Raw genomic sequence first — 144,179 nt, forward strand, 5'->3', positions numbered from 1 at the left:
GAGATCCGACTGGAACTCTGTGAGTTCAAGACCACACTGGAAATAGCCAGGCGTGGTAACAAGAGCCTTTAATCCCAGGAAGTGATGGCAGGAGGCAGAAAAGTATATGAGGCATGAGGACCAGGAACTAGAGTTGGTTAAGCTTTTAGGCTTTCGAAAAGCAGTTCAGCTGAGATCCATTTGAATAAGGACACAGAGGCTTCCAGTCTGAGGAAACAGGATCAGCTGAGGCATTGTGAGGTGAGGAAGCTGTGGCTTGTTCTGCTTCTCTGATCTTCCAGCGTTGACCCCAGTACCTAGCTGCAGGTTTGATTTTATTAATAAGACCATTTAAGATTCCTGCTACAGACCTGTTGTGACACTATGGCTGTGTGAACACACACTGAGGACTGCCATGTCATGTTTTTATTCTATAACATCCCCATGTTTCCTCATGGTATCTGTTTACCTGTTGTTCACATAGCCATCACACATTCTTTTAGTATCTGTTTGGTGTACCTGTCTCCTGCCTATGACCTATCTCTGTCTTTTCCAGTGTTTCTCCATGAGAGTAAATACTAACCACACCTTCCCTCCCCCAGAGAAAACTGTACAGTCTTCTAACACTTGGAGTAGAGGTCTTGGCCTCAGTGTGGGGGACAGGATAGAGCTTTTAATCAGGAAGGAAAGGCCACTCACTGGCTTAGGACTTTTATGTGGTTGGGGTGGGGCCAGGGTGAGCTTATGAGGCTTGGATCTTACTCTGGCACCAAAGGAGGAAGTGCCCAGGTTTTCTAATCAGCTTCTCCAGATAAGGGGCAAGAGGGAAAGGCGAGGGTGAGACTTACAAGCTACCAGCAGTCAAGGGTTAGGAAATGGAGCCAGACTCCATATCACTCAGCACATAATTGGGTTTTGTCTTTTAAATCCCAGTCTCAAGGTCTTTGTTAACTCATAGGTTTAAGGCTTTTTTACTTAGCAGAATTATTCATAAGTTGAACTCTACTCATTATTTTTCTGAATGTTCATTTAGTCCTTGTTCCATTTTCCATGTCAGCTTGCTTTGAGAATGACAATTTTATCTCCATTTTATCTCCAACACTGATTTACTATATAGACCTTTCTTTTAAAAAAATTTTTAATGCCCAGCACTGTAAAAAAGAAATTAGTGATTGCCATATGTATACAATACCACACCTTTCGATAGTATATGTTTATCTTCAAGCAGCTTAGTATCAATAACATGAGTTGGAAAACTGCACGTTACTATAAAGTATTCTCTTCCATCTGTTATGGCCAGATCACGGGGCCCTCCAAAAGACCACCATGGACACCAAATCCCATACGTAAAAGAAAAGAGCCTGTACATTCGAGCTCAGAGCTTAGACTCTCTGTCTGACACAGTGGTGAGAGCAGAGAGCCTAGAGCCCAGGCAGAGTGGAGATTTTTATCATAGCAGAGGTTGGGGTGAGGTGATTTCTAGGGTTCAGGGCCTTGATTGACTGACATTTGTCTAGGGGTGTAGGGAACATTTGGAATATCAGGTATTTCCTCTCAGATGCAGGCCCCACTAGGTGGGGTCAGCTTGTGGCTTTTCCTGGCTCCAGGTATTACCCACCAGAAGCTGTGTCTGGGCCTCTAAGCCTGTCATGGCAGCTTTGTGGTCAAGCTGTTCTGCCCTCACCCACACACATCCTTGTCCTCTTTTCTTCATTATCTTCTTCAGCCTGTTCCCCTGTCCCTCACAGAGAGTCTCTCTCCACACATTAACTTTCCACTACAAGTAGACTTCTGGTAGGTGGTCCCTGGTGGTTGCTGACTTAGTGACAGTATCTGTGGGTAATCTTTTTAGCTCTGATCGAATACCAACCTTAGGGAGACCTTGTGTCCCAGTCTTGGAGGTGGGGTCTTCTCAGCAATCCTGACTCTCCAGTACTGAAAGATCTCTAATATCTTCACCCAGGACCGTGTCCTGTACTCCTCTAAGGCACTAGAGCATCACAGCTCTGCTTCCTTGGCCTCAGTGGGTCTTCACCAGAGCTCTGGGAGGAGAGGATTCCATCATTTTTCTGTAGAGGTTGTAGGATTTTTTTTCTTTATGTAAAAGGGTTTGTGCAGTGTTGTGTTCCTGGACCCTTAGAGACAGGCTTTGTTTGACTTTGCTATCTCCTATCATTCTTACTCGGGAATACCTGGTGGGTGTCCATGGAGGAGAGTCTGTGATGGATGCTAACTCCCCCTTGGGTTTGTTAACAGGGGTTTATACTCCCACGCTTGCCAACAAACGGCCATTAGCCCTGCAGTGTGACAAGTTGTGGACTTCGAGGTAAATCACAAGGGAATAAGCACGTCCCACCTCCTTCCCGCCAACCAGCTGCCTTCCTTCAGATTCCAGCAACCATTCCCCAAACCTTTCCCTAAAAGGGTGTCTTTCTATGTTGGGATCTCTCTTCATCCTTCTGCCCCTCAATAAGGATGGAGTCATCTGCCACTCAAGACACAACTCCTGATTTGACTTCCAAAAGAAAATTTATTTTCTAAATTGAGGTACAAATATTCCCCTTCCTTGGCCCCTGTCCATCCCCACCATCCAATCCTGCAGTTTCCTCTGTAAGATCCATCTTTCGTGAGCAACATCTTTTGTGGAATAGCCCCATCTTGGCTCCTCTGGTCCTGAGGCTGCCAGAGACTCCCATTCACAGCTCAGTGTGTTCTGTCTGAGGTGGCTTCTTAGCCAGGAGCTCAGTCCAGAAAGCCACTTCCTCCCCTTTCAGTCTCTGGGCCTGCTGGGTGGTGGCTCCGATCTGTAGGTACCCTTCCTTCTGGTCATACTCTGGCCAGTGTGGCAGCCCCTTCCCATTGGGGTTCCTGGGAATATGATCAAATAGAATTCCTCAAGACTGTTCTGTGCCCATCCCTTCCTCTGAAGTTTGAATGGATCCCTGGCTTATCTCGGTGGAGAGGTTGACAACCTCCACAGACAGAGAGCTTAGATATTTTGGGATAGCCCATCAGTTCTATAAAACTCTAACTATAGAGCACTATAGTCACACAAAATGGTCAGGACTTTGGTCACTCTGACTTCAGAACTCACCCTTTCTGAAAGGTATGCCCGGCCACACCTCATCCACCCTTTCCACATTTGCCCCCAGCCTCACCCACTGCGAGCAAAGTTGGCCCAGTATTTCATCACCATCTTGCTGAGGTTGGTCTCCTCCTCTGAGGCGCCCTCTGTGGGGAAGGTGAAAAAATGTTTTTGTTACTATAAGTGTAGACCAGATGTAGCATCATTTGGGTGCTGTGGGATGTTCTGTATGTTCTGTGGGAGCCTGTTCTTGGGTTCTTCGTAGCTTTACCCAGCAGATCCAGATAGAGGATGATTAGGACTACGGGCCTGAGTGCAGGTGTCTGAGATGGTCTGCACTTGGCTGTGCTGGGGGATGGTCTGTATGTCAAGCTGCTCTGATTGGTCAATGAATAAAACCTGATTGGCCGTGGCTAGGCAGGAAGTATAGGCGGGACTAACAGAGAGGAGAAAAGAAAGAACAGGAAGGCAGGAGTCACTGCCTGCAGCAACCGCCAGGACAAGGAAGATGTAAAGTACTGGTAAGCCACGAGCCACGTGGCAAGGTATAGATTTATAGAAATGGACTAATTTAAGATATAAGAATAGTTAGCAAGAAGCCTGCCACGGCCATACAGTTTGTAAGCAATATAAGTCTCTGTGTTTACTTGGTTGGGTCTGAGCAGCTGTGGGACTGGCAGGTGACAAAGGGTTGTCCTGACTGTGGGCCAGGCAGGAAAACTCTAGCTACATTTGGGAGTTAGAAGGGCAAAACTGAGTGCTCGTTCTTCAACCATTCAGTCAATCACTTCATTGTGAGAAGGTCCTGGCTAATTACTGTGCACATTCAGGGAGAGGTTGATGTCCTATTCAGCAGTGGGAATGTGTGTGCCATGAGCCAGCTGCCTTCCTTGTCTGTGTTCATCTGCCCTTCCCTCCTTCCTCAGGACCAAAATGTCACATTCCAGAGCATCTCTGTTTAGGAGAATTGCTTCTGGGTCTTTTCTCAGTCACTCAGACACAATATTCTCCAGAGACTCTAAAAGATAACAGAATTACAAAGGACTGAGGAGCATTCCAGCTAGGAAATGCCCATGAGGAGCCATGCGGTGGGGTCACGAGCCTGTGCAAATGCTGAGAGGTAAGGCACTGGAGACATGTACCAAAGGCTTTCTTTAAATACCATGTTACTGGCCTGGAGATGGCTCAGTGGGTCAAGGCACTTGCCATCAAACTTGAGGATCTGAGTCGTGTTACTGGGACTCACAGTAGAAGGTAGGCAACTATTTCTACAAGTTGTTCTCTGATCTCCACATGCATGCATGTACACACACACACACACACATTTAAATATGTTAATTCATATATCATAGATTCCCTGGGAAGATGCCATCTAATCTCCCGAGGCAAGGGAAATAGAATAGATAGTTATGGAAGGATGGGGGAGGGGCTGGAACAGGAGGGTCAAGTGAAGAAAGAGAGGAGAGAGGGGGATGGGGACAAGGAAGGAAATATGGGGAGAGACAGCTAAATTAAGGGCTATTTATTTGAGGGGTAGTATGAAAACCTAATATAGTAGGAGCTTCCTAAAATACATATAAAAGTCAATCCAAATGAAATTGCTGATAAGTAAGTGGGGGGGACAGAGCCCCAACTGGCCACCTCTTGTCACTAAATGAAGCTTATAGTACTGGGATTGGGTCACATCTAATTGAGATGTTGGTCTGAGAGGTCCCATGGGAAAACCTGAACAACCCAGGCTGTCAACAAGACTATAGGTTGCTCTCCACAGACTGATGGGAGGCTTCATTGCTGAAGACATCACTATATAACTCATTGAACCTGGATAAGTTGAGCTGGTGCCTCCATAGAGACTTCACCCCTCCATTCTACTGTCTTTGGTACAGGAAGGTGCTCTGCACATTACCAAAGGAGCAATGGAAACACCAAGCCAGCCACAAACCCTTTGATCTACACTGGTGTCTTTCCTGCAAGAAGCCATAAAGCTTGTGGGAGTAACCGACCAATATCTGACTTGACTTAAGACCCACTCCAGGACATGGAACCTACACCTGACACTGCTTGAGTGACTGAGAACCTGAGACTAGAGAGCCCAGGGACCCAGGGCAAAGACAAATACTACTGTTGTAAAAAGTAAAATAAAAAATTAATAACAATTAAAATGTAGCAATAAAATGACTCCAAATGACATTCTGCTGTACTCATAGAGCAGTACCTTGCTCAGCTATCATCAAAGAAGCTTTATCTTGCAGAAGACGGGAACAAATATAGAGACCCACAGCAAGACATTAAGCAGAGGTTGTTTTGTGGGAAATAAAATTGTGATATTCTAGTCTTAAATCAGAGAGAGTCTTGTGGGTGATCTACCACCTCTCTTACTAATGCCACAAGTCATGATTCAGAGAATGACCATGACTGGGACACATAAGCCATCTTCATGTGTGTTAGAATAGGAGAAAGGTTGGGGAATGCCTCATGCAGCTCAGTTCTGCTATAGAGTGACAGGAAACTAGCTCAGGAGAGAAGGAGAAACTTGTTGAAGGCCCTCAAACCAAGAATAGAATCCAGTCCTCCTGACTCCCAGATCACACATGATACAGAGCCAATACCTTTTAAAAATGGAGCCCCAAATACAGAGAAGATTTCATCACCATGATCTCCTATCACAGTCTTGGGTCTTTTGTCAGATACGAAGCTTGGGCGATATTGAAACTCATACATGTAAGTAGGAACTCCGGCATCTGTGGAGACATGGATTCATGCACAGTTCATGTTGCCAGACAGACACCTGGGTGGCAGTGAGGTCTCCAGCCCTGAAGGAAACTGCTGGTTATTAGTACAGGAGAAAGACAGCTTCTGGAAAGCCCAATGACTTGCTTTGGGTTGCACAGGTGGTTGAGGTAGACCTGGGATCTGAGCCAGTAGTTTATGGAATGTAAAATGAGCAGATGTAATGCAGGCAGTGAATGCTTAGAAGTGTTGAGTGATAACACACAGTGAGTGCCTGCTCATTCTGAGAAAATGAGCACCTAGTCAGTCTGGTTTTGAGCATCCCCAATGTCTTCCTCAATCATTCAGTAGGAAGATGCCATTCCAGGTTGCTTGTTGGAATATGAGGGTATTTAAATATAATCACATACAAATCTATAAGAAGACAGAAATCTGCCTTTGAGTTCAAGGAGAGCACAGAACTTGAAGTTCATATTTCAGTCACCCTCATTACCTTGTTTCCTGCTGGACCTGGGAGCATTACATTCTTAAGATGTTAAAGTAGAGGCAAAACAGGAACACTCTGAAGGAAGGCAAACTTGCCCATCTTCTCTCAGCAGCAAAGATGCCTGTTTAATCCCCAAGACGAGACCCTTTTTCCTGCTGTGTGCACCATTGGAGTTACCTGTTTTTCATGGACACCACTCTCTTGCACAAGCCCCCAGACTGGGAGTCTGTCACTATCCATTGGTCATAGTGGGGTATAGAAATCCACAGAAGAGTGACTGAGAGGGAAATTGTAAGATCACAAATTAATCTAGTAGAGAAATTATGCAACAATTCTCCATGAAGGAAAAGGGTTAAGCCCAGCACTTATCCTTCCACAACTCAGAGAAAGCCTCTCCACATTTTGACTCATATGATTTTGATTTATATAAAACTGGGATAATATTGTGCATGTTATTTTAATACACTGGTATCAGTATTTTGTAGCATTATATACCTGTCCACAGAATAATTTTTTAACACGTTATTCTAACATGAATATGAAGAATGATTTGTTTCATCATCTCTCGCAGGCTCCATCCCTGCACCCTGAGAAGCAATCTTTCTGTTCCTCTGAGGTCCACTTACTCAACAGGCTCATGGGTCAAGCAGTGTCCAAGTTAGCTTTAATGATCAACTTGACACAGCCCAAAGTCACCTGAGAAGAGAATCTCACTATGGGGAATTTTTCTTGATTATTAATTGCTCTAGAAAGGTCCAGGTCCTTAGGCAGGTGGTCCTGATATATGTAAGAAAGGTAATTAGCATGAACAAGGAAGCCAGCAAACTCATCCTCCATGGTCTCTGCTTCAAGTCAATGTTCAAGTTCTTGCCTTGACTTCCCTTAAGAATGAGGACATGGAAGTATAAGGCATGGAAGTCCTTTTTGCCCCTACATTGCTTTTGGTTGGTTTTATCACAGATACAGAAGAACGCCAGAGCACAGAGTGTACTGAAAGAGTGTTTGCACTTGCTCTGACACTCATTTTAGAAAAGAGGCCAGACTGCAATTCTACAACAAAGAACTTTTGTGAATGAAAGAGTGTATTTTAGTCAGTATGCTGTCAAGATATTTTTAGAACTGTGTGCCTGAACCATGGGCATTTATAAAATTCCTGTAATTATATGTCTTAAAAGCAAGTAGGACATACATTTAGGTAATTGTAAGAACAACAAAGGAAACAGAGACAATGGGCGCCATTAACAGACCAGACATTTATGGGATGGGAGTAGCTGGGGAGAAGAAGAATGGGGACAAAGTACATTTCAAAAAGTTCTGGCAAACAAGCTCCTTCTTTGGGGAAGATGTTCAGGGGCTGCAGAGGTCTCCAGTCAATTTCAACCAGATGAAAATAAACCATCCAAAGTCAACGACAAAGTAAATACCCAGGAGCATCAAGAGATAACTCATATAAAGATGTGTGATGCCATTGAAGAAATTCTGCAGGCCAGGGGAGGGCAGATGGATTCATTCAACAGTCAGCAGTGCAGAACAGTGTACTAGGATATCTTTCAGAAGAGGGAGAAATAGCAAGTCCCCCAAAGATGCTCATGGAATTCATTGTCTCTTCGGCTGCCTTGTGAGTATTTGCTAGAGTCCTTTAAACTGAAAGCTAAACATACTAATTAATAACATGGAAGTCAGTGATATAAACTTGTGAAGTCATATTCAAGATATTGTTGAACTGTAATCATAATAGGGTATTTTATCCTTCATAGTACAAGGGTTCTGTATAAAAACACTGCTAACAACTAATGGTAAAATAGTCATTCAAAATAATATAAATTCTGGCACAAAAAATGTAAAATGTAGGGCTGGATAGATGGCTTAGTGGTGAAGAGAACTGAATGCTTTTACAGAGGACCTGGGTTCAATTGCCAGCATCCACATAGCAACTCTTAACTTAAGGTCAAGGAACCGATGCCCTCTTCTGGCCATTGTGGGCACTAGGTGCACAGACATACACAGGCAAATATATCCATACACATAAAATAAAAATGTCAAATTTTTATAACAATGTAAAATGTAGATAAAATTGTACAGTTATATGAAATCAAAGTTATATTGTTGTCAACTTAAAGTAGGCATCGCTATAAGTGATTCTCCTGGTAGCCACAATGTGAAATTTTTTAGCAAAGCACACAATAAAAAATAAAGGATTCAAAGCATGTAAGTACAGAAAACCACCCAGTCATCTGGAAGGGGCCAAGAGAGTGAGGCAGAAAGGGAGTATTTACAAAACCATCAGAAAATAACTAAAGTGATTGGCATTAGTAAGTCCTTGTCTGTTAGTAATTCCCTTCAATATAAATTCTCCAATAAAGGGTATGGAGTGACTGAATGGGTTTTTAAAAGATCTGAATTTATGCGGTCTTAAAACAAACTCTCCAACTTTTTAAGACCTTCACAGACTGCACATGAAGTGAAATTAGATATTATGCACAAAGAGGAACCAAAGGAGAAAAGAAAGGATAATAGTGATCTCACAAATAGAGTTTAGGTAAAATATATATATATATATATATATAAAAGGAAAAAATAAAGACATAATATATTGACAAAAAATTAATTCACCAATGGAATATAAACACAACTCTAATGCACAGTACATAAACGTAAAAAAATATCGAAGTATCTGGATGGAGAGGAAGAGAGAAAGAGAGGAAAAGGGAAAGGGAAAGGGGAAGGAAAGAGAGAGAGAGAGAGGATAACACCAAAGCATTAGTAGATTGCAGTATCTAACTTCCAACGATGATCATGTCACATAGACAGAAAATTCATAATAAAACACTGAACTTGAACAAAGGTTTTAGACCAAGAGGCCATGATGGAACTAAAGAATACTTAGAATAGTGCACAGCTTAACTCCAACAGAATGTGCATTCTTTCCAAGCACCCACAGAACAATTGCTGGAATAGAGCACCCATAGGCACAAGAGAATCTTGCTTAATTTAGGAAGATTCATGTGTAACCTCACGCTATCTGTCCAGGCCTAAGTGAGTGACAGACAGCCCTGTGTTAGATACCAGCCCAATTCTCACCTTCTCCAACCAGTGCGTACCAAGAGGGATGATGGAGTACTAAAGAAATTGAAGGTCTTTATACTTCCTTTCCTCATGCATCTTTATACTCTCTCTTTTTGGACTTTCTCATCTAGAAGAAGCTCTTTCCCATCCAATCCTATTCCTGACATTTGATTTTTATTCTTTTTGTTGATTTGTGTTTGTAAGAAAGTGTTTTGTGTAACCCAGGCTGGCATGAAACTCCCTATGTAGCCAAAGAAGATCTAACCTTCCTTCCCCACCTCCCAAGTGCTGGAATTACAAATATGTACCACTAGGTCTGACTTATATGGTACTCAGGATTGAACTCAGGGCATCCTGCATTCTAGCCAGGCACTCTACTAACTAAGCAACATCATAGTCTCATGTACTATGTGTGTGAATATGTGTGTGTATGTATATACACACTCATAAATATGTATATATACACATGTATACACACATATATGCATGTGCATATGGGTATGTACATATATGTGCCTGACTCAGAAATGGGCAAGTCAGAGACTTGTTATCGAGTCCATGTCTTCTCATTCAACTCATGTAAGACTCACCTCTGAGGCCACGGGACATGAGAACAGATGGGATACCAATAAATACATCTCCAAACAAGTCCAGGAGAAGGCCTTTCTTTTTGACAGGGTCGTCTGTTCGTCCTAAATACGTCTCAGTGGCTGCTGCAATCGTATTCTCAGAGATGTTCTGAAATAGATCAGAAAGTAACCACTCCCACCTGGTAATCAGTGAGGCTCCTGCAGACAGTTAAGAAGACTTCATGGCTCATGAACCACCTGGGCTCTGTGCCGAACCAGGGAGGATTCTCTAGATCCACTTGCAGGATGTCATTAAGCTTGGAAGTCAGGTGTCTGCAAATTATGTTTTCCCATTGGCTGTGGTGGAAAAGATCCTCTTGCCTGGTACCACCTGACAGCTTGGAAACTGTTGCCTAGCAAATGCTATCTCTCCAGCTGTTTCTAGTGGAAAAATGCTTTTGTCTGCCTCCTGTGGAGAGAATTACACTTCCAGTATCTCCCCCTGATCTCTAAGGGAAAGACACCTTTTGTATCCTAGCAAATAACTTAGAACAAGCTATTCCTAGAAAATGAAATGAAAAAGACATGGCTCAGGAGATTTTCTAGTCAGAAAATATTTTGTTTTGGATTTACGGAATCCAGGATATCTATCCAGTGATCTACAGACAACAGAAGTCTATGCATCAGAAAAGCAGGAAACCTACAGTTTGTAATTGCCACAGACCCACCTCTCTGATGTGCCTCCTAACTACTCAGTCTGAGGCCTTCAATGTATAAATCTGATGGTCTTTCTTGGTCATGGAATCAAGCTTTTATTAATATAAAGCTCTCCAAATAAATATTTCTCCTGGCAACTTGTCCTGGACCCATGGAGGACTTTGATTGGTGAACAATGAGTGTGAATTTATTACACTGGGGTGCAGGGTGGGAAGAGTAGAAGAGTAGGAGGTGAACCCCAGTCACCACAATTGCTTACAGCCGCTGCATGTGTCTGTGATGAATGCAAGCCACTGACTTTTGTTTCCCAACCAACTCCCATGATTCCCTGGAATCTTACAAGGGCAGAGTGGAACTTCCACAAGAGGGAACTGGCCATTTCCTCATCCATTTTGTCTTCAGAGAACAGATCTCCCATCATCTGTGAAACAAATGGTAAAACATTTGTGAATCCCAGTAAATTAAGAAGAATCCAACAGGCCATTCAAGGGAACCAAATGGAATGAAGGTGCTTGGTGATGGGGGTGGGGTGTTAACAGATATGGGAGTTTAGGATTCTGAAAAAAAAAAATCAACAAACGAAGCAAAGGGAACTGCATGAATAAATCTAAGCAATACAGAGGACAGCCAAGTGAGTGTATTTATTACATTGGGAGGCACAACCTTCCTCCAGGCAGGGAATGTTCAGGCCAGGGTCATGTAGAAGCCAAGGGCTCAGGGACAGAGGACACAGGCCTTGCCTCTTCAGACTCAGGGAACAGGGGAAGCAAAACCAAGCATTATGTCTGTATGTTTGTATGTTTGTCTCCCTGTGATGCCCCCTGAAGTCCTGTGTGAGAGCTGAAGAACTCTGGAATATGCTCACCCTGTCCAAGTTTGCACTCAGAGCTCTGGTCTGGTTTCAGCATGTTTCTAGCATTGAAAGTCATATCCCAGGCTGATACCAGGGCCCTAAAATGTCTGCTTAGAGAGCTCAGCATTACCAATGGAAAACTTCATGGTGAGCAGGCAAGGCCCTGAGGCCTTCTTGAGTAGTTTCTTTAGAAAGCTTCCAATTATTAATCCCTCCTCTGCCCCATGTGGTGTAAATTGTCACTGCAAAGAGCATCATCAGGGACTCTCAATGCAAATTTACTTGGAAAGTTTGAAGCTTCTTTGGAATGTAGTCATCTGGGTGCACAATCCTTGATCAGAGCAGGGAGGATGGTGGTTGAGCCTCTGTGGAGTGCATCTAAGAGGTCTGTACATTCTCACCATTGGAACAAGCCAGCCAAACTCCTGCTTGTTGATGCCCACCATGTAGGGCACAGTGTTGAAGCTCTTCTCAGCCAGGATCTCTTCTGGTGCCTTTGGCAGCAACACTCCATCAATCACAGTGCACAGGGAGGTATTGTCCTGGGGAAAATGGAAATACAGCACTTATGAAAACCCTACCCTACATTTCATCCCCTCAATGCTGGTTTGACAGTTTGCTAAGCATAAAGACCCTGTGGCTATGGCCACAGAAACCCCATATCCTAAGAACAATGGTTGAATCTAAGAGTCTTCAAGGTTAGAACTGTGAGTTGGGGGTCATCAGTGGCAATGTGATGGTGGTAGCGAATTGAGGAGAGGAAAATTCTCACTTATTAATGAGGGCTACTTAATAATTCTCACTTATTAATGCATCTACCCATACACATTTAAACCTGGGCACTTTGGGATATGCTTGGCTTTGAGGTATTGAACTTCTCCTTTGAGTTGCCTAAACTGAGACCTCGTTCCTATTTAGAGAAATAAAGATCACAACAAGCACCAAATCCAACAATAGAGGATACCACCTGGGTGTGATTGCTGTCACCTCGGAAAAGCTGAGTAGTGAAGAGAGCGTGATCTAGCAGCTGGCAAGAAGAGCCACCTATCTGAAGAAAGGTGACATGCTGGCCACACAAAGTTGGTCTTTTTGATATCTGGAGTGGCTTCTTTGCAAGAACACTATAGTCAACTAAAGAAAAGAGTGACATTTCTAAGCAGTGGGGATGAAATGCATCAAGTGACAGAGGAGTCTGTGTACAGGGAGAATCCCAGGAAAGTCACTGAGGCCTGGACTTCCGGGACTTCTCTGTGAGAGTATTAACAAAAGAGTCACAGAGTGGGACTCAACATGTGACATATGTTTCTTTACATTTGACTAAAATTCCATTGTGTAACATGCTACATTTTCATTAGCCATCTTTCTGTTGATAGCCAGACATGTGATTCTGTTTCTTTGAGATTATGAATAGCGAGGTAATAAATGTAGGCATGGGCAGGCAGAAAACAACAAAAACAAATTATTTGAAAACTTTCATAATAAAACCTAATTCATTGTAATATATATTAGTAATATGTAATAATGTATATATAGCTTTAACAGCCCAGGGTCACCTGAGAAGGGAGTCACAATTGGAGAATTGTCTAGATCACATTGGCTTGTGGGCATGTCTGTGGAGGAATGTTTTGCTTACCTAATGTGGGCAGCACTATTTCCTGGGAACATGTCCTAAGTTATATAATAAACATAGCTGAGCATGAGCCTTCCTGTGAGCCAGCAAGCAGCCTTCCTCCATGGATTCTGCTGTACTGATTCCCTTGGCTGATCAGGCCTGCTTGAGTTCCTGCCATGACTTCCATCAGTGGTAGACTGTGGTCTAGACATGTAACACAAATAAACCCTTTCCTCTACCAGATCGCTTTGGGTCTGAGTATTTTAGTCACAGCAACAGAAAGGAAAGTAAAAGAGAAATACATATGGCACATTCCTGGCATTCAGGGCTGTTTTGTGGGTACTATCTCAGTGGAGGCAAAGGAATTAAAAGCAAAGTCAGGCTTTTAAGAAGGGAAATGGCATGGTCTAACCTGTATGTATTTTCAAGGAGGACTAGAGTGAGAAGGAAAGGCAGAGGTAGAAAAGTTCCAGAAGACAGATAGTAAGGTGTAGGCAGAAGTTTCTCTCCTACACGCCTGATATGATAGGATAAAAGGGTAAATTATGAATCTACATTTTTTTTATCCTATCATAGTTATAAGGACCAGCGTGGATTGGCACCTGGGATTCTAAGGAAGACTCTGATAGTAGCCACTGAGGCCCACAATAAGTACTGCTGCTGCTCAGGAATATTGGCAGCTGCACTTAGAGGCTACATGCTTTGCATTTTTGAGTCAGAGAAGCCAGAGGCATCTTTCCGATTCTATTTATCTCACTCTCCACAACTGGCTTGTCAGTGAATCCAGTCAGAAAGTCCTTCAGGAGTATCTGCACTCCAGTCATGTCTCATCACTCCACAGCTCGGTCCCTGACCTGACTGACCTACAGGATGCCCACACTATAGTCTTCCTACCCACCCTCCTGTACCTTCCCTGCCCCGAGTCTGCACAGTGCATTTCTACATTTTACTCAGTGTTATGACTTATACCCGGAATACTGACATCTGGGGGGCTGAGATAAAAGGATCACAAATTTCTAGGCTATGTGGTAGGGCCTTGCCTGGAACCAAAACATAAAAACAAGACATTTAAAAAACAGTCCACTGTTCAGAGCTCGTCTGCTCATCTATCTCATGTTAGATCACAATCCAACCTTTTTAGGTGAAACTGCACCTCCCACCTCAGTGACCTCCTCAGGCCTGCTCCTTTCTCACTGCCTCCACCCTAAATCTCTCCTGCTGCAGGAAGACGGCACAGAACACGGTCTTTTTCAACATTTTATCTATCGTAGCTGTGAATCCACTCGTATCACACAGTAAAACCTGACTCAAAGAGTTTCACTTCATCCTCACAGGTTCTTCAGGGAGTGTCTGTGATCTCCAGGGAGGGAGCCCAGGACAAGACTGGAGATGCTCATGGCTAATGACACCAGACACAGGCCAGTGCTGGGAGGTGGCAGGGCAGGAAAGAGGAGGCTGTGGGCACTATGAGTTTCCTGGGTCATGAGCAGAGGGTGCTGTCCTCAGAATGGAATGTCTTAGGCTCCTCTTTGTATAACTCCGGCCCTGTACTCCAAAGACTACTGAAACTGTGAGCCAGTTCTCTTAGTTTCCTGATAGCAGAGGTTCAGATTCCTTCTCCCATAAGGCCATCTTGATATTGAGAACTGTGAATGAGGAGAGCTGGGACAGGAGGGTAAAGTTGCTGACTGAGAGCACTGTACAGGGAGTCAGTTAGCCCTATCTCTGGTCCATCTGCCTATTTTAACTGGCAAGTGACTTCTCTTGGAGCCTCGGGGAAACCCTTCATTTATAGTTAACTAGAATTTATTGCTGTTAAGATGCAACACCAGTAATCCAGAAAAAGTTCCTTACCTCTTTGGGGTCTCCATTCTCATCCAGGTCAAAAGGATTCTATGAACACAAAGGTAAAGGATGCGTTGAGAACCTTCCCCCCATAAATGATTACCCCTGGAGCTGTGCCCTGGAGTATCAATTTCTCCCACCTGAGTCTTTCATGGGGTCCTTGAGTATGAACACACGGTAGCGCAGGATGGGGATAGGAAGCAACCTGAAGGGGGCAGGCCCTGCGATCCAGAGTCAGGGCCCCCGAAACTCTGGAGAACATGTTTGCTGCCTATGCCTGTGTTCCTCTCCATCGCCACCCCAACTTCAGCTCTCTGGCCACAATGCTCAGTTTCCCTCAGGAACAACAGCTCAATGAGGGGAAGTGGTAGCCAAGACTGTGTGGGTTCAAGAGGGCTGGAGGTGAAATGGATATCAGGACAGGACCTGTCCCTCTTATTTAGTCTCACTTCCTGAGTTCAGCCATTAACACGTGATGAAAATATTCAGAAAGAAGGTAAGAAAGAAAATTGGAAAACGAAGTAAGAGGTCGATACTGAATAATGCCATCACAGCACCTGGATCCAGCCATGTCATGAACCCTCTGCTCCTGAACTTTAGAGTTACTTGAAGATTCTGTTAAGGGGTTACATTTAGGGATATATATGTATATACAACAAATATATGCATGTAATTACAATTAGTGAACAAAGAGGCCATGCATTAGAGGAGAGCATGGAAGGGTTTAAGAGGAGGAGAAGGAAGGAAGAAAAGTTGTAATTGAATTATAATCTCAAAAATAAACAAAAAACACCAGATTTCTTAGAGATGCATACTAGAGTATGTCAAGAGAATTATCATGATGCTTATTTAAAATGCTTCCTAACAAAAAATAACAAAAAGAGAAAAAAATAATGTGTTCAGGAATTCTTGAAGATTATTCTTATCTTGCATAACAAAATCCTGATACCCACAAGCTCAGTGACCCTTATTTCTGCATATCCATTTCTTTGTTGTATCCTACAATTTCAGTGATTATAACACTGCTTGTTAGCCGTTGGTTCTCTCATATATGGGGGAAGCCATTGCTAGGAACCCTTCATTGTGAGTTGAATCTTTACCACTCAGGGATGCAATATCTATGTGTATATGTGAACACATGCTTGTGTGTGTGTGTGTGTGTGTGTGTGTGTGTGTGTGTGTGTGTGTGTGTGAGAGAGAGAGAGAGAGAGAGAGAGAGAGAGAGAGAGAGAGAGAGAGAGAGAGAGAGAGAGAGAGAGAGAGAGAGAGCAGTGGATAATCATAAAAGCACTTCTCCAAGATCTCAAATAATCTCAGACTGTGCTGGGATCTTAGTCTCTGAGTTTTCTAGAATCATCAGATATTCCCGTGTCATCTGGTTGTCCTATGTCATATAGAGAACACCAGGAATATTCAATGGCTTTTGGTATTAGAAATAATTCTTTTAAATCTTTGAACATCTTGGATTCTTTTCTGAATTTTATGACCAAAGCCCTAAGGCCATATCAGCATAACCCATGGATATTCAAAAAGAACACAATGCTAGAAGCTTGCCCAAGAGACCCAGGAGTGTTTTGGAGTGTCCGTGATTCATATAGAGAAGGCAAGGACTCAGATGACTCCTGGGCTTGCATCAACTCCTCTTTCACAAAAGTGGTATTCCTTGTGACCCTGATGTTCTTTCCTCTGGATAGTTGTCCTGGCTGGATTCCATGATGTAGACTCTCACAGCTGTCCATTAATCAAATCACTTCCCTGAGAAATGATGAGTGTGTTTAATGGATCCCTTCTTCGACAGTTCTATCAGGCTTAACCTAATAAGTGCAATCTCTCTTTGGATTGTGAGAAGAGATGGGGTTTAGTTTATACGTTAACTGATTCTCCTTTCACATCTCCTGCATATACTTTGAATGATGGATGGGTGGATGGATGGGTGGAATGAGGGATAGATGGATAGAATTGGTCAAAAAAGTATAATTGGGTAAAGAAACAACCAACTGGATGAAGAAGAAGCCCACATAATGGGAGAGGATTTTTGCCAGCTATACATCTGGGAAAATATCCAAAATATTCAAAGAACTCAATAGACAATGAGGCCACAGAACAAATAACCTGTTCAAAAAATGGGCTTGGGACCTGAATAGGGAGTTCTCAAAAAAAGAGAAAATTTCTAAGAAATATCTCAAAAAATGTTCATCATCCCTAATAATTAGGGGAACACAAATCAAAACAGCTTTTACATTTCATTTTACCCCAGTCAAAATAGCAAAGACCAACAGAACAACCAACAGCAACTGTTGGAGAGAATGTGGGGAGAAAAGAACCCATTTGCTATTGATGGGACTGCAAACTGGGGCAACCACTGTGGAAATCAGTGTGAAGAATTCTCAAAAAGCTGAATGTAAATCTACCGTTTGATTTAGTTATACCACTACTTCACATGTGCCCAAGGATTTGATTTCCTACTCCTATAGGGACTTTGTCAGCCATGTTCATTGATGCTCTATTCACAATAGCCAGGAAAGGACACAACCTAAATGTCCTTCAACTGACAAAGGGATACTGAAAATGTGGTACGTATACATTACAGAATACTATTCAGCTGCAAAGAAAAATGAACAACTTTGAAGGTAAATGGGTGGAACTAGAAAGATCATATTAAGTGAGGTAACAGAGATGCAGCAAGACAAATGTCACATGTTCTTTCTCACTGGAGCATCTTAGCTCTGAATCTCCAGATGTGAATATATAACCTGGAGTAACCACAGAAACCAGGAAAGTAAAACAGAGCTGTTGACAGGATAGGGGATTTGGGAGAGGAATAGAGAAGGGAACAGCAGGGTACAAGTGACCTGGTCAGGGAAATGGGGGAGAAGGACCCTTTAGGAAGAGGGAGAGAAGTACATTTGGAAGAAAGAGAGGGGAGGGTAAAGGGTAATAGCAAGATACAACAGAACTGACAGAAAAAAAAAATGGGAAAGGAGGACTCTAAGGAGAGGAGGAAGTTTAATGCAGAAGAAGATGGGAATGTGACAAGAATGTTCAAAAAGCAAGCTTGGAAGATTTACATGCAATTCCTCACCATGGAATATATAGCTGGACTACTTTTTGACATTTAAGGTGTTTCATAATAAATGAAATTCTCAGTTGGGGTTAGGAGGCCAACACTCTTCCTGAGAGCTGAGAAACTGTCCCTTAGAGTTTATACAGGACAAGAACAGCAGAATAGAGTTTGGGCAAGGACTCAGAATAGAGGGCAAGTAGAATGGACCCAAGTACCAATTTCAGTGCGACCTCCGAGAGCTCATTCTCCATCTTCTGGCGCAGGCAGTGAACCATGACAGCTGATGTGGTGGTTTTACACCCCAAAATAGTAGCAATTAGCTGAAAAAGATCACAGGCAACAGCAGAGGTCAAGAGTAATGACTACATCCTCCATCAATGTAGACAGTGGATTCTAGTCTGTACCCAATTTTCTTCTTCTTCCTGCTTCTGCTTCTCTCTCCCTCTCCTTCTCCCCCTGACTCCCTTCTCGTCTTTTCTTTCTTTCATTCACTTTTATTTATTTGTTTGTTTTTGTAATAGAGTTTCACTAAGTATCCCTGCCTGGCCCAGGACTCAGAATGTAGACCAGGGTGGCCTCAGTCTTACATCGGTTTTTCCCCCTATCTTTTCTTCCCCAGGTATTTGGATTATAGTCATGTATCGCCATATTTGGCTTGCACACCCAGTTTCTTATGGTTACAGAGGGTTTGTAAAGTCTCTAAATCAGCAGTTCTTAATTTGTGGGTTGCAACCCTTTGGGTAAATTTGTAACAATAAAAATACATCCTGCATATGAGATATTTACATTACGATTCACAACAGTAGTAAAGTTACAGTTATGAAGTGGCAATGAAAGTAATTTTATGGCTGTGGGTCACTACCACATGAAGAACTATATTAAAGGGTTTCAGCATTAGGAGGTTTGAGGTGGTATTGTGTTCCCCAAAATATTGTGCACCCTAATAAATTTATCTGGGGTCAGAGAACAGACAGCCACTAAATACAGAGGCTAGAAAATGGTGGCACTCACGCCTTTAATCCTAGCATTCCAGAAAGAGAAATTCATCTGGCATCTCTGTGAGAGCTAGGCATGGTGATACATGCTCTTAATGCCAGAAAGTGAGCCTTTAATCCCAGGGAGTGGTGGTAGAAAGCAGAAAGATATATAAGGCGTGGAGACCAGAAACTAGAAGCATTTGGCTGGTTAAGCATTTGGCTGGTTAAGCTTTTAGGCTTTTAGCAGCACAGTTCAGCTGAGAGCCATTCTGATATGAGGACACAGAGGCTTCCAGTCTGAGGAAACAAGACCAGCTGAGAAGTTGGCCAGAACTTTGAAGATTCATGCTACAGAGGGTTGAGAACCATTGCTCTAAAATACCAGTTGTAGACAGTGGATCCTGCAGAATATTGCCTCTATTACTAATTGAAATAACGGCATGTCCTGATTACATAATCAATATCTGCACCCCTGTTAGCTTTTCCCTGTTTAAATGGGTACAGAGTCCACTCCAAGTACCATGTACACACACACAAACATGCACACACACACACACACACACACACACACACACACACACACACACTGGGCACAATATTCTCTAACTTAAATGCCTCTAAAGAGTCAATTGGAAATGAAGGATAAAATTTGTTTGGTTTTAAATGCTACCTCTTCCACTCTAAATACTTGTCCTCGGGTGAGCTACAGAATTTCTTCATATTTCAGATTCTGGGCAGAATCACAGGGTGTCTGAGTAACATGATTCACATGGAGGCACTTCAGAAATTGCAGGATGTGTCTTAGCTGTGAGCCAAAAAGCAGACCTTCTGTCCAGCTATTCTTGCTTCTAGAATTGTTTGAGTACCTAAACTGCATCCCACAGCCAGAAAGACCAGTGAAGACCCCAGGGAAGCTCAGAAAAGGATGCAGAAGTTGTCCAGATTGGGACCTACTTCAGTCACAGACTTAGTGTTCTTCTTGACCATGCCTGCAATGAGGACCACACCACTCTCAGAAATAGCTCTGTGGAAGAGGTTCTTGGCCAGAGGAGACAACACCTGGCAGGGGAGAGGAGAGATTTTATGTTCACAAGATGGGTGTCATGGTTAACATTAATTGAAAACAGATCTAGACTCACGTAGAGATAAACCTCTAAGCACAGCTGTGAGGGATTTCTATATCAGATTAGCTGAAGCTGGAAGCTGCATCACAATGGCTGCATCATTCTTGGGACCTGTAACTAGCAGCCTGCCCAATCTCTGGGCCTTTGTTGACAGGAATGCTGACTCCCTGGGTCATCAGCTCATGCCAAAGGCCACTAGGGAGAAAAACAAACCATAGTTAAGTCCCAGATGTTTGACCAAAGCCAAAGGGGCTTGACCCAGGCTGCATCTCACATACTTTCGTCAAGATACTGTGCAAGTTTCTGACAATGAATTCTGTCATACTTGGAAAGACACTACACAGAAAGGTAGTAATGTGGACGAGGGCTTACTATTAAGGAAAATATTTGTTATGTTATAAATATATAGAAAAAAAGAGATCATAGATGGATGATAGATGGATGCATGCATAATGAATAGATAAAAATAATGACATACATACATATATATGCATTTTTACTTATAATTTTAGGAAAAGACCGGAAAAATAAATGTAACAATAGCCAAGAGACAATCCCTGGGTATGTTGTTATGGATGATTTTATTCTTCATTGGTTGTTTTATAGTTTCTTTTTCCTTACTTAAAAATTCTTCCTCTGGGAATTCAAGTATGAAGCTCATGTGTTAGTTCCATTGCTGAATTTCTGCTCATCTTTGTGGAAGCTAAGGTTTCTTATGGCTCCCAGAACATCCTCTAGTCCACTCACTGTTCCCATGGCTCAGTTCCATGCACCAGCAATGGACTTCACATGTCCAGTCTGTCTGTAACCCACATCTTCTGCCCTAGTCTTCCCCATTGAGTTTTCCAGCTCTCCTTCTTCACCTCTTCACTTCCTCACAGATGTCCTGCTGCTGCCTTTTTAACCTCAGAGGAAGCCCCAGTCTGACTTCGGGTCTTGAATTTCCTTAATGTGTAGATGTGGCTTCAACCCAAACAAGGATGCTTGGTCCAACTCATTGCTTCCCTCCACATCACTGCATCCCAGGACTTGTCCAGTGAGTCGGAATGCTAAAATTATTAGGAAAGAGAAAGCTATCCACTAAGAGAGAAGAGAAGCTGGAGATTTTCATGGACAGGACAAAAAATTGAATGGTAAGCTTAGCAAAACAGAGTTAATTGTTTCTGAAGCTGTTCACCATCTGATGCTGTGCAACAAATGGAGTCAACCTGAACACAGGTATTGGATACAAAGGTATTGTGCTAGATTTGCTGCTTTGCAGCAGGTCCCCTCAGCAACCATATCAAACCCCAGCAAGAGGTCTGGTGCCAAGAATACTTACAAGAACAGAGACACTTGCACCTCCTGCTGACTCTCCAAAGATGGTCACAGAGCCTGGATCTCCTCCAAAGTTGGCGATGTTGTCCTGGACCCAGCGTAGTGCAGCCACCTGGTCCAAATGACCCAGTTCCCAGAGCTGTGTTCATCTCCTGTGCTGCAAGATGACAGGGTGTAATAGGGGTAGAGATGCCATGGCAGGACTCTTGAGAGCTCAGAAGGCTTGGGGAAATTCAGTGAGCTTTTCAGAATCAGGTTGGATGCTACATCTTTGACATGGGGGATTTCACCTGCCTGTTACCTCTACAGCATTGCTTTATGTGGGGCTGCACATTCATCTAGCAATTATGTGCTGCGATGAGGATCCATGATACATCCTACATTGCCCTAATAGTTAGCTAAAGAATATCCCATTACAAGACAGACAAAATCTCCAACTATGCCCAGCTCACACTGGGAGCTGAATCAAGTAGACTAGAAGAGAGATGTCAGCTGTTAGAAAAAGACAATGTGGTCAATGTGGGGTGTAGGGTGGTGTTTCAACTGGGAAAATCCTATTTGAAGCACTAACACTATGAAAGAGGAATAAAGGATCACATGGGTCTCGTCAGTAATTACAAAAGGGATTTTAGTTAAGAGAAGCAGCAGATACAAAGGCCCAGGCCATGTGAATAGATGTTTGAATGTAAGAAGTATGAGATGAAAGTAGACCAGAGACTCTATAGGTTCTTTCATATCATTAGAAGTGGGGACCACTGTGCAGAGACATGGTAGGACCCAGTCATTGTCTCACAGAACACTCAGGCCACTGGCTGGAGCAGCTATTGTATTAAAACTACACATTTAGAACAACAAGTGATTATGGAAACTATAAATGTCAGAGAGATAGGGCTTTGGTTATGGAAATAGCAAAAGGTAATAATGGCTGCACAGTCTGGTGCTGGGTTCTGGTCTCTACTGTGGCAGTCAATATGAACAGTGAATGAATCTGAAAAAAATGAGGCCAAGTGCAAGGTGATTTTGTCATTGAGTGTGCCAGCCTAAAGAGGGATCTCTGTAGTGCTCATAGGACCTTGTTTGGTTCCCCAGGGATGTTTTGTTGTAAAAAGTAGCAAGACTGTCTCCCATCACTCACTTCCTCCCTTGTCATGTGATCTCTTCTGCACGAAAAAATCCTATGTCTGCTCTTCTACTATGTCGCTTCCTAGCCAAGGCATCTCACAAGTGGTCTTCTACTCAATATTGGACTTTGAGTCTTCCACACTGTTTTATATAAAACTGTGTTCTTATAGCTACCCAGTCTCAGACATTTGTTTTATTAATAGAAAGACAACCAAAGTAAACACTAACATGCAGAGGGGAAAATCTAGTGTCTTACCTGAGTAATCCCCAAATACCCAGGCGATATTGAATCGTTACCACCACCACACCTTCATGGGCAGAGAGAGCTAGTCCATCATAGGTCGATGCTCCTCCCATCATCAGCCCACCTCCATGGATCCACACCATCACCTGGACAATAATACAGCCACACAGGCAGGACATTGAAGACTTGGGAAGACTGCCAAGTTCATCTGGATTGGTTGCCTGTATCTAGGCTGTGACTCCAGGTCATCACCCAAACCACACTAGTTCCTGGGAAGGCTGCAAAAGGCTGACTCTCTTGTTTCCAGCTCTCCAAGAGGAGGTCCAGGATGCAACGCCACTCAATACCCCTTACCTTACTTCTCATTTTTCACATCCTTCGAAGACACAGAATTGAGATCATCATGGTACCCAAAAGGCCCAAGGGTGTTGTCATCAGCCCACAATCACACCATTTCACAACAGGACTTTTCAGGCAACTGAACATGAGCAAGGGACAACTTTGTATGGTAAGGAATAATACTGTCTTGTGTGGCAGATAAGAAAAGGAGGAGAAACTTGTTTTCTGCTGAGAAACTGAAGCCAATATGATCAGGCTTGATCCTGATGCTATTTTCCAGCATCCAGATGCTGAGCTGCCTAATCCCTGCAGCTCTGGACAACAGTGCAGTGAGCCAGCTGTTGGGTCAGGAGACAGACCCTCCTGCAGGTCTGACTAGCATGTCAGCATGGCTGTGTGTAACCAGGCAGAACTGTGATGCAGCTTGTGAGTCTTTGAGCTTTCATATGACAATTCCCATGTGAGGAAACAGGCTGAGGTTAAGAAAAGGTACTGCTCTCTCAGCTTGTCAAAGGGAGATCCATGATTTATACTCAGATCTCATGGCTCTAAAATCTGTGCCCACAGCTAAAGGATCTCCCGTAACCACCATCTCAAGTCCCCATTTCCTCCCACTGGACCCCTGCAACCTCCAAGAGATATGGAATCATGGATATCTAAGAGTGAAGGCTGAGTCCAAGGGTGGTGGGCAATGATGTCTTGAAGAGATTATGATGTAGCTATGTAGAACAGTTAGAATGGTCCTTGAAAACATAGCTGTGTGGGCATGGCTTAAATGTTTCCTTTCTCTGACCCCAAGTTTGACCCTTTAGGAACCTGAACCTCTTGGTCCAGGTGGAGTTGATTAAAACTTCCAAAGGTTTCACTGCCTGGCCTACTAAGGTTCTACCACTCCCTATTTCAACAATCGCTGTTGGCTTCCTGATAAAGGGTTTCGATGGTCCAAGGTTTAGTGGAATTGATAGCAATTACTGACTCCCTGCAGAGTGTCAGGAATAGAGATGCAAGTTCTCCTTGTACACAAAGCTTTTTCAGACTCAGATCAGCCTCAGGCATCTATAGCTATTCACACTTTACAGAGAAGGAACTGGAGGCAGAGAGAGGGTTGTCAGGTGGCCCAAGGGCACAAATCCAGGAAGATCATGTTAGGTAGTGCTTAACCTTCCAAGTAGATAGCAACATCCTGGGTCCCTTTGCAATGAGAAGACCAGTTATGCTGCCTCCTAGAATGCTCGCTCTTTAGATGCTGTAAAGAATGGGTGTCACTGAGACTTTTTCCCTATCTCTCTCTGTGACTGATAGGCACAGTTAACACCATATCTTAGCATATGTATCTACAACTCCCCCAGTCCTGGATTTAATGTAGAGGGCTTCTGATAATTTGTTGGGTGCTGACCTGTTACAACCCAGGGATTATTATTTTTTTTTTTTTCAGAAAACTCTCCTCCAACCTTGTGACTTGTACCTGGCAGCTTGCCTGACTCTTGCACCATGTTTCCATGTGAAATGCTGACTCATTTGGTCCTTAGACTGTGCCAAAGGCAGCTAGACATGGAAACTACAGTCAAATCCCAGGTTGCTGTCTACAGGCAGGGAACATGCTTAGGAGATCGGCCCAGCATCCTCCCTCCCTACTTCATGGGACAGTGCAAATTTTCATCTGGCAATGACAGTTGTCACAGGTGACCTGAGAATAAAGCACCAGTGAGGCTACCTGGAAAACGGGACCCCAAAAAAGACACGGAGAAATGGATGAGAGAACACAGAGATCACGCCCACTTTTTAGGCTGGGACTCCGTTGTAGGCTGGTGATGTAATTAAGGACATAATCCTTACACTTTATGTCCTTAATTACATCACCAGCCTACCACACTCTCTCCTTCTGTATTTTTCCCCCTCCGTGCGGTCTCTGTCTCTCTCTGTCTCTCTCTGTCTCTGTCTCTCTTTGTCTCTCTCTCTCAATAAAGCTTTAGAAAGGTAACCATGGCTTGTGACTCTTCAGTCACCGATACATCCAGCACTCTCCTCCATCCGCATGGCCGCCATGGGCCAATTTAACCAACAATAAGACTCTCCTAAGTAAGATTAGCCATTCTTTTCCTTCTATCCTGTGAAGACTTGGGAAATCACATGTCAGCTGTGTAGTGATCTCTACCAAAGTCTGACATCACTGGAAAAACACGCAAGTGAAAACTTGAAGGAAGCTCTGGTTCCCGAATCACTTCCTGCCTGTGTGCCCTTGACCCCTGCTGTCTTCATCCTCTTCTAGTCCCAGGGAAGATCTACATGCTCAGACTGAAACTCTGGACCAATGATCCCAGCCAGCACTTACAGGCAATCGGTTGCTCTTTGTCAAGTCGGCAGGAGTGTAAATATTCAGGTAGAGACAGTCTTCAGAAAACTTGAGAGGAATGCTCTCCTTTCTGTTGGTGAAGAGCTCTGAGAGCACCTGACCTCCAACTGCATCCTGGGAGCACCTGGGAGGGGAGAGAACATCGGAGAGTCTCAGAGAGATTGAGCATGTCATCTGGGCCTGACCATGCACTGAGAGGTTTGAGCCTAGAACAGAAGTTCCTGTTGCTTTACTGGAGTCGTTGCTGTGAGAGAGAGGTGGCAGCCACAGTAATCTCTAGGGTCTCTCAGTCCTATGAAGGGAGAAGCACTTGGTACCTGTCTTCTTCCTGTAGGTTTGGGATGCTCTGGACCCATGAGAAAGGTGATTATGTGGTGACCTGCCCTAGGAGATGTCACTTCCTGTGGTGACTGAACAGAGCTTTACCCTTCTGGGCTTCATATGCTGGTCTGTAGCTGACCCTCCTCCTCTACCAGGTTAACATGCTGTAGTTCTCAGAAAATGTCCATCAACCAAGGCAGTTAGCTACAATGACAGGCAGCTTGTTGAAAGTTGAGATGGGGCAGGCATCTTGTGTGAGAACTGAATTCTAGTCCTATCTCAGACATGATGTGCTGTGTGGCCCATGGGGAATTCCTTTCCTGCTCTTGTCCTAAGCCTCCAGGTCCAGGAAGGGTAAGTAAAGTCTCCAAAGCTCTTGCTGCTTCACCTGCCAAGTTTCAACATCCTCTTATTCCAACAACCACCATTGGCTTCTTGATAAAGGGTCTTAAAAGCACAATGTAGCATGGGATTGATAGCAGTTACTGAGTCCTCGAAGAGTATGAGGAAGAGATTCAAGTTCTCCTTGTGTTCAAAGCCATTTCAAGTCAGTTCAGCCTCAGGTATCTATTACTATTCCTTTATTGTACTTTTATTATTATTCCTTTATTAATATTCCTAAATATTATTATTCACAGGTGAGGAATTGGAGGCACAGAGAGGATTGTCAGGTGGCCCAAGGACACAAAGCCAGGAAGATCATGTTAGGTAGTACTTATACTTCCAAGTAGATTAGTTAGCCACATTCTGGGTCCTTTTGCAATGAGAAGGCTGGACATCCCTGCTCCTGGTGTGCAGAGTGAGGCTGTGCATGTCACACAAACTGCAGAAGTAGAACAGCAGAGACTTCTAAATCTCCATCCTGGGTAATTTTTCTCTACATCATTGAGTGTAAGTGCACAATATTCATAAAAAACATAAATTCAAATGTCAAATGGGGATACAAGAATTTGAGTTCACTAATGTTTAGAAAAAATTCAGTATAGAGAGCAAATTTCCATTTATTATTGTTATCTCAGTTTGTTTACCCAATGCCACACAGGAAAAATTCACCAACTAAGCCATGGCATGGGTAAAGGCCCCAGAGATGGAGGTTTCATGCATCCATGGGAGAATCACACAGAATTTGGTTGTTTCTGGAGACAAATGTACCCAAAGTTCATGTTGTTGACTCAGGATTATTACCTTTGAAAACTTATCCCCAAATATTTATGATTGTGTATAATGATGTAGCTAACAAGAATCCATTAAACTTTTATTTATAGTCAAGAAAACCAAAGTACTTTAATGAACCAGAATAGAAGATAGAGTAAGTAATAACTTAGTACCCAATTAAGCACAGCTAATAAATGCTCAGCTGCTATATATATGGTCTGACATGGTTGTGATGCTTATGAATGCGTCAGGCTGTCACCCAAACTCTCTGTATTTATGATCTCTGTTTAAAGCGAGGTATACACACAAAGGACTGGAAAGCATGGTCTCAATTGCTAGCAGCAATTCTGAGTTGTTGAACTATACATGATTTAAACTTTCCTTCACTTTTGTGTATCTCCCAACTTTTTATAATATTTGTGTCTTATTTTTGCAAACATAATATAAACATAGCAAATATTATTTGTAGAAGAAAAGCATGGAATGTTAAGAAGACAAGCAGGATGGGGATCCTGGAAATCCTCAGAGGAACCTTGCTGAGGACACAAATGCTGTCTGAACTGATTTATAGATTTTTGAGGTTCTCTGTGGTGGTGGCTGTGAGGCCATCTGGAATTCTTGGGCTTCTTCACTCAGTTACAAGGGTGATGTGGTACACCTTTGGTAATTGCTTAGCTTGTGAGTAGGTAGGTAGACAGACCTGGGTGTGAGAACATGCAGTCACCTTCCCTGTTCTCTTCACCCACAAGTCCTACACCCATCCCACTCCCAAGCAATGCCAAGGTTCAAATTAGGAAAACGTGGCATCTTACTTCTAGTCTCCCTCACCTAATCAATTACTGTTTTCCAAGAAATTTAGCGTAGTTTAGTATATTATGCACTTGATGTACTAATCCACGGGTTTCTCATTTTCTCTTTCCACCAATAGGATAAAAGGCTTATCAAGGTATGGATTTTTTTTCCCTCCTAATGGTTTCTGAAAATCCAGAACATTCCTGGTTCACCACAGGTTCTCAAAAGTATGTGCCAAATAAAGGGCTTGGAAAAAATATGAAAATTACTTAGTAACTAGACCATTTTTGAGGACCCATGGTGTTCTTAGGGGTACCAGTAATTGCTGTTAATGCAGCTAGTCAGAGGATTGCCTTGAATCCATCCTGGATCACCTGAGATAGACATTCCCACTGAAATGGGCCCACCCCAGTGGCTTACATAGGAGGGTAGGAGGTGGCATTCTTCACGAAGCTCCAGGGCTCTGCAGGCTGTGGAGGAGCAAACCTCAGGGATCCAAGAGGAGGCTTGGCAAAGGGGACTCCCAGGAAGACGGCCACAGGCTGTGTGAATCCTTCTAAGCTGACATACTTCCCCAGGACTTTGCCATGAACAGTGTCCACCACAGGTGGTGAGGACGGGTGCCCTGCTGGACAAGAGAACATGAGGGCACATCAGAAGGGAAAGATCAGACCTGGATTCATGGTTGGTTTTGTCACTTTTAGGCTTGTGTCTTGAATTGAATCTTCCAAGGTCTCATTTCCTTCTGACATGATACTATGATAAAGAGAAATATCTTTGCCCAAGAGGGCAAACTGAAAGTCAACTGATTGGAGGTATCAAGGTATCCAGTCTAAGCCCCTGCAGAGAAAGGGTTATTGCACTGTTCTGTGCTTGTCCTGTAAACATCTTCACCCACTTTGTCCAGAACAGATCTCCAGAAGAACTTACCCCAAACTGTGCCGAGAGAAGCCCAGACCAGGGCACAGAGCCACATTGTGAAAGGACAAGAGCTCTGGAGACAGGGAGGAAGAGCCTGTTGCTCAAAGAGAAAGCATTGTTCCCGCCTCTTTGCTGTAGACCCGCCTCTAACCAACTAGCATAATTATATAAATCTCTCCCTCCTCCAAAGAGCTTCCTGGGTGTGTGTGTTGGGACCTCCAAGCCACACCCACTAAGAGTTTACCCTTCTTTATCTGAAAAACACCAGGGAAGCTCAGATTACAGATAGCCAGAAACTCATCCAACAAGTTCTTATGCAAGCATTTCTAGCTGTAACTCCTGCTCAGTGCACCTTGAACTTCCCACAGCAGTCACCAGCAAGCAGGTGTCTGTAGGCGGCGAGAAGCTTTGGCTTGGGGTTCTCACTACAAACCTGAAAATTTAGAGCACATCAGGTCCCCAGAGTTCCTCAGCTGGGGAATTAGCACAATCCCTCCTTCTTTGGACTGCTATTTCCTAGAAGACATGCTCTCAAGTTTGGAAGGTATCTAAGCTCACTCTTAAGGAAGAGCCGTTTCCAGAGAGATAGGAGTCCATGATGGCAGAGCAGGAACATGGTAACAAGGGTAAGCAGGATGGTTGGAAGGGCTGAGAGCTCATATACTGGAGTGCAAAGCTTGAAGCAGAGAAATGATGAGAGCCTATAAGCTCTGAAAGCCTCTCTCTAGTGACACATTTCCTCTAACAAGGCTACATCTTCTAACTATCTCCAAACAGCATCACCAACTGGGGTTCAATGTTCGAATACCTGAGACTATGGGGGACATTTCTCCTGCAAACCACTACAATGTTCTTACAGTAAATGAACCTCATCAACCACGGTCTTTTGCTCTAATCATCCATCCATGCATTTATTTATGAATTCCTTCTTTCTTTGAGATTTTATTTTTATTTTTTGTGTAAGAGTCTTCTCTTGCATGTGTGTCTAAGCACCATGTACATGTAATGCCCACAAAGGCCAGAAGAGGGCATCAGGACACCAGGGAATAGAGTTAGAGCTTGTGAATTAACATGTGAACCCTGAACCCTGAACAAGGGTCCTCTGGAAAAGTACCCATTACTCCTAAAGGCTGAGCCAACTCTCTAGCCATTATCTATGAATTCTTTAAAAGTTCCAAAATGCTTGTCATTTGCGCCCACAGGAATGTACCCAAGTGGCAGAGGAGGGCGGGGAGAGAGAGGGGGAGAGGGAGAGAGAATGTATACAGTTTGAGTTCTGATTTAATAACATGGCCTCGTTTCTGTTTCTCATCCGCAGGGGCCCAGGAGCCTTGGAGAGAAGCATGTGTCTTTACTATAGTGCTGCTCTCTGATGGACGCTTGCAAAGTTTGTGGTGAAGAGTAGTGTGATTATAAAGCTTTGCTTTGACTCTGTTTGACAAATCGTCAAATATTTCTTTGGAGGAATGGAAAGGGTAGTCTTGGTTGGAGGGTAATGGTATCTGGAGTGGAGACAGGAGTGGTAAAGAAAATAAGACTTAAAAAGAAGGATTAAGCTGCATGGGGGTGGAGAGATTGGTTCAGTGGTTAAGAGCCAGAGTCCTGCTGCTATTGCATAGGACCTATGTTCTACTCCCAGCATCCATGTTAGGCAACCCACAACTACATGTTCCACAGCTCCAGGGAATCTGACACCCTCTTTTAGCCTCCAAGGGTACTTGCATACACACATACACACACACACACACACACACACACACACCAAAATCTTTAAAAAGTCAAGTTGTTTATTTTACAAGAAGAACATCACAGCACATGACAGCAAAGCCAAGGTGACCACAAGAGAGGACATTTGCATACTGGCATGTCTGAATGATGTGACTCTCCAGGAGAGTGGATGAAACAAATGGTGACCCAGATCCTCCGTCCATCTCTCACCATGACACATCAGTAGTTCAGATGGTTATACACAAAACTATCCTCACACGAGTTAGGGAAACCCAGGGAGGCAGGCAGAGTGCTTGCTTTTAGTATATGAAAAAACACACAGAAGAAGGCAGATAGGGGATATGCAACAAAACCCAAGCACCCCACCATCCAGAGGGGCACCCTCCACCCAGGAAGAGAGAGACATCTAAATTCAGCTCTTAAACTCGAAACGATGTGCTTTTCAACCCAGAGAATGTAAACATCTAGGAAGAGGATTGACACAAACCTCATAATCCTGAAGGCAGTGACTGAGATCACCCTAGGGTGAAGGATGGATGGGGCTATCTTCAAACAGACAAAAGTGAGAGACTGTGTCTCTACCAAGCTTGTGATCTAAAAACTTCTAGAGGAAATTTTCAAACTGAAATAAAGACATGTTAAGGAGTAAGAAGAAAATGTATGCATGGGCAGACATAAAAGAGATGGCTCGGAAATTATCACAGAAACCAACCTAAATGTTCTAAGCAGGTTTTCTGTAACATGACAATAGGTTTCTCTGCTGATGCAGTAAACCAAATCAAGCTGGATTTTAAAAAGTAAAAGAACAGGTTCATTTGAGCAAAGAACTCCTGGGTGAGTTCTCCAGCTCCAGAGATGGAGGATGGAGAAGAGACAGAAGTCACGTAAGTACTGGAACTAAAGCAGGGAGCTTATCCACTCTGATACGTGTTCCTGACAAGCTGCATTTGTGCCCAGGTTAATGCTTTAGGTGGTGCCTTGGGCTGCTGGTAACTTCAGGGGAGGAGCTGCCACAGCAGCCAAGGATGCCAACCTGGGCCTTTTGGTGCCTGCTCTTTGTTGGAGATTCTCTGAGATGGTGGGTTTTGGAGCAGGGGTGGGGGTGCTTCTCAGAACCTGCAGGTGCCAGCTGGAAGTTCCAACCGAGTAGTTCTAATAGTATAAATGTGGTACATAAACTACTCATATATTTACTGTAAGAACTAAAAGCAAATTAATTGAAATAATATCTTCACTAATATGGCAAGCAAGATATAAGTTGACACATCAACACTTTGAAGTGTGGGAAGAAATAGGCGATTGTGAGAAATTTTTATGACTATGTTTCTGCTTTCCTTTTGTTTAATCTTTACTCTCAAGTTTGTATTATTACAAAATATGTGGATATAATAAAAATCTGTATTAATAACCCTCATAGTAGCCATAAAAGCAAAGTCTACATGAGTAATTAGTGAGGAATCAAAATGCGCTGGGTAAAACAGCGTGCGGTCAATCACACCGGGCAGCATTCCCTTCCCTCTGAGTTCCTTAGTTATTCCCAGCGCTCTCTGATAGGACCATCTCCACACAAACTGCACTCAAACCTTGTGTCAAGGCCTGCTTTCTGGGGACCAAGCTCAAGATGTCCTGTGGCGCATCTGTGACTCTGTTATTAGCTGTCTACAAATTCAGGGTTTTCATGTTTTACTGGTGAGTTGATCCTTTAGTCATAACTAATGGTCTCACTTTTTCATCACTGTATTAATTTTCAAATATTAATATTGACACTTGATTTTCATTTTGACTATCTATGGGTTGTGTCTGTTACCTTCCATTTACTTTTAACTTATCTAGACCTCAGTGCATTTGTATTTACATTGCTTTAGAAGACACCACTGATGCGCGCACACACACACACACACACACACACACACACACACACACACACACATGCACGCTCCACATCACTGAAAGCAGTTTTCTTACATGCACTCTTGAGCTTTGTGAGGGGCAGAGCAGGTCTTGGAGCAGGTCCAGCATGTCTTTGCAAAGAACACTCCCAGAGTGCTCTATGTGGTTAAGGAGAGTTTGCATATTCTGCTGGCACCAAAGTAAGACTCTGTCTTGCTCAGTGACTTTCCTAGAGAAGTGGGAACGGGATGAGAGGGTGGGAACCAAAGGCCACAAGCAGTCAAGTATCAAAAGTGGAGTCAAACTCATTACACGTTACACCATTGGTCACAAGAGCGTAATAGAACACAATTTGGGAAAGCCTTAACATTTCCTGATTCTTCGATAACAAGACACTCAATTTCTTCAGCTGTCTAATTATACTGTTAATTACAATCTTAAAATACATCATAGCATGGGTCTAACTAACTTAGTTGTTTTCCCATCTTTCCAACAACTTTGTTGTACTCTAGAAATAGCAGATGACCACTCTCCAGCATGGCCTCCGCTACAGCTAGGGACATCTTTTTCTCTCTTTGGATGTGTTGTTGATTCACCACCGACTTCACGGTCAAGAGCATCATAACTCACGATGGCAGAAGCCTGTCTATCACATGTGTTTTCTCCATAAGGCTCCTCACAGACTGCTGTGCTTGAGGCCACTGGATATATCAGCATCACTATGCTTGAAAGCATCTTAAACAGAAAAAAAAATATTTAAAAAGAAAATATTACAGAAGTGGTGCTGAATAGACCCCAGAAAGGATGCATGTGAGTCTGGAGGGTGAGAGAAGAAGATAAAGTTATACTTCAAATGGGAATGCAGGGGGCACATGACTGAGACTTGCTTCAGATTTCCCCTGCTCTGTGTGGATGTTCATGAAAGCATAGAAGTCCCACAAATGTTGACCAGGGCACTACATGTGCATGTCAGCAATATGTTAACTCACAAATGCAGCATCGAAAACTGGATGTACTCATAAATATTTGAAATGAACTGTTTAAAAGTTAAAAAAAAATTATAAGCACGTGTGTATCTGTCATGTGTGTGTGGATGCCCACAGAGTCCAGAAGAGGATATGGGATTTGTTGGAGCTGAAATTGTAGGTGGTTTTGAACTACCCAATGTGAGTGCTAGGAACTGAACTCAGGTTCTCTGAAAGAGCAGCAAGCATTCTTAACTGCCAAGCCACCTGAAAGTTATTGAAAAAAAAAAAGGCTGGGTGGTGGCACAGGCCTTTAATCCCAGCACTCCGGAGGCAGAGCCAGGTGGACCTATTTGAGTTCAAGGCCAGCCTGGTCTACAGAGCGAGATCCAGGACAGGCACCAAAACTACACAGAGAAACCCTGTCTCAAAACACCAAAAAATAAAATAATTCAAAAACCATGGGCAGAGAGATACAGACTATGGAGTGGAGACTGAAGTGTGACCATAGTCTCAAATGGAGATCTTCCAAAGTGCTCAAGGGCTTCCTCCATCACACTATTCCACAACGACACTGAAAGAATGGCCAGCTGTAGAGAGGCTGGCAACCAAGGGCTGCATGCTGTGAACAGTGACACCTCAGACCAGGTCAGGTTGTGAGCCAGAGGCTGAAATGTGACCCACAAGACTGGAGCACAGGTTCTCCGAGGGCCTGACTGTCTCAGGCCAGGGAAAGCCACCAGGAAAAGACTCCTTCCTTCCCCCACTGGTGCTGAAGGAATAGCTGCCTACAGATCGCTGACTGCAGAGGCAACCCAGGCCTGCTGAATCCACCATGGGCAGAGAGACTTGGTATCAGCAGACAGTGGACGAGGCAATGGAAAGGGGGTGGACACCATGGACATGAACACACGAGCCTGAAACTGACCCTTGGGTCCTAGGGAGGGCTCCATCATGGCCTAGGCACGTGAGACATAAACCAGGGAGGCAAAGTGCAGAACTCAGCACAGCTGTGGCAGAAACTCGATACAAAAGGCACTTGGTTTAGGTTCTGCTAGGAATCTGTGTACTCAGAAATCAAGTTTGCTGGTTTGAACTGGAGCTGAGGCACACAGCTGTGCTCCACCACCACAGCCTCCCACAGGACACATCACAGGGAGGGAGGGAATGCAAAAGCTACCCCGGCAAGGAAGGTATCAGCTGAGGCCCTACCATACTTTTAAAAACCTATTGTATTTTATCTCACTTTGTCTTTTATTTTTATTTTGTTATTCCTGTCTTCTTTCTTTCTTTCCTCCTCCTCCTCCTTCTTCTAAGATAGGCTCTACTATGTGTCCCTGGCTGGCCTGACACTCACTATGTAGGTCAGGCTAGCCTTGAACTCTGCCTCCTTCAACCTCCTGAGTCCTGGGATTAAAGGGCCTTATATTGACACAACTCTATGGTCAGGGCTCCTCCCACCCAGGATTACCAGCAGGCAGAACACGGTGCACTCACCAGGGTATTAGCCCTAGCCGCAGTTTTCCTCATTATTGTCACTCATGGGAGCACCTCCTTCTGGGAGACGTTGTAATAAACCCTAAATTTGTAGCTGCTTATTGCTGAACACTGGAACCAGATGAAAGGATCCAGGATGGTAAACAAGGTCATTGATCTTCTTGTCATCCCCCAGTGCTTGGTCCTGTGAAGCCTTGTTGGGGGTGGACATTCTCTCAGCAGGGCCTGCTGCTTGCTTCCCGGAGCTGTCTCTAAACATCCTTCTTAACCAGGCCAAAGGGAACCAACGTCTCTTTTTAGCCTGGAAGATTACTCTGTTGAGATTTCCTCTGGAAGAAGGGTTTCTCTGGACCTTCTCTTGCTTCCACAGGGTTGCACTTGGTGTGAGGACTGGCTCTCAGCTTGAGTGTTGGTTGTATGCCTGCTCATGTCCTTTCACAATGCCTGCTGGATTAATCCACTGGTTCAACATCGCTAGGTATTTACAGCCCATAGGACAGGACCACATACATTGACTTGGTTTTGATGATTAGCCTCGGGTTAGGTGGTCTAGCCTCTAGCTCTTTCCATTCCCCAAACCCTTCAAAGACAGCAACCCCCAACCATTCTGGAAAATAATTATCAGAGGCCATATGTAATTGTAATAATTTTATTGTTCATCATCACAATTATCAATACAGAACCAAGTGGAGACAAATTTTACAAGGTGATTTTTGTTTTTCTTATAAGAAGAATTTCTACCCTGGTGTAACACGAATCTTAAAAAGGTCTTATTAATAAAAAACTCGGAGGCTGGGCAGTGGTGGCTCACACCTTTGATCCCAGCACTTGGGAGGCAGAGCCATGTAGATCTCTGTGAGTTCAAGGCCAGCCTGGTCTACAGAGTGAGATCCAGGACAGGCACAAAAATTACACAGATAAACTCTGTATCAAACAAACAAACAAACAAACAAACAAACAAAAAAGGAAATAAAAACCCAGAGCCAGATATTGGGGTGAGAGCTGAAAGAGCAGAGACAGAACAAACCCCAGCCAACCTCACCTTGCCAACTCCTCAGCTGATTCTGTTTCCATAAATCCTCAGACTGAAAGCCTCTGAGTTGAACTGCTACTAAAAAGCCTCTAGTTTCTGGTCCTTACACCTTATATACCTTTCTGCTTCCTGCTATCACTTCCTGGGATTAAAGGCATGTGTCTTTTCCAAGAAAGACATGAGATCTCAAGTGCTAGGATTAAAGGCGTGTGCCACAACCCCTGGCTCTGTTCCCAGGGTGACCTTGAACTCACAGAGATCCAGATAGATCTCTGCCTCCCAAGTGATAAGATTAAAAGTATATGCTACCACTGCCTGGCATCTATGTCTAATTTAGTGGCTGGCTCTGTTCTCTGATCTCCAGATAAGTTTATTAGGGTGCACAATATATTGGGGGACACAATATGTCACCATACCCTGGTTCAGATATTCATAGTCAAATCATTTTCTGTGAAAGAATATACAGTTGGAGGAATATCAAGATGGCAACTGTATCTTGATAATAGTTTGATAGGAGTCACAGAATGAGAAGGAGTGAACAAGAACCAAGGTGTGTGCTTGTCCCTAACCTTTTATGCTTGGTAATGGGGGTTAGACATGTCCCTTTGTACCTCAAATTCACTGTTTATTGAACTGAAGAAGTTATTGACCTGTTTGGGGAGCATATCAAATCTGGGCCCAGTCTGCACATGAGCAGAAAGCTGATCATTTTGTCCTTCAGTGGCTGGTGGTGTTCAAAAGTGGTGGTGTTCCCATGCTTACCATATACATGTCTATGTGCATGAGGTCAACAGCTGGGAGGATTTCACTTCTGTCCTCATGGACCTTGGATTCTCCCAGGATGGCCTTGGACAACTCCACCACCTGGGATGTAATCTTTCCTCCTTCCTGCCAAAGAGTAACCTTGTCCACTCAACTATTGGAGGGAAAGTTCTTGCTGGCCCAGGTGACATGGCCACAGAGGGGTCAGCATGGGCAATAGCCTTGGCAATGTCGGCCTTGCTGGTGGTAGCAGGTCCATAACGTATGACCAGGTTGTGTTTCTCCTTCCAGAATCCTTTGAACACCATCCTACTAGAATGCTGGGTCGTAGCCATTCAGTTACAAAAGTTGGTTGGAATGCCCCTCACTTTCCCTTTTATACCCACAGCATGGTTAAAGACTAACCACTAACATTTAATCTCATTGGCTAGCAATGGCAGCAGTATAAATGATGTCATTCTAGAATTCTCCTGCCTTCCAGAATCTTTCACATGTTTCCAGGGCAGGCAGCCTGACCTACCCTGGACTCCCCAGAAGGAGAGCAGTCACCCCTACAACCATTGCTCACTTGCTTACTTGGACTGACCCCACAAGAATGGAAAATGAAAATGTGGGATATATACACATCATATATATGGAGTGTTCTTCATACATGAGAATAAAATTATGTGCTTTGCAAAAAAAAAAAAAAAAAAAAAAGGAACCAGAGAACAACATATAAGGTGAAATAAGGCAGATGCAGAAAGACAAGTATCGAAGGTTGAAATGCTAATGGTTGTCTTGAGTGTTCAATATCCATCTTCGAACCATCACACCATAACTTCAACATTAGTTACATGAAATTTTAAAGTCTTGAGATAAAATGGCTCATTTTGATTCTGTCTCACACATTTGTCTATTCTGTCTGCCTTGCTTTCTCTCCTCCAGAGATTCTTTCCCCACTGGCACACCCAGAAGCTGACTTCCAATAGTTGGTACAGGATATGTACTGACTCAGCCCGAGTGCTGTGTAGGTCCACTAGTCACTGTCACCTTAGAACCCTGGGTGGGTCAGACTTAGAGACGAAGCCTTTTAAGTGACCTTGTTTCTCATCAGCAGTAAAGGCTCTCTGATGACTTGCTCTGGTACTGTGTCCTGTCCACATGATGGGTTACAGAACTTTACATTGTTTTTCCTCGCAGCAATAAGCCTTTATGTGGTAGCTAAACATTCCCTCATGTGTATGGAGTATTATTGTTCCTTCATGGAAGTGGGACAGACTTTGTGTGTGAATGCCAGAGACACATTTTTGTTCCAGTCTTGCTACATGTCCCCAGAAGTCCTAAAAGACATCTTTAGGAAGTCTGTGATGGGTTCAAGCTCCTCCTTGGGGCTATGGCTCCCAGTAATTTTGCGTTCTCATTTAGATTATGTATTGCTTTGACACTTGAAAACCTTTAGTCTTTCTCTTTGTGTTTATAAAAACATATCCCTGGAGGGGGAGGTGCTGTGGATATCGCTCTGTATAAATAAAATGCTGATTGGCCAGTAGTCAGGCAGGAAGTATAGGCGGGACAAGCAGAGGAGAGAATTCTGGGAACTGGAAGGCTGAGTCAGGAGACACCAGCCTGCTGCCCAGGGAGCAACATGTAACGGCAACAGGTAAAGCCACAGAACACATGGCGACATACAGATGAACAGAAATGGGCTAAGTTTAAGGGTAAGAGCTAGTCAGTGATGGGCCTGAGCTAATGGCCAAGCAGTTTAACTAATATAAGCTACTGAGTGATTATTTTATAAGCAGTTGCAGAGTCCCTGGTGCTGGGCAGGACTGGAGAAAACTTCAGCTACAGGAAGGTGATGTGTGCTCGCACCTGCTGTGAGAAACTGTCCCCTGAGTACAACAGCCCTTACCCTCTTATCAGAGAGTCTAACAATGTCTGCAAATGACTCTTAGGAGGAGACCCTTTAGGAGAACATCTTCTTATGGAAGAAGGGATTGGGGAAGGTCATTAGACCCTCCCTCATGATTCCAGCCATGCTCTCTGTGCCCTCAGACAGTCTCTGTGTAATTCTGCTCCCTTGTACCAGGTCCTTAGAGGTGCTAGATTATACACAGGGTGGACAGTTAAGCAGAGGAGGGATTACATCTATGCAGCAATGGGGGAGTCTTCATCCATAACTGGGAAGGCATTTTGGTGACACAATTGCTTCCTAAATAACCCTGTTAGTGACCCTCACCTATGCTCCTGTCAATGAGCCAAATACACTCACTGGTTAGTCAAGGTGGGCTCGGTAGAATCATTTCTCTTTTCTTTTGTTCATGCTCTCTCTTGGATGAGTAGATGCTTGCTCATGTCTCCCACAGAAAATTTAACATAACATTCCATGTGTCTCCATATTTGTATTCCTTTAGTTTTCAAGCTAATCATTTCTCCAGACATCTCCTGCAGAGACGTCTTTTTTTGATGGTTCTTCTCTCTTCATCTATCCTTCTCTGAGGCACACAGATTAATCATGATCCAAAGACATTGCAGTAATTAGGCTTCTGTTGCTGTGATAAAGACCATGACCAAAAATAACTTGAAGAGGAAAAGGTTTTATGGCTTACATATCCTGAGTCACAGTTCATTGAGGACAGTGAAGGCAGGAATTCACTGTAGGAACCCTGAAGCAGGAACTGAAGCAGAGGCCACAGACAGTGCTGCTTCCTGGCTTGCTTCCCATGGCTTGCTCAGCCTGCTTTCTTATACAACCCAGGACCACCAGCCCAGGGATGACTCCACCCACAGTGGGCGGGGTCTTCCTACATCCATCATTAATCAAGAAAAAGTTCTACAAACTTGTCTACAGGCAATTTAATGGAGGCATTTTCTAAGTCTTCCCAGAAAACTCTAGTTTGTGTCAAATACACACACACACACACACACACACACACACACACACACACACACACACCAAAACAAACAAAGAAACAAGCAAAATCAACAACAAGAACCCAATCAGAATGGATACTGATCCAATTTTGATTTCCAAAACAATGTTTTATTTTTATACATTGAAGCAACAAGGATCCTTTTTAGTGTGTTTGTACAAAATACCATACAATTGTGTAGCCTCAAAGATAAGAAGCCTTGTTTCTCTGCAGAATCTTCTACGGCATACCTTTGGCTTGGCTCCAGGCTCTCAAACCTGCTGAGCCTCCTGATTAGAGCTCAACATGCTCTCTGTGTGTTGTCCTCTCTGCTGCCTCCTTGGCCCTGAGCTCAGTCCAAAAAACCACTTCCTTGTCTTTCAGCTTCTGGGCTGCCTGGGTTGAAGCGCCAATCTTCATGTACCCTTCCTTCTGGTTGTACTCTGGCCAATGGGGCAGCCCTCCCCCATTAGGGTTCCTGTGAACAGAATTAAACAAAAAAGAAATTCACCAAAGCAACTGCATTGTCCTCATGATGCCCAGAGATTTGTGAGGATGCCTTGGCTTATCTCTGCCAAGGAGCCTCCTTCTGTGCGGTTCTCCACCTCCCGGGACAGCCTGTGCAGGTTTAGCAAGTTCCTACTATTATTTAGATCTTAGCTCTTCTCCGAACCTTCATGTGTGGAAGACTGATGCTCAACTAATGGTTCTGTTAAGGCTAATGGAGGAATAAGGAGGGGGCACCTACTTGGAAGAAGCAGGTTCCCGAAAACCTGCTTTGCACCATGTTGGGACTCCACTTCTTTATCTCACTGCTGCCTGACTGCCAAGAAGTGGGGAGCTGGATCCCACCTAATGCCCCTTCTCCACCACTTTCCTCTTAGTCACAGGCTCGAAGTGAAAATGTCAAGAGAAACCCAGAGCCCCAGTAAAACCTCCATCCTTTAAGTTGATGACCCTCAGGTATTTTGTTTCAGCAACTGAAAGGTGATGAGGCAAAATTATTACTAAAATGTGTTACTAAGAAGTGGAGCTTTCTGTGATTAACCCGATGATGTGGCTCTGAAGAATGTTTTACTGGTTTGTGAAGGAGTGTGGAAATGTTTAGAAAGTGTGCTGTAGGGAACACAGACTGTAGTGAGGGAGGCATATGGGGGATTCTAGTAGGTTCTAATAGGAAAAACAGAAGCGAAGCTCATGATGGCTCAGAAGAGAAGGAAGCCTCCGTGAGGACCTGGATTAGAGACCATTCATGCTCCATCCTGGCAATGAATTTACCTATATTTGTCCGTTCTGATTTTATGGAGTACTGAGTTTAAAGATGATAAATTATTTATTGGTAGAGGAGATTCAAAGGCAGCATAGCATCCAAGTAGTGTAGAGGGTTTTTGTTTTGTTTCATTTTATTTTTAATCATATTTACAATGAGATTCAGAAGCAAAAATCACAGCATGGAGATTAGAAAACATCAATTTTTCCAAAAAAATAAAAACTCACCCCCCATCATCACACAACAAAGGAGTGTGATTAAGCTTGTGTACAAGGAGAATGTGATTGCTAGAGATGACTTCATTAAGAGAAACCGAGTTTCCCACACCAGATCAAAGGGAAAGCCACCTTGAGGCTCACGTCTTAGGAGTTTGCAAGAACACAAAGTTCACAGGCTTGAGAGAACCTAAAAGTCTCCTGTTTCCCCTAGTCCTGACCTTCAGCCATCTTTGTCCTTGCCTTTCTCTTTGTCATTTATACAAATGACAAAGCTGTTTCTCAGCTTTCAGACCACAGCCATCATACCCATAAGGCTGTAAAGTCATAAACTTATTCCAAAGACCCTGCTTTGAGAAAGGAATGCTAGAGATCCCTAACCATGGTGTGGCCTGGAGAAAAACTCCTCTGGTATTTGTTTATGTTCAGACACTCAGAGTCTATTTTGGCTGATGGCTCCGAGAGGCTGGTGACATCTGAAGCCATAGGTAAACCTTGGTGTTACCCACATGGGTGTGATTTTGCAGGCATGCAGAATGCAAGGGTGATGGGGTCAGTAGGGCTTCTACATACATTGCAAATGAAAGAGCTGGAGGCCAGCAAGTGTGTGGAAGGTTTGAAGTCCCTGCTGGCAACATGAAATGCATGATGCTTAAAGCTGTCAGAGTGAAGCTTGTGGGAGGCCAGCTGGGTGACGGGCTCCCACATTTTACTCCAGGGTACTCTTGAGGAGTGAGGGATAAGAGATATAGATAGAGGGGAGAGAAACAGAAACACAGGACAGCCTCAGGAGGGCCTGATCCTCATCCACCACCCCCTTCTGTCTCTTCTAAAGGGCTATTTTAGGAATGCCAAGGGGTGGAGCAAAAGACGTACCCCCAGCACAGCCAAGTGCAGACCCTTCCTAATCACCTGGTAAACATACATGTGGTCAAGGAATCCTCCAATGCAGCTCTGCTGGGTAAAGCAAGCTCAGATCTCACTAGGAAACCTTTGTGGGCCTCTGTAGAAGCTGATGTTGCTATGGAGAGTCTATGAGTGCTAGAACCTGGACCTTCTACCTAGGATCTATTTAGGCCATGAGCACAACCAGCCCAAGAGAGGACCTCCAGCTGAAGGCAGCAAGGCCTTGGGGGAAGTGATTCCTAGGCCTTTCAGAACCCACACCAACCAGCAGATTTGAATGCTTGACATGGAGCCTCAGGGATTGAGCCCTATTGGGTTTGATAATGAGCTGAAAGTACTCCTAGGACAAGGTGGGAACTCTAAAAGGTAGGATTAGTTGTGGGAAGTTGATCCTGCTGAGTATCGGGACCCTAGTCTTTTCCTCCCTCTCTACTGCCTGACTGCCAGTGAAATGGAGAGATGAAGGGATTTAACCACCACATTACCCCACCATGTTGATACTGACAAACAACCAGAGCAAGTAGGACCAAGAATCAGACCACCTGAATCCGTGAGCCAAAATGCACACTCCCCTGCTTTATGCTGAACTATCTTAGAAGCCCCCTCACAGCTACACATCTGAATGCTCTATCTGTCATTGTTAGTGTGCTATATATAGCCACACGAACAGGAAACTGACCACTCAATCATTAGAAAACACTCCTTCCCAATAGGTCTGATCACACCACACCCCAGACCCATCCTATGTTTGCCCCCAGCCTTACCCATTTCGAGCAAAGTTGGCCCAGAATTTCATCACCATCTTGCTGAGGTTGATCTCCTCTTCGAAGCGCCATCTGTGGGGGAGAATGAATAAGCTGCAGCTACTCACCTCGAGCTTTTCAGTTTAGCAGCTGCACAGCAGGAGTGATGCTCATCATTATCATCTCGGGAGCGTGTTAGAAATTCAGAGTCTTGACCCTGATTAAGTTAAAAGCTACCTTTTAAGAATATACTGGCTAATAATCTACACTTCAAGTTAGGAATAGCTTTCCATAAATTGGCTTCCTTTGTCAGCCATGCTCATATGCCTGATCCAAACACCACAACTGTGAGTTTCCTCAGTCTTAGTAGGATTCCTGGCTCTTGGGCCTTTTCTTAATCTCTCTGTCTCTCTCCAAAGTTCCTAAGACATCACCAAACAGGGAGAGCCTCAGAGACATTGATGTCATGATAGACATGTATGTAGCTGTAAGTTTTCTCAGGTCCTGCCTGGCCCCATGGTTCCTCAGCCACTTATAAAATAATCATTCAGATGTTTAATATTAATTACCAATTGTATGGCCTATGGCAGGCTTCTTGCTAGTTAGCTCTTATAATTTAATCCATTTTTATTAATCTTTAAGTTGTCATGTGGCTGTGGCATTACCAGTCTGCTGGCATCTTGCTGCTCCTTCGGTGGCAGCTGGCGTCTCTCTAGACTCTGACTTTTCTGTCTCTCTCTTTAGATTTACCCTCTCCCTCTAAGCTGCCTTGCCTTAGGCCGGAGCAGCTTATTTACTAACCAATGGGAACAACATATATTCACAGCGTACAGAAAGACATCCCCCAGCACATGTGTTAGATGGCTAGCTGCGGAAATTGCTAAGAAGCGATGTATTGAAGACCTCTGTGAAAGCTTCCCTTAAATACCACATTATAAAATATAGGCAAATAAGACCCAGATATATAGCTAGACAGATGTGTAAACATAACAGATCTTGTTCAGAGTTAAAAATTAACTTGTCCCTCACTTTTATCCCAGCATGCTCTTATGGGAGGAAAATGAATCGGTGGCTTGCTCCAAAGTGGAGGCCATGGATGAGCTGCTATTTCTCTTACTGGTTTTACAGGTTTCTCAGAGTGACTATGGCTGGGGACACATGAACACAGCCTCCTTCACATGTGTGAAAGCTCAGGACTGACTCCCAATGTAGTTCAACCCTGTTACGGAGCGGCAGGAAAGCAAACTAAGGAGAAAAGGAGAAACTTGCACAAGGCTATCAAGCCAGGGCCCAAATCCAGGCCTTTGAATACCAAGGCCACAGGCAGCAAAGATATATTACCTTTTAAGAATGGAGATCCAAATACTGAGAAGATTTCATCGCCGTGATCTCCTATCACTGCCTTGGGTCTCATGTTTGATACAAAGCTTGGGCGATACTCAAATTCATACATGTAGGTACGAGCCCCGGCATCTGTGGAGACATGTAGAGTCATGTAGAGTTCACATTGTCCACTATACACCTGTGTGATACCAAGGCTTCAAGTTGCACTGAGCTCCCTGTTTACCTGTACAGGGAAGAAACACAGTTTCAGGGAAGGACTTGATCAGAGCTGTACAAGCAGCCAATTTGGAAGTAAGGCTATAAAAAACACAAATACATGTAGAAATGGAACAAGGATCTCTTTTGTTTCAAGGAACCACAAAGTCTAGAGTTGGTGTTTCATACCCTGCTTCTTCCTTGCTCAGGGAGTGTTAAGCTTTTAAGATGGCTCCAGAGAGAGATGAGTCAAGAGAGAGAGAGAGAGAGAGAGCTTGTCTCCTGACCCCTCCTCTCCTCTGCTTCTCTCTTGCCACCAGGATGTCCTGTCCATGTGCCAAGATGCCGGTTCTCTTGCTGATAGAACATTGTAGCTGCCAACTATTGCTTGTCATGGACCATCCCCTTCCATGGCCCCAGCCTTGGGAACTCAGCACTGTGCAGCACTCACAAGGGGGAGGGAGAGATAGTCCCTATAGCAGAGTAACTCAGAGGCAAAAGTGCCAGGCCCCATAGCTGTAAAGTGGGGAGATTTCACAGCCTTGCCCTAGGTGTATAGTAAGAAATTTAAAAAATAAAGACATGAAAAAATGCTTAACTGTAAGAAAGTTTCTTCTGTATTACAGCATAATACTTTGTATGTACACATATTTGTGATAATTGTATGTGCATTTCATACACTACTATCATTGCCTCACATTCTGAGTTACTGATTCACAAGTTAAAACATTATTTATAATATTGAGTGTATGTGTATGATTGGGTGTATGTGGTGTACAGGTGCCACTTTGTGTGTGATGGACAGTGAATGATTTCCTGGAGTCAGTGCTCCCCATTTGCCCTAATGGGAGTTCTAGGATTCAAACTCAGGTTGTGGCCATTGTGCAACAAATGTTTTGCCTACCGAGTCCCCACAAAGGATTTACATGATTTATGCCATTCCACCATAGGATGAAGAATAATGTGTCCAATTTCCTCTGTCTAGTTCATCTCTGCAACCACAGAGGCAGCCCTGTGACCCTACCATCTAAGAAACAGGGATCAAGTAGGAGCGTCTCTGTCACGCAATCATTTTAGCCGTACTCAGACCTCAGCTTTGCAGAACTTTGGTAAATGAAAGAACCCATTCACACAGAATTTTATAAAAATTCTTCTGAATAATTGCAAACAATATTTGGATAGTTCAAGCTGGAACTTTGAGAAAAGCAAAGACAATGTCTCCAGGCTAGACATTTGAATAAGACAACTTGCAGAGTTAAGAAAACGGAAGGAGGACAGAGGGTTTATTTCCAGAGATTGTGGCTGAAAATGCTCCCTTCTGGGATAGGTTCCCAGCATTAGGTCAGGAAGCACAGCAGCCTCCAGCTGATTTTAGCCAAGACATAAAACAATCACAGCATTAACAGTGAAAGAAAGGAAACCCCAGGAACATCAGAGATGAGAGCTTCACAATCAAGGAGGTGCCAAACCTACATCCAATGTCTTAGAGGAAATCCAGGGTCTTGGAGAGCAGGTGATACAGGCAGTGTGCTGGAGGAAAGTGACCCCAGCATGTGTGTGTGTGTGTGTGTGTGTGTGTGTATGTGTGTGTGCGTGTGTGTGTGCGCGCGTGCATGTGTGTGTATGTATGTGTGTGCTTATATGGCTTATATGTGTGTGTGTAAATATGTGTTTTGAGGAGCAGAGATGTGGAGGTCTTACCCAGAATCAAAGTTACACCATTGCTAGCTTAATATAGACTGGTGGAAGTAGAAGAGGTTACATGTAAGCCTGAAGGTAGACAGGAAGCAAAAACATTTAGTAGAAATAGAACATAAATACAGAAAAGATTAAGATATGCTCTTTCATAACAGCAGAAAGCCACAAAGGAGGCACCAAGAGAGGAGGAAAACATTCACAAAACAACCAGAGCACAACTCCAAAAGAGCATCCCTCTCAAATGTTAACTTCTGAAACACAAGAGGCAGACTGAATGCATTTTTAAACAGCCCAAGTATATGCTCCCACAAACCCCACTACCTTTAAAGAAGTACATAGATTAGAAACAAATGATTAGAAATAGATATTATATACAAATAAAAACAGAGAGAAATGGTAGCTGCAGTCCTAGCAAACCAGAAAGTTGAGCTCAAATAGTATGAGATTCAGGACCTGGTAGCTCACACCTGTCATCCTAGTACTTAGCAGGCTGAGGCAGGAGGATTGCTGTAAATTTGAGGCCAGTTTTTTCTACATAGTAAGATCTAGAATAGTCTGGGCTACAGAGTGAGAACTTACCTGGGGAAAAACAAGCATGAAAAGAGATATATTTATAACATTGATGATAGAGCTAAGTCATTCACAGCACACAACAGTGGTAAACGTACATACAACATCAGAGCTACTAGCCGGGCAAAACAAATAATAGAGGCCTTGAAGACTGTAGCCAGTGGGAGACACTTCCCAGTGCGGCCTGGCCTTGAAACATTGGTTATAACAAGAGCTCTCCAGTCTGTGCTGACTTCAGCAATGTGGGCTGAGCTAAGAAGGGAGCAGCCTAGATGGCGAGGAGGAGCCAATGGCAGATGCTGGAGAGCAGGGGCGGCAGAGAGCTGAGCAGCAGCAGTGGACTCGGCTGAGAACAGTTGGGGTGGGAAGACTGTTTTCAGGATTAGCAATAGTGAGAGCCCAGATGACATGAAAGGGATCAGGGACCAGGGAAGAGCATTCCAGGTCACTGTCAAGTCTTTAGTGACAAGGGTCAGAACCTGTAACACTAGCCAGTCTCAAGGGCTAAGGAATCCCAACCTCCTAAATTTATAGTCATCTGCAAGAGCTGTGATCTGACTATCCAGAGGAGTCAGGGTTGGGGGCAAGCAAGGACTTGGAGGGAAGGAGGGGAAGAAGGAGGAAATGATGCAAATACAGTACTTATATATGCAATTTCAAAATCTAATAAAATTTAAAAACTAAAATTGAGTGAAAGCAAATGCAAGACCAGATCATAAAGGAAAGATGCACGCAACTTTGGTCTAGACTCCAATACTGTAAGCAGGACAGGTGAAAACAAATGGGATGTTAGCAAACTGAAGAGTTTTTCACACCAAGGAGAACCATGAGCAATGCACAGAGATAATCCGTGGGCTGGGAAAATGTTTGTACATGTGACAGTGTCTATTTAGATATATGCAGAAGGGCTGACAAGATGGCTCGGCAGGTAAAACTGTTTGCAGTCAAGTCCAATGGTCTGTATTCAATCCCTAGAGGCCATATGGTGAGAGGGGAGCACCCACTCGCACAAGCTGTCCTCTGACCTCCACACGCATGCCATGGCATGTGCACACCGACACAAACACATGTAGAAAAAAATATAAAAATGTTAAGAATGTGTATCAGGAGCTCAAACAATTCTATAGTGATAAATAAATAATCAACAAGACAAAATGAGAAAGGGGCAAGAGATCCCAGTAGACGTTTCTCAAAAGAAGACTCACAGGCTCAGGCTGAAGAAGGCACGGGGAACACATGGCACTGTCACATAGACTGGCTCAGGGGTGAGTCAGTGGAGCAGCCTAGGCTCTGTGAGGTGGAGGCAGCCTGGACCAGGGTTGAGTTACAAGGGAGCACAGAGCTGCAGACCTCAGTGCTCTGTCAGCACACTAAGGATGCACAGCTGGGTTACACTGACCATCGAAGCCTACCACGTCTCTGTGCTACCTGAGAAAGCTGATATAAGGAATATTCTTAGTAGTGGGAAGATTTTCCCCAACCCCCACTGAGGGAGAAAGTTGGACCAATCTTCAGGTTATGTGTGCATGAGCGTGTGTGTGTGTGTGTGCGCGCGCGCGCACGCGCGCGCATGTATGTGCATGTGCAGAGTGTATGTTCTTTTGTTTTAGATATAATTCCATTACCTGAGTTTTTGTTGTTGGTTTGCTTTGTTTTATTTTATTTTTTATAACATTTCAAAAGGTGTAGTTTCTCTTCATAATTAATTGTTCTTTCAAGTAATTACTTGCCATTTTTTACCTTCGCTGTTAAGCACTATGTTGGACCATCTGTCTCACCAGAATAGTTCTTCATGACTGTCTCTCAGCTTTCTATACCTGCCCAAACCCTCTACTCTTCACATCCATATCCAGGATAGTCTCCCCCCTCCTATATTTCTCTCTTATATACTCCCATCTGTTTCACTCCATTTCCCACTCAGCGTTCTTTCTTTATTTCACTAGTTAATAATAGTAACCTTTACATAATTTGTAAGCTGCACCTTTCTCCAACCAGTCTCAGCCCATGGCTGCTGAATCCAAATGGAGACACAAGTGCTAGGTATCGGGGTCTTCAATAGCTAGGCTGATGTGACCCTGGAAATGACAACTCAGTGCACCAAGTTAGAGTGCAGTGGGAAGCCTCATTAATAATGATCATGAGGAGGACAGAGTATTAAGGCTTGAAGATGAGCTAGAGGAATCAGAGCACTCAGTTAGGATCAATGATCAATTTTCAAAAACCAAGTGAACAGACCTGGGGCATGGATAGATAGAGACCCTGGAGTTTTGGTTCTTCAAGAGAAAATAAGATCTGTGAATTATGAGCATAAAAGAAGAGGATTTTCATGCACAAAGCACAGAAAATATTTTCAATAAAAACATAGAAGAAAATATTCCAAATCTAGAGAAAGAGATACCTGTCCATGTATAAGAGTCCCAGGGAACACCAAATAGAGGGTATTAGAAAAGTAACTCTCCATGTCATATTATAGTTAAAACACTGAAAAATATAAAAAACAAAGAAAGGGTATTGGAAGATGCAAGGGCTAGGTCACATATAAAGGCAGGCCAGGTGGTCATATAGCTGATTAATTAACAGAATCCTTTCAATCCAAAATGGCTTGGAGAGATGCTTGTCCAGTTCTGAAAGACCGCAGCTGCAAATTCAATAAACATCTGTTGAAGGGGAACCAAAACTTTTCCATTATAACAACAGACTAAAGGAATCAATGAACACTGAACTACTTCTGCAAAGGATACTTGAAGGAGTCCTTAAGACTGAAGAGGAAGATAAACACATTGAAGAGGTGACTGGAACAAAGTAATAGTATCATAGTCAGCAAATGTGGAACAAAACAGCACCACAGATACAGCAGTGAGAGGCATTAATACACACCTTTGAATAATAACATTAGTGCTTCTTATTATCCAAACAAAAAGACATGCACTAGCAGATGGTATAAGAAAATAAGACCCATCTTCTTGCTGCCTCCAGGAAATACACCACCTGTCAAGATAGACACCACTTCAGGGTGAAAGAGTGGGGAGAAAAATGTTTTAAGTGACTGGTACCAGAAAAACAAAAGATGTAGCTGTTCTGATATTAGACAAAATAGACTTCAAACCGAAGTGAGTCAGAAGAGACAAAGAAGAACACTTCATACTGATCAGGGGACAGTCTATGAGGAGGACATTTCAGTTCTAAACATTTGTGCCCCAAACAAGCGCACCCAATTCCTAAAACAAATTCTATTAAATATAAGCTACATAGTAATCTCAACCCAGTAGGCAATTTCAGTACCCCACTCTCACCCATGGACAGGACATCTAGACAAAGGAATATAAGACAGAGACACAGAGTCAAATGTAGTGGGTAGCCATTCCAGCTTTGACCTGGAAGTTCCAACCCCCATTGAGGCTTCTGTAACTGTCACACCTACAAGGCGGGGCCGAGAGAGGGCCCTGAAGACCCGAAATCTGGATGTGCCAGCTCTCTTGGTTCCTGGACCCAGGACGCTGAAGGTAGACCAAGCAGAGTTCTCCAGAGAACACCAGACTGCGACATACCTTTTCCAGACCCTGTGACCTATCCCTTCACTTGTAAGTTACTCCGCAAAATAAACCTCCCTTTTAACTATGCGGAGTCGCCTTAATAATTTAACCAATAGTCAAATGAAATCAGAAAGAGATCAACGAGACACCCAGATGCATTCCACCCAAACACTTCAGAAAAAAAAAAATTCTTGTCAGTTTGTGAAATTTTTATTAAATAGTTTACAGATTTGGATGCAAATCAACTATCCATAAATATAAGATAGTTGAAACAACTCATTTTATTTTTCTAACAATAGAATAAAATCTAGGAGTCAACAGTAAGAAAAGCTATAGAGAATGCACAAACTCATAGAGATTAAGCAGCACTCTACTTAGTGATGAACGGATTGTTAGAGAACTCCGGGAAGAATTAAAAAATTCCTAGAACTGAATAGAATGGGACCACAATATACCAACGCCTACTGGATAAAATGAAGGTAAGTCCTAACAGAAAAGTTCTTTGGCTCTAAGTGCCTACATTAAAAAGTCAGAAAGGGGCTGTCAGGGCGGCTCCGCAGGGAGAGGTGATTGCTGCACGCACCTGGTGACCCGAGTTCAGTCTCCAGAACCCAGGCAAAGGTGGAAGGAGAGTGCCAACTCTGTCCTGTGACCTACGTCAGCACGTCATCATGGCACCTGGGCACCACCCCCACTACTAAGTCTTGCCTCTTTACGTGGCCTTGTTGGTCCTTAGCAGTTATTCTGATCTTGTCAACCGTCAAAGATCTCCCAATGACCCCTCTACCAATAGCAGCGTTCTAGTCCCCCTTACCATAACATCAGCAAGAGGAGCATCTGCAACAGAAGCTATCGGTGCCTTTTAATGGTTAATCTCACCTGTCAGCTTGGTTAGACTGAGATATGCCTAGAAGATTTGTAATGGACATCTCCGGGCGCATCTGTGAGGTCATTTACAGAAACAGTTACATCATGAAGGCTCTGATCTAATGAATGACTTAATCAATTGACAAATCCAAAATTCTAATACACCCCTGAGAGGTAGTAGAATTATGGAAGGTAGAGCCTGTTTTTTGGAAGTAGGATGCAGGTGACAAGGACTGATGGCTATTATATACCATGACCATTTCTGTTTCCGCTCTACGTGGTTTTATTGCTTCCTTGTCCCTATGGTGTGATGTGCTCCCCCATACTCTCCTGACACCACAGACTGAAACCTCTGAGACTCTAAGCAAAAACAGACCTTTGTTTCTTAGGTGGTGTATTTCAGGCTCTCTGTTATGGCACTGAGACAGTTACTTCATCACAGCCCATGTTCCGAGACAGGCTAGCCTGACAGCCACATGCAGCACTGTTAGCTCTTGCCCTTTGCCCCCTTCTGGTTTTCAGACACAGCTCTGTTCATGCTTGCGGTAGATAAAGGTACCACAAAACCAACAACCTTTTAGAGAAGCATCCAATCAATGAGATGTGGCTCCTGGTGGGTTAATGCACAGCTCCCTTGCGTTTCAGAAAAGGAAGCCCCAAGATGCTTCCTATTCCCTAGAGCTTTCCAGTTGCAGCTAAGATGGACACAAGCCAGGAAGCTCAGATTGGGGTCTGTCTTGTCTCTGCATCACTCTCTTTCCTCTGAATGGTGATTTCTGGGCTTATTTCCTAAATTAAACTGAATGATAGACCCTTTCCTCATAGATCTTTAATATCAGAAAAAGCAAAACAGCATTACAAGCTGTTATGGAATCAACTTTTGAGGCCTAACATCAACAGATCTCATATCTATCCATATCATATCTCTGAGCAGGCCAGAGACCCAGCAGGTAAACTTGTGACCATCTCCCATCCAACACCTGAAACTCACCTCTGTGGCTACGAGACACCATCACGGATGGGACGCCAAATATCACATCTGCAATCAAGTCCAGGAACAGGTCTTTCTTTTTGGCAGGGTCATCTGTCCCTCCCAAATACTTCTCAGTGGCCACTGGAATCATATTCTCAGAGATTTTCTGCAATGGATCAGAAGGTGACCACCTGACTGGGTGAACCATGGGGCTTCTGCAGTCAGTTAAGGAGGCGTCACTAATTCTAAACCACTTCAGGGCTCACAGAGCACTCACGCTGGAAGAAACTCTCTAGATTCACTTTCTCTTTTAAAATTTTTTTTTATTATCTTTCAATTGATTTTAATTAATCACTATTTGAGTTCAGATATCCCAGCCATGTATTATTCCATTTGCTTTGATGGAAGAGACTCACATGCATAAAAGACCTCATAGATTAAGAACTATTCTCCAGTGTATGGTCTCTTCAGCTGTCCCTACAGAAGGAAGTGGCTTCTTTATCTCACCCCTGGTCCTCTGGAAAAAGTAATTTTTTGCTATTTTTCCCTGTTCTCTGAGGAAAAGACACCATTTACATCCTCATAATGAAGTTTGGGATTAACATTTCTTGAAAACATGGAATGAATAAAAGATATTTGTCAGATAATCTGCGAGTTAGGGATTTTCCTTTAAATTTACAGAGCCAATCATATCTATTAACCTATAAATAACAGCAGTCTGTGTGTCATTAAAAAAACCAAACTCAAAAAATTGTTTTTATGTTTTTGGTTCTTCAAGACGAGGTTTCTCTGTGTAACAGCCCTGGCTGTCCTGAAACTTGCTTTGTAGATTAGGCTGGTCTTGAAGTCAGAGATCTGCCTGCCTCTGCCTCTTGAGGGCTGGGAATAAAGGCACCATATCTGGCCCTAAAAACCAAAAAATTGTAGCTAATCTGTTGTCCACCTATCTGATTGGCATCTGAATAACTCCATAAGGAAGCCTTGTGCCTCCAGTCCCTAGATGCACTGGTCTTTCCCCTCTCCCCACCATGGCCTCCGTGGTCTTGGTTTTGCTAGCTTTAAAAATAAGCCTTTTTCTCTAAAACTTATCCTGAACTCAATGAGATTTTGATGGGGGAATCACAAGTATGGGTCCAACACACTGAGATGGTAAAGTGGGAAAATAAAAAACAAAAAAACAAAAAAACGAAAACTTGGGAGCTTAAACTCAGGTTTCCACCATCGAATTGGTCTGTGATTAGAGAAAACCACCCACCTTCTTTCATTCTCAACCAGTTCCCATGATTCCCTAGAGTCTTACAAGCATTGGGTAGGACTTCCATAAGAGGGAATTGGCTGTCTTCTGGTCCAGTTTGCCTTCGGAGAGTGGATAGCCCATAAGCTGTTAAACAGATGATTAAGCATTGTGAGCCATGGAAAAGTAACAAAAGCAAAAAAGGTCAACTAAAAAAACCAAAGTGGAATAAGGAGGAGTTTTGGGGGCCTTGACAGGCATGGGAGTTTAAGTTTTTGAAAAATAAAAACAATAGACATATATGAATGAATACAAGTAACACAGAGAGGACACTTAAAGGTATCGATCACATCAGGGCCACAGTGTTCCTTTAGGCAGGGAGGGAACATTCAGGCTATGATAATATAGATGCCAAGAGCTCAGGGACGGAGGACATAGGCCACATACTGCCAGACTCATGGGACAGGGGCAACAAAACCAAGCATTATGTCTGTATGTCTGTCTCCCTTTGATGTCCCCTGAAGTCCTTCTGTGTGAGAGCTGAAGAACTCTGGAATATGCTCACCCTGTCCAAGTTTGCACTCAGAGCTCTGGTCTGGTTTCAGCATGTCTTCTAGCATTGAAAGTCATATCCCAGGCTGATACCAGGGCCCTAAAATGTCTGCTTAGAGAGTTCAGCATTACCAATGGAAAACTTTATGGTGAGCAGGCAAGGCCCTGAGGCATTCTTGAGTAGTTTCTTTAGAAAGCTTCCAAATATTAATCCCTCCTCTGCCCCATGAGGTGTAAATTGGCACTGCAAAGGGCTTCATCAGGGACTCTCAATGCAAATTTACTTGGAAAGTTTGAAGCTTCTTTGGAATGTAGTCATCTGGGTGCACAATCCTTGATCAGAGCAGGGAGGATGGTGATTAAGCCTCTGTGGAGTGCATCTAAGAGGTCTGTACATTCTCACCATTGGAATGATCCAGCCAAACTCCTGCTTGTTGATGCCCACCATGTAGGGCACAGTGTTGAAGCTCTTCTCAGCCAGGATCTCTTCTGGAGTCTTTGGCAGGAACACTCCATCAATGGTAGTGGGCAAGAAGGGATAGGCCTAGGGAAGACAGAAATGTAGACTCTACTGACTAATTCTGCCCTGCTTCACCCATGTCCTCTCTGGCTGTCTGAGGGCTTGGCCAGCATACAGACCACCGTGGCTATGGTCATAGAAACTCAGTGTCTTAAGAGGAACTTAGTCTGGGACTCTCTAAGGAGTCAGCATGTCAAGATGATTATGGTAAGAAAGCAAGGAGGCCAATTTTTATCCAAGGTAAAGTATATACCATATAAAAATGTGTCTGAAAGTTTAGAGTATATATTGAATCTAAAATGTCCATTTATGTGTTAACTTGGGTTAATTATTGTAGATAATTATTGTAGATAAACTTACTGAAAATATTGAACTCTCCAAGGGGAATTTGGGACTTAGTTTCTGGGAGCCCCTGCTCACAAAATTTTTTATCATTCTTCTTTTATGAGTTAGTTTATTTTTAATGACACCTTATGCAACACACCTTTCTTACAAATTAGTAGTTAAAAATTGAATTCATTTATAACAAAGCACTGTTTGGGAAAGGCTTAACATGTTTCTGATCCTAGTTTGGGTGAATATAGATTTATTTGGTTTCTGTCTCACAATTCTGCCTTCTACTATGTCTTTCTTTTCCTTTCCAATCTGAGTCACACACATGACCACTCTCCAGAATGACATCCCCCTGACTCCCACCACCTCCTGACAGTGATGCAAGTCTCTGTTTTCTCTTTTAGATGCACTGTGATGCTGCCACATCAATACTGAATTTAAGACCAAAAGGATCACACCAGAAGCTGAAGGAAGCTCCTTACTAATGTGTGTTTTCTCTGTAATGTGTCTCACATCCATCTGTGCTTGGGGACACTGAACACTTCATCACTGTGCTGGAGAGCAGCTTAAACAGAGAAATTAATTGAGAGACTAAATGATTGTCAAGATGCAGCATTGCACAGATCATGATGAGGTTACTTCTGAATATGGGAGAGGAATCAAGAAGATCTAGCATTTCCTCCATTTGACTTCAGACCTGGGCATGATGTGACATGCTTCTTGCTGCCCAGTGCATATGGTGCAAAAGACCCCAATTGTGTCATTAGTGTTGAATCGGGATTGCAAGGACATTTTAGCAAGTGACTTCACAAGTAGAGAATCTTTGACTAACGAAGGTATATTGCATGTGTTTATCTCTATCTAAACCTGAGTGCTTTGGGATACAAAGTTAGTTTTTAGAGGCAATGAGCTCTTTTCCCAAAGTGTCTAAACTTAGGCGTCATTCACTATTTGAAGAAAAAAATCACAATTATCAAGCCATAATCAAGTAGGCTGACAATATAGAATGTGTCCTGGGCATAATTACTGCTGCCTTAGAAAGGGCCAGGCGGTCCAGGGCTCCTTGGAGAACTGCTCACCTGAAGGAGACCACAAAGAGCCTGCTCTTTTGCCATCTGAAGCAGGATCTGAACAAGAACATTCTATGCAAGTAAGGAAAAAGGCAGGCATTTCCACACTGGGAAAGGGCCCATGCCAAGAGAGCAGAGTCAGCGTGCCGAGCTAAGTCATGATGGTCACAGAAGCCTGGGCTTGGAAGCCTGCTCCGGGCCAGGAGAGAGAGAGAGTCAGAGGGCAGAGAACTTTTTCTAATAGATGGACCATCTCTGGCATTCAGAGATGTGTTTAAGTACTAATTCCATGAAGGAAAGGTGTTTGTCTTTATTCAACATCAGTAATCCAGAAAAGCAGAGGTCCTTACCTCTTTCAGGTCTCCAAGCAAAGTCAAGATTTTATCAGAAGGAAAATGATATATTCTAATTTCTGTTCATACAGGCAAGTCTGGTAACTTCATGAGGAATCAGAGTGAATAGAGAACGTGAAGGCAGAAAATAGTAAAACTGCAAAAGCCAGACAGCAAGAGACCATGTGGAGCAGCAAATGCATAGAGGACTGATCTTAGCAACCACAAGGCACATAGTGATTGCTAAACCACCCGTGAATACCCAAAACTCTGTAAGGCCAAGTGCATTGCCTGCTTGAGTTAGAGGCCAGTGGAGTCCTTCATCTTTCTCGTTATCTCATTGATGGTTAGCAAGTCCTCTCAGAAATTCCTTCAAAAATATCTCGACTCCAATCACATCTAACCACTACACTGCAGTGTAGAGTCTTCCTGAACCTGTTCTGCCCTTGTCTGGTACAGTGGATTTCTACACTGCTGCTCAAATGGTACTGCAAAGTGAGATATGATGCCATATGCTTGCAATCCCAAAAGTTGAGAAGCTGAAAGAGGAAGACCACAAGTTCAAGAACAGCTTAGGCTTTATAGTAGGGCTATGTCTCATATCAAATGAATAAAACAAGGTAACTGTGATGGTTTGAATAAAAATGCCCCCCATAGGCTCATAAGGAGTGGCACTATTGGGAAGTGTGGCCTTGATGGAGTAGGTGTGTCTTTGTTGGAGGAAGTGTTACTAGGGGGAAGGATTTGAGCTCAAGCCACCCCTAGTGGCTCACTGTCTCTTCCTGCTACCTGCAGATCAAGATGTAGAACTCTCAGATCCTTCTCCAGCACCGTGTCTGCCTGTATACCACCATACTTCTTGTCATGACAATAGTGGATGAAATCTCTGGACTGTAAGGCAGCCCCAATGAAATGCTTTCCTTTATAAGAGTTGCCATAGTCACGGTGTCACTTATGGCAGTAGAAATTCTAACTCAGACAATGCTATAAACATTTAAGGTTACTTTTTAAAGCCCACTGAACATCCATCTCTTGCTGAGTGAAAATCTAAATCTTTCAAATTCTACTAGACTTTCCTCACTTCCTCAGCCTGAAGCCCGTGTTTCCCTCACTGTCTCCTCTCCAAGCACTCCGGCTTTGTGCAGCAGGCTTCTGCAGCTGCTCTTCCCTCTGCCTGCAATACTGTCTCCAAACTTCCGGACATCTGGCTTTCTTCCTAATCAAGCCACCTCCTATTGGCTGGGTACATCAAACTACTAGCCAACTCTGTCCCCATCTCCCAATTTATCCTCTGTTTTCTGACTACAATCAAACACACCCCATATTTTATTTGACCTGTTGTACTCTCCCTGATCTCGGAATGGAAAACATAAAAAAAAAATAAATAAATAAAAAAATAAAAAAAAATGCACAGTGTATCATCTGTGCCACTGCTGTGCCCAGCTGGTAAATCATCTTTTGCCAAATGCTAAAACTTGGATGGGTGGCTGAGTCTCATTTCATCCTCACAGGGTTTTCAGGGAATTGCTGGGATTCCCAGGGAGAAAGCCAAGGACAGAGCTGTAGAGATTGCAAAGCTAATATTACCAAATGCCAACCACTGCTGCAAGGTGGGAGGGAGGAGCTGGAGCTAGAGTTTCCTGAGTACTAGGAGAAGGCTGGGGTTGTTGGGAGCACTGCACTGGGAGTCAGGACAGCCACACCTCTGGTCTTCCTATCTGTGTTACTACAACAGGTGACTTCCCCTCTCAGGGCACACAAGGAATGACGATAATATCATAATGGAGATTTTGTATTCATAACTAATTGGAGCTAAACACTGTTAAGACCCAACATTTGTAATTGAGGAGAAAAAGGGTCCTTACCTCTTTTGGGTTTCCAAGTAAGTCCAGTTTAAAAAGATTCTATAAAGATAAAGGCAGAAGATGTGTTAAAAGCCTTCCTTGTACAAAAGTTGATCATTTGAACTGTGCCTCCAAGATACCAGGGTACCCCCTCCCTGAGCTCTTCCCTGTCTGTGTTATCTGGGAATAAGCATAGAGCAGAACAGGGAGAGGGAAACACAGCAGAAGCAAAGGGAAAGGCCTTAGGACCCAGAGTCAGGATTGGTGGAGCCCTAGGGAGGGTGTCTGCAGCCAGTGTCTATGTTCCTCTTCATTCTGTCCCCCTACTTGTTCCTTCTGGTAACAATGCCTCAAAATTTCCTCAAGGAAAGAGTGGAATGATGTGACTGTCATGGCAGGGACTGGGTAACCTCATGGGGAGCTGGGTTAGATGTGGGTTGGACCAGACAGATGGGATGTTTCCCTGTCCCTCATTTCTCAATTCAAGGGTTTGGATATTGGTGTGTAACTTAGGGTGGCCATATCCCTGAATGTAGACAGTGGTTCAAGAATGGAAATATGAGGTATCTACCCAAAAAGTCCTGCAAATTCATTGGGGACATTTTGAGAAGAGATGACTAAGTAAATAGAATATAAGGTTAGAGAGCTATTATCTTTTACTTCCCTAAGAGACGTAATTATTTGGATAGAAGACAATAAAGAATGGAGAGCTGAGATAGAGACAGGCAGTTTCTCAATGATACCTTCATATCTGGATCCATCCATGTCTTGAATTCTCCATTCAGAACATCTCCGTTACCTGAAGATTCTGTTGCAACTACTCTTTTTTTTTTCTTTTTTTTTTTACTGGTCTAGAATTCTTGAAATGAGTGCTTTTATTTTGCATCAGAAGATCCTGTTGCACACAAGCTCGATGACACTCCTTCTAGCCCACCCTTTCCTTTGCTGTGTTCACTAAGATTGCTGTGGTTATAATAGTGAGGCAGACAAGCACAGGGGATAGCTTAATAACCTGTGACTTTGCTTGACTTGGGCTGTGGATACGTGTCTCTTCTAACTATGCACTGTCCCATGCAGTCTGTCGAGGACAAGACGACAGCTGAGCAGATGAAGACTAGAGTCAAGCATATGGAGTGATGGCCACTAGAGTATAGAATGGATACACTTACCATTTTTTGTGAGGTCTCCATGAGTTCTTCCTCTGTCTTCTGGCGCAGGCAATGAACCATAACAGCTGATGTGGTAGTTTTACATCCAGAAAGAGTAGCAACCAGCTGCCAGAGATCACAGGCAACAGCAGAGGTCAAGAGCAATGACTATACCCTCCACTAATATAAATGATGAATTCTATCTTGTATCCATTTCTCTCTCTATCTATTTCTCTATCTATCTATCTATCTATCTATCTATCTATCTATCTAATATTTATCAAATCACAAAGTTCTGGCTGGTCTTGAACTTGCTATATAGACTAAGCTTGTCTAAAATTGACAGTAATCCTTTTGCCTCTGCTTCTCAAAGTACTGGTATTATAGGCATGTGTCACTGTGCTCGGGTCCCACAACCAAATTCTAAAGACAACGTAAGTTTAAAAAAATGTACTTGTGGTAGTTTAAATGAAAATGGCCTCAGAGGCTGATAGGGAATAGCACTATTAGGAGGTATGGCCTTGTTGGAGTATGTGTGGGCTTATTGGAGGAAGCGTGTAACTGGGAGTTGGCTTTGAGGTCTCAGATGCTCAAGCCACACCCAGTGTGGCAGTCTCTTCCTGCTGTCTGTGGATCAAGATGTAGAATTCTTGGTTACCTCTCCAATACTGTGTCTGTCTGCATGCCACCCATACTTTCTACCATGACAATAATGAACTAAACCTCTAAGCTGTAAGCCAGGCCCAATCAAATGTTTATAAGAGTTGCAGTGGTCATGGTTTCTTTTCACAGCAATAGAAACCCTACAAAGACAGTACTCTAGCCCAGTAAGTTTGGATGCTGATCCTACAGAGTGTTGTCTCTGCTACTAACTGGAATAGTGAAATGAGTTGGATACACAAGCAGTATCCCTTCTTCACTTCCCAAGTAGTTGACTGTAGGTAAGCCATAGAATCTCTTTTTGCCTCAGTTTCTCCGCACATAGGTGAGGGTGATGATTATACCTATTTTTAAGGAGAGATGATTGATGTATATAATGTGGCTTTCCATACTAAAACATGTGCAGAATTGCAGGACATCTACCCAATATTACTTACACACAGGGACTTTGGAACCTGCATAGTGTGGTGTAGACGGAGGCATAGCAGTCCTGGCTACTCAGCTGTTCTCGCTTTAGGCATCCACTGAGCATCTAAGCTGAGCCCCATAGAAAGAACAACCCCTGAGGACCCCAGGAGAGCAAAGGACACAGATGCTGTCCAGAGTGCTACTTACCTCAGCGATGGGCTTGACATCTTTTGCAATCAGAGCAGCAGTGAGGGCACACCACTCTCGGAAATGGCCCTGTGGAAGAGGTTCTTGGCCAGAGGAGACAACACCTGGTAGGGGAGGGGATAGGAGGAGGGTAAATGCTTACAAGAGGGGTCAGTGGCTCACTTGCTCTTTAAGGTTTCTCTAGCTGCTCCTCTGCCCTGGAAATTCGTTGGAGGACTATGGTGCTGTGTACATGACAGACCATCATGTCTCCTGATCTGCTTCCCAGGCATCTCTTTGGTTTGACATTCCCTCCCAAGAGAACATCAATGGGATGGAAACAGAGGCCAGAGTAAGAGACAGAAGGAGAATTGTGTGGCAGATGCTCATGAGGACAACTGGAAACTGTCCACAAATTCTGTCCTATCATTTCTATTTGTCAGAATATATCCTAAGACTAAAGATCTGCTGCAGGCCGCAGGAATATATCATAAGAACTCAGCTGGTTATGGCAAAGTCACTACCTGGAGGAATCAGGGAATTCCTCCAGAGGAAGCCAAATCCCAAGGAGTTTTTGGTGTTAGTTGGCTTGTTATATATCAGCTGTCTTCTGTTATGAAAATCATGTGTGCCTTCATAGTTTTTCCAATTGACTTTCCCCTAAGAAGGACTAACAGTGTAGACTGATCACTCTCTGGACATACACATTCCAGGTATTTGGAGAACAGCCTCAAGAAAGGCTTTTTCTGAAATCAGATTATCTCCCTTGGCCACTTTCAAGGACTACAGGAAACACCACCCAGGTGGGCGCCCATTGTTAGTCCCAGGTGGACTAACAATGATAACAGCCCACATGCATGTCTCCTGACTTATGATAAATTCCACAAGGAGACGCCGTCTAGGAGCAGTGGATGTTAAGTAATAGCTTTACACAATTTAGCTTGGACCCTCCCTTTTATATACCGGGACTTCCAGGGCACAAGGGAGAGAAGAGAAAAGAGAATGGAAGAAGTAGATGGGTAAGAATTTGAGAGGAACAAACTGAGATGGGGAAGAACTAGATTGAAGGGCTAAAAGAGAGGACTAGAGGAACAAGATGGAAGATGAGGAAGAGCCAGATGGGGAAGAACAAGATGAGGAGGAACCAGATGAACGAGAAGGAGATGGGAGAGGAGCTGATAGGGGAAAGAACTAGATAGATGAGAACCTAGAAGGGACAGAACTAGATGAAGGAATTAAGATAGAATCTAGAGGGGACAGTAGATAAATATAGAGAAATTAGGCAAGAAAGGAGCTAGACATGAGAACAGAACTGAAGCTGAGTATAAAGGATGTTATGCCAGAGGAATTAAAGCAAGTGGACTATAGAACTCATGTGCTGAGATTCTAGTTCCTGAAAATAGTCCTCGCCGTTAGTAGTTCTCTCTCCTGAGCCCCTGGGATGTATAATATTAAGGCTGGTTCCTCTAATATTATACAAGAAAGATGATAAAAGATATAAAAATGTCAAAGTGCTTATTCTTTGTCATAGCAAAACTTGGAAACAACTCAAGATTCTAATGTTATGAAATTTAGTAATAAGAATTTGTTCTTACCATGAAATACTATGCAGTACTAAAATATAATACTAAAACATAATACTGTTTTATATACAGGAAAAATATTTATGCTGTATTACTATATATTAAAATTTGCTTTGGGTAAAAGAAGACCAAGTGTAACAGATATGTACTCAAGAGAAAGAGAAAAAAAGAGAGATTATGCATGGATGAAATGATATAGACAGTTAAATAAAATAAGATTAGAGAAATAAGAATAAAAATACTACAGTAATAATCCCTAGGTGGCAGGGAGATGGGCAACTTTCTTCTTTGAGTTAATCTGTATTTTCTTTTTTCCTTACTTAAGCATTTCCCTCTCTGAGTATGAAACCAATATATGTTTGAAAAATGCATTCATATTAACTTTTTACTCAGCTCCAAGGCAGTTGTTCACATGTTCTTCTGTGTATTCTCTAAACATCACTCTGGCTCAGTCTCACACACCAAGACACTGCACATCCCCCATCCGCATCTGTGACCCATGTCTCTGCTCCATCCCTCCCCATTCTACCTATTCCTCCACTCCCACACCTACTTCCCCAGGACATCCTGGTTCTTTACAGTTAGCTGCCCTCCCTCTGGGGTATGCAAAGCTGTCAGACCTCAAGGGGAGCTCCATTCTGTCTTTGGACCTTAACTCTTTTCCGTGAGTAGATCTGGCTTGAAGCCAAACCAGGACACCTGATTTAACTCATGCTGGAATTTACACTCCTGTTTGTACTTTTTACCCACTGCTACATTGCAGGAAAAAGTGTGTGTGTGTGTGTGTGTGTGTGTGTGTGTGTGTGTGTGTGTGTGTGTGTGTTTGTGAAGGAACTGGAAATTCTTGAATCTCCATATATGAAAATAAGCTTGAGTTTCTCAAGGCAAAAGGGTCTTTGGTCCTTAGATCTCTGTATCTGATGATGTGTTGTGAGTACAGTCTTGTAAGCAAAGATGTTCATGGCTGGATTGGATAGTGGATGGTTTTTAGGAGATGCAGACACATCAACCCAGGAACACTTACAAGAGCAGAGACACTGAAACCTCCTGCTGACTCTCCAAAGATGGTCACAGAACCCGGGTTGCCCCCAAAGTTGGCAATGTTGTCCTGCACCCAGCGTAGTGCAGCCACCTGGTCCAAATGACCCCAGTTCCCCCGACTGTGCTCATCTCCTGTGCTGGAAGAGAACGATTAGAGTTGAGGCAGAGATGTCATGGTAAAGCTTGCAAGGATCACAATACCTCAAATGGGCTGGGGGCCCTCAACAACCTCCCAGAATCTGACTGTACACTGCATCCCTGACACAGAACTCTATTGGAATCTCATTTTTATAGAATTGGTCTATGCAGGGCTCTATTCTCATTTTCCAGCAGCTGTGTGCCAAGGGGCCAGTACGCATCCAGCACCACTCTGAGCTAGAGCACAGCTGGGAAGAAGCCCCAAATCTCTGACTATATTCAGCTCACACTGCAGACCATGATCCGGTGGTTGAAAAGAGAATGATTCCAGACAATAGAAAATGAAAATCAGGCAGACACCATGGTAGATGTGGGCCTGTGCGGGTGATGCTTTAGGTCTTTTCACTGGGAAAGGCCTCTTTGAGACACTGGGTTTGGTGGAGACCCGAATAACATGAGGACACAGGTCTTGTGAATATCCAAAGAATGAAATTTCACTTAGAAGAAGCGGCAGGAGCAAAGATTCCAGGGTATGCGAACAATAGTGTAAACATAGCTGCTGTGAGCCTAGGAAAGTGCTTCTGTGTCATTATAAGTAACATGGAGACATTGCTCAGAGACATCGCAGGACTTCCTTTCTCATAGAACACTCGGAGTGAAACAGCCGTTGTATTAAAATGGCAGGTTTGTAATGACAAACTGTTCTAATGATTATCCCTGCTACAGCCTCCGAGCTTTGAGCAGAGTGATAGCAGAGGGTCGTAGTGGCTGCTCTGGCGTGGGAAAGGCTGTTCCCCAGTAGTTCATTGCTAGGATCCTGGTCTCTTTTATAGTATGGTATTTGTCTGTGAAAGAACACGTGATAGGTGAGGTCAAAAGTGACTATGTCCCTGAGTCCACAGCTCTAAGAGGGGTCTGTACAGAACTCATGGGACCAAGTTCAGCAGAAGTAACTTTGTTGTAAAAATAGCAACATCTAGGCTTGAGAAATGGTTCAGTGTATAACATCACTTCCTACTCTTCTGAAGTATCCAGGTTCGATTCCCAGCACCCACTGGCATCTCACAATCAACCATAACTCTAGTTCCAGGGGATCTGAAGCCCTCTTCTGGCCTCTACAGGCATCAGTTACTTGGTTCACAGACATATATGTAGGCAAAACACCCATATGCATAAGATAAAAATAAATACATCTTTAAACTTTTTTTTTAAATAGCAAGACCTCCCCTACCCCTAGCTTTCCACCTTGTCATGTGGTCTTTTCATGTACATTCTGTTCTTCTACAATGCTTTGCTCCTTCACAAGGGCCCTCAACAGTAGCCTAGTTGATGAAACTAGCCAATCTTCCACTTTCAGCCTCTCAAACCTTCTGTTAAATAAAACTGCTTTGTAATTAACTAGTTTCAGTTATTTTTATCTTATTAACAGAAAACAGACCAATATAATAGCTAATGTGGAGAGAAGAAAGTATAGTTTCTTACCTGAAGAATCCCCAAATGCCAAGGCGATACTGAATGGTCACCACCACCACATTTTCATGGGCAGAGAGGGCCAGTCCATCATAGGTGGATGCCCCGCCCACTACCAGTCCACCTCCATGGATCCACACCATGACCTAGACAAGAGCATAACCAACCTTGTGCAGTAAGGCAACTTTTGGTGTTGCAGGGGAGTCGGGGCACAGAGAGCAGACTTGGGAACACAGTAAAGATTGGTTTGGTCATCAGCCTCTAAGCTCTGGTCACTATGGTCACCACTCAAACAACACCAATGCCCATCAAAGCCGTAACATGTATCGATCTCTTTCAAACTCTCCCAGCTCCTGCCCAGGATGCAATGTAACTCGGTACTCCCTGTATTTCTCATTTCTTATTTGCTCCCAAGATTCTCAAACTGAGAACATCGTCATGAGAACAGCTCAAAGGTCAAAGGTTTTGACCTTTCTCACACCCAGTCTTATCACCCTTGGTTGGGGTGAACATGAAAGGGTCAGCTCTCATGCTCACCTCTGCTTCATCTCCTCTCAGGTAACTCCTCAGTGGTGAACTAGACTTTCCCACAGGTAAGTGATTTTTCTGGTGAGATACGTACTATCCTGATGGCACACCTTCCAAATGTGCCTCTTATGCACACCCAAATCCCCCTACCCTTCTGATCCCATCTCATACTTGCTTTCTCCAGAAAGTCTTTGGTCTTTTGTTAACATTATCGCTGAGCCAACTATGTTCCAGATACTCCAATAGACTTGAGCTTGAGAGGAGGTATAATTCATGTTTTTTTTTTTTAATTTAAAGAGTACATCAATAAGGGGAGAAATGAGAGTGTGAAAATACTATCCAGATAATCTTACTAGTGAAGATCAAAATTAGTACACAGATCCAGAATTGTTCTAAACAATAGAAATAACCTACCCATATGGTAGGGAAAGTAATCTCCTATGCGACAGATAATAAATGTAGCTCTTTGCTGAGATAGGACAGAAAACAAGAGGCAGAGGCAAATCTTCCATCTGGCCCCAGCCCCCAGGTGCTGAGCTGTTCAACCCTGCTCATGGCTGCAGTGTATCGAGTCTACTGTTAGGCCTGGACCCAGACAGTCCTGTAGGTCTTCACAGCGTGTCAGCATGGCTGTGTGCACTCAGGCAGAGCCATGACGCACCTTGCCAGCCATTGAGCTTTCGTATGACAATTCCCATGTGAGGAAACAGCCTGAAAGGCTAAGAAACGGTTCTCATCTCCCTAAAAGCAGACCCAGGATTAAAACACAGACCCTATGGTGCTAAAACCCATGCTCACAGCTCGAGGGTCTCCTAGGATGTCTCCTGTCATGGTGCCCTCAAGCTTGTCTCCTCCCTTGGGGATCCCTGCAACCTTTAGGAGAGACTGAATCAAAGCCATCTAACAGTGAAGGCTGAACCCAGGAATGGCGGATAACGATATACTCAAGAGAGTGTGATGTAACTGCAGACCCAATGGCAAGGTCCTTTGAAGCAGGGCTTAAGTGTCTCCTTTCTCTAACCCCAAGTCCAACGATCATGCATCCGGGTTTACTGAGTGCACTATAGAAGATGATGATGTGTGTGGCTAAGGTTTATCCTCATCTCCTTGTGACCGCTAAGCATAAGTACTACTTAATTTTAGCACACAAATCTGTAAGTCTCCCCCATGCCAGGGCTTCACACGAAAGGGCTCCTGGGAAATTTGTTGGGTGTTTGCCTTTTACAAGTTAGGGACCACCTTCTTCTTCAAAAGGCCCCCTCCCAACCCTGTGATCTGTACCATGTCTGGCACTGTGTTTCCATGTGAAATGACTCTCTTGATCATCAAAGGCAGCTAGATAAGGAAATGAGCTTTTGCAACATCCCAGCATGCTGCCTAAGGGCAGGGAAAGTGCTGAGGAGATCGTCTCAGCAGTCTCACACCTAAGTCCCTCACAGGACAGTGAACGTCTTCACCAGGCCAAGAAAGCTTTCACATTTGTCACGCATGGCCTGAGAATGAAGGTGACACATAACGTCCCTCCTGGACCCTGTCTAAAAGCACAGCACAGATATGATGACTAGAAGGCCTGAGTCCTGTGAGCACCCTCCATGTACCCTCCCTTCTCTACCACAGCCTCAGTTTCTCTAACTACACAGAGAGATTTAGGTTGCTAACCTTCCTCTGAGCGTCCTTTTCAGTTCCAACTTTTAAAGAACCATATCTTAGTCTTTCTGGGGATCAGAGTCTAACCTAGTAATGAAAACCAACCATTCCTTTCCTTTTATTTGTGTGGGAAAAAAACTTAGAAATTTAAGATGTACGTTCCAAATATACCATGATCACCACTGAAATTTCATGTCACTGGAAAAATCTGAGGTTACATTGTGAAAAAAAAGCTTTGGTTCTGGGAATCAGCCCTGATTGGTGAGTCACTGCTACCAGCTGCCTTCATTCCTTTCTGGTTGCCCAGAAGAGCTGGAGCTGGAACTCAGGTATCTGGTCCAGCGGTCCCCATACTCACAGGCAGTCGGCTGTTCTTTGTCAAGTCAGCAGGGGTGTAAATATTCAGGTAGAGACAGTCTTCAGAAAACTGGAGAGGGATGTTCTCCTTTCTGTTGGTGAAAAGCTCTGAGAGCACCTGACCTCCAACTGCATCCTGGGAGCACCTGGGAGGGAGAGAGAATAGCTGAGGTTCTACTAGATTGAAATTTGAAATATTACCCAGGACCAGACTTTATACGTTGAGTTTTGAGCACATAACTGAAGTTATTCTCATGAGACTGGAGTCATTGTCAGGGATAAGAGAGTCTTTAGGTTCCTGGTGGGACTTATGAGATGCTAGATTCTTCCAAGACTACAGAGGGAGGACTTGGCATCTCTCCCTTTCCTCGAGACTTTGAGGTACTGTGGACCATGAAGAGAGACACTCATATGCTGACTGACCTAGACAGTGGAGTTCCCTGCACCCTGCTAGGTTTGCCCGGTGGGTTGTGAGATGACAGCCCTTCTGTAGGTTAATATTCCTTCATCCTTGGAAGTCATCCATCAACCAGGAAAAAAACCTACAATGACAGACAGACTGTCACAGGCCAGATGTGCATCTTTGGGGGACACAACAGGAAGACATCCTTCTGGTCCTGCCTCCATCACTGACATATTAGGTAATCTTGGCCGAGTTCCTTGCTTGCTCTGGCTTTAGTCTGCCACAGCCAGGCGAGGTGAGTGATGTCTCTAAAGGCCTCACCATCTGGCCTGCTAAAGGTTCTTTCCTCTTTCTATCCCACTAATAATCACTGTGAGCTGCCCTGATGAAGAGTTCCACAAGTCCAGTGTAGAGTGGAATTGGTAGCAATAATTGAGTTCTTTTTAGTTCCAGGCACTGATAAACATCTCCTTGAGCAGGAAGTCATTTAAGACTCACATCAGCCCCAAGTGTCCTTTATCCTGTTTCACAGATGGAGCCTGGCTTCCAGTATATCAAAATGAAACTGGAGGTGGTCAGATGCCATGTTTCCACAGCTGTCCCATGTCAGAAATGGAACAGGAAAGGCAACTTTCAAGTCTTTGGCCTAAGTAATTTTCCTACCCAATGGGAGAAAGGATCACAATTCACAGAAACTGAATATTCAATGGGGGATGAAGAGTTCAACTTAATTAGTGTTTAGAACTTTCAAATAAAGACCAACATTGCATTTTTTTATTCTTACAATGTCATGTTGCTTAACCAATATATACATTTTCTTTAGGAGGGAAAAACCTGGGTAAAGTTCCACTGAATGGAGGTTTTCATGTTTCCATAGAAGTGTGTGCAGTTTAGATATTTGTAGAGACAAACTTGATCAAATTCACACTCTTTGACTCAGAAAGGTCACTTCTTGAACTTATCCCCAATTCTCATGATTGTGTGAAATGACTTGGTTACAGCAAATCCATCACCATGTTGTTATATTGTCAAAGACATTGAAAGAACTTAACCCAAACAAAGGATTGGATGCATAAAGTCTAGTTTCATATCTAGTTTAACGTAACTGCTAAACATTGGCTGCTACATTTATAGTGTAGAATAATGTTGATGTTGTAAGTGTGCAAGGAGTCATCCAAATTTTTCTGTACTCATGATCCCTATATAAAGCAAGACAAACTCAAACAAAAGACTGGAAATACAACCTCCAATGCCAGCAGTAACTCTGTGTAGCTGAACTGTACATGATTTTTACCTTCATTTACATTGTGTCTGTGCTTTCCCTGACTTCAGTTTTCAGTATTTGCAATCAGAATGGAAAAAATAGCAAATGATATTTTCAGAAGAAATTAATGCAATGATAAGGAGACACCCAGGAGTGGAATATCAGAATCCCCCCAAAAGTACCTTGTTGAGGGCACAAATACTGTCTGCACTGACATGTTTAGGAAGCTATCTGGACTCCTTAGGCTTTTTAACTTGGTTCCAAGATTGACTGAGGGACACAACTACTGTTCAGCTGTGACTAGGTGGCTGTACAAGATCTGGGTGTGAGAACTTGCAGTCACCCTCACTGTTCTCTTCACTCACATGGCTGCACCATCCACTCTCAAGCAACACCAAGGTTCAAGACAGGAGAATAAGGCATCTTATTTTACTTCATCCTCTTTACTTGAAAGAAGTCTACCCCAGGAGCTTACATAGGAGGGTAGGAGATGGCATTCTTCACAAAGTTCCAGGGCTCTGCAGGCTGTGGAGGAGCAAACCTCAGGGATCCAAGAGGAGGCTTGGCAAAGGGGACTCCCAGGAAGACGGCCACAGGCTGTGTGAATCCTTCTAAGCTGACATATTTCCCCAGGACTTTGCCATGAACAGTGTTCACCACAGGTGGTGAGGATGGGTGTCCTGCTGGACAAGAGAACATGAGGATACATCAGTAAGGAAAAGGCAGGCCTGCATTCCTGGTGGGTTTGTCACTTTAGGACTGATAGCATTGATAAAATCATCTGAATCCTTCTGGACCATGCCTTTAATTCTAGCACTTGGGAGACAGAGGCAGGTGGATCTCTGTGAATTCAAGGCCAGCTTGGTCTACAGAGAGTGTTTCAGGACAGCCAGGGCTACCCAGAGAAACCCTGTCTCAGAAAACAGACAAACAAATAAAAAAGCATCCAGCCTTAGACCCTGCAGAAAGAGAGGTGCTGGGCATGAATATGAGCTTTGGTTTTCACTGGAAGTGTTCTTCCATTAGGATCCGGGCATTGAGCTGCAAACCGATGGATAAAAGGTGGACCCTGTCCTCAGGAGGGCTCACCTTGTAGGGAGAGCAACAGACACACTCGACTTAATGTTGAGATGCATGAGGTTGCATCCTGAGATGGAGCCAGGAAAGGGATGTAGCATGGGAAAAGGGAGTAAGGCCTCCTAATTGGTCACAGAAGAGTTGTGACTTATAGCGTGGGAATGAGGGAAAACAGGAAAGTGGTAAGGGTGGGGCTGCGGCAGCAGGAAGGAGAAAGTGTTGTGGCTCACAGACAGTACAGCACCTGGCTGGAAAGGGCAGGAAGGTCCATGGGAGAGAAAGATGATCCTGGATGAGAGAGTGCATGCCAGGGAAGACCCTGAATGACTGGAAAGGGGGTTTTACCTAGTGGAGAAATAAATAGCAGAAAGAGTTGTGATAAAGCAGACAAGAAGTTTCTAGAATATTCTTTTTATGGTTCTGAACATGCTCTTCCGGAGGGGAGAGACTGGACATCAAACCTGTCTGTCCCATTGTCTCCATTCTTGCAGAACAGTCTCTGCAGCTTCCTCGCCATCCTGTTTCTACTCATTGTGGGACCTGCACAAACCAAGCTGGTCTTTCTTTACATGGCTGATTGACTTACAGACCCTTGGTCATGGTCACCCTGATGTCTTCTCTTGTCTGACCTCAGGAGCCTCAGTTTGTCAGAACCCTCATTGGGCAGACCCTGTTCTCTCTTTCTTCAGCTGTTTTCCTTTGAATACAAGCAATATGTCATCTTCCTCAAAACGTGTAGCCAGAAAAGAAAGGGAAATTCCAAATTTAGTGAAAAATGGCCAACAGAACTGGAGACTCCTCATGGAAATCCAATTATTATCCCTTGGGCTCCCAACAGCTAATTGTAGATTGTGAATATTCATGTTGTTGTTAACTAGTTAATACAAAAAAAAATGCCAAGGTGAACTTTCTGGTAGATATGTACACACAGTCTCTACTTTAGAATATTCTGGAAGACCATGGAGAATGGGATGAGAGGCTGACAAGTATATAAGCAGTTCAAAGAGTAAAGGAGGGTAAAGTCTGAGCAGAAATAGCCTAGGGACTGTGTTAGCTCAGCAATGACCTTCTACCCTGAAGTAGTTAAAAACAGATTACCCATGGTCAAATGCCTTGTATCAAGCGGATAAACAACAATGGCACAAATATTACGCAATTATGTATTTAAAATTATGTAATAAGGTTACATGCATTACTGAACACTTACTGTGTGCCCAAGTACCTTCAGTCTTTTTAGACAGCTCCTCAAAGAAGCCTTGCCAGGTGCCTACTCAACAGGCAAACAAGCAAGATTACGAAGCAACATGTATCCACTATGTAAAGGTGAAAATAGGATGGCATTGCAGGGTAGCCAGCAACGAAGGAACTTTCTGCTCTGGATTTCTGTCTCTTCTTACTCTGCCTTACAGTTTGTTTCAAGTCTTGCACTGTTACACAGGCAGAAAAAGATAAAAATCCAGACAGAGCTTTAAGGGTTCGGATGGCTGAGCACTGGGCTAGACACTCGAGTCAGAGATAGACCTGGGTGGGCATCTTTGATGTTCGGGACTGCATTCCAAGGTGGCCTCAGTTTTTCCTCCATGTAGTGGTACAGATATATGCTAAGACCCCTCATTTCACCTCAGTACTAATGGTGGATTTTGCTTTCTGTATCTGTTGCTTTGGTGCATGAAGCTCTGCATATCTTGAGGGGACTATAATCCCCAGGGCCTAACTAGTACAGGCCTCACCCCCCAGCTTCCTACTTTAATCTGAGTTTCTTGCCTGGGCCACCCCATCTGTCCTGATCTCCAAGATCTAAATACCAAAAACCTAAAGAGAGTCTTCTCTCTTCCAGCCCCCCTGAACTGCTCCAGGTAGCCATCCCCGTGCACCTCACTCCTCCTCTCTTCTTGCCCCTGTCACTCCTGATTGTCCCCACTCTTTCCTCTTCTACACCATCCCTGTGATCTGTCACCATCCCTGTGATCTGTCCCTGTCTCTTGGGGGCTTGAGTGAAAATCATCATTTCAATGGTCTGATTTAACCATGTCAAAATTTCTATTAATGCATTATGTTTTCAGCCAAACCTTCTGCCTATCTCTTAACCTAACTTATCCTCTAGACCCAGGCCCATCCTAAGTGCTGTAGAAACAACCACTCATTTTGTCCTCAGTGAACGAGTTGCTCCTGTCATCTTTACTTTAGAGATGGGGTCATCTAGGCACTGCAAAGTTAAGGATGTAGACCTGGAGTCATTGCTTGGGAATCAGCTTTGTATCTTCTATTTATATTTTCAACATTTTGCTCAGCTCTCTCTAGGACCTGCTTGCAGACTGACCAAGAACCACAGGGGAACAGACTAAGGGTTCATCAGCCTCCCTGTATCCAGTGTCTATCCTGCTCTGTATCTCTGAAAGACTTTGGACTTCATTGCACCGCATCAAGAAACCAAACATCACCAAGAGACCAGGACTGTCTTGTCCTTGCCCTGCAAACATCATCATCCACTTGTGCCCAGAACAAAGAGTGGAAAGGTACACCCAGACATTTGCAATCTGAAAACACTTACCCCAAGCTGTGCAAGCAGCAAGAGAAAGCCAGACCAGAGGGTAGGGCCACATTGTGGGTGGACAGGACTCCGTCGGTCTGTGAGGTACCTGCTTCTGCTCTAGCAATGCTTCTGCTATGGACCCAGGGACCCGCCTCCTCAAATCTTGCTCAACCAGCCCAGTTATGTAATCTTAGATGACAAAAAAGCTCTCCTCTTCCAAAGAGCTCCCTGGGTCAGTTGGGACCTCCAAGCCACGCCCACCAAGAGTTTACCCACTTTATTCTGAACAGTCAGTACCCAATACTCAGATTACAAATGGCCAGGAACTCATCCAACTGCTTCTTATGTAAGCACTTCTCCTCACAACGCTCTTTGCTCTCACCTCAGCACACCTTAAACTCTCACGAGCAGGAAGCAGCAAGCGAGTGCCTGCAAGTTTGGGGGAGTTTGGGCCAGCCTCCCGGGACTGTCATTTCCTAGAATCCATGTCTCAAGTTTGGAAGGAATCTCACCCTCCATCATTCTTCAGATGATTCCAAAATTATCTTTGCAGTACTCCTGCCAAGTGACCGACCGGCCCACCACACGGCACCTTCAGGGTCAAGGAAATCTACCTTTCAGAGCGAGGCCTTTTGAACACAATGTTCTTACAGTAAATGAGCTCCACTGATCACAATCCTTGCCTCTAAGCGTCCATGCATACACAGATTCTTCACCAAGCTGCATGGCCTCTCTTTTCATAGGAACCTACAACAGCAGGTGGCAGCAGGTGCAGCTCCAGAATTGCTGGCTCTCGCCTGTTTCAAGGATGTCACCTCTTCATGCTTTCGTGTCCGGGTACCTCTATTCACCCCCCTGTTGTGTATTTGGTTTGTTTTACTTAATCATTTATTTTTAAGTCTTTGAAATGCATCACTGGGTTATTTGTTTTTCCATTTTCATTTGGTTCTAAGAATCTTTAGTTAGTTAAATATTGGGAGATTTCAACTGATTCATTTTGGAAAAAGTTCCATGAACTGATGGAATAATAGATGCTCTACAGTTCTGCGAGGGACTGTTCTGTAACTTTAAGTCCATTTGTACGCACTTATGTCTTTTTTTACATGTAGACAGTCATGACATAACTACTTTTGCTCTGAGTCCCGTGTGTTGTACTTCCATTTTCATTTCTTTTAAGAGATTTTGTAATCCTCTCCCTCTTCCCCCTATTTCTTCGATGAATCATTGTTCATTGCAAATTACATTGCTCAATCTCCATTATGCATACTTCTCATGATTTTTTATTTCATTCTCTTATGATCTGACACAATGAAAGAAGTTATTGTAGTTTCTATATTTATATTTATATTTATAAATTCTTTGTTTGCTAAGACTTACTTTATTATCTAAAATATGACCTGTTTGGAAAACATTCCATAAGAAGATGAAATGAATGTGGATTCTGTGTCTGTTAGATTGAATTCTCTGTACATTTCTGTGAAGTCCATATGAGGTATTGGGTAATTTAATTGTACTGTTTGTTAACTTTTTTATTTCAATGATCTCCCTATTGGTAGGAGGAGAATATTGAAATCACCCGTGGTTGTTGTGCTAGAGCTCCTGACATTACTACTATGGCGTTGGTACCCTAACATTGTGTGTATTTGCAATAATTGTGTTTTGTGATGGGTCTGTGTACTGATCAGTGTCTCTTCTGACTTGTTTTGTCATGAAGTCTGTCAAGTCAGGCATGTCTACAGCTTCCCTTTCAGATCCTATTTGCTTGGATGGCCTTTTCCCTCTGTTTGTGGAAGTTTTTCATGGAGAGGTGAGTTTCTTGCAAGCAACAAACCGTTGAGTCCATTTTTGACAATCTAATCAGCTAGTCCGTGTTTTTTAATTGGAGAAATAAGACTGCTTACATTCTTTGTCTTTAAGTCATCCGCCCTAGTTCTGCTGTTTTGTTGTTTTCTTCTAGTTGTTTTGAGAGGGCTATGCCTGCCTTTTTCTCTTGTTTTCCAGAGGTTTGGTTACTCATTGATTTAACAATGCTTGATTTTTCATGATCCTTATTTGTTTATTTTCTCTTTCCTTGTGACTTAATCTTTCTCCTGTTGTCATGGTTGATTTTATATTACTTCTGTAATGCTGGTTTAGAACTCACAAATTCCTCTAGTTATGTATTTTGAAGGCTTTTTTTTTTCTCCTTCAATTTTGAGGATAACTTTGTTGGTATAGTAATCTAGATGGGCCGTTATGTTTATTTGGTAATTGAAAACAAAGGGGAAAATAGCAAAATGTACTAAAAGGTTAGAAATTGTTAGGGTCTGAGAGAAACCCCCAAGAAAGACCAACAGTCACATGTGCAATTTAGCAAGAGCATTTATTGTTTGCAAACAGTTGGGGTGGCAAATAGCAACCCCAAAGAAGGTCACAAGTTCCTTTTAAGCAGAGTTAGGGGAATTCCAGGGATGAGGGATTAATCTGGTGCTGATTGGTGGAGGAAAGATTAGTCTGGGAGCTGATTGGTGGGAGGCTGTAGTAGTTAGGGGCTTACTGGTGGTGGGGAGTCTAGTGTCTAGGGGCTTGTTGACAAGAAAGTAGAAAAAACTATCTTTAGCTAGCAGAGGTCTGGGGGGCCATCTGCTGAGCCAGCAGAAGGGGCTTTGGAGTGTCTGCTGAGTCAGGGAGTCTTCAGGGCACCTGTTGATTGGTTGTCCTTAAGTTGTGGTTTTTCTTGAGAACTGCTTGCTCAGCTCCAGCCCATTCTAGTGATCTGAAACTAAGGCCTGGTCCATGTCAGGGCTGCTAGGGGAGCCTGTCTTGGCCCTGGTTTGGCCACCGGTCCTCTCAGAAATGAATAAATGTTTACAAATAAATAACAACTATAATAAAATACAGAATATGTTCAAGAAAGAGAACCATGAAAGAAAGGAGGGAAAGATATAATTAAACAGCAAAATAAGGGCTTGTGGGATGGCTCAGTGGGAACAGGCCCTTGTTGCCTGACCACCTCATTAGATCCTCGAGACTCACTCTAGAGGGAGAGGACAGACTCCTATAAATTGTAATTGTATTGCTCACCGTGACCAGCAGGACACTTTGTGAATGGAGCCAGTTTTAACTGCTCAGATACTCTGATCACCAGAATGAGCAGGGATGGGCAGCACCAGTGTTACCTGCACAGCCAAGCCTGGGCTGAACTGACGATGGTATGCGTCTCCGTTGCTAGCAAACATTTGTTTTGCCTGCTGAGATGAGTGGAGTGTGGGTTGTTATATGATATGGTGTTACAACATACACTGAGTGTTTGGAGTGGAGTGGTAGATGGGAACGGTCCCCTCCACCCACCACTCAGGTGATCCTGGAAAGCCTCCCACACAGTCACATGACTACTCGATTTCTCAGAGGAAAACAAGCTCTCAAGACTGACTTCTTGTCGGTCAGCCAACAGAAATTTACCATTGGCAGAGACACGAACAGGCTGGAAGTACTTCTTCCAGATTAGCAATCTCAGACTCCACGTCTTTCTTCTGGTGTCTGTGTCTCTGCTGAAAATACCACCATGAGCATGTGAGGCTCCTGTATGGTCATTTAAAATTCCCAGTCTACTCAATTTAACACCTGTCTTATTACTCAGTCTAGATCGGCTGCTCATTTATTTTGTCTCTTGTTAACCGGGTCTTCTTTTCTGTGGCTGCAAGTTTTGCATTTAAAATTTGATACAAAAAGAAAAGAAACTGAAGTAGATGGTATTTGTAAGTAAACATGAGCATGCTTGTTTTTCTGTTAGTCTGATGAAACCCCCATCCATTGCTTGTGTGTGTGTGTGTGTGTGTGTGTGTGTGTGTGTGTGTGTGTGTGTGTGTGTTAAAGGGCTTGCATTTTTTAGTATAGGATATAAGTGAGGCCTTAGTTTTTTTTTTCTCTCCTTCACTACCACAGACCACTGCTCCTCCAAACTATGCCAATGTTAGCCAGTGCTTTGTTAACCCTTACACCAAGGCTGATGCTGCAGGGCATGTTTATGTCTTTCTCAGTGCTCAGCTTTCAGCCTGACCTGTGCATAAGCCCTTCACGGGATTCTCTCCCACACTTGATTTTGTTCACTCAGATTCCTCATACTTGGTACCCAGTAGCTGTTAACTTGAATGTGGTATCCAAGCCAGTTTCCAGAATTCTTAAGAGGACCCCATGTTTTTGGACATTGGAATGCAGATTTCTCTGTGACCTTGTCCTTCCTGACCATCAAAAGATTGCTAGTAACACTCCCCAGGACAGTTTCCTACTGCTCTCCCACACATATGTATATGTATATTCTTTTTCGTTAGCCTCTATAAGTCTTTACCATGCCTTCAGAGGAAAGACAGCCCTATCCTTTCCCTTATGGATTTCATTCTTCAGGATAAAGAAATCTGAGTAGGACTTTCTGTGGAGGCTACTACCTGCACTTGATTGGAGAAGTCAGTTATGTGGTGACTCCTCCCTGACTCAGTGGTCCCAGAAACTTCATATTCTTCTATCAACCTCCACTTCCCCTAATACTCCACTAAACCCTTTAAAGTCAGTTTCTTCACATGCTGATGATGTCATCACTCAGAAGCAGATGGTAGGTGAGCAGGAATCTCCACTACTCTCCTTTTCCTTTAGATTTCTGGATAATTATTCCCCATAGACATTCTCTGCAGAGACATCTCCTATGATGTTGCTTCTCTCTCAGGAGCATAGATTCATCTCCAATCCAGGATATCAACCTTGATTTCATTTACAAACCAATATTTATTTCCCAAATTGAGTCCATGTGTACAAATAGTCTCTCTCCCCAGCCTCTGCCCACTCCCACCACACAATTCCCTAGTTTCCCCAATAACTTGTTAGTCAAAACAATCTTCTGTGGAGTAGCCTCGTTTGGGCTCCCATGGTCTTCTGAGGCTGGCAGAGCCTTCTACTCACAGCTCAGTGTGTCCTGTCAATGGTGGCTTCTTGGCCAGGAGCTCAGTCCAAAAAGCCACATCCTTATCTTTTAGTCTCTGGGCTGCTGGGTGGTGGCTCCAATCTGCAGGTAACCTTCCTTCTGGTCATAATCTGGCCAATGGGGTAGCCCCTTCCCATTGGGGTTCCTGGGAACAGGATCAAATAGAATTCCTTGAAACTCTCGTGTGTTCCCCACATTCTTATTACATCTATGGGGACCTCTGGTTTATCCCTTCCAAAGACTGTGCACCTCAGAGATGGGAGCAGCATTGTCTGAGCCCTGGCTCACATGATTAGAGCTGATCACTTAAACTTTAAAAGCCACCCCTTCCCGTTGGGTACCCTTATTGTCCCATCTCTCCCACCGTCCTGGCTCCATCTGGGTCACCAGCCTCACCCATTCCGAGCGAAGTTGGCCCAGAATTTCATCACCATCTTGCTGAGATTGATCTCCTCCTCTGAGGTGCCACCTGTGAGCAGTAAGAATAATCTTTTTGACTCAGCTCATGGTTCATAAGCTAATGAGAGCAGTATCACTTAGGAGATTATTAGAGAAGTAGAATTTATACTTTCACACCAAAGCCTTTGAGTCAAAATCTTCATTGCTGGAAGACTGTGCTTCGTTGGTGTGCACTTTCATTTTGGGAATGCCTTATCTAGGACACCACAGGCAGGCAGGCAGGCAGGCACGTAGTGCGTTGATCTGCTGGCAGTGATCCATATTCAACTCTAGACTCCTTGATATGGAAATGCCACAGACAAGGAGTCCAGTGGAACCACAGGCTTCACAGGATTGCTGGACCTTGCATCTTTTCTTAGTATTCCCCACAAACCCACGATTAGATGTACAATGGTCCTAAGATATAATCTTAGAAGCTGCTCAGAGTGTGTCGTAAATAGCCAAAAGGTGGCTCATAGCCAGTCATGAATCACAGCAACTGGAATCACAGCAACTGCTGGAAGTCACAGTATTGAAAACATTCTGAGATGTTTTCTCTACATACATTGATTACAATATAGCTAAAGTATCACATGTGGCTAAGTATGCCTATGAGCAGACAGATGCATATGACAATTGACTCACGCTCAGGAACAGCTGGACATCATCCTCACTCACATTCTGATAAGTCATTTTGAGTGGGAAGTGAAGCAGCAATGACATTCTTGTCTTCCAATGAGACACTCAGATGACCCATTTCTCTTGGTGCTATTACTGGTCTAGATCCCGTTACAGAGTATTGCTGGCTTCCCCTGAGTATGAACCTTTCCTCATGCTGGATGGGAGAAAGGCTTGGCACTTGATAATTGAGCTCAGCTCTATTACCCTGAGTTGGGAAATGGACATCAAGAGAGGAGGAGAAATGTACTCGGAGCCATAGGAGCAAAACTGGAACCCAGACCTCCTAACCGCAAGCTCACAGGCAGCAAAGCTCTATTACCTCTTAAAATCGGGGCACCGAAGACGGAGTAGACTTCATCCCCATGGTCTCCACTCACTGTCTTGGGTTTCAGTTCTGATGAGAAGCTTGGGTGATATTGAAATTCGTACATGTAGGTGGGGGCACCAGCATCTGGGAAGACATGTGTTCACATACAGTTCATGTTGCCAGACACAAGCCTGGATGGTACCAAGGGCTTTGTAATGCAGGAGACCTCTGACTATCAGTGAAATAGAGAAATAATTTAACACAAGATTCTGGATGTGTTTAGCACTATGCAGTTTGTGGGATCGAAACGTGATGTTCATGTGAGGGAAACAATTATGAATGCACTGCATCCAGTAAGCACACTGCAGTGTTCATTGATAACCCACCAGCATTCATGTTCATTTCTTTTAAGAGCCACAACTTGCTGAGTGTCCTGCATTCATCTCTGTTTTCACAATTCTAAGTGTTTTTCTCATCTATTCAGGAAAATGTAAGGCACTTCCAAGATCCTTGTCTGAAAATGAGGGTTTCTAAAGACAAATACAGGCAGATATGGAGCACTGGTCACTTTTGTCTCAGGAATACAACGTTGGAGAAAGCTGTCCTTCAGAAGTGATGGCAGCTTTTTCAGATAAGTCAATGAAACTCATCACTCTAGACATGCCTTACAGGAACCCTTATACTTTCCCGATTTAAGCATGAAGATGATAATGGATAACATGAGACAAATGAAAGCACAAAAGTCAATGATACAGAACAACAAACAATATTCAGGACATCTAGCGTGGCCATGACAAATATTATAAAAAACATAGCTAAATGAAATAATAGCTATAGCCAAAATATTTTCCATGACAAAGTGATGTACATTCTGACCTCAAAGACACAAAAGTGCACAGTAAAGGGATGTGAAATGTGGAGTTGTTCTAGCAATCAAAATTGTTCTTAGCATCCTACACCGAAGCATCTAAGTGTATAAATCAAGTGTCAGAAGGTCTGAAGGGCAGAAAGGTAGGTTGTAATACAATAATAAAGGGGGCTTCAATACAAGAGCACTGTTAGTGATGGATCATTCAGGTAGAAAATTCCTAAGGAAACAGATCTTGAATAGTATTTTGAAAAATCAATCTAATAGCACCGTACATAATACTCCACCCAATGCCAACACAACAGCTATTAGTTTCAAGCACTCACAGAACAGTCTGTAGAACATATCCCACTTGAGGACACAACACAATCACCAGCTAATACAAGAAGATGGGCGCCGGGCAGTGGTGGCGCACGCCTTTAATCCCAGCACTCGGGAGGCAGAGCCAGGCGGATTTCTGTGAGTTCGAGGCCAGCCTGGGCTACCAAGTGAGCTCCAGGAAAGGCGCAAAGCTACACAGAGAAACCCTGTCTCGAAAAAACCAAAAAAAAAAAAAAAAAAAAAAAAAAAGATGGGAATTAGAGCAAGTATCATGGATTGAAACTAGACATCAACAGCAGGAAGAATTTTAGAAAATTCATAGACTGATGGAAGGAAACATGGTCCCGAGCCACTAATACGTCTGTTATGAAACTAAGTGGAAAATTAAAGCATATTGAAACAGGGCTGGAGAGATGGTTCTGTGGGGAAGGTTTGCCACATGGAAGCGAGGAAAAGTGTTTGGATGCCCAGTGTGCATGTACATACAGTCCACCCCTGGCCTTACAGATTGATGTAATCCTAGTGGGCTGGAGGCAGAGCAAGGGGATCTGGAGCAAGCTGACTCGTTAGACCAGCTGCACTGTCAAGGCCTGAGTTCAAGTCAGAGGCCCTGTCTTAATATACAAGGTGGAGAGCAACAGAGGTCTGGTCCTTACATTCACACACACAAGTATGTGCCCACACCCATGAACATTCATACGTGTGTGTGTGTGTGTGTGTGTGTGTGTGTGTGTGTGTGTGAAAATGGAGTCACAGCTTCCTAAAACTTATGGGATATAGCAAAAGCAGTCTCATGAGAAACATTCATAGCACTAAACAATTACATCTAAAAAGAAGCAAAGTATCAAATGACTTACAGTCACACCAAAGGGACCCTAAAAAAACCAACAAAGTAAATCCAAGGATAGCTGGAAGGAGAAATAATCAGGATTAGATAAAAAGCCTGGAGAGTCAGCTCAGCAGTTAAGAGCACGGACTGCTCTTCTAGAGGATTTGCCTTCAGTTCTCAGCATCCACATGGAGGGTCACAGCAACCATACATAGCTCCATGGGATCTAATGCCTCTTCTTGCTTCCATGGACACAAGACACACACATGGTGCACAGACGTGCATGAAGGCAAAATGCCCACAAACATAAAACTAACTAAATAAGAATATTTTTTAAAAGTGAGTTCTGAAACTATAAGAAAGAATAAGAGAAATCAAGAGTTTCTTTTCTTTTCTTAAAAAGAAAAGCAAGACTAACAAACCTTTAGTCAAACAAAGAAAAGAGAAAAGGCAGAAATGAAGAGCTGGTATTAGAAATGATGCCACAGAAGTACAATGGAGCATAAGAGAGTATTACAAATTATTTTATACACACAACCTGGATAACCTCAGAGGAAAAAAGACATTTTCCATTTAGTATAGTCTACAAAAAATGAAGTAACGTCTGGAGAGTTGGCTCAGTGGTTAGGAGGAATGGTGTTCTTCTGGAGGACTGGAGTTTGTTCATAACCCACATTGGGGAGCTCACAGCCATCCATAACTGCCGCTCCAAGTGATCCAATACAGTCTTCTGACTTCTACAGCACCTGTACATACACACACACACACACACACACACACACACACACACACACCAAATAGATTGAATTAGTGATAACATAAGCCTCCTACCTATGAATAAACATCCCACACATTCTGATAACTTCACAGATGGATCACACCGCTCACAGAGAAAAAACAAGTATTAGCTCAAACATTCTCCCCAAATTTTTTTAAAATTCAGGAATGTAGTAGTAGTTCCAGGACAGCACTCTCTTCAAACTAAAATAAGACAAAGACATTATAAGAACAATTCAATAGCAAATATACCATATCTTTTATAAGTATAGATATATAGCACTCAAGCAAATGCTAGTAATAAAATATAACAGCACATTTAAAGGCTAATCCACTTTGATGCATTAAGATTTATCACTGAGCTACGAAAACTGATTCATTTTTGTGATATGCAGCATTACAGAATGATGGACAAAAACCAGGTGGTCATCTCCATTAAGGCCAGCCTGGTCTATATAGTGAGTTCTAGACCAGCCTACATAGTGAGACTGTCTGAAAAAATAAAAACAAAAGTGGACAAAAATGTCCACATTACACAGTGTTCAACTGGTTCTGTGCAATTCCTATCAAAATTCCAATATCAATATTCACAGATACATAAAAGTAATACTAAATTCATATGAACTCACACGGATGAGAGTAATGATGCACACACACACACACACACACATACACACACACACACACACAAATGCACACATGCAGGTTCATACTAAATCAAGGCAATCATGAGTAACAAGAACAATGTCTGATCCAGTGCTTTCATGCTGTACTAAAACTCATGTATTTAGAATAACAAAGAACTTGCAACAACAACAACAACAAGAAAAAAGAAAAGGTAGACCAGTAGAATTCCATAAGGAACCCCAAATGAAGTCAAGAGCCTAAAGTCAATTGTGATTTGAATATGGCAAGACTTTCTATTTCATGAGAAAAATTTGTGTGCTGTATCTTTCACCTAGAATAAACAGAGTCTCTAGTTATTATGTTATCCTTATTGTACATTCCAAGAAAGCAAAATTAGAAAAAGAAAGTCACTTCAGAAATCACTGTTCAGAAAAGTGAATTTTCACATGCAGAAGTGTTGGACACTTATCTCACATGATTTGCAAGAGAAAAACTAGAAAACTGGACTATAGTCTAATCCACAATCAGAAACTAACTATAAAAAACATAGAGGAAGAAAAAACTATGACATTGCTGCAATATGACTCTCTGTATTTGACCCGAGAAGTGGAGACAACCCAGGCAAAAGTTGTGAAATGGGATGGATAGCTCCCTGCAAAGCAAAGGGAAAATAATGAACAGTCTACACAGACAACCCATTTCTGATTGCGTGTATGCATGTGTGTGTGTGCGCGTGTGTGCAAGGTAGAAAGTGTTTTCAAATGATATGTACTATAAAGGGTTGCTATATAAATTATCTAAGGAATATGAATAATTGAATAGCAGGGAAAAAAGCAAAGCAACAAGCCATTTATTTGGGTCAAGATCCAGACCTGGGGGCACATGGAGGGAAGGCACACCTGTATTCCTAGCACTTAAGACACAGAGTCAGGAGGGTATCAAGTTCATGGCCAGGGTTAACCTTGTCTAAATAGAAAGAATTTGTCTCACAAAGAAAAGAAAATGACAAGGACTTGAGTAGACATTTCTTATAAAAAGGCATAAAAGTAAAAATGGATGACAAATCAAAATTGTTAACATCAATGATCTCTGAGAATGCAAATTGGAATCACAATGAGTTAGTATCTTTCCCAGTCTGAATGTATTTTATAAAAAGTTAATAATAGCTGGGTGGAGGTGGCACACGCCTTTAATCCCAGCACTTGGGAGGCAGAGCCAGGCAGATCTCTGTGAGTCCGAAGCCAGCCTGGTCTACAGAGTGAGAACCAGGACAGGTACCAAAACTACACAGAGAAACCCTGTCTCGAAAAAAAACCCCTAAACAACAACAACAACAAAAAGCTAATAATAACAAGTAGTGTTGGCAAGGATGAGAAGTAAAGGAAACTTATCCATACAACTTGTACACTACAAAACACGAGGACAGTGTTTAAAACAAGTTAAAAATGGAATTGACATGCGACAGGTTGATCCCAGGTTTTTCATTTAACCCCCCCCAAACTTGAAAGCAGTGTGTTGAAAATTGCAATTGCCCCATGACTGCACTGCTCACCAAAGTCAAGTCATGGAATTACTGTGTGTCTATCAATAGCTAAATCCATAAACAGTGTGGAATACTGTAGATGGAATAATGCATGCTCTTAAAAAGGAAGATAAATTGCCATTATGACAACATACATGAAGATGGAAAACACACTGAAAGGGCTCGGTCAGACTGAGTTAGACAAATCTACACATTTTGACTCACATGTGATTTATGACAAAAGATCTCAAGATAGCCAAGAGTGAAAGGGTCACAGGCTAGAAGTGAGAGGTGGATGGATTGTCATACAGTCAGAATCATTATACTCATCTTCAATTTTTTTTTTATTATTCTTACTATTTGTATTTTGTGTTGGATGAGCAGCCACAGTGCATGTGTGGTCAGAGGACAACCATGTGAGTCCCAGGGATTGAACTCAAGTCATCAGCTTTGGCAGCAAGAATCTTATCTGCCGAACCATTCTCACTGGTCCCTCCACTTCTCATTTTTTAAAAGATTTATTTATTTATTTATTTATTTGTTTGTTTGTTATGTATACAGTATGCCTGCATGCCAGAAGAGGGCACCAGATCTCATTATTGATGGTTGTGAGCCACCATGTGGTTGCTGGGAATTGAACTCAGGTCCTCTGGAAGAGCAGCCAGTGCCCTTGACTGCTGAGCCATCTCTCCAGCCCCCCCTTTTCATTTTTTACTTACACTCTACAATATGATAAATACTGTAATAAATAAAAAAGTGAAAAAGGCTAGTTTAATAATAAAAACAGTATTCAAGTTATATTTAAAGAAAAATGCTGAGAGGAAATGTCAGGTTTTCACTAAGCAAAATTTGCTGAGGTAGCAAAGTTATAGTAATTGTTTTACATTGAACATACAAACTGCAATATCAGTTTGTATTTTTATTACTTACATATTTATTATTACTGCACTTGCTATACATATGTATTTATATGTATATAGTTCATCAATACTCTTACATAGCCTCCTTCTTTCTGTCTCTGTCTCCTCATTATAGCACTGTGTTCATCCCTTTTCTTCTTACCTGCCCTTGGGGGAACGGAAGTAGCAGCAGGTGGTTACTGTACCTAGTTTACATCATGGTTGCAAACATGAATTTTAAAACCCCCTTGGAGGACTGCATAGAAGGCTCAGTGGTTAAGAGCACTTGCTTGCCTTCTAGAGGATCATAATTTGGTTCCCATGACCTTCTTCTGGCCTCTGCAGGAACCAGCACAAACATCACACACACACACACACATACACACACACACACACACACACACACACAAACACTTGCACATAAATAAAATATAAAATAAAAAATTTAAAAACCTTCCCAGAAAATTAGGGAGAGCAATCCAGAACAGAGAATTATTTGCTGGCTTGCAGATTACATGAGTGAAAGCTGGGAGAGAAGAAGGCTCCACAAATGTCGGCCGTGAAGGTCACCATCCCTATGGTGAGCTCATTCCCCCTAGCCTCACAGCCATGCCCAGCACTGAGTCACATAGGAAGGTTCTGTGACAGACCTCAGCCTTCATATCCTGGCACACTCGGATGCACAAAAGCTAGCCAAGAACACTGAGAGTATCTATACTCTTACCCACCATAGGTCCCCTCCCTCACTGGCCTCCTTGGTCACAAGCACCCTTCCTGATTCTTTACCTCATTCCTACTCTTCCTAGCTCTGCCACTAGTACTCTAAAACTAGCTCCGACTTTGAACCCCTTCCAAAACTCCACCAAGTCATTGACCTCTAACCCCATGTAGCGGTGTAACTTCATATAAGGGACCCTGTGACAGATGGTGTATCCTGTTTGCAGCCTGACTTCTGTCTGCCTCCACCACCTGTCACTCTTTACCTGAGGGATCTTTGTCTGGTTACTACACACTATTCTGTCTACTTGCACAGCAGCCCAGCACCCAACAAAATAGCAACAATTTGCACCAGGCTTAGCCTAATGGTCGATGATGGAGAAATGCCCCAATTCCCTACTACTCAGGTGAGATCTCCTTGAGACATGAGTTCTGCTTGTTTCCCAGCCCTCTGCAGCTCCAGGCATCATCCATTGGCCTGCATTTCCTTCCAGTGTCAACTCGCCATTTCCCAACTCATGTTTTCTGGGACCAACACCCTTTTATTCCCTTGCAATTCAATTTTTCCTCAGATAATGTCGTTGGTGCAAATCAAGAGGACAGTGTGAAGATGAGGCTAAAAAGTCAGTCTTAGAGGCTTGGTGTCCACAGTTTTCATGACTGCATATGCCAGGCCGTAAGCCAGTCAGAGAGAAAAGTGGTAAACTAAGGGGTCCATCTCCTGTCCAACCTCTGGAACTCACCTCTGTGTCCACGAGCCACGATCACAGATGGGACACCAAATGCCGCATCTCCAATCAGCTCCAGAAGCTGTTCTTTATTTCTGCCTGGGTCATCTGTATCTCTTAAATACTTCTCAATGACAACTGGAATCTTATCCTCCGGGAGGTCCTAGAATGGGTGAGGAAAATGACCACTAGCATGTGATTTGTGTGCCTTCTCCATTTCATTGACTACTAACCTCTTGAGCCCTGGAAAAATTCCTCCTGGGTAGTAATGTGGGAAGGTCAAAAAAAAAAAAAATGGGATCAGAAGGAAGACCCCAGTCATTTCATGACATTTGGGTTTGTAATCTGGGGCAAACTCACAGCTTTTCTTTGTTTCAAATAAGTTGACATAAATGACAAGTTGACATAATTCCCTGAGTGCTTACAAGAATAAAAGAGGACTTCTGTAAGAGTGATGTAGCCGTCTTCTGGTCCAATGTCACTTCAGAGGGTGGATAGTTCATCATCTGTTTAAAAACACAGTAAAGTACCTTTGAATCCTTGGGAATTAGCAAAATGAACCAAATAGGCCAAGTGTACTGGCTGGTTTTGTGTGTCAACTTGACACAAGCTGAAGTCTTCAGAGAAGAAAGAGCCTCAGTGGAGGAAATGGCTCCATGAGATCCAGCTGTAAGGCATTTTCTTAATTAGTGATCCATGGGAGAGGACCCAGCCTGTGGTGGATGGTGCCATCCCTGGGATAGTGGTCCTGGATTCTGTAAGAAAGCAGGCTGAACAAGCCAGAGAAAACAAGTCAGTAAGCAGCACTACTCCATGGCCTCTGTATCAGCTTCTTCTTCCAGGTTCTTGTCTTGACTGTCTTCCATGAGGAAGAGCAATATGGAAATGTAAGCTGAACAAACCCTTTCCTCCACAACTTGCTTTCTGGCCATGGTGATTTGTTGCAGCAATAGAAACTCTAAGACAATTAAGCAATTAAGGCAAAGCAGAATAAAAGTATTGTTTTAGGCTTTGATGGGCATGGCTGTTTATAAGTTTTAAACCAGTCAGTGAAACAGATGGACTTGTACAGAAATCCAGGCATGAAAAAGATACTCTAAATATGTGTATTGATCAGGTCAAGGGGCACAATGACCCTCAAAGCAAATGGGAAACAATATCTCACAGACAACAGGGAAATCAGACATCATCTGTTGTATTCTTTGATATCTACACAATCCTTCTGCAGTGAGGGCTGTGGAACTCTCAGCCTGTCTCAGTACTATGCAGTGACTTGGTCTAATTCCAGCATAGCCTCTAGCAACGGAAAGTCACACGACAGGGTGAGCCAGTCTCCCTATAACGACTGTCGGAAAAGCCTGCTGCTTTGAGGAGAAATTTCTTTTCTCAACTAAAACATGGTTGCGGACAGACAGCCCTTAACATTTGCCTCAGAGAACTTGCTATAGAAACCTAGAGGTTATCCTCACTTCTCTGCCTATGGAAACCTCACACCCAAGGACCCCAATATGTGAGAATAAATAGCATTAATCCTTTTTGTAACCTCTTTGGAATGTAAACACGTGGGACGACAATTTTTGTTCTGTCTTTCAATCTCCAATGTTCTAACGGCAGTGGTGGCATTGTTCCATCTTGGACCTCTATCTGCCATAAAGTGTATGCTCCTCCTACAGATGAGTTATGAATAGGAATCTAATATCTAGCTGCATAGACTCTCCCCTCTCTCCACAGTTTCTCTCCAAGCTCCCCGATCCTTGAAACCTCACCAGGGCTAGAGATGTTTCTAGTTGGGACTTGAGTTCAGGTCATGTTTGAGCTTCTCCCTTTTCCCACCCTCTTAGTGAAGGTAACCTGCCCTTTTTTTTTTTTTTTTTTTTGGTTTTTCGAGACAGGGTTTCTCTGCGTAGCTTTGAAGCTTTGCGCCTTTCCTGGAGCTCACTTGGTAGCCCAGGCTGGCCTTGAACTCACAGAGATCAGCCTGGCTCTGCCTCCCGAGTGCTGGGATTAAAGGCGTGCGCCACCACCGCCTGGCGGTAACCTGGCTTTTACCTAATGTCTGGATTTTCTTTTATCTTTGAAAAGGAAAAGCCCTTCCCCTTTAAAAGTGTATTTTAACTCATGAGGGAGTGACTTTGAATCTTTTAATGATGTGGAATGCGAGCATGCTTATGGGAAGCATGTTCAAGTCCATGGTGGAAACTGTAGTTTCCAAGTCTGACTTTCCTGAATTTCCAGTCATTTTCCATTTAGAGACATGACCTGCTTGTCTGATCGCCTGAATCTTATCTTCATAGGCTCTCTTAGCCTGGACACTTCAAGCACCTAAGTTTAATGAAATAACAAAGTGTTTATTGAGTTAGGATTTCAAGGACTAGACTACCCAGAGTCAAAGTTAGCTCAGGAAGAAATGTGTCAATGGAAGTATCCATCGACAACAAGAGACAGATGCTCTAGACACAACCAGAGGTTGGGGAAGAAAGAACTCATGTTAGAAGAATAATGGACAGGCGATGGGGTTGTTTTATCTAAGGATCTGTTTGTGCTCACCATTGGCATAATCCAGCCAAACTCTTGTTTGTTGATCCCCACGATGTAGGGCACAGTGTTGAAGCTCTTCTCAGCCAGGATCTCTTCAGGCATCTTTGGCAGCAACACTCCATCAAGCACAGTGGGAACGAAGGGAAAGCTCTAGGTGAGGAAACACACAGTACCAGGAATAATCCATCTCCCTTGCTGACTTTCTAAGGGAGCATCCAGAATATAAACCCTGTGGCTTGGGTAGGGGACATGGGAACTTGGGGTCCTAAGAAGGAAATTAAGGGTCTATGTTCCAATAAGGCCTAATTTGGGGTATCTCTCAGTGGTAAGTGGAGGGTGGCAAGGAAGGAACAGAAAGGCCCTTAGCTGAAATTAAACATATACCACTGTAGAATATGTATTTCCACCTGAAGTAGATAACATCATCCAGAATGATTCTCACTATTCCTGATAGTTATGGCTGTAAAGTTGCCACAGTGCTGCATTAGTGAATCCTGAGCTAGGACTGCTAGGGAATTCCATAACTAGGTTCCCTGGAACCTCTGCTCACAATACTGTCATCATCCTTGTGTTATATGTGGGTCCCAGTTTTAAAGACATGTTATATAACACAAAATTTATTACAAAGAATTAGCCTACAATAGAATTTATTATAATAAAACACCAGATCAATAGGGATTAGTATTTCTTCAACCACAGGTCACATACGAATAAAATTCTTTGGCTTCAGAGTCACAGTCATGAAGTCTACTATGATTTTTAAATGCATTATCTCATAAATCCACTAATTTACCTAATTTTCCATCTTTTCTGGCTTTGTCACACATGGAAGGTATCACATGGCCACTTTTTAGCGTGGCTTCCCCAAGAACTAGGCAATTCTCTCCCTTTTTTGTATTTATTGTCATGTTGACTCAACACTGACTTCAAGGTTGAGAAGTACCATAACTCAAGCCTGGCAGAAGCCCATCTATCAGGAGTGTTTTCTCCATAAGGCTCCTAATAGCCTAAGACAGACTTGGGGACACTGGACATATCAGCATCACTGTGCTCTAAAGCATCTCAAGCAGAGAAATCACTTAAAGCAGTAAACACGGAAGGACGGCAGGAAACAGCCCTCAGAGTGGACATACACAACTATGAGTGATGAGACAAGAAGATAAAGCATTATTACATATGGGACACCAGGACCACGTGACAACTGGCACTTGGTTCACACCTCCCCTGCTCGGTGCAGGTATTGCAGATGACCACAGTCATGTCACACCTGCGGACCTAGGGCTTATATGCTCACTTTAGCAAGTAACTAAATTCATAATTTATAAGATCTATAATTGATGGTGAGCTATATGTCTGTATTAATATTCTAAACTGGCTGTTTTTGAAAAACCAATTCGATTTTAGCTGGTTGAAATATCACTAAACCATGTTGCAGTTAAAAATTAAATACAGAGAACAAAGAAAATACTGCTGAAAGAAAGAAGCACATGCTACATATTTGGCCCACTGTCAAGATGTGCCAAATACTCCTTCAAAATGTCCAGACCTCAAGTGCTGTCCCACCCCTCCAGGCTGGTATTACCCCCCCCAAGACCCTCTGCCTTCATAACTGCTATGTACAGACCTCCCAGGTGGCTCAGCATCTGCCCTTGCTCTTTCCTACACATCACACTATTTCCACACTGAAGTGGAGGGGACTTTTGTGAGTCCATGAGGTTGTTGCTCTGCCAGAGTCCTCTGGACATGCACTGCTTCATGTGGGTCACAAGCCAAGTCCTGTCTATGGTGTCTCCCTTCTCACGTTCATGACCAACTCAGCTTCAGATCTCTTTCTTCCTCCTTGCCTCCACCCCAAACATGCCAGCTCCTTCCGCAGGGCTTGGTGGCTGCTCTTTCCTCGGCCTGTAGCATTCTTCCTCCAGGTTTCCTGTCAGCTGGCTTCCTGGCCCCATCCAGAGCTTCACTCATGAACATCAGCCACAAGCACATAAAAGACATCTCCTCTGACCCTGCCATTTACAGAAAACCACTGGCCAACTCTCACCACCCTCCTAATTTTTAATTTAATTCTAATCGACAGAAAACATGCATATTACGTGTTCTTACGTACATTAGTCTTCTGCTATACATCTCACCCACTAGGACACAAGTCTCCAAGAAAGCAGGAGATTGTACATACCTCACTGTTCATATCCCAGCTGTTAAATCAACCCCCGACACAAAGGGAGTCCTTAGTAAATCATCTCTGGATGATTGAAAGAATCCCATTTCCCTCTCAGAAGACCCTTTAGGGAAGTTCTGGGATGCCCCAGGGTTTAAACAGAGAGGACAGCTGGCAACAGCTGGCATTGGGAAGGCAGGAGGAAGGAGACGGAGGGTGATGCTGTACTTTCCCAGGTCATAGGAGAATAGAAGTCTAGGCTCCTCCCTGTACAGCCTCTGCTCTGTTCCTCCCATGAAACCCTTAGCTAGGCATCTCTGCCTCCTGAGAGTGGAGCGTTCTAGTGGTGCCTCCCCCTGCAGACTCATTTTGGGAGTGAAGAATATGAATGAGAAGAAGAAGAAGGAGAGGAAGAAGAAGAAGAAGGGAGGAGGAGGAGGAGAGAAGAAGAAGAAGAAGAAGAAGAAGAAGAAGAAGAAGAAGAAGAAGAAGAAGAAGAAGAAGAAGCAGCAGCAGCCCAGGGCACCAAGTTGCTGACCCGGAGCCCTCTACAGAGAGTTGTGGGTAAGTTCAACCCTCTGTCTGTGCTAACTGACCAGCAAATGCCTGATTCCCATCTCTGGTTCTCAGCAATGCACACACGGGAACGACCAGAGTTCCACAAACAGAAGAATTATGCATAATTACTTGGGGTCAAAGCACTGTTAAGACTCAAGGGAAGTCTATCCCAGAATGTAATGGTTCTTACCTCTCTGGAGTCTCCATGCAAATCCAGCTTAAAAAGATTCTGTGAAGAGAAGACAGAGCATATGTTAAAGAAGCCTTCCCTATACAAAGCCCAGCCTCTGAGCTGTGTTTGGAGAGTAATCAGCCTTCCTTCCTGGTTCCTACAGTGTCCTCTTTCAGGTAAGCACTGTGTGTGTGTGTGTGTGTGTGTGTGTGTGTGTGTGTGTGTGTGGTGGGGGCAACAGAGTTATGGTCACTGGTGCTCTGGAAAGGCAGCTTTTGTGGGTGCCTGACCTTCTCTTCAGCTTTCCCTCTACTTGTTTTCTCTTACAACAATACCCCAAGTTCCTCTGCAGGAACTGTGAAAACAAAATGATTGCATGTGGAGCTTGTGGTAACTTGAAGGGAGGTAGGGCTGAGATGAGCTGGAGTGGCAGAAGAAAACACTTTCCAGCCCTCACTTTCTTCTTCCTTATCCTGATGTCATGAGTTTAGGGAACTACATGTGACATGGGGTTACCATGCTCCTGAATATAAATAACAGTTCAAAGATACCTGCAAAAACAGCATAGAACTTACACCAAATATATTGATAAAGTTTGGAGAAAGTTGGCTTCCTAACAGATGTCATATTGATCTTGAGTGCTACTATCTTCAACCTCCCAGGGAACAAACTTTCTGCATAGAGAAGTCAGCCAGAAATGATGGCAAATAGAGGGATAGAGATTAGAAGGTTTCCAATACATTCTTGGCACCTGGATTCATCAGCATCCTGAGCCCCCTGCTCCTGAATGCCTCAGGTCTTAGTTACCTGAAGAGTCTGTCACAGCACGTTCCTGAAGTGAATGCTCTAGTCTTGTGTTGGAAAATTCTCATGTCTATGCTCACTGTAATTCATTCTACTCCATGCTTTCCTGTGTTGTACACTCACCATGTTCACAGTGATTACAATGTGACACTTAGCTGATGGATCTGACCCACGTATGGAAAGCAACTCTATATGAGGTACCATAATATTTGGCTCTACCAACCAAGGGACTTAGGTTCTTAGGTTCTTTCTCAGGCTCTCAAGCTCTCAGGCGCTCAGGCGCTCAGCTCTCAGCTCTCTCTCTCTCTCTCTCTCTCTCTCTCTCTCTCTCTCTCTCTCTCTTTCTTTCTCTCCCTCTCTCCTTATAGAAACTATTAGGAATATGTCATGTGATCATAGGTTCTCTGGAGTTTCCTAAAGATAGAAAGTAATCCTGTATGTTATGGGCATGCCTATGGATGGAAGAAATATTTTCCCATTCTGAGTATACAAACACATCTTTGAAACAGACACCAAGGAGAAAATCTGTAATCCCACCACTGAAGATGGTAAAACAGGAGAATTGAGAGGCCAGCCAGGCACATAGTGAGGCCATCTCATAAATCTAAAGAGAAAAAGAAAGTAGCTGTTCTTAACTCTTAAAGGCTTGAACTTCACTATGTTTTGAGCCTGATGAACCAGAATCCAAGACCCAAGGTGATATTGGACTCAATCCATGGAAATACAAGAAGAACAGAATGCTAGAGATGGTCTATGGGGATCCAGGAGTGTCCTCTTGTGTGCAAAGTCTGTATGAAGAGACAAGGCTCTCAGCTGAATCCTGAGACATCATCTGTACTTGTCCTTACAAAGGATTAGTTATCACATCCCACTATCTTGTATTTTTCAAATATTTGTCCTGTGAGGTTCCCTGTGATAATAAACTATCAAAAGTTCATTCAGTCCTCAAATGACACCTCTACCCTGACACCATGCTTCCAAAATTATAGTGAATGGATGAATGGAGTTGGCCAATATATAAACTATTGGTGAGTTGGAAAGATACACCAATAACTGCTTTAAAGGATTGGGTGAAAAGTTACAGATGCTGACTGAATGGCTCAGATTATGGACAAATTGAAAATAAGTTGTTGACAAGTCATGATGGCTCTATGCTAGACCAAGATAATGGTTTCAATGAATTGAATAGAGGGATGGATAGGTGGAAGATAATAAATGGATAGGCGGCTAATTATCCTTGACTCTTCACAGAAGTAGTCTTTGAAAACAAAAGTATTTAGAAACTGTTATAATTTAGATACCTTGTAAATCAGCGAAGTTAAGTTATGATACCTTTCATAAAATCTTTATACTTAATGTCCCCATCCTCAATGTTCAGAATGGTAATGTGGGAATGCAGAATTTTAAATTCTTCAAATACATTTGAGAACAAGACTATCACAATATTAAATTTTGAAAGAACTAGGTTACTGTTACACAATTTTTAACATACTTTCATTGAATGTTTTATGACATTTGATGATTTTTTTCATTATAAAAGAGAGACTAAAACCATCTCAATGATATCAGAAGGCTGATACTATTGCCAAGAGGCAAGAATGTTCCAGATAGCTTCTCCAAAGCTACAGAAGAGATGAAGTGATGAAGCCTGGGGTCGAGTACAAAGGTTGAGGACCACCAGGACAGGCACACCTACCAGTTTCAGTGTGGTCTCCAAGAGCTCCTCCTCTGTCTTCTGGCGAAGGCAGTGAACCATGGCAGCTGAAGTGGTTGTTTTACAACCAGCCATAACAGCAATTTTCTTCAATAGAAAACAGGCCACAGCAAAGATCATGAGCTGAGCAGTATTTATACCTCTGTCAATATAGCAAAGTTCTACTATCCAATACTCACTTTCTAATGATGGTACATGGATGTCCAAAACACGAAATACCAACACATGTGGGTCAGAGTGTTGCCTCTGTTACTAATTGGAATTTAATATAGACTATTTAAATATTGGTGGCTGTATTAACTTTATAATTTGTTAAGTGGAGCTTGGCATGGTGACACATGCCCTTAGTCCCACAACTGTGAGTTTTATGCCAGTCTGATCTATAGAGTAAGTTTCAGGACAGCCAGGATTACATAGTGAGACCCTCTATTAAAAATAGAAACAAATAATTTATTAAATGGGCATGCTTTTGTGGATGTGGATGAGTTAAAAGAATCCATGTATTCTATGGTGAAGAAAAAGAACCCAGAATTCTACTGTCTACCGTAGAGCCACTTCCTACCACCCAGAAATGGATTGTGTCTATCCTATGAGGAGATGTGATACATGTGATGTGCTCAGGAGGGTAACCCTTGATGTCACTACAAAACTTGTACTGGATTGTAGTGTGTCTAAGGAACATGATTCACACAAAATCACTCCAGAACTTGCAGAGCTTGGTTTAGATGTGAGGCCAAACAAATTCTATCCATTGACCATGTCAACTCCTTCCCCAGAACAAGAAAGATCCATGAGGAGAGAAGAGAAAAGAGCAGAGGAACTGCCCAGCAGGAATTTACCTCAGCCAAGGGCCTGGTGTTCTTCTTGACCAGGCCTGCAGTGAGGGCCACTCCACTTTCAGAAATGGCCCTGTGGAAGAGGTTCTTGGCCAAGGGAGACAACACCTGGCAGAGGAAATTAGAAAAGGAGACTTTATACTCATAGTGACTCATAGACTTCTGTGGGACCAGAGTTTTGAGTCCATTTGATCACCTTGATGACCAGCATGAAGTCTCAACCTTGGTTCTGCTGGATCCTAACCAAGGTGGGATGACCTCAGTGGCCCCACATGGCAATCAGCACCAAATTTTACCTGTACCCACAGCTGAACTTTATTTGGACATCCCTCTGGAAAGATTCACAGAAAACATTCAAATAGTCAGAAGAAGGCAAAACTGAAAGACAAGTCCATTCCAACAGACAGGTGTTCACACACTAAATATCAAGGCAGAGAAAGCAGACTACCAAGCTAATGGAAACTGTAATCAAGCAGGCACAGCTACCCTCATGGCTGATAAAGTATATATTAACTAAAACTAATTAGAAGATATAAAGAATACTACATATTGATAAAGTGAATAATTCATCTAGAAGTTGCAGCAATTATGAAGCAAATATTTAGAGCCTCATAATTTCATAAAACAATCACTAAAAGGCATAAAAGAACATCTAAGACATGACACAATAATATTTGAGGACTTCAATACCCAACTCTCATATTTAGAAATGTCTTTCAAACTAAAGTAAGCAAGGAAATTTCAGAACTAAAATACAGCATGGATCAACTGGACTTAACAGATTTATACAGAATATACCACCCCAAAGATAGGGAATACAAAGGCTTCTCAGCTGCAATTGGAACCTTCTCCAATACCAATCACACCACAGCCCACAAATTAAACCTTAAAAAGTACAAAGAAATTGAAATTATCCGTAATATTTAATGAGATCTCAATGAAAAGAAAGTAGAAATTAATAAGCATTTAAAGTTATTACCTCATCTTAAGGCACACAGAAATATTACAAAATCAATAAGCATGCAAATATAATAAAATTAATTAACTTTGTCCATAAACACTTTTCAATTTATTATCAGATTGTAAATAATGTATGGAGGAAATTGACATTGTTAGATTGTAAGCATGAAATCAATATGTCATGTGAAAAGCATTGGAACCAAGAAACTTGTGGAAGAAAATGAATTGCAGTGACTTTTTTGTATAAATTAGGAGATTATTTATAATACTTAGTTATCTCATCAAAGAGCTAACATGAAACTTGGGCTCTTTTACAAGAAGCAAATCATTTAAGTTAATGGACAAAAATCCTATGTGCTAAAGTATCCAAAATAACCCTATGTGCAGAAGCATCCAACTAGTGAATGCAAAAGCTCAATTTTTAGGTTTGCTGTAGGGTTACATTTGAATAATCAAGCTATAACTCTATATAATTGTTATGTATAGAAAAAGCATGGCAGAATTAAACTAAAATTGGAAAGTTGAAAGAAGCTATATGACATGATCAAGTGAAAGAGAAAGAGGAACACACACACATACACACACAGGCTAAAAGGAGAGATGATGGATAGCAGGTAGACAGAAGACAGATGATAGATATGTACAGAGATTGATAAAAATTGTGGGAATACTACACAAATATATGTCATAATATTCTCCTTGGATTTATCTGCACTTTTCCTTATCTCTAAGGAAAATAAAAATATTTTCCTCTAAGTATTCAGCTAGTAAACCAACACATGTTTGAAAATATGGTGATGGGGTGACATTCTGATCAATTTTCAGGGAGCTGGAGGGCCACTCATGACTTCCACAAGTTTCCATGGATTCCCTCTATATATCCTGCTCCTCATCTCCACACCAAGATGACTCCCCATATCATCGGAATGTGTCTGTGACATACATTCTTTGTCTTGCCTCTCTCTCCCTGTTGGAGTATCTGTCCATCTTTCCTCACAGCCATCTCTCTTTTCCCAACTGGACCCTCAGTCCCAGATACTGCTGCCCTTCTTATTAGGTTTTCAAAACCATGAGACCATCTCAGATGACCCTCTGCCAGCTCCCAGTGCTCCAGTTCCTTCAATGTGTATGTCTAGCCTGGAGTCAAACAGTGATGCCTGCTCTACCTCATGCCCTTCCCTCTTACTATCTACAGTTTATTCTCAACACTCCTTCCTAAGAATGCACTCTTTGTTAACCTGATCAGAAAAGAGAAAGAGAATTCAATTAAGTGAGAAGAGAAATAATATGCAGCAGGTATTTTTTTTTTAAATGGTGGAGCATAGAAGTATCTCTAAGAGCCAAGGAGGATTTGGTTCTTAGTCATCCACTGTCTAATGCTGAGCTATAAAAGAATCAACTTGAATCTGACAGTACCAGGCAAATATCATGACAGCCTGTTCTAATAACTCAGTTTAAAAAACAGGCCTTAGGGGGGGTGGCGCACGCTTAATCCAGCATCGGAGGCAGAGCCAGCGGATCTCTGTGAGTTCGAGGCAGCCTGGCTACAATGAGCTCCAGAAGGCGCAAAGCTACACAGAGAACCTGTCTTGAAAAACCAAAAAAAAAAAAAAAAAAAAAAAAAAAAACCAGGCCTTAATTTCTGCCTCTTGAAGCTGAACAGACAGTTTCTGAGGAAGCCATGAACAAAGGGCAATCAATCTTCAATGCCCCTGATAGCAGGGAAGAGGGAGTTAGTATGTATCAAGCCTGTGCCACTGAGCCAGCCCCCACAGTCAGTGTGTACTAGGTCAGCCAGCCCCCATGGCAGCTCAAGATGATAACCAAACAAGGACAGAGTCTGGCACTCATCCAGGCTTGCCTCAAAATGGAAAAGCTATAGCTTTAACCAATCCCTGACTAGCCCTAGCCAGTTAGAATGTATTAATATGATTGCCACTCACATAAGTCAGTCATATCTGAAATGATCTAAGTGTCCCTGAAACTCCCCTTAGCTGTGCTTAAAAGGAGCTTACATGTCCCTCTCAGGGTTGTTGCCATTTTGCCTTTGTGTAGGATGGACTGGACGGCCCGAGCATGCTGATATAATAATTTGCTCTTGTTGATTGCATACATGGATGGTGGTCTTTTTGTGGGACTTCTCCAGGATCCTAACAAATCTAGATATTGAAAGCAAAGTTCTCACTGCTGGACTGGCTGATCTCCAAGGGACCTTATCAGCAGTTATCACGCCTGGATAAGGCCTGGTTGAGGAAACTTACAAGAACAGAGACACTTTCACCTCCTGCTGATTCTCCAAAGATAGTCACAGAGCCTGGGTCACCTCCAAAGTTGGCAATGTTGTCCTGGACCCAGTGCAGTGCAGCCACCTGGTCCAAGTGACCCCAGTTCCCCCGGCTATGTTCATCGCCCGTGCTGAAAGAAAACAGGACAAAGGTAGATACATCATGACTGAATTCTCAGAGCTAGAGAGAGGCTGAGGCTCTTAGTGAAATAAGTTGATCCCTGAATTCCCAACACATGTCTTTGGTGCCTCTCTTGTCTCTATAAATGTTCTATCTGGGATTCTACATGCATCTTCCAGAAACTATGAAGCCTAAGAGCTAGTGAGGAAACAAGATAGACAAAAGCTCCAACTTCTGAGTATATTCAGTTCACACTGTGGAGTAATGGAGTAGGAGTCAAGAAATTTTAGTATCAAGTAATGAAAGTGCTTTGAAGAGAAATAAAATCAGCTTACAAAAAATTCAGGGATGGGGACTGTGGGTGGTATTTTCTGGTTGCAGGACCATGAGAGGGCTCTTGGAAGCAGTGGTCGTTAAATTGGGACTCAAATAAAATGAGCAAGTAAGATTATGGATATCATAAAATATTATTCCTGTTAAAAGAAGCAGAAGAACTAGGAACAGAAGTGTGAGCTTAGCTAGTAGTAGGTGGAGCGGGTGCTGAGGGCCTTAGCAAGGAGTTTTTGCTGTTACAAGTGGGTGGAACTATCTGCAGAAACAAGATGTGATTCAACCAATGTCTCTCACAGCACTCTGGCCACTCTGTAGAAAATACATGCCTTAAAAGTAACAGGTTTATTAGAAAACAAAACAAAACAAAAAACAGTGGTTATAACAATAATCCAGTCCAAACAGTAAGACTTTGATTAGAGTGGATGCAGGGAGTAGATGAGAAGTCCATGGAATCAGTTTGTTTGCAAGGTGAAGTCAAAAGGACTGGTTGGTTGGTTGGTTAGACACTAAGTGTAGGAAAAGCAGGAGTCCCAGATGTCCCCCAAGGCTTTTATGTTGGACAACCAGGAGGTGGGGTGGACAGCACTTGTTCAGCAGTATGCAGGAAAAGGAGGGAGGTTCTGTTCTGTTCTCCTTGCCTGGAATAGCAGAAGCTTGGCATGACTCAATCCACCTCCTAGAGCACTGTGACCACTCTGCAAAACGTGCTTTAAAACTAGCTGTTATCTATGTCTGGGAAAGCAGAGAGAACAACACACAAATCTGCACATAAGCAAGTGTAGTAATTGGAGAATTAATGGACAGACAAGGTCCCTTACTGAAGGAGCAGGATGCATTGTGAAGGAGATCTAGCAGAGATCTCGAAAATGCATGGCATTACTGGATCTGGGCCCTGGCATCTTTGACCTGGCAGATGTTTCATTTTGGATGTGTTCATGTGAAGGGATTATGGAGTAACAGAACCTGTAAAATGTGAGGCCCCAGTGGAATGTCATTAAGCCACTGGGTTCACTGCCCTCAGAGGTGTTGAGCTCACTGGGCCAAGGTTGGTTCCCCAGTGAGGCAGTTATACAAAGAACAAGACTTTCCACCTCCTCCCTCCAGCTTTTTGCCTCATCATGCCATCTCTTCTGCTTGCTGCAGATTCCACTTCTGCCCTTCTACCACGTTGATCTCAATAAGGGCCCTCACTAGACCTCAAACAGCAGAAAGAACCGTATCCTGAATGTTAGCCTCTTAAATCTTAAACTCAATAAATAATTTTTTTATAAATATCATAAGATCTGGTGTTGTGATGTATAATAAGAAAACAGACTAATATGGGGGCTTGTGTGTAGAAAAGAGTTCAAAACTCTACCTGAGGAACCCCCAGATGCCCAGACGGTATTGAATGGCCACCACTACCACGTTTTCATGGGTAGACAGGGCCAAGCCATCATAGGTTGATGCTCCACCCAACACCAGTCCACCTCCATGGATCCACACCATCACCTGGAAAAGGACACAACACAGATTGTCAGAAGTCTCCGCTGGAGGGCCATAGAAGTTGTCTAGTTTGGTTGCCTATATGTAGGCTAAGTAGGGCATCACCCAAGCCACAGTAGTACCTAGCAAGGCTGCAGCAGGCAGTCTTTTCCCCTCAGTTCCCTCAGCTGGGGGGAGTCATCCCGCTCATCATTTCTCACCTGTCTTCCAAGACGCATGGGCCCTGTCTTTACAGGTCTCCTTAAACTGAAAACATCATCATGGAAGCATCTAAGACCTCACCCCAATACTGCATCCTCCTCCGGGCAGGGCTTTGTGTGAATGGCTCATGTTTGGCTTTCTCAGACTCTACATCCGACTGTGTACATAGTGACACTGAGTGCAACAATAGGATGCATGAATGACAGTCCCACCCTGTGCCTCTACATTAGATCTAATAAAAGGTCTCTCTTCTTTCTCCTCTTCCCCTTCCTCCTCACTCCCTCCCCTTCCCCATCCTCTTCTTCCTTTCCTCCTACTCCTCTGCTCTTCCTCCTCCACCCTCTTTCTGAGAAAAGGGTTTGATCATTTTAAAAGACAGTGTAGCTATGGCTGGCCTGGCACTGCTATGTTTCCCAGACTGACATCAAACTTGCCCAAATCCTTTTGTCTCAGCCTCTTCAATGCTGGGGTTGCATGTGTGAACCAAAGGCTTCTCTTAAGTGGCCTTTTCTTGACTAGTCTTTTTCTCTTCTGTTGCAGAGGATCACACTCAAGGCCTTGAACACCCTGGCAACTACTTTACCACGAAGCCACTCTTTGTCCCTCTTGCCTATCTTGATGCCCACCACTAGCCCGGCAGCCTGAGGTGGTGATCTGGAGAAGAGAGAAGAATCACCGACAGTGGGAACAACAGCATCAGAGGGAAACGTAGCCACCTACTGCCCCAGCTGTGGGCCACTGCCACAGAGGCTGCAGAAGTAGTTTCTCTTCTCACTGACCCATGATTCCTAGGGTAAAGGCTGATGCCCAGCACTACTATAGGTGATCAGTTTCCCCCTCTATTTGTGAGAAAAAACCAGGGAAGATTAAATTCTAATTTAAGGCCGTCTTCCTTAAGCATCAGTTTCATACATGAGCAAATAAAGGCACAGGTGACTAGAAAAGTTCTTCAATGTTTCACTGCTTTGGAGACTCATGCAGTGAAGAGTACATCATAAGCAACATTCCCAGATCTCAGTGGACCCAGAAGGGAAGTACCACTGCCTGATATGCCTGGGGAACAAAAAAAACAAAGGAAAGTTTCCATCAGGGCAGAAGCTCTAGGCCTGTGAATCCGTTCATGCCTGTGGTGCCCTTGCCCCTAGCTGTCCTCAAGCCCTCCTATTTGCACAGAGGAGCCAGATGCTGAAATTCAGAAGGTTGGAGAAGTCCCACCACTTACCGGCAGCTTGCTGCTCTTTGTCAAGTCAGCAGGAGTGTAAATGTTTAGGTAGAGACAGTCCTCAGAAAACTGGAGAGGAATGCTCTCTTTTCTGTTGGTTAGGAGGTCATTGACTATCTGCCCTGCCACTGGGTCTTGAGAGCACCTGGGAGGGGAGAGAAAACATCTGAGGTTCCACCAGGCTGCAACCTGGAAACATGACCTGGCATTGACTTTGCACAGGGAGGTGTAACTCAATGGACCCAGGAGCCAAGTATTGCTGCCACTGGCTTTTACAAGCAGCCCCGAGGCCCTCCGATGTCGGGATGACACAGAAATCAGGGACAGAAGTGGTGGTCAACAGACAAAAATGGTTCTACATTTCATTCTGGGGACTTTTCCCTCGTTATGGCAGGTAAGGGGTCTAATAGTCACAAAAGCAGTAACTCAAATGTAAAAAATAGAAATCATTTAATTTCAACAGAAAGTAAAGATTGAGATTACAGTTATTTATTTTATTGTATTATTTCTGAGACAGGGTTTTTAGCAAAAACCAAGGCTCACATTCCTGCCCAGTGCCTATCTTTCTGCTGCAGTGACATGGGCTGGATGCTTTTTCTTTTCTCTTCTTCTTTTCTTTTCTTTTTTTTCTTTTTTTTCCTTTTCTTTTCTCTTCTTTTCTTTTCAGTTTTTTGAGACAGGATTTCTCTGTGTTGCCCTGGCTGTCCTGGAACTCAGTCTATAGACCAGGCTAGCCTCAAACTCATGGAGGTCTGCCTGCCTCTGCCTTCTGAGTGTGGGGATTAAAGGTATGGGCCACCACCACCACCACCACCACCAGCTGAGATTTACCATTGCTGTGATTATTACATATTATTTCTTTCTTCAAAGGCAGGGTAAAATTATTTCAATAAGCCTAAGGTTTAGGCAGAGTTTGTTGATGGAGACTTTTTGGAGAAAATTTAAGAATAGTTTCATAGTATTTGACTCAATAATGCTACTTCTTGGGACTTATCATAGAGAATTTATGAATGTGTGGAATAATTTAGTAACACTTTTCTATATACTCAGATGTGTATGTCAACTATACTAAAGCCAACATGGTCACCAGAGGTTAAAGACTGGCTGAGTGTGATACAGTGTGGTGTTGAAATTAACGCAATGAAAGTAGCACTGTGATGTTCAATGGCAGAGGGTGATGTTGCCGGCATACTCCTAAGTGAGACAGGGGCCACCAGAACTGCAGAGGCCTGCGACAGACAAGAGGCTGTCACTGTGTCAGATGGTGTTAACAGTTGTCACTGGGGGGCATGCCCTGGGGGTTTACTTTCCTCTGTTTTGCATCTTGTATTTCCTGACTTTGCTGTACTAAGTATTCATTACATAAACTAAATAACCAAAATACAAACCAGCAGGAGTTCAAGTAGCGCATGGTGGAGAAAGGGCTCTCAGAAGCTGTGCACTTCTAAATGTTTCACATTTCCACCATGGCCTCTTTTGTTTTTTTTGTTTTTCCAGCAGTTGAAAGGCTTTTGGTAGGGGTGAGGAAACACACACATACAGCCAGCCGACACACAGAGAAAAAGACCCTCTGCAAAACAGAGTGGAGATTCTGGAAACTGAAGTCCTCCACACTGTTCTTGATTGCAGAACAAACTAGAAACCAGTTAGAGTGCTGTGCTGACCCCTTCCTATGTCCCTCTGAAACAGAGTTCTTCAAAAGAGACCCAGGCCCACCCCAGCGGCTTACATAGGAGGGTAGGAGGTGGCGTTCTTCAAGAAGCTCCAGGGCTCTGCAGGCTGTGGTGGAGCAAACCTCAGGGATCCAAGAGGAGGCTTGGCAAAGGGGACTCCCAGGAAGACGGCTACAGGCTGTGTGAATCCTTCTAAGCTGACATACTTCCCCAGGACTTTGCCATGAACGGTGTTCACCACAGGTGGTGAGGATGGGTGTCCTGCTGGACAAGAGAACATGAGGACACATCAGAGGGGAAAGATCAGGCCTGGATTTCTACTGGGTTTCCCCACTTTCTAAGCATGAAGCCTTGAATAAATTGCCTTAGCCTTGTAAGCCTCAGTATCTTCTCCCCCCAGATAATGGTGGAAAAAAAACAGTCCTTATCTTAGGGGGCATGGAAGGGGCAGTTGGAATTACACACAGAAAAGAAGTTAAACCAAAACTCAATGTGAATGAATGTTGGCTGCTAGAAATGTTTGTGACCTTCAATGTCATCCTCAAAAGTCTATGGAAATGCGTATCTGTTAAGAACCTGATACTGGCCCAGCATGGTAACACATATCTTTAATTCAGATACCCAGGAGGCAGAGGCAAAGACAGATCTCTGTGAGTTCAAGGCCAGTAGGGTATACACAAAGAGTTCCAGGACAGACAGAGTTACACAGCCAGATCATGTCTTTAAAGAGTAATAATAAAAAGAAGATCCCAGGGCTGAGCTGCATGATGGACAAGAGGATGGACATAGGTATCTTCTCCTCTCAGGAGGCTGACCTTATAGGAAAGGACCATAGATAGACTCGGCCTAATGCTGAGTTGAAATATGTGTCCTAGAAGGATTGAGCACTTCTGATTTTTGTCGCCAAGGACCATCTGTGACTTGGGGGAGGAGTGACAAGAAGAAGGTGGAAGTGGGAGGGGATGGAGCAAGAATACACAGAAGACCAGCAACAGTTCAAGTAGAGTAAAATAGAGGGTCTGCTGGAATGGCTGAGTAGCCTGTGAATACCACCAAGAAGAGCCTGGAGGAGTTACAGGACATACAGGAGTGAACAGGTGCCTGTGAAGGAGGGCTGCAAAGTCCAGGCTCCCATCCTACCCAGTGGACAAATAAGCATGAGCAAGTGCAGAGTAAAGGAAACAAGTGCTAGACGTTCCTCCATGAGCTCTGAGCTGGGTCATCCAGACTAGAAGCTTCTATATACCCCGCTATCCTCATTTTTACAGAGTGGACAATCCTTCTCATTTCTCTGCTGCTTCTTCTGACCCACTTCTGTGTGTTGTGGGGTCTGAGGGAATCAGCCTGACCCTCCTTCCAGAGGCAGGGGTACTTTTACAGACCTCATGATCAACCACATCTTCACTTCCAAGGTCAACCACTTCAGTGTATCAGAACACCTCCTATCAGTAATTTCTTTTCCCTTGTTATTACAACTGGCCTCATTTTGATACCTCCTCTGTATGTGTGGCAGAATAGAAAATGATTCCAGGATTCCATCTAACAGAAGAATAACCCATTTTATCTGTACTGAAAACAGTGAACAGAACAGGATCTGGGACACATGGCATCTAGAAGTTAAATATTGTGGAAATTTAAGTTGTCTCTTGCTGTTGTTTTCTGTTAATTACTAGAAAATGCTAACTTAATTTTTTGAAGACACTTATATATACTTAAGTTATGGTTTGACAACTTTTATCTTACTTTATAATTATTAGGTCATTATGACACAAGCCCATCATAAGTCTAATGTGTTTATATGAAGAACAGCCATTAACACTGGAAAATCTTTATGAAAAGTGATTAAAGAGAATTCAATGCTTCCTTCCTTTCCTGGTTTTTAATTATTATCAAGCGACCTAGAGAGGAACTTTCTAGAAAACTTATATATTAGGATGCCTGTGCATGATGACAGAGTTTCTTTGTACTAGACACTGACAACTTTTTGTAACTAAGAGAAAATGTTATGAATAAATATAGAGATAAAAATGAAAAGGGAAGAACTGACCCCTGCCCAGTGTGGAGGTAATGTGAAAGAAAGAAGACTGGGAATCAGTCCAAGGCCGGGGCTGTGGAGAAGATGGTAGGATGTCCTAAGATGATGTTGTATGACAGGAACACTCAGAGCTGAAAGTCAGTGAGAGGCGGGTGAAGGTCTGAGTGTGCGGCAGGGATGTGTGCGGCTACTCTTACGGGCCACTGTGAGGAAACAGGAGGGCTGGGTGTGAATGCACAGAGGGCCACAGCCAGGGGGAAGAATGTCTACCATAGGGCATGGTGAGGGCACAGCCCTGAAGAAATGCAGGGAGAAGGGGAACGGGCTGGTGAAGATGGTGAGTGCTTCAAAGAGGTGAAGGAAGTCTAAACAGATCTCAGTGTTAGTCCACCATCCACCCTGCACTGAGACAGAATGGGTAGAAACCAAACTTCTCAGAGTAAAAAGTTGGCTAAGGTGGGAGTTATGAACAAGGCCACCTACAGTAGTTCCCACTTACATTGTGTTGATTGTGTACATACTGACATTGTGAGCAATCACTGTGTGCTAGAAACACATTCCAGTTCCTTTAAATTATTTCTCAAAGAAATTTTACTAGGTGATCGTAAACGTGCCCACTTCACAGAAGAACAACACGAACTTGCAAACAGCTCATGTGACTCTCCACAGGTGGAAATGGGGTGACCAGCAGCAAAGAATGCTCCACTTCCAACCTGGCTTCTTTCCTTGTTATACACTCAGTTCTTGGCGTCTCACAGTGTCACATGCACAGAGAGAAGATAAAATTTAAACAAATACTAGGCTGTCCGTGTTCTGGTAGCCAAACACCGGCTCTGGATTCAGGAGCCCCAGACTGGCTAAAGTGATGTTAGGAGTACACATGACTCTCTGAATCTCAATGTCTTGATTGAGATGTCACAGATAAACGTGGAGGTCCAACATGGTCTTGTATCAATCATGAATTTAATCTGTTCATGTGATACTTTGACATATATGACTTTCATGACCCAGTGGGAACTGTGGTTCCTGGGGAGCATAAAACCCAGAGCCCAGCGGCATCATTCACGTCTCACACCGTGGGCTACCATCTTACCTGCCGTAGTTACTTGATTGCAGAACAAACTAGAAACCAGTTAGAGTGTTGTGCATGCACAAGACAGCTAAGGCAGCCTGTGACTGAGAGTCCCATGAATTCTTTTCTTTTTGTACTATTTAAAAAAATTTTTAAACTTGAATATATTTTGACCATATCCTTCCTCTTTCCCAAGTCCTTGCAGTTCCTCTCCCTTCCCTTCCTGCTCAACTTTAAATTCTTTCTCAAAAACAAACAAACAAGCCGGGTGGTGGTGGTGCACGCCTTTAATCCCAGCACTCGGGAGGCAGAGCCAGGCAGATGATCTCTGTGAGTTCGAGGCCAGCCTGGACTACCAAGTGAGTCCCAGGAGAGGCGCAAAGCTACACAGAGAAACCCTGTCTCGAAAAACCAAAAAAAAAACCAAAACAACAACAACAAAAAAAAAACCCAAACAAACAAAAGCCGGGCGGTGGTGGTGCACGCCTTTAATCCTAGCACTCTGGAGGCAGAGGCAGGCGGATCTCTGCAAGGCCAGCCTGGGCTACAGAGTGAGTTCCAGGAAAGGTGCCAGACCTATACAGAGAAACCCTGTCTTGAAAAACCAAAAGAAAGAAAAAACAAATGAACAAACAAAAACCCAATACAACAGTGAATCCCTCCCCCAAAACCAGGAAAATAAGATAGAAGTACACTGAAAAAGGAAAAATAAAATAAAAAAACAAAAGACAACTGCATCCGCATAAAAGCATACACGAAGAACTGTGAAGTACATGATATATTAGTCCCTGAAATGTTTTAAATCAGTCCTACACCTACTTACACGGCTTCACCCATTACTACAGAAGAGACTTCCAGGAAGCACCTGTCTGTACTTTGTCCATCCTTCCACCTCCTACTGACTCTGCTGCTTTCTTTTCTTCACACCCCACCCCGATGATGAACCCTTGCTTTGGGAGCTAAGATTGGCAAAGTGTTATTTTACTGGCTATTATCTCTAATGTGATGACCTGACCACTCCTCCAATTTCCTATTAATGAACTCCATTTTATTTTATTATAATTTTGGTATGTGTGTATGAATGATGTACGTGTATGTAAGTGTACATTTGCATACATAAATGAAGGTGTGTGTATGCTGTGGTGCATGTATGGCAATCAGAGGAGCGATCGCCTTAGGCTTCGTCCCTCACCCACTGCCTTATATAAAATATGGTCCCTTTGTTGTTTGCCATGGTGTACACTAGACTAGCTGGTCCATGAGCTTCTTGGAATTCTCCTGTCTCCACATCCCATTCTGGCCTAGGAAGACTGGGATTGCAGATGCATGCTACCACTACTGGCTTCGTGTGGATGCTGGGGATTCAAAATCAAGTCCCCGTGTTCACACAGAAGTGCTTTACCACGTGAGCCAGCTCCTCAGCCCTTACACACTTCATTGTAAATCCCCCCCCCCCCCCCCTCGTTTATCTCCTGCTCTCCCACTCCTCCTCCAGCCTAAGCCCACCTTCAGCACCGTACAAGGAACCACCTAAGGCATCCTCACAGTGATCCACCGGGGAAGGCACTAGAGTCAACACTTGGTCAGACTAACACAAGTTCACCTAGCAGAGTGCTTTGCCTGAAGACAAATGGTTTGGAAGTGCTGAGCCAAGATCCAGATTTTTCTACTAAGCTTCCTTCCATGATCAGGCAAAATGTAGACTAATAATTTAGGAGAAAACAAACAGCTTTCCTAATCCCCTTTGTGATACTTGGAGCTAGCGCATTACCCTCTGTACCTGTCCTGTGATTCTAGTGTTTGCCTTTCACTGACTCAGCGTGTCCACTCCATCCAATAGCTGGTCGGGGCTACTCGTCGGGAGACTGTACTGGGCACTACACAGCTTTACACTATGCTCCCCTCTGGCCTCCTCTACCAGATGTGAGCGGTTTGAAATGTGCCCTCACAACCCCAATATTTGTATTACAAAACAAACAAACCAAGACTCACCCTCTGCTGCGAAAGCTGCAAGAGACACCAGGATCAGAGCACAGAGGTGCATGGTAGAAAGCTTGGGGGAACAGCAGGGTCTCCAACCTGCAACTGATCCTGTCCCAGTCCTGAAGACTTTTGGTAAGTTCCTCTCAATCAGTTGTATTATCCCAGAAAAGGACAATCTTTCTGTTCCAAAGAGCTCTGCAGGTTTCCCAGGAGCTCACTAAGCCACTCCCACCCAGCTACACCCAGCCACTCCCACCCAGAGCTCACCGGGCTTTATCTAAATTGTTTGGACTCTCCCTTAGATTGCAGGAGCCCACAAACGGGTCAAACAGCTTCTTGCATAAGCATCTGCCCCTGTAGCACTCACCTCAGCGCTCTTGCTCTTTCCCAAACCCAGGTACCAGCTCTCCAGACACCTTTAGGCAGGGTGACTCTTTGGTCTGGGGTCCTCACATGAAGCTGGAGGAGTTCAGAGCCCCTCACAGTCACACAGTTGATCCCCAGGGAAGTGAGGACACACCTCTCAGCTACTGTTGGCTGGTAGACATTTAAGATCTCATTTTGGTAAAAATATTAAATTTCATCATTTTCTTTCAACCTAAATTATCTTTATAAGATTCCTGTCAAGCGGTCTAGCCTTCTGTCATGTACTGCCATGGTCAAGGAACTCATAGCCTTTCAGAGGAGAGATTTGGAAACAGGTGTTCTTATATAAGTGAACAACATATTTTTGTTTTTAATAGTTTTAAGTTAGCCTGCATAGCAATGGGTTTTGTTATGTTGTCTGATGCAGACTTTATTATTATTGATATTCTTCTTCTTTATCCCTCTGCTCCTATCAGCTCATCCTTTGCCCACTAATAGTCCCCCTTTGTACTTCATGCTTCTTTTTTCTCTCATCTCTCCTTCTTTCATGGATTCTTCTAATTTCATGACCAATTGACAATGTATATACAAAAATATAAACATTAAAATCTAAAAAAATCTTTTTGAGTCTAGTTTGTTTTAATTAACAAAATGGTCTTCATTTCTGCCTGCTGTTATTGAAAATGTTATGATTTCATTCTTTTTATATTGTATAAAATTTCCTTATGTAAATGTACCCCATTTTCTTCATCCAAATGTCTGTTATCTGGACTGGCTCATTTCTTAGCAGTTGTGAGTACTACAGAAATAAATATGAATTATTGATATCACTTTGGTAGGATTTATACTCTTTGGGGCATATATCTGGGGCAGTTTAGTTGGGTCATACAGAAGTTCTATTTTTAAACTTTTGAGGACCTTCTATTTTCATTTCCGTGGTTGCTATATCAATACACTCCCACTAACAGTGAATAATGATTTGTCCTTCCAAACAACTCACCCATAGTCATTGTCATGTGCTTAATTTCTGTTCCAAACAACAGACAAGGAGGGAACACTACCAAACTCATTCTATGAAGTTACACTACCTTGATACCCAAAACACATAAGGAGACAATAACAAAACAGTAGACTGATCTAGTTATTGGCCATAGATATAAAACTCTCAATAAAACATTTATAACTGAATTCAACAATACATTAAAGGGCTGGAGAGATGACTCAGCAGTTAAGAACATTTGTCGTTCTTGCAGAGGACCTGGGTTTGGTTCCCAGCACTCACCTCATGTCTCACAACCATGTGTAAGTCAGGCTCCAGGGAATCTGATGCACTCTTCTGATCTCAGGTGTGAGGTATGCATGTGATACACATATGTACATAGAGGCAGCACATTCATACACATAAAGTAAAACAAATTTTAAAAGAAAATAAAAACAATTTTTGTGGGGTTTTTTTTGTTTAATTTTACATCCCAATCAAAAGTTCCCTTCCCTCCCCTTCCCAAGTCCTCTCCCTCCCCCATCTACTACTCCTCTACTGTTCCTCTGTAGATACAGGCAGGCCTCTCATGGATATCAGTCAGCCAGGTATATCAAGTAGCAGTGAGATTAGGTGCCTCCTATCCTATTAAGGATGAGGCAATCCAGTAGGAGAAATGGGTCTCAAAAGCAGGTAACACAGTCAGAGACAGTCCCTGCTCTCACTGTTAGTAGTCTCACACAATGACCGAGTTACACAACTGTAAAATATTTGCAGAGGGCCTAGGTCAGTCCCATGCAGGCTCCCTGGTTATTTGAGATTCCATCTTACACCTGTCAGAATGGCTAAGATAGAAAATGCAAGTAACAGCTCATGCTGGAGAAGATGTAGAGCAAGGGGAACACTCCTTCACTGCTGGTGGAGTGCAAACTTGTACAGCCACTTTGGAAATCAGAATAGCGGTTTCTCAGAAAATTGGGAATCAATTTACCTCAAGACCCAGATATACTACTTCTGGGCATATACCCAAAGGACACTCCACCTTACAGCAAGGACACCTGAACTATGTCCATAGCAGCTTTATTTGTAATAGCCAGAAAGTGGAAACAACCTAGATGTCCCTCAACAAAAGAATGGATAAAGAAAATATGGTACATTTATACAGTGGAGTATCACTCAGCTGTTAAAAACAATGACACCAGGAAATTTGCTGGTAAATGCACTGAACTGGACAAACTCATCCTGAGTGAAGTAACACAGACCCAGAAACACAATCATGGTATGTATTCACTCATAAGTTGATATTAGCTATAAAGTAAAGGAGATCCATGCTAAAACCCACAAACCCACAGAAATTGATGCTTACCCAAACTGTTATCAGAGGTTTCACTCAGAAACTGATGGAAACAGATGTAGAGACCCACAGCCAAATATTAAACAGATCTCAGGGAATCCTACAGAAGAGGAAGAAGAAGGATTGCAGGACCCAGTGGTGCCAAGGACACCATAAGAATACCCACAGAACCAACTAACCTGGGTTCATAGGGGCTCTCAAAAGATGTGGGGGGGGGGAGGAAGAGGGAAAGAGAGAAAGAGAAAACATGAAATTGGGTAGATAGAAAGCTGAAGAAGAGCTGAGAGGAACTCATGGAGGGAAAAGCATCAAAATATATGGTATGAAAAAGATTAAATAAAAAGTTAAAAGATAAACTTTTAAAAACAATTTAAAAGAAATACATTAACCAAATTGTTTTTTTTCTCAGAGATGCAAGGTTACTTCAGCATATTCAAATCAATAAATGTAACACAAAATGTAAATAAATTAAAGGTAGGTGCAAACAACAAAACAAACAAAAAAGAAGCTCAAGACTGTAAGTCCTGGAGAAATGAAGACTAGAAGGGATATCTTTCCTGACCCCATCTCAGTGAGTGAGAGTTGGCATATAGAAAATTGCTGAGCTGTATATGTTGGTTTCAGTTTCTGCAAATTTGATGAAAGTATTTGTTAGAGCTCAGAGTTTTCTGATGAAGCTTTAAGTACATCTGCCAAGGAGGCAAAAAGACTTCTATGATAAAAAAACAAAAACAAAAACAAACAAACAAACAAACAAAAAAACCTAAAGAATGAAACTGAAGAAGATGCTAGAAAATAGAAATCCATCCAGTGTTATGGCTGCTTTGGGAGAATTTTCATCAGCTTCATTGAAGATAAGCATAGATTCCAACATGACTCAGAAATTCCAGTTCTAGGGAACTGAAAACATGGGCCATACAAAAATTGGTTCACATAACAATGCTCAGAGTCTTTGAGGGAAAGCTCAAAGTCTATCAACCAATGAATGAAACAATTAGTTCACAGTCCACAGTACAGAATACTACTGAGCCATAAGAACATGCTACAGTGTAGAAGAATCTAAAAACATGTTAAATGAAAGAAGCCAGACATGAAAATCAAAGGCTGTGTGTGATTCTATTTATATGAAATGTCCAAAAAAAAATCCATCTTTGCATTCATTTGCAAATATTTCTTGAGAATATACAGTGTGTCAAACCCTGTGCCTGGGGTTTTGTAGGTAGGATATCAGTGCTCAGAATAACCCCATGATTCATGTTAGTGGATCCAAGTCTCAGTGTGGCTGAGGGATGGCCCAAGAGAACACATCATGTAAGATGAACAGCTGATAATGGAGAAAACCCTATGATCATAGAACCATATCCTCAACCACTATGCCTTGGTGTCAATGTTTGGGAGAAACCACAAATACAAATCTTCTCACAGCCCCTTTCCTAGAACTCAGAATGAGAAACTGTGGTAGATGCTGTCAGTGATTGGCTAGCACCCTGAGGCCATATAACTCCATGACTCTCAGGTGACTTCCACCTGCCAGAAACTCCTCCTCTTTTGAGGGTTTTCCTACTGGAGTAGCTCTCAGCCAGTGACTGCTTGGAATTGGAGTATAGACTTCCATTCCCCCCACCTTGGCTACAGTAATTGAAATTACATGCTCTTTCCCCTGAATTTTCTGCCAGCATTAACTCTGGTTATCCACTAGGCTAACCAATATCATAAGTAACTCTTTCTCTGTCTCTCATTATTCATTATGATCTCTACCACTGTCCCTCTTTCAAAATAGACTTGAACATGAATGCTTATCTCAAAGATGCCTTTGGAGAAACTCAAAGTAAGACAGCGAGTCTATGGTTCCTCAGTTAATTCACCTTTGTATTTGATATGGATGAAAGTATCACTTAGAATTTACATGCTGAAGTTTTTCCCCAAATATTATAATATGGTTGTAATTGGATATAAACCCTTTAAAACAGTTATAACAATAACATGGGGCTTTAAGATGGAGCCTAATCCAAATGTGGCTGGTGCTATCATACGAGGAAATGTGAACACAAAAGACAACAAGGGTAAGTGTGTATAGGAGGCCCACCATGTGTGGAGGCAAGGGAAAGGCAGTCTACTCTATCCAAGAAAATCCAAATTGAATAAAAACCAACCTTGTTTGCCTCTTAATTTTGGACAGCCAGCCTCCGGAAATGTAAGAAAATCAGTGTCTCTTTTGTATCCACCCAGTCTGTAATGTATCTCTCTGGCAGCCCAGTAGACAAGTGTGAGAACTGTTTAGTGGAAACTAATGGTGAGCCATGAGAAGGAGATGCTTAACATCCCACAGAAACCCCAGCTCAACGGCAGGAACATAACCAGAGACAGTTAACTTTCACTCTGTGGTGGCTGCTAGCCCCTTCTCTTTCTTAATATACTAGAAAGATATCCTAACAGGCAGCCTTATCATAAGAAAAATACATGGGTATTATAAACAATTAAAGCCTCAGTTCAAATGGCCAACGGGGGTGGGGGTGCTGAAGGCTTAGGAGAGGTGACTGGAAGAGGCAGGATGTGTTCTTCTCATCAAGGTCATTTGGCAAGTCTACTCTTGTCCTGATTAGACCAACATCAACACGAAAAGTAGAGCTGGGTACCAACACCCAATAGCCCACCACAATCCCAGGAGTCACGAGTTCTTCCCCAAGACTGAAGTTTTGCCTGCAATGACATTTCTGGAGACCCCAAATGTAAAAAGGAATCCCCGTTAGCACTCATGTGCTGACTGGCAGGGTGTTGAGCCTTATCCTGAGGGCAAGGACTTAGTAGCAGAATTAGAATCAGTTCAAGAGAATGATCTACCCTGAAAAATATTGACCAGATTGTAGGGTCCTCCCTTTTATCAGGAAAGACATTTGGCCTTTAGAGAAAAGTTGAAGTTCCCTCCCCTATCTCCGCCCCAATGGAGTAATGTCAGTGTTGTCCTAAGAAGTCAGGACAGTGTCCAGTTATTTAGCAACGCACACATAACACTTATTAACAACGCTGCCTTTGCCACAGCTGGCTGGCCTTTAAAACCTGGCAAACATTCCTGGAATTTAGGTCATGAAAACTACCTTGAACTTTTTAAAGGAAACATAAAATGTAGGAATGGATTATGTTCAATACGAGTTCAATTTCAGTCCCATTTGAGACTCAAGCCAAGAGAAGGGGCCACATCTAAAACTTGCCTGCTTCTGGCAGCAGCTTCTGGTGGTGTTCCTGCTTTCTGGTGATTTTGCAGAAGTGGTCAGTGAAGCTCTGTCTACCAAAACCCCACACAGACCTTAGAGCTGCCCAATAATTCCAATGCGTCTGGAGGGACTCATCTCTTTTAGTTTTTGTGTTAACAGTAGATTAGAGTTTGTCATCTTGTATTTTTCTATGTAGAAAGCAAGATCCTAAGAGATGACCTGATTTCCTAAGAAGCTGGCAGGACATGGCAGCATGGATATCTCTGGAGGCTTCCAACAACTCCCAACAGGCCAGTTCATACTCATTAATTTAAATGGTTGTAAAAACTGGACATGTTAAAACAGGCTTTATACAAAAGCAAGCAATACACCACGGAGCTTTCCCAGCACTGTTAGTCCTGTGACTACTTAGGGGTGGACTGGGGTGGAGAATACTTCACGGGCTTGGACTCCACCACTGACTTTGGTTAATATATTTAAATTAACCAAATTTAAATCAAGGGTGGTTCCAGATGAGAAACTGGTTCTCACGCTCTATGGCTCACCATGCACAGAATCTAAATCGGCTTCCAATGCACTCTCGGCGCGCACTAAAGCTTTTAAACTGTATGTGTATTTGTTTTAATGTCATCTTGCCTCTATTTTGTGAAAGTCATCAGAATCTGAATGAAATCCCCGTGTGAAGCTTAGCCATGCACAATAATAAAAGGCTTGGAGATGTAGGAAAGGATATTGTGTCTCTCAGGTTGCCAACTGATGACTCCACCTTGGACTAGAGCCATCCTAGCCATTGACCTTGGAACTCTGTTGTGGACTTTTGTAGTCAAGGATTTCTAGTTCAAAGAGTTTAATAATCCTCTGGCTGCCTTTAAGCATCTGTATTCTAGCAACCAAAGATGCACATGCCTTACAGCATATCTGCTCCTCAGTTAATTTTCTCTTTTTTTTCCCATGTAAATACTAGTACCTTTTCTTTCTCTCTCAGGTAATCCCATTTCCACATACCACTTACATCATTCGTTTCGTTTAAATGCATTACATGTTTTCACTTCAACGAATTTATTCAAAAGGAGGCTTTTATGTACATTTATAAATGGAGAGATGTGTTAATACGCAATAAATTCAAGGTAACCATCCATAACGTGTCACTATATTTTATAAGGGTAAAATAATAGCAAAAATAAAGAGAAACTATGATATATGATAAACCATCTGATCTATAATAGTGTATTATGAAAACTAAGTCACCCAGTGTGGGTACTGATTAATGATGGTTATTCAGTAACTGCGGAGTCTCCTTTGATTTTCTGTCTTCAACCTCAGAACTTCAGAAGGATTCCATTCAGACTTTGACCTGGGGTCAATATCCGTGTTGTCTTTTCCCATACCTTTTTGTAAGTCAGTCACTGGAGCTGAAAAGAAGAGGGCTTTGCAGCAGTCTCTCTTTAGGACGTAGGTACCCCATGAAGAGGATCCATCTTTAGAAGACCAGGACAATGATTAAGTTGATCAAGATGAGAGCTGTTCTAGTTTCATTTCTTAATTTATATATAGTGTTCTACCTGCACGTCTGCCTGCAGGCCAGAAGAGGGCACCAGAGCTCATTACGGATGGTTGATTGTCACCATGTGGTTGGTGCTGGGAATTGAACTCAGGACCTTTGGAACAGCAGCCAGTGCTCTTAACTGCTGAGCCATCTCTCCAGCACCCTAGTTTCATTTCTTCTGCTGTGACAAAATACCATGACTGAAAGCAACTCGGGGAAGAAAGGGTTATTTCATCTTACACTTTAGGGTCCATCATGAAGGAAAGTCAGGGCTTAAGGCAGGATCCTGGAGGCGGGAATTGAAGCAGAGCCCATGGAGTGACGCTGCTTACTGGCTTGCCCTCCATGGTTTGCTCAGCCTGCTTTCTTATACAACTCAGGATCACCTACCCAAGGGTGGTACTGCGCACAGTGGACTGGCCTTCCTACATCAAGCATTTATCAAGATTGATTACAGGCCAATCTGACAGAGACAGTTCTTCAGTTGAGATTCCCTCTTTCCAGAGGAGTTGGGGTTTATGTCAAGTTGATAAAACCTGATCAGCACAGGAGACACAAAAGCAATTTGTTAACGGCACCATCCAGGGTGCCTTAGCAGACAATGTCTGGTGGCATCTACACCAACCTTCCTGTTGATGTTTGTGGTTATGAGACTTTGCAGGGTCATCCTACCTCAAAAGGGAAAGAAAGGTAGCTCTTTCTTGGAAGAACTGGCAGGACAGTCCCCCATTAGAACAAAGTTATTAGTGGCCTTGCTGTCCAGCATGGACAAAATTTCCACTCACTCTTTGTGTCCTTCCTCACTTTGAAAGAGTGTGTGTGTGTGTGTGTGTGTGTGTGTGTGTGTGTGTGTGTGTGTGTGTGTGTGTGTTGCTAGGAATAGATTTCAGGGTCTCATGCATTTTAATCATGTGTTTGACCACTGAGCTACCAGTCCCACAAAGACACTCTTGATTTAGAGCCAGTTTTAATCACTCTCTCCAGATGGCTTCAGTTTGGGGCACCTGCCATGTTCATAATGCCAACCCAGCGCTGGAGGCACAGCACAGAAGTGGTCACTCTGCCTTCCTCTTTTTCAACCTGTTCTGGACCTTCTTAGGTCTTCAGCTCCAGGGGACACTGTGAGGCCATAGGCACAGGCTAGGGGTCTGGCATTGGAAAAATGCTCTTGCAGAGAAGAGTAGATGTCATTTGAGATTCCTATAAATAAGATGAAGCTGCACTTACATATGGCCTCCTTCAAGGGACAGGCCTGCCGCGTTCATTGTCCTGATCTTTGTCCTGAGCATTCCAGTCCCTCTTAGGGAAAGGGTAGAGAGAACTTGGGCGGTGTAACTCTCTGCTCGCCTGTGCATTTGTGTCTGTGAAATCTGCTGTCATTCAAGAATGTACTAGAGACAAAATAATACCCTGAGGTTAGATTTTTGAGTTAGGGAATCCATCCACATCTCAGCCCCATCTCTAGTTCACTGTTCAAGACAGGAAACCATTCCACAGTTTGATGTCAACTCTCAGTCACGCTCTGAGGTAGGCAGCGCACTGAGACTTCAGTCTTCGCTTCAGGTCACCCTAGGAGCTCAAGGAGTCAACTGAGAATCAGCCCTACAGCCAGTCTCCAAGCATCTTTTGTCCCTCTCTAAAAGTCCCATTATATAACACCTAAGATCATTGCACCAGGCCACTTTGGTCCCCCACGTTTTTGCTGATTTTCTGTCTTCCCTTTATTTCTCTTTGTCTTTATTTTACCTCTCCCAAAGAACATAAACTGCCTTAATTTACAAAGCTCCAGTGGTTAAACTTTCTGAGAAATGAGATTGTTCTACATTATCTTAGTAAAAATGTTCGTCTACCTCATTTCAGTCTGTCTTTAGCAAAAGCTCCCATACGCCCACACTTTTACCTTTCCTTCTTCCATGTACCCCTTGCTCTACCAGCTGTCTAGCAAATTAATAATAGTGACTAATTCTACCACGAGTTATTCTTGTTTTTATTTTCCCCACTTGTACTCACAATAACTAATATATTAGTACATACAATACTATTGGTATCTCTTTATACACCCAAGCAAGGGATACTTAAGAAATGACTTGTTTTGTTTCCTCAGTGGGTTTACTGTTGGATGGCAGCCATAGTTGCAGGCAGGACTCAATGCCCAGTAGATAGGATAGAGCCTGTTGTCCTGACAACAGTCTAGAAGTGGAACATGGATGCCTCAACTTTATAATGACTTTTTCTTTCTTGAATACTGCAAACACTTCCACTGAAAGTATAAAGATGGCCTGAATCAACAACAACAGTAACAAATGTCTGTTATCTTAACTAAGAAATCTAGCCCTAGACAGGCAAGTCTTGGTGTAAGAACATAAGAAATATTAAAAAAAAAAATGACAACTTGTGACCTCTAAAAATTACCAGCCCTCTAGTAACAGCTCCCAATGGAAATAACCTAGACAAAATTTTAGATACATAATTAAAAGAACATTGATAAAGATGATTCAAAGGGGAATGAATCTATAATAGAACACAATAAACTGAATAAGAAAGTTGGTTAACTTCTTATTATGTAACTCAATAAAGAGAGAGAAAAACACTAAATCAAATCAAATCAAAACAATAATGGAAAATGACAAATACAGTAACGTGGTCAAATAAGTTCATTGGAAATTCTCGTCAATAGAATGGATCATGTGGAGGATATATTTATCAGGGCTTAGAGACATGAGAGAGTAACTGGATCATTTAAAGGCCAGTGGCCAATTTAGAAAGTATATGAACAGACCATGTCATGTCTATGGGACACCATGCAAAGGCAAAAATTATATTTTATGGGCATAGAAGAAGGAGAATAGTTTCATGCTGTTAGAATAGAAAATATTTTCAATAAAATCGTAGAAAAAAAATTTCCCTAATCTTGAGAAAGTGATTCCCATCCTGACACAAGAGACACACAAAATGCCAAATAAATAGTACCAGAAAAACAAACAAACAAACAAACAAAAAACTCCCTAGCAATTAAGGAGATGTAAATCAAAACAACTTTGCTATTTCATCTTACCCCGGTCAGAATGACAAAAATCTATGGAACAACTGACAACAAACACTGGAGGGGATGTGGGGGACTGGTGGGAGGAGGGGGACCCTCATTCACTGTTGGTGTGATTGCAAACTGGTGTAACAACTGTGGAAATCAGTGTGGAGAATTCTCCAGAAGCTAAAAGTAAATCTACCAAATGACTCAGCTATATCACTCACTGGCATGTGCCCAAAGAACTCAATATTGTACTTCAAAAATACTTGCTCAGCCATGTTCATTGCTGCTTGACTCACAATAGCTAGGAAATGGGAACAACTGAAGTGTCCTTCAACTGACAAATGGATGCTGAAAATGTCATACAGTATGGAACACTATTCAGCTGTAAAGAAAAATGAATTCACAAATTTTGCAGGTAAATGGTTGGAACTAGATCATATTGAATAAGGTAACCTAGACCCAGAGAGATAAATGTCACATGTTTTCTCTCATTGGAGGTTCCTAGCTCCAAATCTTCCAATGTGCATGCATAGCCTGTATAAACTACAGAAAGCAGGAAAGTGCAATGGGACCGCTGTCAGGATAGAGGGTTGGAGAGCAATTGAGAGGGGAATAGCAGAATACAAGTGATGTGATAGGGGAGATGATAAAATGGGGGTGCTCCTTAGGGAGGAGGAGAGAGGTAAATACAGAAGTGGGAAGAGGGTAAAGGGGAATGGTAGAATACAGTGATATGATAGGGAATGGGAAAATGAGGGCTCCTAGGGAATGTGGAGGGAGGTAAATACAGGAGAAGAAGGGAGGGAGGTAAAATAGTGGCATGGGTGGCAAAAAGGCCACAAGGAATCATACTGCTATTTATATTAAAACGACCTATAATGCACATACTTCAGTGTATAAATATACACATAAATAGTTTTAATGAACTTTTCTCTCCTGGGCTGATGACATTACTTCCAAGAACCAAAGACCAGCTAACAGAAATCCCACTGGCAGACAGCAAAGCCCTCTTTGGAGTTGTTGTCCAGGGCTGTCTAAGAGACTCCCCAAACATGCAGCTATTACTGTTGCCATTTGTTGGCCCCCAGAGGTAGAGGTAAGTCTCTATTGCGGAAGACACCATGTACTTCAGAAACAAGGCCCAGAAACTCCTGAACTGGAACTGACCTGTGTGCCTCCTCCCTGAGGACTAGTTTTTATAGTACCAGAAGGTGACATGCAAGCTTCCAAAGGAGGCAGGCAACCAACAGTCCTACCCATATATGATGCCTATAAGTCACATCAATAATCAGCATGGTACTACAACCCCAAGAGTCCAGTAGTGGCATATATACCTTGGCAGTAACCAACAACTCTCTAATTGGACTTAATATATGCTCAACAAGAGGGAGACCATGCCTGGTACTAGATAACTACTCAGTACTAGAGAAGTCATGGTTTTTTTTGAGGAGAATCTACCACCACTAATTTACTAAACTAGCATAACCACTAACAACACTCTCTGAACATTTGTCCTTATACCCATAGATAACTATAGGCTTTACCCCTCATCAAATTAATGTCTCTTTGCAATAGATGGAAACCACAACAGAAAATCACAACCCATCAAAATGCAGAGTTGTAAAGACCTGTCCCAGTGGATACATCTACGTAACACTCCCATACATCTAAAGAAGCTATAAATTTTAAAAAGAAATAGGTGGAATACAAGAAGGGGTATAGAGGGAGGACAGGGGAGTGAGAAATAAGGCAATTGTAATCTCAAAAAATGAAGTTATTTCAAAAATTAAATCTCTTTAACTCATGCATTTTGGAAAAAGTTTTGTGAGCTGGTAAAACAATGGATGCTCTGCAGCTTTGGGGTTGACTGTTCTATAAACTTAAGTCCATTTGGTGCATATTTACTTCTTTTTAAAAGATGTGGACACATGTAGCCTTAACTTCCCCTTTAGTACTACTTTTCTTCTATTGCACATGTCTTGCATGCTGCATTTCTATTTTCATGATATTGTAATCCCTTCCTCAACCCCCAAATTCTCTATTGAACACCTGATCATTCCAAAGTGTATTGTTCATTCTTCTGGTATACTTTGTTTTCTTTTATATGATTAATTTATAATTTTATTTCATTATGGTCTGATAATAGATTAATTTTTTGAGTATACTAAGATTTGCTTTATTGTTTAAAATATGGCCTATTTTGGAAAAATATATAAGCTGATTAAATGAATGTTGATGCTGCATTTTTGGATGGAATATTATGAAAATTTCTGTGAACTCAATATGATGTATAATGTAATTTAATTCTACTACTTATGGACTCTTTTGATGATTACTTACTAGTAAGAACTATTGAATCACCCGTGTACTGTTACAGTGTTGATGCTCCTGACAATACTGCTATTGTGTTGGTACTCGAATATTCTGTGAACAAGTATCTGCAATCATTGTATTTTTGCGATGGGTTTCTGTCTTTTTTTTTTTTTTTTTTTTTTTTTTTTTCGAGACAGGGTTTCTCTGTGTAGCTTTGCGCCTTTCCTGGGACTCACTTGGTAGCCCAGGCTGGCCTCGAACTTACAGAGATCCGCCTGGCTCTGCCTCCCGAGTGCTGGAATTAAAGGCGTGCGCCACCACCGCCCGGCTTGGGTTTCTGTCTTAATATGTCTTTGTTTCTTCTGGCTAACTTTGCCTTGAAGTCTGTTGAGTTAGGTATGAGTATAACTTCGTTTGCTTGCTTCAGATTTGATTTGCTTGGACAATCACTTCCCAACCTTTCCTCTATGCTGTGGATATCTGTCACAGTGAGGTGAGTTTCTTGCGAGCAGCAACAAATTGTTGGGTCCACTTTCACAAACATAATCAGCTAGTGTGTGTCTTTTATTCGGAGAATTAAGACTGTTTACACACAGGGCTGTTTCTAAACAGTCCGCAATGTTTCTGCTGTTTTGCTTTTTCTTCTAGTTGTTTTGAGTGGTCTATGTCTGCTTCTTTCTCTTCTATTCACATAGAGTTTTGACTGCTCACTGATTTAACAATGCTTGATTTTTCATGATTTTGTAATCATTTGCTCATCTTCTCTTCCAATGTAATTTAGTCTTCATCCTGTTGTCAGGATTAATTTCATCTGACTTCTGTAGTGCTAGTTTACTGCTTACAATTTTCTGTAAGTTACGTATGTTTTAGAGAAATGTAACTAAAAATGGTCTCAAAAATAAACAAAGAAGTAGGACAAAATAAATATGCAAAAGATCAAACTTACATACAATTAGAATAGATGAAGGATGTCAGATACAGGTTAAAGCATAGATAGCTAAATGAGTAAGATTATAGTGACAAAATCCCTGAATCTTGGGGAATACATGGACATCCACGTAAAGAGAGAAGTGTTTATAATTCTAAATAGACAGGAGCGAAAAAAGAAACCCTCCATAGCACATTATAGTTAAATTTCTGAAGTACAAATCACAGAAAGCATACTTGGAAATGCAAGAGATATGAGGGCAAATACATAAATAGAAATCTATTATACCAATTGATTTCTCAGCAGAAAGTAAAAATTCCTTTCTTTGGGGAATGAAACCAATGTGATTATGTTGTATGACCTTTTGAAGTTTGAACGGAGTTTGAATTGCAGTAGTGAAACTAAATCTCTGTATTAATCATTTTTTTTAATTTAAAAAATTAAAAGAAAATCTTCAAGACATAGAACTAATATGCAAAAATCAGTAGCTAATCTACAATTAACCCAAGAGTAAGTTTAACCAAAGAAATAAACAAACTTTACAGAGAAAATCATAAAACAACCAAGAAAAAGATTTTATGAAGACACTAGAAAATATAGAGACCTCTCATGTTCACAAGCAGAGAGAACTGATATTGCTTAAAAGGTTATACCATACAAAACAGGATACACAGATTCAGGGCAATGCCCAAACAAATCCCAGTGACATTATTCACAGATCTACAAAATGTACTCTGAAAACTCATATGAAAGCAGAAAAGATACTGAATAGACAAGGAAACTTTAAATAAAGAGAGTAATGCCAGAAGAGTTCAAGCAAGATTTTTGATACACATAACCTTAGTAACTAAACCAGTCTGGTCCTGGCATGCAAACAAATATCTAAAACAGAGTGTAGTGGAGAAGCCAGAAGCAAATTAATGCATCTACAACTGATTGATTAAATTATAGAAAAGACACCATTTTCAATAGGTGGGGCTAAGGAAACTTGAAGATGGATTTGGAGATGAAAACTAGATACCCACTTCTTCCTTGTATGGAAAACAACTTAAAATTGGGTGGGGTGTAATACTTGAAAGTTTTAACCACAGGAAGGAAACAAGAGAAGCAATTCAAGACTTGGTACAAAGACTTCTTGAATAACACTCCAATAACTCAGGAAATAACAGCAAGACTTGGAGAATAGGATTATCTACAAGAGCTCTGCACAGCATAGGAGAGAACTAACACAGAAAAGGTGTCACTAAGAAGACTGGAAAGTTGTTGCCAGCCATTTACCTAACAGAGGAGAGTCAATCTGAATTGTGATGGTTAATGCTCATTGTCAATCTGATTGGTTGGACTGGGTAAACCCCAGATTAGTGAAACTTATTTTGGGGTGTTTCTATCAAAGACCTTTCAAAGAGGAGTAACTAAGAGGGAATAACACTTCCTAAGTGCAGGTGCCAGTATCCCACAGGCTGGGACCCCAGATGAAATACACCAAAAAGGAACAGCCAAGTATCCCAGGCATTCTCTGTGATCCTGACCACCATGGTGTGTGCTGCTCTGCTGGACCCTCCCCTCCATACAATGATGAACCAAGACTTCGGAAACCATGAACAAAAATAAATGCTCTTTCTCCTAAGTTCTTTATTCTATGTGTAGTGGGTAGCGATTCCAGCTTTGGTCTGGAAGTTCCAAGCCCCATTGAAGTTTTGGTAACTATCATGCCCACAAGGCGGGGCCAAGGGAGGGCCTGAAGACCAGAGATCGGGACGTGTGGCACGCTCTTGCTGCTGGGAGCCCGGACGCTAGAGGTAGACGGAGGAGAGTTCTCCAGAGAACATCGCCGGGACTACTGATGCATCTTTCCCAGAACCCTCAACATACCTATTCCTTCATTTGTAAGTTACACCATTAAGTAAATCTCCTTTTAACTAGGTGGAGTGGCCTTAATAATTTCATCAATATTTATGTATTTATCAAATTGACTGAAATTGTGACTAAAGGCATCCATACCAGGAACAAGTTTTCATAGAACTGTATTTCACTGTAAGGTCCAGAAACCGCTGGAACTGACTTGCTGGAGGATCTTGGTGGAAAGTGGCAATACAAAACAGAGAACTCAGTCAGAGAGTTTTTTTCACAGCAATGGAAAAGCAAGCTAAGACAGAAGTAGGTACCAGGAGAAGATAGATATTATTATGATGGATTTGACTGTTTTTGGTTTTTTGTTTTTTTTTTGAGGAGATTATTATAAGTGTTTGGAATTTTGATCTGGGAAAAAAGAACACATTGAGTCCTTGGAGCTTAGCGGGTTTTCTGTGGAATCTTGGGAGGTAGTAATATGGACAGAAATATAGATGATGGGGTGGGCAGCGTCCTTAGACTTTCACTTGAGATTCTGGCCATTCTCTTGTGTAATACCCTCCCAGCTATTTATGATTCTGCTCCAGCTACGTATTGTTTCTGGAGGTGCTAGAACATACAGAAGGTTACCTGGTGTTAGGCCTCCATCTATACAACTATGGGAAAGATCTCATTCATGCTGGGGTGGGACTGTTTGGTGATGAAGCTTCTTTGTAAGCAATCAAGTAAGTGACCCATACATAAGCCAAATAAAGCCAACAGCTCACTAAGCTAGAGTTGGGTTGAATTATTTCTCTGTTCTGTCTTTAATGCCATATCTGTGGTTAATAGATACTTGTTTATGTTTCCCCAGGAAAGTTTAACAAAACAATATCCCATGCATCCTCCAATGTGCTTATCTTCCATTAGATTCCAGGGTAAACATCCAGCTAGCCACATGTGGAACAGCTTTTTATAAATTTTTATAAATTCATCCTTCCCTCTCTGAAGTATGTAGATTCACCTCGAGTGAAAGAAACAAACTCTAATTTGACTCCACCAAATATTTTTTTTCAAATTCTTTACAAGCTGAGGTAGTAGGAAAAATATAACCCTTTACTGCCTTTATACAATATATCCTGTAGATTTACAGTCTGAACAATAAGATGCCTCAGAACTCAACATTCAACATCCCCCCCCCACTGGCCTCTTTGCTGTCTTCTTGTCGCTGAGCTCTGTCCAGAAAGCCACTTTCTTGTCCTTCAGCCTCTGGGCTGCCTGTGTTGGGGCTCCAATCTGCAGGTATCCTTCCTTCTGGTTATACTCTGGCCAATGGTGCAGCCCCTCCCCATTAGGGTTCCTGCAAACAGAATAGAAAGAATTTCAACAAATCAGTCACAATGTCTTTATAGTGCTCTGAGATTTGCAAGGATGCTCTGAGATTTTCAAGGATTCTCTGGCTTATTGCAGCCTGTAACCTTCCTTCCTGGGACAGTCTGTTACTTGTTGTAAAATTGTTACTGGGAAGTGGATCATTTTGTGACTAATTTGATAATGTGATTCAGAAGAAATTTCAACTGGTATGAGAAGAAATTTGGAAATGTTTGGAAAACTGTTCTGTTGAAACCCAGAGGGCATGCTGGGCGGTGGTGGTGCACGCCTTTAATCCCAGCACTCAGGAGGCAGAGGCAGGCAGATCTCTGTGAGTTCGAAGCCAGCCTGGTCTCCAACGCGAGTTCCAGGAAAGGCACAAAGCTACACAGAGAAACCCTGTCTTGAAAAACCGAAAGAAAGAAAGAAAGAAAGAAAGAAAGAAAGAAAGAAAGAAAGAAAGAAAGAAAGAAAGAAAGAAAGAAACCCAGAGGGCAGCAAGTGGGGTTTATGGGGGATACAGGTGGGTACTAACAGAAAAGAGGACAGTAGCCAAGCTCATGATGGTTCAGATGGAAGTGAGGACTTTATTAGGAAGCAGATTAAAGATGATCTGTGTTTGGATTTGTTCATCATCTCTTGAGCACTGACAAGTTCATGCTGACCTGTGAGGTCATTAGCTCCTGCTCAGATTGTTTTCTGGCCCTGCAAACAACTGTGCTTATGTTTGCAGGGACAGAGGTGCCCCAAAGCTAACAACCCTTTGGAGAAGCATTTAGTCAGTGAGATGTGGCCCCTGCTGGGTTAATCCAGGGCCCACTTCCTGTGCAGAGAAGCAAACCCTAAGATGCTCTCTCTGCTTGATGCCCAGAGCTCTGCAGCTGTCTGCTAAGGTGGGCATGGCTGGATAACCTCCTCATCTTTTCCCTGTGTCGCTTGCCCATCTTGCTATGGCTATTTATGGGATGACTTACTAAAATAGTTGTTTCTTACAACCACCTACACGTAGAAGCAAAACAAGGTGTTGTGAACCATAGGAAATCAGTTTTGGAGGCCTGACCCTCACCAGATTTCACATCTAGCTATACCAAGAAGAGGGCAGGTCAGAGTAGGGGAATCTGTGTCCATTTCCCGTAAAACACCTGAGACCACAGGACACTATGACTGTTGATACACCGAATATCACATCTGTAATCAAGCTCAGCAATAGGACTTCTTTTCTGACAGAGTCAACTGTCCCTCCTAAACACTTCTCAGGCCCCTACAATCAGATTCTCAGAGATGTTTTGAAATGGACCAGAAAGGGTCCACCTCACTTGGTAAGCAATGGGGTTTCTGCATCACTTGAGAAGCTTTTATTGGTCCCAAAGATCCCAAGCATTCTGCTAAATCCTTCTGGTACTACCCAGAGAAGACCAAATGCAGAGAGATTCTCTTGCTTTTAATTGATTTGAAGTCATTAGTTTTGATGGTTAGAAGAGAAGTCACCAATTCTTCAAACACTGTTCTGCAGATGCTACCTCTCCTTGCCTCCTGGAGAAAGAAACTCTCCATTGATAATCTGGGGGAAAGGCAAATTTTCATATTTTCTCCCTGTTCTTTGATGAAAGGATACCTTTTATGTCTTAATAATTAACTTCAGAATAAACCTGGAAAATGCAGTTAAAAAAAAAGACAGGAGTCCTAAGATTGGGTGCTAAATAACTTCCCTCTAATCTCACAAAGCACAAAACATCCAATGACCTGCAGATCACAGCTGCCCATATGTCAAAGAACAAAGTACTCACAATTGTAATGACCACAGTGCCCACTACCTGCCATGCCTCCTCATAGCTGCCTGCATAAGTCTACATATGCCACAGCTACCTACAATTGCCTCCAATCCCTATCACTGGTTCTCAATCTTCCTACTGCTGAGACTCATTAATACAGTTCCTCATATTGTGGGGACCCCCAACCATAAAATTACTTTGCTGTTAATAATTCATAACTGTACTTTGCTACTGTTATGAGTCTTAATGTTATGAATCTGATATGCAAGATATCTGATATTTGACCTCCAAAGGGAGTTGTGACCCACAGGGTGAGCACTGCTGCTCTGAATGCTGGGGCCTTTCCTAATGACAGTTTCCATCTTCCTTTGTTTTTAGCTTTCCAAAGAAATCTTTCCCAGCAACTTGTCCTGCTGCCACTGGGATTTTTAAGTTTCATCAAATGTGAGGGTTTTTTTCCCATCATGTTTGTAGTGTAGAAAAAGCAGAAAACTGGGAGCTGAGCGCCACACCTAAGTACTTTTTCAGCTAATATATTAGTTTGTGTTTTAGGAGAAACATTCACCTTCATTTCTCAACCAATTCCCGTGATTCCTCAAACTCTTACAAGAATGGAGTAGGCCTGCCACAGGAGGGAAGCAGCGTCTTCTGATCCAATTCACCTTCAGAGACCAGAAAACCCATCAACTCTTTAAAATTAGTTGACATGGCCTTCTCAGCACCATTAGGACCAGGCAGGTGATGGACACCCAGAAGCCTGCCTGAGGCCATTTGCCCTGGGCAAATAGAAGAAACCATGGGTGTCATTATAGTGAGCAAATAGATGGCAGGGTGTGGGAGAGAGAGAGATGTGGAATGGTCCATGTCTGGTGGAGAGAGGCAGGTCTGAAGAGGTGAAGGTGGTGAGGAACAAGTGCTGTAGGAATCTACGAGAGTCACTGTATCTAGGTAAACGTTAGGTGAATAGTTGTTTTCTAGAAGTACTCTGACCTTGAGGAATCATTGTGAAAAACAGTGATTGTTTTCTGTGATTTGTAGGATTGTTTTTCTGAGGGGACATTACAGCCTTTCCATGACTTTGGTCACAAGACACCTCTGGCACACCTGAGGCTCCTGGATTATTGTGTCCTGCAAATGGTGCACAATAAGGCCTAAAGTAGCAGGGGCATGTGATGCTTTCCTTTAGAGAAACACATGAATTAGAATAGGGACCTTGGTATGAGGAAATACTTCACCTGAAAACCAACTTTGTGCAACAATCAATAAATATGCCTTTGTACAGCTGTTCCAGGTTCAGTTTATCAGAGGCTAGACCTTCTTGCTGCTACACAAACCTTAAAAATTTTATCTTGGAGTGACCTCTTTCTTCAACTGACTCACACAACACAGAACATCCTGACAAATGGACTGATATGCATTGCCAAGGGCCATGTCTGGGTCCATGGCCCTGCTCCAAGTGCAGTGTTGATGTCTGTGGCTCCTGTTACCACCAAAGACTATGAGGATGGCCAGATGTGGCCACTTGGTGTCCAAGGTCCATGCCACCATAGAGGCCATACCAATCTGAGTGGCCTGTGTTGCCACCTGGGCCCATAATGTTGTCTGGGCCTGAGCTGCTGCTGAGGGCCATGTTTGGGTCTGTGGCCCCACTGTAGCCAGGGTCTGTATTGATATCCATGGCTTCTGTTATCACTGGTGCCCAGGGTCTGGGCTAACACCTGAGGCCATGTTGGTGCCTAAGGGTCATACTGCCACCAGAGCCATACAGATTAGGATGGCCCATGCTGCCACCCTGAGTCTTGTGGACACACAAGCCTGAGCTGTGGCCAAGGGAAATGTCTGGATCTGTGGCCCTACTGCAACCAGGGCCTGAGGAGAGCTGCCCCCTCCACCAGATGGCTGACCCTATCCCTCACAGGCAGAAGAGCAGACCCCAATGATCTCAGCATGGGAGATCAGGATCTCTATGACTTGGGGCAACAGCAGGATATTCAAGAGGAGTTTCAGTGAAGGTCCAGGATTGACAGTGTACCAGAAGCCAGAGGCCTTGAACCTGACCAACAACACATTGCACAGTGAACATTTACAAATAAAGCTGTCTCGACAAAAGGGTCTACTGCATGACACACAGTAGCTCCTAATGCTGCTAAGACAGATGAAGAAGGGATGGAGAGGCAGGAAAGATGGAGGAGTGAAGTGGGTTTTGCATTGCTTTTTCTGTTTTTTAAATTAATATCCTGTTTGTGTTTTTATTTGCTATTTCTGTTTCATTTTTTATTATTTCTTTTTAAGTTTTCTTTTGGGGGGCATTACCAGGGTGAAGAGCAGATACAGACATACTGGGGAATGGGTGCAATTAGGGTGCATGAGGTGAAACTCCCAAAGAATTAATAAAAAATCATGTTAAAAATAGTTAAATATTCATAAATTATGCTGAGATAACAAGAAGAAATAAATGGCCAGACAACCAAATTATTGCAGAAGGAAACTTCTTTCCTGCATCTATTAGGTGTAAAATGTTTGAAAAAAATAGCCAAAAAATGAATGTGCTTAGATCTAGAAACGTAGGAAGTAATGAGGATATATATATATATTATATAATATATAAACATATAATGGATTGTATATAATGTATAATAGATAAATATATAGTACACATATTATTCAGCATACATATATATATATAGTATACATTTTATAAAGTTCATGTTGTATATAGTAAAAAAATGTACTATACATTTTATACATATATACATATATCAGTGTCTTCTTTGTGCTGCTTATGGATATAAGTCGATTCTTAGATATATACTATCTATAATGTATATCACACACAGTAGTCCTACAGGAAGTGAAAAAGCATTCAGCAAGGATGGTGTAGAAGTGAGAGTTCAGGCATGGAGGACACAATGCCACCCCCACCCCCCAGTCTCAGGTGATCAAGGAAACCAAACTCAACCATTGTGGCTGTGTTATTTTGATGATTTCTGGAATTCTTCTGTCAGGAGAGCTGTGTAACTATCTATTAAGTCTAAACCCAGTCCAAGCCCCAACAACCAGAGAAATCACCCAACACTGAGCCAGCTTAAAGCAATCAAAAGCACACCCTAGCACAGTGCTAGTCTCCAGTCCATGCCTGTCTGGGAAAACCCAGGGCATTCTGTGGAATTCAGCTTAATCTGGGGGTGGGCAAATTGGCACCTGAATCCACTCTTAGAAAGCTACATTAGAGAGCTTGCAATGATTAGTCCTTTATCTTCCCCATGAGTTATAAATTCCCCACCAAAATGATTTCATCAAGGACTAAAGAGTAAGTTTTCTTGGAACATCTAAATATCATTGGATATATAAACATTTGGGTGAGACGACTGTTAGTCTTATTTCCAGACCCTGTAGTAGAATAAGGCTTAAATTTGTCAAGGACTGTCTTCAATTTCCAAATTTGCTCTGGTTGTGCATGATGCAAAACATATCCCTCTAGCAAGCAGGTGAACCTGAATGAAATTCAGTAACCTCATGACACATACTCCTCCCTCATACCACCCCTTGGAAGCTCTGCAGATCTTCCTGTCAAGGATTTGAACTCAGGTCATGCTTTCCCTTGTCCCATCTGCAGTCACCCTATTAAATAAAATCCACATATTGGTTCTTATCTTTGGTTCAATGTGGGTTCTTATCTTTGACAAAGGAAAAGATTCTCTTTATCTTTCTTAACCCAATACCAACTCAATAAGAAGTGATCTTCTATTTTCAGTGAGGCTCCTGAGAACACCCATAGGTGTCTTTGGGACCTGTGAGTTCAAAGTTGATGCTACTTTGTTCCAGCCTGACTTACCTGAGCTGTGACTGTTTGTCCTTTCTAGATGTCTTTGGTTACTCCATCTGTATACTTACTATATGTAGTCTTCTTGCCCAGGAAGCTCAGGATTCTTTAAGGAAAGACAGTGATTTGGAAGAGAGGGCTCCCAGGCTTGCAATTTTCAGAGGACAACTGGGATAACTAGAGAGTATTTCCATAGAATTACCCACCCATGACAATGGAGGCAGCTGCCCCGAGCTCAGAGGAGGCAGAGAGTAGAATGGATCTATGGGAGCAGAGGTTGAGGCTCTGGTGTGTGTTTAAGAGGCCAGTATGTTCTCACCACTAGAAGGAGCCAAACAAACTCTTGTTTGTTGATCCCAGTGATGCAGGGGACAGGGTTGAAATTCTTCTCAGCCAGAATCTCTTCTGGTATCTTCAGCAGCACCGCTCCATCATTTACTGTGAGTGGGAAAGGATCATTCAGGGGAAGAGAAGAGATAAAGGTAGTGTACGAGATTACTCTGCCCCAGGTAACAACACTTTCTATTCTCTGACTGACTAAGGGCTTGGCCAGCACCTAGCCCCCCTGTGGTCACAGAAACTCAAGGTCCTAAATGGGGCTTAGTCTATGACTCACCAAGAATAGGTCCACAACTGGGGAGCCAGAGGTGATAAGTGATACTGATAGCGAATGGGTATGGAGGCTTGCCCCAAATGAAATCACACACACACACACACACACACACACACACACACACACACACACACACACACACACAAGTCTTGATTTGTAGTTATGGCTGTAAAAGTTCAATGATTCCTGAATAAGTCAATACTAAGTCACTGGACAAGAATAATTCCAGAATTAGGCCTGGGAGGCTCTTCTCATGACATTTCCTTCACCTTTGTTTCATGTATCCATTCACATTGAAAGACACATAAATACAATTGACTCACACATTAGTTATATGGAGAATTCTTCATAATTAGATTCCGACCAGAAATGATTTGTTTTCCTGACTCCAAGCAACATAACTATGAAAGTGTTTGGCTTCTGACTTACAACTGTACTGCCCACCGTGTTTTTAAAAATGCATCATTTCAAGCCCTCCTCTCACAGGCTCACAATGGAGAATGGGCCCTGAGTCAAATTAAAACGGCCTCTGAAGAGAAGTACTGCAATGCAGAGGGATATCAGAGAGCCATCAACAGGAGTAGGAGGAGTTCCCCTGAAGTAGGATACATGCTGGTCACACAGAAAGGATGCCTGTGCTCTCTGAGGTAAGCTCTGGGCATGAGAAGTTCCCAAACAGTGAACAGGGTACAAGCAGATGGACTGAGGTGTTACTGCGCAGGGCTATCCGAGACTTCCAAATAGTCCTGGGCTTGGAGAAATGTCCAAGGGAACAATACAGAGAGAAAAGGGTGGAGCATGTTGTCTGTATAATTTTTGGCACATCCCTGGCACTCAGCAGTGTATTGTAGGACAAGTCCATGCAGGGGCATCCATCTTAAAACAAAGGTCAGGATTTTAAGATGGGAAATAACAGCTTCTCTCTTTCATTTACATAAGAGTAAGTCTGGTGACACCAGGGGACAAGTGAGCACGGAAAGCAGAGGGAGAAAATAGGAAAAGTGAAGGACATAGAGAAAGGGCCCGGGTGTTGCTGGATCCTAGAGAAGGACAGGGACTCTGTCATTAGCATCCAGAACATGAGCAATTGCCACTGTCGCCTGGGATGGTTGTGGTGCACTGTGATGCTGTGTGCCTTGCCTGTTTGGGTGAGAAAATTCAGGGACTTCCTCCCTCCCTCCCTTCCTTCTTTCCTTCTTTTCTTCCTTCCTTCCTTTCTCCCCCGCCCCCTTTCTTCTGTTTTCCCACGTCCTCAGCAAATCCTGCTCAGATGTTCCTTCACAGTTTCCTGATTCCAGCCATGTCTTACTACTCCACTGCTTGGGCCCGGGTATAATTTATCAGAGTCTTTTTGCCTGTGTTATTGTCACAGAGTAGCCTAATAGCAGATCTGGATATCCTGTGTCCCCATTTTATCCCGTAGTGTAGTCAATGAGACATTGTTGGATTTACCATGCCATTGCTCTGTGCAAAACCCAGACATCTTTTATCTTGCACTGAGTGCTCATCCCAGCATCTTGGAGACCAATACGTTCTTCTCCCCTCTACCTCCTCAGCCTCAAGCCTTACTGACTGCACTCTGAACACACTAGTGTTCAGACCTTTACAGCTCATTTTCCCCTGGCTGGAGTATTCTTTAGATTTCCTGACAGATGGCTTCGGGAGCTTTACTCAGATACCAATAGCACTTGAAGTCATCTCCTTAACCTCCTGTTTACACCAAACCCCTGAGCAACTTTCTTTCCATCTCCCTTTGTCTTTTACCTGAACACTGACCATCATCAGAGACACCATACAGTTCATAAGTTCATTTTCCTACTACAATTTCTCAATCCAGCCAGAGTTTCTAAAAAAGCAATAGATTATATCTGTCAAGTCCCAGCTCCTCAACTCCATCCTGCCACAGAGTAAAAGCTTTTAAAAACTGTTTCAAATGATGAAAATAATCTCATTTCATCCTCACGGGGTCTTTTGTGGAAATGCTAGGATGCTCAGGGTGCAGAGGCAGAGAGAAGAGGAGTGTAGAGTGGCATGGCCTGTGTCTCCAGATCCAGACCAGTATTAGGAGATGGAAGAGGAGGCTGGAGGTGATGGAGGGGATTGTTGGGATTTTATAGGTTCTGGAAAGATGAAGTGTCCTTTGTATCGAGATCTCAGACTCCTTCCTTATATTGTTTTAGCCCTGTGTCCTCCCTAGAGACCTGTGTTCCTCAGTAGGGTTTGTAAACTCTTAGCCAATTGTCTCAGCCTCCAAAGACTGGAGTGCATCCTCCCTCAATACATCTTTTTTGGAAGGAGGAACGGTTCATTATATTGAGGTAGATGAGGAGGGGAGGCAGATTTTTTTCCCTGGGACCGCTGCACTGGTAATCTGGCCACCATGTTGGTACTTGCTGTGTTACCATGACAAGTGATTTTCTCTTTGGGGAAACCAGTAAACACACAGTAAATAGTATGATTCTACAAATGAGGCTTCTTTCTTTTGAGTTTAAAGGTTAATGCTTAACATCTTCAAATCACAAAGCAAATGTCCTTACCTCTCTGGGGTCTCCAAGAAAATCAATGGCAAAATAGTTCTGCAGAGAAAAGTAGAGAGAGTGGGCGAGAAACCTTTCCTGTACAAAAGCTTTGAACTGTGTCTGAGAAAGTATTATGTCCTCTGTCCGATTCCTCCTCTGCTGGGTTCAGTGTAAGAGGAACCTGAATGGAGTTCTCTGAATATGGACACGGGGCATGGGAGAGAGTCTGTCATCAAGAGAAGCTGGGGTGGGAGCTCAAGCAGAACCTGAAGGTGAGAGCCAAAGCAGAGACGATGGGGACGTGCTGCTCACTGGCTTGATCTCTCTGGCTTGCTCAGCCTCTTTTCTTATACAGCTCAGGTCCACCTGCCTAGAGATGGCACCACTCACAGTGGACAAAGACATCCTACATCAACCAGATTTTAAGAAGAAGCCCTACAGGCATGCCTACAGGCTAATCTGATTGAAGCAATTCCTCAGTCATTGTTCCCTCTTCACAGGTGACTCTAGTTGTGTCAAGATGACAAAATTATCAGCATGCATCAACAACGATAGAGATGAAATTAACAGGTAGGTGAAGGATGAACCATGGATTGGCTGAAAGAATGTAGATACTGACTAGTCAGATAATTCATGGATGATAGATAGATTGAAAACAGGTGAACTAAAAGTTATTCATCTATATCTACTAAATTGTTGAAATTTAATGGATAAGAAGTTAGGGAGATAGTAGATGAATGGATAGGGAGATGGATGCCAGTTTGTCATCATGTGTTTTACATATGTATTCCATAATAAAAAAAACTGAACATCTCAATTTAGAATAGATTGCTGACACTGAGACTCCCCTAATCTCTGCATGGTGGAACTCAATACAAAACTCACAGAGTACTTTGGCTACCTTGCATAACATCTGTTATCATTAAAGAAGCAGGCTTTCATGTTGAATTATTTTCACAAGAGTTTGCCTACACACATAAGACATTGTGAGAAGGAATAGTGCTCATTGGTGCAGATTGTGCATGGATTGTCTACCAAGGGTTCATTGTAGGACTCTTGGTCTACACTGTGACAATATCTGGCTATGGTGGAACTTGTGAAGGATGAGGCTTACTAAAAGGTTAAGTCAGGAGAGATCCTGGTCTGAAAAGGAATTAATATAATTCTTTCATGTCTTCATCCCCCCTCTTGTACAAGAATTATTACACAGAAAGACTGTCCTCTCTCTGTTCTCTAGCCTCCTGCATCACCATAAGATCTGTTTGCCTGCTCATATTCTGTTTTTATCTTTACATCATAATATAACACAATCAAGGGTTCTCAATAATAGTTAATCTGATGAAACTACACAGTTGTAGACTTTCAGCCTCTAAGATTCTAGACTAAATAAATTAAGTTCTGCATAATCATCCAGGCTCAAGATGCATTTTATCAGAAGAATACAGACCAATGTAGGAACTAATGAGCAGAAAAGAGCCTGGTATCTTACCTGTAGAAGCCCCAGATGCCCAGGTGATATTGAATTGCCACTACAACCACATTTTCCTGAGCAGAGAGGGGCAGTCCACCATACCTGTTCACCTTTATGGATCCACACCATACCTGGACAAGGACAACACAATCACATAGGTCATAGGTAGCAAAGTCGGAGAAGTTATCTGGTTTGGTCACTTACATCTAGGCTGGGATTCAAGGAGGCTATCACCAACCACACACCAGTTCCCAGCAAGGCTTCCGTAGGCAATTTGTCTCCTTTCCAGTTCTCCTAACTCGGGGTGTAATGTAACTTAGTGCACCTGCTGCCCTCACTTCACCCTTCCAGGATCTTCAAATTGAGAACAACAAGGGAACAACAAAGGCCAACGATGTCATGTCTTCTCCCATCACCTTGTGCCTAGACTATGGGTAGCCCTGCAACTCCGTCAACTTCATCTCTTCTCAGTTATCTATTGAGAGGTGAATTGAGATTTTCTGCATACGAGTGGTTAGGCAAAAAGACATGCACTGCCCTGATGCAGCCCCTTCCTAATGTGTCTCCTATGGACATCAAACCCCTCACTGCTAAGCTCAGCCCCATCCACATCCTCCAGAAACCTTCAGTCATTTGGTCAGCATCATCTCAACCTAATGTGTGCCTGATAAGACTGGAAGATGCAAGGAATACAGTAATTTATAGTTTGTGGGTTTTTAATTGAAGAGCACATGGAGCAGGGAAGAATAAGAGTGTGTAAAATAACATTCTCATAATCTTATTAATAAAAAAGAAACCATAGTAGGTACTATGAGCCCATAGTTACCCTAAGCACTAGGAATAACCTCTCTGAGAGGTAGGGAATGATACTTTCCTGGGTGACAGAGAAGAAACTGGAGCTAAGATCCTATTGAGGCTGGGCTTGACTCAGGCCATCTGGTTTACCTCCACCAAATGCAAAGCCCATGGGCATAGCACAGTGAATTGACTGCTGAAGGAGGATTCAGACCATCCTGCAACTCTGAATAATGCATAGGTGCTGCTGCGTGTGCTGAGCCTAGCCAGGGACAGCAGGCATGCTGCTTTTTCCACGAAACTGAAATACATCTTGACAGTCACCACTGAATACTCATGTATGATGATCCCCATTTGAGGGAATAGAAGCTAAGAAATGGCCCTGGTCTCCCATTTTCTCAAAGGCAGACTCAGAATTTAAGCCTGGACCCTGTGACTCTAAGACCAATGTCCAGAGCTGGACAATTTCCTGGATAGAGCTCCTGTTTTTCCTACCCCTTGGGTTCCTCACTACCTTCAGGGAGGGACTTAATTAAGGTCATCTCAGAGTGATGACTCAGTTCAGGGCCTACCGGGCATGCTGAAGAAGTTATGATGTGTTTCTGCAGATAAGATGGCAATGCCTTTGAGGCAGGGCCATGTGGGAATGGTTTCCGTTCTTCCTTTCCCTGATTATCAAGTCTGACTGTGTTTGGAGGACACTTAATTCACAATAGATGAATGAAGAAATCAGTGGTTGAGTGAATGAACCTTTGTCCTTACCTCCTTGTCTAATGTTAGAAATCATATGTAGGGACCATATTAGTCCAAAGTTCAAAAATCTCCTTCTGTACACCTTGACTCCAAGCCATGGTGCTCCTGGGAGACAGACAGAGTGCTGACACCTAAGGTTATATATTCCAAGGACGGCCTTTTCCCCAGCAGCCCCTTCCTGACCCCTGGCCTACAAATGGAAGCTTGCTCTATCTTGGGCCCTTTGTTTGGGTAGGAAATGCTGACTCATTGGGTCATCAATAAGTGCCAAAGGCAATCACTGATGAAAATGACCTACAATAAAATAAATATTGACAGATGGAAAAGAAAAGTGCTTCTGAGATTGCCCCAGGCTCCTGCCCTCACACCTTTATCATAGGTCAGCAGGTATTATCACGGGTGCTGCCATGACTAGCCGATATCAAAAAGTACAGGTTCAAAGATCAAAAGACTCAGGCTATTGCCCTGTCCGTGGACTATGTGCTCCAGCTTTCTCCATCAGAGCCCCAGTTTTTCCTTATATAAATAGTCACTTGAGTTGATAGGTTTTCTATGATTTTGGCAGCTTACGTTTATTGAAATTATGTCTTAGTTGCTTAGTTAGATCAGGTTCTCATTCTAGTAACTGAGACTAGATATTATTGTCCTTGCTAGTGTGAGAGAGCTTGGAAGAGAAAGATGTGTAATGAAGATGCAGGGCAGTTTCTACCCACACCAGCCCTAGACATCTACTGTGCTGCCACACAGACGAGGAAGGGAGGGTACACCACTGGCCCAAAGACAGTTAGCCAGAAACATGGTGCTCATAATTTCAAGTCCATTAAGCAACCTTCCCAGATCCTTCATCATGGAGAAGGCCAAGCATCATTGGGCCCAGTGTGTAGAAGAGGACACTCTAGTCTCCAGTACCAAGAAGACACAGCTACCTAGTAGCAGAAAAATGGAGCTAGCAAATATGACTTCCACATCTCCATTCTGAGCAAATTTTCTTAGATCAGCAAGAATAAAAGAAGTAATATGTTGTAGGAATCTTAAAGGGGCTTATTAATAAAAACAAACCTGGTGCCAGTTATTGGGGTGAATGCTGGAAGATCAGAGAAGCAGAACAAACCACAGCTTCCTCACCTCACCAGTTCCTCAGCTGATCCTGTTTCCTCAGATTGGATGCCTCTCAGTCCTCATCCAAATGAATCTCAGCTGAACTGTTGCTCTAAAGCCTGAAAGCTTAACCAGCCAAATGCTTCTGGTTTCTGGTCTTCACGCCTTATATACCTTTCTGCTTTCTGCCATCACTCCCTGGGATTAAAGGCTCTTATTACCACTCCTGGCTGTTTCCAGTGTGGCTTTAAACTCACAGAGATCCGAATGGATCTCTGCCTCCCAAGTGATAGGATTAAAGGTATGTGTGCCACCATTTTCTGGCCTCTATGTCTAGTGGCTGTTCTGTTCTCTGACCCCAGATAAATTTATTAGGACGCACAATATTTTTGGGAGCACAATATCACCACAGTAATATTTATCAAACTAGAAATAGATATATAAGTCCAAAAGGTAGAAAGTCTCCACCTTCACTAGTATTTACAGGCATGCCAAGAACAGAGCAAAATGATGAGTTTTATTGTTGTGACTATTATATAATCATTTCGTTTGTTCAATAAGCAAATTCGAATAAAGTCAAGAAGTGGTGAGGGTCTGCTGGGTGGATCTTGTCATCTTTCTATGGAAAGAATGTATACAGTTGGGAATTCTGGAGACCAAGTAACAGTTACTCTGTCTCAGAAGTTCATTCCTTGGTGCTTATCCTAAGCTGTCTGTGATTGTGTGTAATTATTTAGCTATCATTTCACTGAAGGGATTCTAACCAGCCCCAGCATGGCAAACATGGCTCTGGCAGGCCTTGCCCTTCTCCCCTGTTCCTTCTGTCTTGCTAAAAACCATTAGATTATATTCCTAAAGCTGGCCCCAATGGTCCATTTCCTTATTTAGCCAATCTCTCCTCTGGAGGCTGACTCCCAAGGTCCAGCTATGAAAGTATTGAAGTCCAGCAATCAAAAGCCCCCTTTGGCTCACCTAATTAAGATGCTTAATAAAAACTAAGCACATAATTAAAATCCTAACATGGGTTCTCCTCTTTTACCTTTTGTGGTAGTTTGAATGTCATTGACCCCCATGAGGTCATAGGGAGTGGTGCTATTAGGTGTGCCTTTGTTGGAGTGGGTACAGCCTTGTTAGAGGAAGTGTGTCACTGTGGGTGTAAGCCCCTTAAGCCACATGAGTGACCAGGTCCCTCCCCTTGTCCTCTGTCTCCTGTCTTATTCCCTGCCCTTTGTTCTTCTGGGGCACATAAATCTCCTTTGTGCTGAGAACTTGGTCTCAGGGTATCTTGAGCTGACTTTAAGGTCCCTACACAATATCAAGAACATTAAAAAAATTAATGTACCCAAATAAGAGAAATAAATTGTAGCTAAATGGAAAATTAAAAGTTATAATTAATGGCACAGAATGATATTGATGTCACGTGATCATGGCAGTTGCACAGACTGTCTATATTTATGACCCATTTGAAAGAAGGCATGAAGAACATAATTTCAAATGTTAGCAGCAATTTATCATGTGAACTGCAAATGACCTTAATTTGCCTGAACTTTTCTGCAGTGTGTATGTATTACACTTGAAATCAGAATGTAAACACAAATACTATTTTTTGATGGGGAAAATTTGCTTTATTGTTCAATGCCCTTATTTATTAGAAGTTACAGTGGTGCATACCATTGATATTTTTTTAATTTATTTATTTTTTTCATTTTACACACCAACCACTGTTCCTCTATGGCCAGAAGCAGTATCCCAGGAAGCAGCATAAGTACTTTGTTGGGAAGATGATGACTGTCTGAGCTGACACTTGCAAGTATCTGAAGTGCTCTGGTAGTGGCTGAGAGGCCACCTGAATTTACTGGGCACATACACTAAGCCTACTAGAATGACTATGGCACCCAAAATATTGACCAGATTGTAAGTAAGTAGCTAGACACATCATTACCTTGCTCATTCCTATACAGTGTCAACATTCAATACATGACAATAGGTAGCGTGAGTAAATACTCCCTCAACTTGACCGAAGAAGCATTTTCAAAACATTGATCATAGTCTAACACAGTATGTAATTGCTATATTAATTCATATACAGTACATCATATTTCTCCTCCTGTTAGAATATAAACCTAATGAGGGAAGGAATCATTGTTTTATTCCCTAATAGGTTTTTAGGAACTAAAACATGCACATTGTAGGTGCTCAATTTATACATACGGAGTGAGGGACTCCAGAAAGCTATGCTCATTCTAGAATGTTTTTATAAAATTCTTGAGAATTCCAGAATAAAGGGACTGATCAGATGACTGCCTTGTCTCCTCCTGCATCATACCAGACATCGCCACGTAAAGAGGCCTAGGCTGATCCCAGTGGATTACAAAGGAGGGTAGGAGGTGACATTATTTATGAAGGCCCAGGGCTCTGAAGGCTGTGGTGAATCCACAGGGATCTAAGAGGGGACTTGGCAAAGGGGACCCCCTTGAAGATGACCACAGGCTGTGTGAATCCTTCTAAGCTGACATACTTCCCCAAGACTTTCCCTGAACAGTGTCCTCATTGGTGGTGTGGGCAGGTGCCCTGCTGAACCAAGAGAAAATGAAGAAACTTTAGAGGGGAAGGGTCAGACCAGGATTCCAGTCATGTTTTGTCAGTTTCTATATATGTGACTTTGAACAAGACATCTCAATCCTCTAAACCTCAGCTTCTTCTCATGCAAGATAATGGTCAGGAAAGCTGTTCTTCCAAACTGGGATGAGGAATAAACTGGAGTTGGAGATAGAAAACAGGCTTTACACATAGTTGTGAAGATAAAGTTGGGAATGAACAAGACCTTCGGCTTCTTTCATAGCCTCTGTAAACATTTATCCATTAAGATCCTGGTGTTGAGCTACATGTTGGGTGAGGCAATGGACTAGAAGTGTTCCCTAGTGTGAGGAGGGTTGACCTTGTAGAAGAAGGACCAGAGGCACACTTAACACATTTCTGAGAACGGAGTTATGAACCAGGAGAGGGAAATGGAGGGGATACAGAAATTGGAAGGAATGGGGTCCTCTGTTGGTGTTATCGCTGAGGACCTTTGACTGTACCTGAGGGAGGAATAATGATAGGAGATAAAGCGGGGATGGGGTTTAAACAAGAATAAGCTTTAAGTGCAAAGTCTTAGAGACAGCATAACACAGGGCCATTCTGGAAAGGGGAAATGGCATATGAATACCCTCAGGTGCAGTCCAAGCAGAGTGGATGATAATCTTGGGTAAAGGACTAGGCTTTATTTAGTGGGTAAATAAATAGGATAAATAGCTATTGGATCAAGAATACAATAAGATTCTAGAATATTCTTCTCATGACTCTGAACTGGGCATCAGGCTCTGGTATAAACATTGGCTCCATTCTTGTTCAGCAGACAGTCCTTCCTCATCTCCCTGCAGCTCCACACCTGTCCTGTCTTCATTCTACCTGTTGTGGTACCTGAGTGACTAGAACTGATCTTCCTTCAAGAGGCAGGAGGCTATCCACACATCAGCTCATGGCTGCCATTGATACCCCTTGTTTGCTCTCAAAAGCACACTTTGGACATGATCCTAACCCCTAATTCTTTGCAGCAAGAAATCTCACCCAAAATAAGTGGGCAGAAAGGGAGAGACTAACCTAGATTTCTGTCAGAAAAAGTGCCAATGAAACACCAAAGTCTGAAAGGGAGTTTAACTTCCATGTCTCTTTGTAGCAATAACCAATTCTATACTCTGTACTTTAGACTATTCTTGTTATTTTCAGATAATGTTAAGGTGGCTTTATGGAAGTTATACATATATGGCCTCCAATTCAACATATGTTGACATTTCATTTATTTTATTTTACTTCAAGATCATGAATTTACCACTGAAGTAACTCCATCATAATTTGGGGAGCATTTGTATATCAAGAACAGACAATAACACTACAAAGTCTGGAAAGCCACATGATAAAATATTTTCCATTTTTTTTTTGAGAAATTAAGGACAAACTTCATGATTGTTCTTTTGCTTTTATTCTTAACATTCTCGCTGGGATAACTTTCCTGAGAAGCTTGTATAATAAGATGTTCATTCATGCCATTGATCATACCGCATTAGGCCCATTTATAACTAGGAAAAACCTTGTGCTAATGTTTCTATTCTGAAGTCTACAATATATTTTTCAAATTAATTTTTAAGTTAACAAACAAGATGATAGATTTCACTATGGCATTTTCGTATATGCGTATGTACATATATACATATATATATACACACACATATATATATATACATACAAGTGTGTGTATGCATTATACTTATTAAAAATATAGCTCTCCTCCCACACTTCTCCTCCCCTCTCCCAGTTCTGCTTTCATGTTACATGTATTCTGTTGCCATGTCCCACATCCCTAAGACTCTTTCTCTTTTCTTGTAGTCCTATTCTACACACACACACATATCCACACATACATAAATTTAAATCTAGGCCCTGCATCTGAGGGAAAATACACGCCCACCAAATTGTACAGTATCTTAGTACCCCATCCTAGGAGCCTTGAAAGGAGTCCACTTCTACGGTGTCGTGCCCACCTCTACTTGGCAACTTGCTAAGATTTTGGTTTGCTTCTACACAGTGAAAGAAGACCCAAACTGGAAAATGAAACAGAAAACAAATAAACCAAAAGACAACCTAGAAAATATGAGTTTCATCCTGGCATAGTGGGGCACATCTTCAATCCCAGCACTTGGGAGGCAGAGGCAGGCAGACCTCTGTGAGCTCCAGACCAGCTTGGTCTACAAAGCAAGTTAGAGAACAACCAGGGATGTTATACAAAGAAATCCTGTCTCCAAAAAAATTCAAAAAAGAAGAGAAAAGATGATTTCCAAAATAATGGTGATGACAATGATGAACTTGCTTATTAGAGTGAGAAGCACACATTCTCATATTTTACATTATTAGAATGAGTACATTATCATATATTTTATATTATTACAGTGAGCCATGTGATCTTATATTTTATTATTATAGTGAAAATCATGATCACATATTTTATATTATTATGGTGAGAATGAAATCACATATATTATTACAGTGAGGATGTGATCACATATTTTATATTATTAGAGTAATATGAAAAATAAAAGACCTTGAATTTTTATACCTCCAAGCCTCAAATACTACTTTCCCATGAACTAAACAAAAAAAAAATCATGTCTACAAACCTATGTAGGTCCAGGAGATGGGCAAGTATCATAGACTTGGTCTCATGAACACAACATGCTTTAGCAGAAAGGTAGGGGAGTATAACCATGCCTTTGATTGAAGTTGAGCCTGAGGGTGGACTGTCTGAAAAGGCTACCTAATCCCAATGCATAGACCACAACTCAGAAATAGGAAACATGCAAAAGCAAGCCAATATGGTTCCATCAAAAGCTCCTAAATGCTCAAAAACTGCAAGCCCAATGCATTGAAAAAGTTAAAGCTAAACATGAAAATTTACCAGAGACAGTAAAGAAAACCTTTAAGGAGGACCACAAGTTTTAGGACCCCTGAGATGTAGTGAAGGCCTGAACCTATCAATCTGTTGAGTAGAAGAGCCTGAGACTTGAGTAAAGTCATAGAAAATCTATTAGATGAAATTATAGCAAAGAAGTCCCCAAACCTTGGAATCTGAACATGTTAGTGCTGGAGGCATTTAGAGTCAGTTAACAGATGTGACCAGAGATGCATACCTCCACAACACATAGTGGCTAAAACACTGAAGACTACTAAGAAAGAAGAACATGAAAAGTCACAAGAGAAAGACGCCAGTGTTCTCACAAACTCTGCAGAGTGACTTTAGACCTCTCAGGCAAGAATCGAAAGCCAGAAAGGCCTGTGCATATGTTACTGTTTTTATCACCACAATTAAATAATTACCAGACAACAGCAATTCAGGGAAGGGAGGGTTTCTTTCCGTCCACAGTCTGGGGTGCAACATCTCAGTGGATATGGGGGTGCAACATCTCAGTGGATATGGGGGGTAACATCTCAGTGGATATGGGGATGTAACATCTCAGTGGATATGGGGGGTAACATCTCAGTGGATATGGGGGTAACATCTCAGTAGATATGGGGATGCAACATCTCAGTGGATATGGGGGTGTAACATCTCAGTGGATATGGGGGTGCAACATCTCAGTAGATATGGGGAGTGTAACACTTCAGTAGATACACCATGGTGGCCGCTGGTTGCACTGTGTCCTCTGTCAGGAAACAGATGAATGCTTATGCTCGGCTCACTTTTTCCTTCTTATTCAACCAGTCACTTCCCATGGAATGGTGACACTGACATTTAGGGTGGGTCTTCTCTCTTCAATTAGCCTAATCTAGAAAATCCTTCATGAATATGCCCAGAGATTTGTCTCCAAGGTGATTCTGGATCCCGTCAAGTTGATGATAGAAAACATCACAGAATACAATGTCTTCTAAGCTGTGACAGCAAATGACTGACACATTTGATTACTATACC

At 42.8% G+C, this 144,179-nt stretch overlaps 3 protein-coding genes across 3 annotated transcripts; all 3 read right to left on the bottom strand.

The window, feature by feature from the left end:
• Nucleotides 1–2,489: 2,489 nt before the first annotated feature.
• Nucleotides 2,490–28,790, bottom strand: LOC114694527 (carboxylesterase 1C-like). The gene is given in 15 exon segments (XM_028871497.2): nucleotides 2,490–2,847; nucleotides 3,138–3,210; nucleotides 5,674–5,805; nucleotides 9,938–10,085; nucleotides 10,974–11,054; nucleotides 11,888–12,028; nucleotides 14,953–14,991; nucleotides 18,223–18,327; nucleotides 19,939–20,043; nucleotides 21,430–21,551; nucleotides 21,554–21,582; nucleotides 22,804–22,937; nucleotides 25,463–25,607; nucleotides 28,172–28,376; nucleotides 28,682–28,790. Coding segments are annotated over 15 exon segments (1,677 nt in total). The 5' UTR covers nucleotides 28,728–28,790; the 3' UTR covers nucleotides 2,490–2,675.
• Nucleotides 28,791–39,547: 10,757 nt separating this feature from the next.
• On the bottom strand, nucleotides 39,548–72,269 carry LOC114694523 (carboxylesterase 1D-like). The gene is given in 16 exon segments (XM_028871493.2): nucleotides 39,548–39,919; nucleotides 42,597–42,660; nucleotides 42,663–42,668; nucleotides 43,917–44,048; nucleotides 51,774–51,921; nucleotides 53,056–53,136; nucleotides 53,945–54,085; nucleotides 57,662–57,700; nucleotides 58,810–58,914; nucleotides 60,064–60,110; nucleotides 60,113–60,167; nucleotides 62,650–62,803; nucleotides 64,287–64,420; nucleotides 66,808–66,952; nucleotides 68,949–69,153; nucleotides 72,102–72,269. Coding segments are annotated over 16 exon segments (1,692 nt in total). The 5' UTR covers nucleotides 72,154–72,269; the 3' UTR covers nucleotides 39,548–39,735.
• A 4,552-nt stretch (nucleotides 72,270–76,821) lies between these two features.
• LOC114694526 (carboxylesterase 1E-like) lies at nucleotides 76,822–108,129 on the bottom strand. Its single transcript, XM_028871496.2, is given in 15 exon segments — nucleotides 76,822–77,097; nucleotides 77,100–77,182; nucleotides 77,434–77,506; nucleotides 78,476–78,607; nucleotides 85,767–85,914; nucleotides 86,177–86,257; nucleotides 88,299–88,439; nucleotides 91,199–91,237; nucleotides 93,681–93,785; nucleotides 94,538–94,642; nucleotides 97,756–97,909; nucleotides 99,590–99,723; nucleotides 101,141–101,285; nucleotides 102,870–103,077; nucleotides 107,913–108,129. Coding segments are annotated over 15 exon segments (1,686 nt in total). The 5' UTR covers nucleotides 107,965–108,129; the 3' UTR covers nucleotides 76,822–77,011.
• Between the last annotated feature and the right edge of the window lie 36,050 nt (nucleotides 108,130–144,179).

This window comes from Peromyscus leucopus, chromosome 5 (assembly GCF_004664715.2).
Source record: "Peromyscus leucopus breed LL Stock chromosome 5, UCI_PerLeu_2.1, whole genome shotgun sequence".
Taxonomy (NCBI): domain Eukaryota; kingdom Metazoa; phylum Chordata; class Mammalia; order Rodentia; family Cricetidae; genus Peromyscus; species Peromyscus leucopus.